Raw genomic sequence first — 105,567 nt, forward strand, 5'->3', positions numbered from 1 at the left:
ACACTATGTCACTCTGAAATAAAGGATGAGACAAAGGATTATGTCAAGAGCTTTCATATTATCTCAAGTAAATAGAAGCTATCACATTTGATGTTTTTAATGACAGACTAATTTTATTTCCTGTTTCACAGATCTGTCGGTTGTATTTTTTGACATAACTGTAATAAAAAACTTACCCACTAAAAAAACAAATCCTAATGTTTTTTATTGGCCTAAAATAAAATCATTTTATAAATTGTTTTTTTTTTGTCCCTTATATGCTTCATAAACTGCCAAAAGTTAAATATTTTTAGCATTTAAAATGAATATTACTTCCACTGGTTATTTTTAAGAAAAAAAACCCCTCCTGCCTTAAGGTTTTCTGAGGACAAATATCGATAAAACAAGAAACAGAATTGGTCGTTTCTACAGAATATAAATATGAAGAGTTGGCATACTACCTGCAATTATCAGCACTGATGACAAAATCTACCCATCATTTCCCAACAGCTTAGCACTAAAACAGAGGTGCAGTGCCTACAGAAGTGCGCACTGTATTGCACACTGCCTATTCAAGTCACATAGTTAAATAACATGTTCGTGGGGAAACAAAAGAAATCAGGAAAAGAATAGACTCCTTGAAGGTTCCGTACAGTTTAATGCACACACTCTGATGAATCATTTTAACAAATCTTCGCAGGGGCTGATCCAGAGAGGGTGCAGGGCGTGGATCGCCCTCTCTCCCCTGAAAATACTCCCTATGTATTTCCCCCTTCAGGATTTATGTTGCACACTCCTTCTACAAAATAATGGATCCCCAACCTTAACCCACAGACAAATTGACAATGTCCTTTTCGTTGAAATGCTACTTGCACACACACGAGCACCCACACCATCACATGCAATCCTGCTTCCAAGAACACACAAGTCTCCATGCTCTCTCTCCGACAACATGTGAATCTCCTTCAAACTGTTCTCACTTGGGACAATCAGATGCAATGTTGCAGATTTTACCGCTAGACACCGAAGGAGCACTCAACACTCTCTCCACTGTCACACACACATGCATGTACGCACACTCACGCACATAAGCTCCCACACATATGCATTCCCTCACCCACTACACACACATTCAGCAATACTTAAACTAAATAAGCTCACATTTTGATATGACCCACATTACTTGTCACTTTGGTTTGCAAAAGGCTTACAAAAACAGTGAAAAACTCCTGTAGAATATTGCTATGCAAAGTAAAGGGACTGAGGTTGCCAGCATGTCGACAGACAAAGGGTTACAACCACACACAAATCTGATTAGTATCAAAATATCAACTCCAAAGGCTTGAATCCTCAACTCCCATACCTCCACACAGCGCTCTACAGGCATCCAAAGCTCCAAAGCTGTATTCCACAGCCTATTCCACCAGAGCACTCCACAGGAAAGGTCCAAAGCTATATTCCACAGGTTTTACCACCAGAGTGCTCCACAGGCATCCAAAGCTCAATGGTAAGCAGACAAGTGTATTCTACAGTTCCAAAGAAAAGTCACTTCTAACAAGCCACAGATGATACCATGGGTGAGTGCTTCAGTTAGTGATGGAGAACTTGCAGCAGCATGAGTGATGAACAACATGTGGTGAATCTCCTTGAAACTGTCCTCACTTTCCACAATCAGATGAAATACTGCAGATATCTCTATTCAACACTGAGAGAAACACTTTCAGGTGGACCTCCTGCAAAGGGTCACTCAGTAAACATTCAAACGATAAGAATTCCAAGTCTGACATGTCCAATATATTAAATTCAATATTTATGACTGTATCAATTTTCCTCAGTCACTGGGTGCCAATAAAAAAATTTGAAAAAAAAAAGACGTCTCATGGAAAGCTATCCATTATGTTGGTCAGCATGATACTTACAGATGAAAAAATAACTCATGGTTTTGTTGAAGATTTGCGTCACATAACAGGAATTAAGTTGAACTGGATGCAAGGAATATTGGAGGATGTTCCACATCCATCTTGGTAAGAATGTGCTGCCATTTGATGACTACACCATGACCTCAGTAGGGGCCCTTTCTTTCTCCTTCAAGGCCCCAAGCATGGATTTATAGTGAAGTCTTTCCTTGGTTAAGCTGATTAACAAACTACTATGAATAACCCATCACTGCCTCTTTGATCACAAGCCCTGAACGTGGACTTTGTGCATCATTTACCTTACTGTAATGAGTCGTTGTGTCATCACGTATCCAAATATGGATTTTTAGCACAGCAAAGGCATAGAACAGAATCAGCATTAGATGAAAGGTTGAACTGTCAGATGTATGTCCATAGTGAGGGCATTTCTTGCTACATTTTTCCCTCACAGTGGATAATAAATTATCAAAATCTTCACACACATACAAAGTTGTCTTGAAAACACTCCAGTCCAAGTTTTGAGAAATTGATCACTGTCTGTACAGTTCTACTGGCCGCCAAACAAAGTGATGACCTGTGATCAGGTCATGCAGGTCATGTCAGGTCTAAAAGTTGAGTCCTACATGTCAGGTCCAACAAGTCAGATGGTATACGTCTGGTTCTGCACTTCAGGACCACAAATAAGATCCAGTAAGTCAGAACGCTCACTTACATCCTCACTTCAGGTCCATAAAGCCCAATTCTGCAAGGCAGGTCCTGGGCTTCAGTTGCAACAAGACTCGTCAAGACGATATGTTAGGTAACACATGTCATCTACAACACTTCAGGTCAAGCAGGTCCTGGACAAGTCTAGTCCTACACTTCCTACAAGTCAGAGTCCACTGGATATGTAAGGTCTAACACATCATGTCTAACCCTTTCTGTCTAACCAGTCAGGTAGTAGACTTCAGCCCTTCATGTCAGGTCCAACACTTGATGTTCCACAAACCTGGTTCAACATTTCAGGTCCAACAAGTCCGGAACTATGTTTCAGTTCCTTTAAGTCTTGTCCAACAAGAAAGGCCCAACATTTCAAGTCCAACAACTCTGGCCCTGTGTTTCAGGTCAGATAACAAAGGCCTAACTCTTCAGGTTTGACACACTTCTGGCCCATTAAGACACTTCTAACACATCAGGTCTAACTCATTGGGTCCAACACTTCCGTTCCAACACACTGAGTCCTACAGACAGCACCCAGTCTGACCAGGATGTAAGACAGAGTAGAGGCGTGGAGCTTCATAACTTGAGTGTGTGGAGATACTGCAGTTTGAGATGAACGTGGTCGTGTACAGCTCGAGAAGACTGCTGGTAGCTGTTCTCCACCTTCAGCCACACTTCCTTCTGTATCTCTATCTCTTCCTGTGGGAAGAAAAATGTCCCTTTATCACAGGATGCAGTAAAGGAATGAATGTATGAATTGCCTAAGACTGGCATTTTATTTTCAACAAGACAGCCCAGACAGCAATAAGTGGATGAGTTATCAATCTGGCTGTTCCAGATATAGATGGGTGTAGGTCATGGATAATAATATTACTGCTCATTGGTCTGACCTTGAGACCAAGGAGAGATTGAGGCAGAGGAAGATGTGGTTAAAAAAGGTGGACAGGTAGAGTGCTGAGATTGTGGGTCAGGGTGACTGGGACCTACCTGGTTGTCTGTGAGGAGCTTGGACAGGTAGAGTGCTGAGATTGTGGGTCAGGGTGACTGGGACCTACCAGGTTGTCTGTGAGGAGCTTGGACAGGTAGAGTGCTGAGATTGTGGGTCAGGGTGACTGGGACCTACCTGGTTGTCTGTGAGGAGCTTGGACAGGTAGAGGTGCTGTGACTGAGGGACAGGGTGATTGGGACCTACCTGGTTGTCTGTGAGGAGCTTGGACAGGTAGAGTGCTGAGATTGTGGGTCAGGGTGACTGGGACCTACCTGGTTGTCTGTGAGGAGCTTGGACAGGTAGAGGTGCTGTGAATGAGGGACAGGGTGATTGGGACCTACCTGGTTGTCTGTGAGGAGCTTGGACAGGTAGAGTGCTGAGATTGTGGGTCAGGGTGACTGGGACCTACCTGGTTGTCTGTGAGGAGCTTGGACAGGTAGAGTGCTGAGATTGTGGGTCAGGGTGATTGGGACCTACCTGGTTGTCTGTGAGGAGCTTGGACAGGTAGAGGTGCTGTGACTGAGGGACAGGGTGATTGGGACCTACCTGGTTGTCTGTGAGGAGCTTGGACAGGTAGAGGTGCTGTGACTGAGGGACAGGGTGACTGGGACCTACCTGGTTGTCTGTGAGGAGCTTGGACAGGTAGAGGTGCTGTGACTGTGGGTCAGGGTGACTGGGACCTACCTGGTTGTCTGTGAGGAGCTTGGACAGGTAGAGGTGCTGTGACTGAGGGACAGGGTGATTGGGACCTACCTGGTTGTCTGTGAGGAGCTTGGACAGGTAGAGGTGCTGTGACTGAGGGACAGGGTGATTGGGACCTACCTGGTTGTCTGTGAGGAGCTTGGACAGGTAGAGGTGCTGTGACTGAGGGACAGGGTGATTGGGACCTACCTGGTTGTCTGTGAGGGGCTCGGACAGATTGAGGGTGTTGAGATTGAGGGACAGGGTGACTGGGACCTACCTGGTTGTCTGTGAGGGGCTCGGACAGATTGAGGGTGTTGAGATTGAGGGACAGGAAGACAGGGTCCACTTCCTTCACAGCTTGATGAAGATCTGATGCCCCCTTCTCCAGGCCTTCCACCATTGCATTGAAGTTGCTGAATGTACAGGGCTGAAAGAAGAGACACATTTGATCTTGTATCTCAGCTAGACCCCTAACTGCATGGACTGAAACAGTTCTTAATTTGCACTTAATTTCCATTGCAAGGTAAAATACAGAAATGGCATGGAAGAAATATTTTCATTTCATCAAGCGGGATGACAAAACATATTATGATTCATTGATGAGATGATCTTAAACCTATTTTTGCAACCTATCAAATCATTCATCGGTTGTACTCTTTATCTCACAGTTTAACATGAGCTTGGCCATTCTGGATGCCCGTACACATCTTGTGACAGATAACATAGTTCCTAGGTTAGACTATGGGCCCAGGACAAAGCTGCACTATAACTAGTCATGATAATGTTCAAGAAATCCAGCTCTCAAGATAACAAGTTTACATGATGTTTACCGATATATTAAACTGAAATGATGTAATTGTGGTGAAGTTCATTTGGATAATTATGTGGTTTGGACATACTTTTTTGGTCAAAAGCACACCCAAATCATCTGCCTGGTGCACAAAAACACCCTTCGAAAACAACTGCATATCATATCATATGCATAACTGTCATCTGGATGCCCAACCACAGGGTATGAGGATGGAAGAAAATGTCAAACAATCAGAATACAGCTTATATCTTTGATTGCTCTGACAACAATGAGCATAAGCATAAGGAATGTGAGAAACTTCTTTCTTCAAATAAAGTTAAGTTCGGTTTTCATCATAAATCAAAATCTGTCTACATTTTTCTTGAGCAGGTTAACACATAACTCTGTGTTTCCACTGGTATCCTGGAAAATCAGGGAATACTTTGGACTCACTCACCTGTGTTGGTGCAGTGTCTTTCTTTTTTCGTAACTTCTTCGTCCACGATGATTTTAGAGGCTTTAGAATCCTATTGCACACACCCGCCAGGATTGTTGCATAAGATAATGTCTGTAAGTACACCATCAGTCAAGTTCAATGTCAGCAGAAGAAAATCAAAACAATAATCAATCAACACAGTGAAATCAATAAATCGGCACAATTAAATTCCAGAAAGGAGCTAGCACTGTGTTGATAAAGAGCAACTGTTTGTGATAAATGTATGAGTATTAAACTGTTTGGTTGCCGACACTGACCCTATGACAAGTCAACATTTTGTCACCTCCATACAAGTCAGTTATCCCAGAATGACCTTGACAAAAGTGATATCGTGACCTTGACCTCAATAAAATTCAACTGACCTCTGCACAGAGGACAAGATTTTCAAGCACTTCTGTGTTGAGGGCAGCCCCACCCTCCGGACTGCTAATTAAGGGACACTTGTGTCGGGACACTGCCTCTGAAGGAAACAAGGAAGCATGAATGAAATAATAACAACAGAGTTTGATCTTGTCTGAGTGATTGAGTGAGTTTTGTTTTATGCCACATTTAGCAATATTCTAGAACTATCACGGAGGGGGACAACAGAAATGGGCTTCATACATTGTGCTCATCTAGGGAACCAAACCTAAGTCTTCGATATGATGAATAAACACTTTAACCACTTGGCCAACCCACCTGCACTCTTTCCTATGAAGGAGCAGGAGTGGTGTAAGTGTCTAAACTGCCATTTACTGTGCAGAGTTATCACCCTTGGAACAACCTGGGACAATGATCAGTTTGATTGCAATTTTTGAAGTGGATGAGTAATAAGAACGGTATGGTACTTCATGGGTGACAGCTTTTGTATTACATATTGTGCGACCTTTTGGTATAGATTCTTATATCACTGTCGAGCGGGACACTGGAAATATGCAAGCTGTAAACGTCAAGAGACCATCTCTGCACAATATGGCTGAAATGTTACCCGAGGTCATGTTAAACTCACTCACTCACTCAAGAAAACACATGTAACATCAAAATGCTAACAAACCAATAACAATAATCAGGCATAGTATGATTCACAATATAGTCTTCAAACAATTGATGTTAGGAGCCTAGCACACATAAGGGAAACAACTGCTCTCATGAATTACACAGCCATGTTCTACATGTATTACTCAGTGGTACTGAATGGAACAAACGAAATGCACAAGAGTAAACAAGTAGAAAAGACAGACAAACCTTGAAGTAACTCAGGGACAACTGTTGTGAATCTTTTCTCTTCATTTTCTTCACTTTTACCTGAAACAGATAAACAAAGTAACATTTTGGAAAAAAAAATATGACATCTTGGGTATTTCAAACCTGGATGTACTTGTACAGAGCTGACAAAAACCATGTCACAATTAGGCAGAACTGGAGATTCAAAGTCAAGGCCAAAGACTGTGATTTTAACATGAATGAATGAGTATTGTTTTATGCCACTTTTAGCAATACTCCAGTATTATCACGGCAGGGGTACACCAGAAATGGGCCGTCACACACTGCACCCTTGTGAAGAATAGAACCTGTGTCTTTGGCATGATAAGCAAATGCTTTAACCACTAGGCTACCCCATTGCTGCAAATCTAATTTGATAGAATTCAACCAACACTTTCCACAAAGCAATCTTAATAGCAATATTTAGGCTTTGGATGGTTTGTTGTTTTTAACACTGCACACATTAATATTTTTGCAACATAGAAGTTGTCCATAAATAATCAAAATTGGGCCAGAAAATCAAGCCATCAATAGCATGAGCAATCACTCTAAAAAATTGGACGCGATAATGTGTCAACCAAGTCACAAGCCTGATCATCCAATGCTGTTAGTCCACTCCATCTGGACCATACAATCTACTGATTTTAACCACTGACGGTGATCACTTAAAAATAAACATAAACAAAATTTTTACCCGTACCAAACCCTTTAACCTGTAAACTATTGGAATATATAACACACTGGACCTTGAGATAATGGTGATTATCTTACCTACACCTTTATCCTGTAGACTATTGGAATATATAACACACTGGACCATCTCCTTGAACACTTTATGGTGACCACTGGAGAGGAAGGTTGAAAGTCTCGTCCGGTAAGGGCCGTCAACCTGAGACTGTAAGATGTACAAGGGTCAAGGACCAATGGTATTTACAGCCATGAACACCCTTTCATCAGATCTGATCTTTTCATATCTGTTCTAAATCTAACAATGGCACTAGAAATACAAATATCCACAATATATCAAAGCAACACCTTTCTAAACTCCATACAGAAGCTGTTATGAATGTAGTGGTCAATGGAGGAAATTTGTGAATAACACACAACTAATTCACATGATTACAATTATTTTGTGCCTTCATATATTAGAAAACCTTGAAAAAGGCAAATGTCAATTTTGTAAATTTCTCCAGCTAATTTCTATTGCTGGGTGTATTTTCAGAAATTAGTGGTAACATTTGTTGTGATAATCCTTGGTGTGAGTGAGTATGGTTTTACCTCACTTATACTGATATATACTGTATAGCATATATAGCATATATAGCAATATACTGAGCTTCATACATTAAACCCATATGGGAAATATCTTCAGCATGACAAGCAGATGCTTCAAATCATTACGCTACCCCACTTCCCCTCATAATAATATTTGGAAAATGTGCAACGAACCATACCTAACATTTAGTTTTTGAGTTCAGTAAGTTCCAATACTGAATAGTTTTAGTGAGAGAGAGAATGCATACAGACTTATGTCGCTTTCAGCAATATTCCAGCAATATCACCTAGTGGGAAACACCAGAATATGGGCTTCACACACTGGACCCATGTGGGAATTGACCCCATATCTTCTGCATAACGAGCGAATGCTTTAACAGCTAGGCAACCCCACCTCCCAAAAAGTTTCACAACGAGAAAAGAAAGAGTAAGAACTAACCAGCACGCTGTTGGTGTACTTGTCGCAGTCCTCCAGATGAGAGACGAGTTTCTCCAGAAGCTCTGGCATCACCTCCGACATGGGTTTACGGTCCTCAGACACGCCGTTGTTGGCATGGTGGTTGACATCGGGCTGCCGACCCAACATCACCGCCGCAGCCAGCAGTCGCAACATCAGATTCCGCAGACGAAGCCATGCTTTCTGGTGACAGCAGATCATGCCAAGTTTAAAATGTGAAGGAGAATATATAAATATTTTCTTACCTCCTCAATTGCATTAATGAGTGAGAGCAGTTTTTGATGAGTCAGCAAAGTTATGACGTTCCCATTCACCTTAAGAATCATTATCAGCAGGGAAAGTTCTATAGATATGTGAAATTTTTATTAATTTTGTAACATTTTGGTGTAGGTGCTAATTCTGTTATAAAGCAAATGCAGTATCTCTCTGAAACGTCACACACATTAATGATAAAGAAGATATATATCCATAGAACTCAGCATACCAGCTCACAAATGCCACAACTCAATGACAATATCTGTCAATAACTGACATACCTCCTCTTCAAATGATTGTCTTTGTAATGCCTCAAGGTCAAACCTAAAAGAAAAGCAAAATAATTCACATTAAACATCCATAGTGTTTAACCAGGAAAGTTGTAACTTAAATTAAATGGAAACATGGCAGGATGACAGGAGCAAAATCTTGTATTCCAACTCAGGGTGGTCCGACTGAAGGACAGTGGTTTCTAACATGTTTGGTCCTTAATGACAGGCTAATTCGAGACAATGGTTCTATTGTTCAAAATAGCATTTATTTTTTTAAAATTCTGGAGAAATGGTGCCGCGTTAGCTCCACAGACTGATGACATAAAACATTTCAAATCAGATTTCAAAAGTTTTCAAAAGTTTTTCAAAAGCCATTTCCTCAGAACTTCCAAACATAATAAAATCCAGTTTTGGACAATACACTCGTTGTGTTCTATTGGTCTGTCATTATGGACTTTGAAATCTTACACAAATCCAAAAAAACACTCCAAAATTCAAAAGTTGCCATTTGCTCAAAATTTCCAAAAATAACTAAACATATTACCAGGGAGTATGGACATTATTAAATGGAACAACGAGATGATGTAGGGTTGGTATAATCTAATGCTCATCACATATGGCACATGCACCTATGCCAATGTTCCAATTACTGCACCTACACCGTTGTAATGCAGATCAATAGTAATGATTGTAAACCAAAACTCACTGTGTTCTGTAATGAGATTGTTTGAAAAACATGATCGAACGGTATTTGATCCTCGGAAACTGCAAGACTATTCACTGCATATTGACACATAGAAACAAAACAAACAAAATTGTGTCATCAACAGTGGTGACGTCATTCAAATCATATGGTGATGTAAAGTCAGAATGATGCCACAAATTCTGAGAGTGAGATTTTCATTTGGCGAGGTTAAATTAATAATTTCACTTTATTTGGTTTCCCTTTTTGTTTAGAGTGAAATTTATAGGTACGTTTTCACTGCAAACAGACTATAGTGTTTGCCACAAACACAGAATAGTGAGTGAGTGAACAAGTCTAGTATTTACGCCTCTTCTACCAATATTTCAGCAATATCAAGGCGGGGAACACCAGAAATGGGCTTCTCACATTGTACCCATGGGGAAAATCAAACCTGTATTTTCAGCATGGCTACTCCACCGCCTCCAAACACACAATACATCAACAAGTACAAAATATTCACAACAGAAAGAACACGGCTTGAAAAACAGTGATATAACCAAAAACACTAAGTCTTCCTGTCTCTTTTCAAATTTTCAGGTTACAGATAAAGCAATTGTGAATAGAATTAGAACGGCAACTTACAGTTCGGGTGGTTCCCAACAGCTAATTACTTTAAAGTCTCGGTTATCACACAGCTGGTCCATGTCAGTTTTGTCTGGAAGAGGACAGGAACAATACTCGATTAGTAAAATAGGTGATTAGGTAAATCATTTAGTCTGACACTTCATAGTATGATGCATGAAAGATAGGGGAACAGTTTTACTGTCAGAATCATACATTGTATAAAAGGTCAAGATGGAAAGGTCAAGGCCATGGTTTCTTGTCAAACTCTCCAGCTGATTTAATGGTGACAGATTGGATGAATTAAGGTCAACAGGTCACGGTCAAGGTCACAGATTAATGGTGAAGGTCATGTCAGCATAAGAGACATCTCTTGTCGGATCTTGGACGGGTGAGTGAGTTAATTTTACACTGCTTTTAGCAATATTGCAGCAATATCAAGGCGGGCAACACAAGAAATGGTGGGCCTATCCTTGAAAAACAAGTAATCAGCAGTTAGTCGAATAAAAGGTAATCAGTGGAGAGAGTGAATTACATGTCACTAGAGAGCTACAGATAATTTCTATTGAGTCATTGAGTTATGTACTCTCTTGTCTTCATCTCAGTTGCATATCCTAATGCTCCTCTGAGTTCCAAACAAATTGTGCTCACCTCACTCAAACTCAGTTGGATATTTTGCCATCTTTGATTAATTTAAAGATATATTAAAGTTTAAAAGTCACTGTTTGTTATTTATATTTAATCTGTAATATAAATAACGATCAGGAAGACTGCAAATAGCCATGTTCATGCTTTGAAATAGAACCTCTCCATACACCTCAGTTATTTTATCTATCCACCATTTTTGTTTGTATGCATGTAAGATCACATTTATTTGATATTTTCAAAACTTCAAGCATACCTGTACACAGTAGACTCAATAGGAGTTTTCACATATATATTTGCGTAATTTATGCAAATACCCAGTTCACTGTACCTCTGTCGCTAGCAGGATTTTGTAAGCTAAACAGTCTTGTACACAAAGTCTGGGTCAAAAATCATGGCACGTGTTCAATGAATTAGCTGTGATTAACCTTAATCTGCAATCCAATCCATAAAGTGTTCATAACCCTATGATAATCTAGAGAGTTACGACAGGTCGTTACATTATGAGCTCTTTGTGGATTTGAGTCACTCAAAACAGCATTCCTGTCAACTTGATGTGGGATGAAAGCACAAGCATTACAGTGAGTTCAGTTTTACATCTCACTCAGCAATATTGCAGCTTAGTTTTATGGCAACAGTCTGTAAATAATCAAGTCTGGACCAGACAATCCAGTGATCAACTGCATGAGCATCAGTCTATGCAATTGGGAACCGATGACACGTGTCAAACAAGTCTGCAAGCCTGCCCACATAATCATGTCACCTCTTACGACAGGCATGGACCACTGAAGATCTATTGTAACCCAGAACATCACAGTTCCCAAAGTGTAACAGGTCTCAAGACAATTACCCATTTGATGAAATCAGCATGTTTGGGTATGAGGCTGTCAAATCTGAAACTAACATCCCATCCCACAAGACTTGATTGACATCACATGGAATGATTGACAATGACAATGTCTGTTAGCCTAGCTATGCCTGAAAACTACAGGTCCACAAAAATTCACTAGACTGAAACTGGAATGTAGAGACGGCTTTCATCATCAACCTGCTAATATGATGAGCATTTTCATCTGGCCATAATCTTGCATGATTCAAAAGTGTATTTTAAATTACCAAGTCAGAAAGACCCATGTATACATATACAAACCTGTAGAAGTTTTGAATTCTTTGAGGAATGTCCTCCTGGGGGTACATATATAGCATTACCTGCCCTTGGCTGTTGGGGGCCCAGGAAGGGGCCCTGTGGGACTTGGTCTCACAAGACAAAAACAAGTTTTTTTGTTTTGTAAAATATTTATTGAAATATTGTAACAACTGTCATATGCATTTTAAAATGGACATTTTAATGCTATATATGTACCCCAAGGAGGACTTCTTCTGAAAAGGAATCATTAGCCAGTCGGGCTTGTGACTTTGAAGATTTACTGGATCAAGTGGATTTTTACTAGCCAGGAGTAAATGGGCAATTTCACAAATTGTTGATCAACAGGATCATAGATTTCTTGTGTGACACACAAATATTGACAGATGACTTGTCCAGTGCTAGTTACTGTCAATAATTATTTATCTACTGTAAGCATCACTTCTTTAAGTAGCACCTAAGAATCAAAGAAGAGCTCACCTTTTTCAGGGTCAATCTCCATATATGTTATCATTTGTTCCGTACTATTGTGACTGAAACAGACAAAAATACAAAACATTATTTTCTTCAAAACGATCAAACAAAATAAAAAAAACCCAAGGTATCATACACCATGACTGGGTAAGTTCATTTGTCATTCCAGTTTGAGCTCTGTCTTTTTGCAAGTAAGGTCTTCTACTATTAGCCAGGAAACCAAAGACAGTTTCATAAAGTGTTTGAAAGGTAGAACTTTACATCACATTGCCAATGTTCCAGCCATACTCTGTCTGGACATATACTGAACTGCAAAAGAAACGCAATTTTCAAAAAAAATGAACTCTCAGTGTTCATATTTAAGCCTTGTATTTAAAGACTTGACATAGACTTGCATTCCTTTCGCTGTTCAGTATATAAAAAAGATTAGTTTGAAGCTGCAATCAGCAGTATTTCATGCATATGGGATCAGTGGCCTGTAATTAACTGAATCTGGACCAAACAATCCAGAGATCAACATCATAGGTGTCGATCTACGCAGTTGGGGTAAGATGACATGTATCAACAAGTAAGCAAGCCTGACCACCCAGTTCCCATTAGACATCACTCACGACAAGTATAGATTGCTGAAGACAATTCTAACACAGATCTTCATGAATGCTGTATATTATCAAATAATACATAAATAATCCCACTTGAGGAAATCAAAGATTTGTCTCTTATGCTGCTAATCCATAATTCAAACCCAGAATCTCTACCTGGGTGTAAATCACTATAAACAACACCGAGCTGAATTCTTTGTACTTGACTATGAGATGACTAAAACAAGAACACCACTCACCTTGCAGTTTCTAGTGTTAAATCAAGAAGCAGCCTTTCAGACGTGGCGCTTGCATACTGTAAAGAGTTCTGTAGTTTTTCTCGGAAGTTAACAAATTCCCTGATCTGGAAAACAAATATATTTTTCAGAGTAAAAACAATATTTTATTCTTTTCCTTAGTTATACTATTTGCTAGTGTCTCCTTGAATTCCACATATGAAGGAAACAAGCTGACATGTTTCCACAGAACGGTAAAAACATCTCACCCAAACACATCCCTCAAACACATGTATAATATCTTCCACATTATAAGTCAATTTCAATAGTGAAAATAGTTTTATGCTGCAGTGTAAATTTAAACGGTGTAAATTTTATATTGCCATGTAAAAATAAAGCAAATGTACAGAAAAAAAATGCAGCTTACACATTTGTAACTAAACAGACTAGAACAATATAACTGACAGACAGGTAGAGAAGACATTCGGTCTCTCACCTTCCCAAAGGACCCATATTTGTAGGATGATATGAGGTATTCTGTGGTCTGAAATGAAGAGAAGCAATAGGTCAACCATGAATGCTGCACACAAACATGTAGCAATGCTTGAGCAAGTATATTATGGGGGCTTGAGAAATCACAGAAATATGAACCAGAGGTTGATAATGCAAAATGTCAGCACATAGGGTCACACATTCAGCCTGGGCAGTTGGAAGCTATTGGGTGAAATGTGGTGATAAGTCACAGTTCCTGATCCACATCAGGAACTGAACACACCATACCCTTGACTGGAATCAAATCACTGTGCTAACCTACTGTCCCTTATAATAATCATGTTTCATCATGCTTCCCTCACCAAAACTAATTTTGAACCACCATGAACATTGTTCTATGCTACTGGGACATGATTACAAGTAGGCCACCTCAACAACTCAATCACCTTACAGTGCTTCATTTAAGACTTTGTTACTTGCACTGGTGCAACCCAATATTAGAAAGTACAACCTAGTTTATGAGTTGCACAAGGTCAACAGGTCACGGTCAAGGTCACAGATTAATGGTGAAGGTCATGTAAATAAAATAAAAACAATAAAACATCTAAGTAAGTCATTAGCACATAGTTCTTTCATTACATACTCAAAATTAGGATGAGACGATATTCTATGGTATTTGCTCTCAAAATTCTTTGACCCATAAAAATCTGTGTTAGTATCGACCTTCAGCAACACATGCTAAAAGGCGATTAATGGGATCAGGTGGTCACACTTGCTGACTTAGTTGACACGTCATATCCCAACTGGGTTGACATGCTCATGCTGTTAATCACCTGACTATCTGGTCCAGACTTGATTATTTACAGGCTGCTGCCATATAGCTGGAATATGGCTGAAGCTAAAGCACAAAGCAGCCAAACAAAACCACAGAAATTATTCCAAACCAGAGACAAAACTTTTGTATAACCACTAGTACCTCTTTATGGTTGACTGTGAAGAACCGTAGCATTGTCCCATACATAGCACAAGCTGCCACAAAATGTCCGAGTCTGCCCACGTGGCTCGAGACAATATGTCTGGAAGTAGACAGAAAAGTGAGTGAATGAGGGAGTTAAAACTTTACATTGCACTGGCAATATCGCAGCCATATACCAATGATAGACAGGAAACATTTACCAACTGAAAGATTTGTCTGAACAAGTTGAAATGTGTGTGATAATGTTTTTACACAACACATGAATTACACATGAATTACAGATGATTAAGTACTGAAGTAAATGATATACTCATAAATGACATGAAATTCATGACTTATAATTTACACATGAATCATACAACTGATTCATCAAATACGATCTACCCACGACATATAAACAATTTTCCATATATTCCAAATGATTTTCTCAAAAACAAGTGTAGTAGAAGTGAGCACAGCTCACATATACCTGCTTCCCACTTTGGGACAAGGAAATAACTGATATTGATATGTAACGCAACAAGGACCAGCAGCTCACAAAACTTTCTCCTTGACTCTGCTAAACTTCATTTATAGGTTAGATAATAGTTTGGCCATGTACACCTTTATTTGCATATATGAAATGAAGTACATTAACTATTAGAATCACTCAGAACTACATTTGTACTTGTGACAAGAACAAAATAACAATGTAGCTACAGAAAATAAATCTCATGTTGATAGCATCAAGGAAATAACTATTACTAGATACAGAGAATAAACCACATATTGGTACATATGACACGAAGAAAAACCATGAAAAGTGAAATATTAACATCACACTTTGAATAATGACATTTTGTAAATAGATGTCCTTTTGCAAATAAATAGCCCATGGCATGTCTGTGGGTCATGATTAACTTGTGTATTAAGTTTGGTGAACCTAGCATGGAACAGTTTCGGTGATATGTAGTGGCCAGGTAACCATCAAACACATTTTGCACCAAGTCATGTTTCCATGGAAACAACAACAAAACAAATTCAGAAAAAAAATTAAAACAGCAAAAGACATATCAATGAGTAATGATGAATGTGTGTGAAGTTTGGTGAACCTAGCAAGTAAACTTTACAACCTAGTTATGAGATATGCTTCAGCCCAAACCATCAAACACATTTTGAATGAAGTTGTGTTTCCATAGAAACAGCAAAAAACCCTAAAATTCTGAAATAATTCAAAATATCAAAGGCACATGTATGGGCTATGATTAACGTGTGTGAAGCTGGGTGAACATAGCATGTAAACTTTCAGAGATATGCTCCAGACAAAACCATCAAACACATTTGGCACTAAGTCGTGTTTCCACTAAACAAAATTCTGAAAAACTTCAAAATAGCAAAATACACATCTATGGGTAATGATTAACATGTGTGTGAAGTGTGGTGAACCTAGCAAGTAAACTTTAAGAGATATGCTCTGGACAAAGTTTCGGGACGGAAGGAATGAAAGCTATGTACCCCCATTACTTTGTAGCAGGGTTATAAATACATTATCATCATATTACTTACTCCTGAATCTCACATGATATTTTTATGATACTAAGTATTTTCAACACTTGGTGTGCAAGCACTGACAGGCTGTATCTATTAGGGCTACAACGAATACACTATGTGGTGAATATATGTATCACGAATAGTGGGTAACGAAAACGAATAATTATTCACAAACACAATATTCTAGCTAAGTGACTGATGCACATTACGGAACTCCCATGCTGTCTGTTAATTTGTCATAGTAGTAACTAGTGATTTGATATGACACTCAAATTTGGTATGTAGTACAGACCACAGTACCATGTGCAGCCACTGCAACCTAACATGACTTGCACTACTGCAAGACGAGCACATATTCCATTCTTGCATATCTCAATTTAATAAGGGCTCAAGTAAAACATGCTCAGTTAAAAAATTGTAAACATTTATTCACATTCAGTTCTGGTGACCATCTTGTTCATCTCACTTACCCAAGAGTGTCGTTCATTATGTGTTTGATCTCCATGCCATCATACAGAGCTGGACATGGTCCAAAGGCTCCTGTAAAAATAACAACTTGTTAGTGACCTCATAGTAGTGAGCCTGATCTTAAGGTATGGGTAGCAGATCCTGTGACAGCAAGGGGGAGACAACTGCATAGCATGATGCAGTATGTTGAACAACTGGACTACATCTGCTCCGCTACAAGTTCAAGAACAACAGCCAAATATTTTTGTGTTATTATTTTTGTGGACTTATAATCAGGATCTTCCTTGGAACATCAGTCTGAACAGTTACGCATAACCACTAACAAGGAATGCTTGGATTAGATGATGCAGGGATTGGCTCTTCCCTGGCTTCTCTGAGATGTCTATTCCAGTCTTACCCATAATGCAGTACAGTCTGACAAGCAGGAGTTTGATTTGGAAGTTGGAAGGAGACTTCCTCATGCCAAGCTCCAGTTGTGTCACCACCTGCCACATGTAGTGCTGTTTACCTGCACAGATCACAGGCCAACATTAAAATACATAACATAAAGTATGAAACAGGGTTTTAGTTCTAGCACTTTTAGAGTAATGCGCATGCAAATATATGGATGTTTGTACCAAATGCTAGCAAAAACGCCCTCTACTAGAGAGACAGACCTAAAACACACAATAAGAGCAAGTGAACCAACACTATGGAGCAGTGAGATATTTACAAAGCACTGCACACAAACAGCGCCTAGACAAAGCACCTGCACACAAACAGCACCTTGAAAAAGCACTTGCTCACAAACAGCACCTTGACAAAGCACTTGCACACAAACAACACCTTAAGGAAGCACCTGCACACACAAAGCACTTTGAGAAAGCACCTGCCTACACACAGCATCTGTCTACACACCTGACTGCCTCCATGCATCCAGGAGGAGGTGAGCTGCCAAAATGAGATAGTTGTCGCTGTATTGTAAATCTGTTGGGAGGAGCTCTGTACCTGTAACATTGGAAGATACCCATCAAAACGACAAGAAATAGAATCCTTCACCACACAAAATACCACTGGGTGAATAGAATTTCTTGTGCTCATCAAATCAGTTGCATTTCAGTTACATCAGCTCCCAAATATCTCACACATTCAGACTAGTGTTTGACAGTAAGAGCATCCAGACACAACGTCCAGGTAAAGTGGCACACAATCACTCATACAACCTGTACCTAAGTACAGTGAACTTACTGATGCAATACAAAATGACAAACTTACCAAATTCAAGTCCTTTTTTATGCCTATCTAAGAGATCTTTGGCTAGAGTGACTTTATCACAGTCAGTCATGGCCCTGTGTTGTCCTATGTATCGACTAAGTTGTAATACTGATATATGACGCTGCATGTGCTTGATCTGAAGGAAACAAAAAAGCATTAAAAAACATTGGTTACATCACATCAGCCCACTAGCCTCAGTGTTTGCCCATGACATGAAACTTTAGGAGTCATCATGACTCCTGGTGTCAAGAGAGTGAATCATGGACATGTTTTGGGGAGTCAACATGAGTATGGAACTTTCATCAAGAGATCAACTGTGATTGTTTAATAATACTTAAAAAAAACCAAGGTAATGCAGGGCAGGTAATTAATCAGCTCTGAGCAGTTAGCTGGCAAATAATAAACTAAGTAGTTTTAAACAACAGCAAATTACAAGTTTAGATTATCTGAACTTAAGGCCCAGAGGCAATGTGTCAACAATGACACAAGCTTTTAAATTCACAGCATATTATAGATAATTTTGCATAAATACACAGGTTTTCCGTGTCAGGGCAAACACCTGAGACGTATTCAGAACTGCGAGCGCTCGCATGAGTTCTGAACGGATGCGAGCGCTTGGTTACATTTAACCATTTGTGACAATCTTGTTTTATTCTGGGAAAAGCTGAACAGCTTTCGTCTTCTTGTTGGAGGTTACAGAAAGGGGCGAGTGGTGACGATTGACATTGAACATGTCTAAGACAAAATGTTATGGATGTCAACTTCGTCTTTATTCTTTACACAACGTTTCTTGGTTATTCCTTGCCCATTCGTCAGGTGGATGCTAACTAATGATAATGATTTGAATGTTGTTTTTTTTCCACTACACATGGTCGCCATCTTTGTTCGCTTGGTGAGGCAGCTGTGAGGATGGTTCGCGAGCGCTCGCCTGGGCACAAGTGTTCAGGATCGAGTGCTTGCAGGCATTCACGGGCCCTCGCGATTCTGAACACGCCTCAGATTGAATAAAAAGTCAGCCAAGGGAGGTATCAAATTCATCGGACTGAGACTAGATGCATCCAGGGCACAGTGGAAAATTATCAGAACGTATACCCTGGAGATACTGAGGATAAGTAAAAAGACTTTAGTAATCTACCTTCAACTGAAGCTGACTAGAAGTACGTCTTCACTCAAGATACTGACAAAGTTTAGGATTCAGTCAATTGATTTGTGAAAGGTGTGCATATTTGTGAATGTAAAGAGATTACCAGATGATAAAAGTATAAAACCATAGAGTCTGAAACAAATTTATTCACGTTTACATTTATTTAGAGAGAAAAAAAAACAGATAAAATTCTCAATATCCAAAAGTTAAAAACAAAGGGACTTTTAATAAAAATATCAAGAGGATCATAATTGTTAGTAATGCTGTCAAATCCAAAAGTCAGCAGATAATAGAGATTGTGAGGAAACTACTATGCATATAATCATCCCCACATGCTTGAGAATCAACTGAATGAAACCAAAGATTTTTAATGAAAATCTACACAGAAGTATATGCTAAATTTATCATTGTGTAGACCATGCTTGAAATTTATAATGGATCATAAAGCTGTGACGATATATCATAGTATCAACTTCATCGCACAATAAATATATCAATACTATTTTTCGTATTGTGATCACTGACCTTAAGATTGTTGATGGTTTAGGTTAAAATTTACACTGTTACCTGACATAAAAATACACATTTTTAAAGAAAATAATGAAAGATATTTTGATGTGTATCGAAATGTATCGTTCCAAGATATTGTAATACATATCCCATCACGTGTCAATTTTCTGTATCGTCACACCTCTAGAATCATTCATTAATTCTGCTGGATCCATGACTTACATCTTGAGCATAGATGGTGGGTTCTCCCAGCTTGTTAAGATTGAGTGACTCTGTCATGTACAGCAGCAGCTGCAAGATGGAGGTTCATACAATAAGTCAAGGACTTTTAGGTTACAGGCAACCAGTACAATAAGTCAAGGACTTTAGACATTGACATACACAAGGGTCATGATACAACATCTGTTAAAGGGCCATAAGAACATCTTCATTAACAGAAAATTGAAGACATTATGTTACATTTGAGATTACACTTTCTCATCCGAGATTCGAACCCGTACTCTCAGAGTTCGCCAGCGATCTAAGCCACTCAGCCACTGTATCTTGCAGTTCAAGGCCTTCCAGTTCCTTGTGACAAGCATATCCTCATCCTCGATAACCTCCAGGGCATATGTTTCCATAAATTTCCTCTAGTACCCTGAATGCATCTATGGCTTAGACGATAACTTTATTACCTCCCTTTGTTGGCTTAGCATTTGCAGAGTAGCCAATCAGACAAGCCGTCATTACAACCGAGCTTGCCAGTGTCAACAATGATAGCAGTTGTAGATGCGAAGGTTTGCTCACAGTGCAACTCAGATTTGGGGGGAAATCATTCAGACAAATTGACAGGTCTGCAAAAATATATGAAAGATCTACCTCTCTCAGAGTACCTCTGCATCAATTGTGTTGCCAAGTTTAATCAGATACATGGTTTAAGAAGCGAATTTGAGATGTGATTGGTAGGCTCTACTTCCCTGGGTAGACAGTGAAGACACCTGACTGGATAAAAAGCCAGAAAGGGAGGTAAAAAAATGATCGTAGATTATCAAGAGAAGAGTGGCGATTCATCATAACCTGGAGATTATCGAGGATTGGCATACCCTTTAACCATTACACTACTCCATCACCCAACTGAGGGTTAACGAAAGACCTACATCTTCCTTTTCTTTGTCATTAAGGATGCCGACAAACAGCTTCATGTCTCCGAAGTAGGTGCTTCTGTCACTGTACTTGTCGAAATACTGCTTGAGCAGAGTCAGGGGACAGCCTGGAAAACAGGAACACAAGCATGGATGAATAGTCATGAATGTTTTTCTTGGTATCATTGCTATCATGAATACATGACCCGTTTACTGGATAACAACTACTTTTTTATTCTATACATATCCAGTTGGTATCCATAAAACATGTAAGGTATTCATGTTCATCCAACTTCTACATGACTTTCAAAAACTTCATAACTATCATATTTATTTATAAAATCGTATGATGCCATTTTGCATTTTGAATATTCAGGCTATCAAGGCACTTCAGTGTGAGTGAGTGAGTTTTACGCCACCCTCAGCAATAATCCAGCTATATAGCGGTCGTCTGTGAATAATCGAGTCTGGACCAGACAATCCAACGATCCACAGCATGAGCATCGATCTGCACAGTTGGAAACTAACTAACTAACTAACTAACTAACTTTCATGGAATTTATCCAGAAGTGGCACTACACTGACCTACGATGGTGATGCTGTCCTCGCCTCTGTTCTGTAGGAGTCGTATCAGTTCAAGACGTGCAAGATAAGGGCCCCGATATAACCTTCCATTCTCACATCCCTTGATCTGCTCATTGATGAAGGCCAGGGCTTTCTCCACAGTGTAGTCTATTGGAGCACTGAAAGCAATACAATGATTACTGTCACCATAAGCTGCATCGTAGTTTTCATTATCTGAGTGATATTGGAGAATGCACCCCTGTTGTCAGTCTATGTGTGACTTGACAGTTATGACCCCAGAGTTGAAAGTTCATGACTTAAGGGTCACTCAACTAAACAAGTGTTCTAGTAAACATCCCTTGACACTCCTTAATTTTGAACACTGTTTGGATAAAGCCTGAGAATAATGGTGAGGTGAGGTGAGGTGAGGTGAGGTGAGGTGAGGTGAGGTGAGGTGAGGTGAGGGTTGCATCTGACATGCAAGAGAGTGCCTGTATGCCTCTGTGTGTGTGCATGTGAATATCTGTGTGCCTGTGTGAGTCAGCCATGTGTGTGCATGTATGTGCATTTGTGTATGTGCATGCGTGAGTCAGTCAGTGTCTATCATTTAATGTCTTGTTGATAAAAGATTGGCCTGACATCAGTCTTAAATTACTACATCCAGTCTTTGTTCCATCCCCTTAATGAATACAAGGCATGGCAACAACAAGTGCCCTCTTTAACATATTTTGTACATTATAGGCTGAGGTTCATGGTATCAGTAATGCCATGTATGTGTAATTACCACAACACTGGAACATCACCCCATTCCCCGTTCTGTTATTAACCCTTCAGTTACTATGGTAACACTGACCTCTGATCACCTTCATCGGGCACCCACTGACAGTCCACTAGGTGGAACACACTGTCGATGTACACTGACCAGAACTGCCACTGGTCAGGGCTGCAATGGAAAACACCCTTGTATGTAACAATGTATGTAATGGCTACAGCTAACAGACAAAGACATACTAAAATCCTTTCAAACATACATAAAGACATGAGACTCACGCTGAAATCTTCATAATTGTTGAAAAGTGGGTTGGGTCAGACTTTGAACAGTATCACAGTTGATCTAAAAACATTCCACACACTTAGTTAACACTACTTGTGTTTGTATGTGTTTGTTTAACGCCACACAGCAATATTTCAGTGGTCTATACCAGAATCCACTCTGGACCAGACAAGCCAGAGAGATGCCGACCCTATTTTAGGTCAAAGTGCAATACTGTAGGGCAAAACACATAAATTGAACCCTAAAAGTGTAATACTTCTCACAAAAGAATGATTCCGGACAGAAATGCACTTGATGCTCCATAGGTCGAAAATTATTGGCCAAGTGACACAAAATACTTTAATTCGTTACAAGTTAGAGAGTGAGTGAGTTTGGTTTTATGCCGCACTCAGCAATATTACAGCTATATGGCAGTGGTCTGTAAATAATCAAGGCTGGACCAGACAATCCAGTGATCAACAGCATGAGCATCGATCTGTGCAGCTGGGAACCGATGACATGTGTTAACCAATTCAGCAAGTCTGACCACCTGATCCTGTTAGTCGTCTCTTACGACAAGCATAGTCACCTTTTTATGGCAAGCATGGGTTCCTGAAGTCCTATTCTTCCCCTGGGCCTTCACAAGTTAATTGGTGCTGACAGTAAGTGATTCCTATAGTGTAGGGCCATTTCTGAACCCCTTCACCAGTATGTTAGGAAACATATCCCTGTGATATTGTATCCACTTTATTGATTTTCGTAAAACAAGATGAGAAGCATAATTTTCACAGATTAAGTGTTATGGCTTAACTTAACGGTCAAAATCGTAGTAATTATGCCCAAAGCATAAGGGTTGGCATCTCTGAATCCCCTGAACAACATAACAAGCATCAATCTATGCAACTGAGATACGATGTCATGTGTCAACCAAGTCAGCAAGCCCGACTAACCAATCCCTATATTGCTCTTACAACCAGGATTGGATGCTCAAGACCAAACGACGAAATCTAACCTGGACTGGATCTCCACAGGGTATCACTACTTGAGAAATTTTGAAACTTACAGTGACAATAACGGTATACATGGGGTCAAGTATAGGCTTCAGAGATGGGCAAGATAAATCCCCTGGCAGCTGTTTGAACTTACTTCTGCACCAGCAGCTGGCGGTATTCAGCATTGGCCTTGGGCCACTTCTCCAGCTTCCTGTACAGTTCTGCCAGTTTCGTGGCACGGAAATTCAGCTCACTCACAAACTTCTCTGAAATAACATTAAGACAATGCAAACTGATGTTTGATGATGTTGAACACAAAAGCCTGCAGGTACAATGTGCAGTATTGGTTTGGTCTTGTTCAAAGTAACAATCCCATATTCAAGTCCAAAAGCTTAGCTGGGCAGAAGCCATACAAACCACAAAAGGCCCTTCTAACACATTCCTTCAACCCAAACCATATACCCCAAACCACTTCACCCACCCAAGAGACCCCTGCAACACACACACCCTCACTGCTAAGTGGCCCCTCCAGTATACATTTCTTTATTTCAAGTGGGCCCTCTAACACCCATACCCTCTTCATTAAAGGGCCTCTCAAAAAACATATCTCTCCTTTCCATGCTTACCAAGAGGCCTATCCAATACATATATCCTTACCCCCAAGGGGTCCCTCCAAAACATATACCCCACCATTGCCATGTGGCCCCTCCAGCAGATATAACAACACACATACCTTCACCCTCAAGAGGTCCCTCCAACACACATACCCTCACCCACAAAAGGCCTCCTCATCACATGTACACACCTCCCCAACTGGTCCCTCCAAGACATATACCTTTACCCTCAAGAGGTCCATCCCACATATATCCCTTATATATACCTTCAACCCAACGTGGCCCCACATTTACACCATCACCCCTAAGAGGCCATGCAAATACATATACCCTCAGCCCCAATGGGCGCACCAATACATGTATTATCAGCAGTCAGTAGGCCCCTCAAACACATACACCCTCACCCCCAAGAGGTACCTCCAACATGTATCCTCATCCCCTCACCCCAAAATGCCCCTCAAACATATACACCCTCATCCCCAAGATTCTTCTCCAGCACATATACACTCATCCCCAAGTGGCCCCTCCAACACTTATACCCTCACCCCATACATCCTCATCCCAAAGTGGCCCCTCCAACATATACCCTCAACCCTAATCATGCTAATTGGCCACCCCTCCAACATATACCTTCATCCCAAAGTGGCCCCTCCTACACATATAATGATATACCATCACCCCAAAGTGGCCCTCCAACAGATATACCCTCATCCCCAAGTGGCCCCTCTAACATATACCCTCAACCCCAAGTGACCCTCCAAGAAATATACCTTCAACCCCAAGTGACCCCTCCAACACATATACCTTCACCCCGAGGAAGCAACCCCCCACAACAGGCCCCTACAACACATATACCTTAACCCCGAAGTGGCCCCTCCAACACATATACACTCATAATTCATATATTTTCATAACAAAGAGGCTCCTCCAGCTCAAATATGTTGACCCCCAAATGGCTCCACCAGTCTACATACACTCACCCTAAAGAGGCCCCTCCAGCACACCTACACTCATAATGCATATATTCTCATAACAAAGAGGCTCTTCCAGCTCAAATATGCCCCACTAGCCGACATACACTCACCCCCAAGAGGCCCCTCCAGTAGCTGTGCCGCATCCTCCCATCTCTCCATCTGTTCCAGAATCATCAGGTACAATAGTACTTCTGAAATGGGACAAAGTCATCATTATTGATCAGGGGCAGCAATTTATTTTTGCACATTAATTGCAACTATCACAAAGGCACTGATAAAATTGCACAATCGCACTTTCACATTCTACAAATAGGTCACAAAACTGGCCAGGTTTCTGTTAATAGTTTTGAGGAAAACCTGAACTGGCTGGATTGCGCTGTGAAGATATGATTGTACTAAATCTGTATCAAATTAAACTTCCATAAAACCAAACTCTCTGAGCTCTTCAAAGAGTTATTACCCCGGTAAAAGTAAATCCAATTAACACAAAGCCTATTCCTCACTCAGTCTAAGTACTTACATTACACTCCAACACTAACAAGCCCTAGTAGGAAGTCGCGTCAGGTAACCTTGGAGTGACCGATGACCGTCAAATCAATAGCGAGACAGTTAAACAGACTTAACCAATCAGACAACGGCTACTACTTAGGGAATGGAGGGACTTACAAACTATTCAGGTCACTGACACAGATCATTCCACAAACAAAAATCTGCATATAACACAGTTGTTTGACCTGGAGTATATATGCTTTGGGGTTTCTGTGGGTACAGAAATAGGTACCATTAGCTAATATTTCCACAAGATAACATCCTTCAATATTGCCCAAAACACTATTTTCAGCGACTGTTTACTCACCATTGTCATGGTTGTAATGTGCACCCTGTGCATCACCCAGAAGCGATCGTATGCTAAATAGCATTCAGAATCGGTCCAGTACAAACCTTTTCGAGATAAAAAGTTCAAAAGGTATGTGTATGTGCAAATGTCCACTTTCGTGTTTTGATAAGCTGTGTTCTGACTGGTCAATCTGAAAGGTTACCTTATGTGACCTCCCATAATGTTTTGTTAAGACTAAGTAGTGGAGTGTAACGAAAAGTACTGAGGTTAAGTTTACTTAGACTGATTCCTGACTCCACTGGTTTGCAGATACTACCATAGAAACAAGCATTCCTGACTTCACTGGTATGCAGATACTACCATAGAAACAAGCATTCCTGATTCCACTGGTATGCAGATACTACCATAGAAACAAGCATTCCTGACTCCACTGGTTTGCAGATACTACCATAGAACAAGCATTCCTGACTCCACTGGTATGCAGATACTACCACAGAAACAAGCATTCCTGACTCCACTGGTATGCAGATACTACCATAGAAACAAGCATTCCTGACTCCACTGGTATGCAGATACTACCATAGAAACAAGCATACACAAAATGCAACAACAAAGTTGCTCAATGACAATTACAATATACACTGAGAGGGGAATAATATACACTGAGAGGGGAATAAATATCCCAGATGTATTTTAGTATTGTGAGATTTTGTTTGCTAGGAGAACACAAGCTGACCTGCTTCAGCTTCCACCTTGCCCTCAGTGACATACTTCTTGGTCATCCTTTCAGCCAGTGGCAGGTACATGCTGGTGGCTAGCTTCTTGTCTGTGGCACTGTGAGCCTGTAATAGACGTGTACATGTCTGACTGACTGACCATGCCGACAGAAACAGACACCATTCTACATATTCATTCTTGTCACCAATACAGGGGTTCCAAAAATACTGAAAGGCCACTTGCCACAGGGCAAGTGACTTCAAGAAAGCAACTTGTCTGGACTAATTTTCTGTTTGCCCTGATTTTATGACACAATGCATGATATCAATTTTTACTAGACTATTTATTGAAGAGTGATAATTTCACTCTGTACTAGCTCTACTTGATTATCATTGCGAACTTCAATAGCTTCATTATGAGCAGATATGAAATGAAATCCATGATTATTTGCAGTTTGAAACCATAAGCATAAATTATCTAGTAGTCCAAGGGTGATACCATTATTTGATTGCCCGAAATGAAAACTGACTGCAATGGGATTTTTTTAGCACTGCCAATACACCCATTCAGACTTAACAGAATTGTAATAAACACACATAAATAATGTGCCCCTACAACATACCATTCACATATCAGATTCCTGCACTATACCAAGTACATATCACACACTCACATTTCACACACCTGCAATGTACTCTTGTACATATCACACCTGCAACATACACATGTACATATCATACACCTGCAATATACACATGTACATTATCACACACCTGCAATATAAACATGTACATATCACATACCTGCAATATAAACATGTAAATATCACACATCTGCAATATACACATCAGATTCCTGCACTATACCAAGTATATATCACACACACATTTCACACACCTGCAATGTACTCTTGTACATATCACACACCTGCAACATACACATGTACTCTTGTACATATCACACACCTGCAATATAAACATGTACTCATCAGATTCCTGCACTATACCAAGTACATATCACACATACATTTCACACACCTGCAATGTACTCTTGTACATATCACACACCTGCAACATACATACGTACATATCACACACCAGCAATATACACACGTACATATCACATCCCTGCAATATACACATGAATTTATCACACCTCTGCAATATACACATATTACACATTACACCTGATCAAGTGATGACCTTCATCTGTAACATCTCACCTGCATTATGATGCTCATCACTGCCCAGAAGTAGTAGGGGTTTTTCTGTGGCCTCAGCTTGTGCAGCAACATCGCTGTCTGCTGCTGTTTCTTGTAGTCACCGAGTCGCACATGAGCCATGAACAGCGCTGAAAGGATTTCTTCATTGTCAGGCCGGGACTTGTGGGCGTTCTCGTATAGGTCAGCAATCAGCTCCACTGTTCCACACAAAAGGGGAAAACCATTTTTGTTTTGATGCTTGTCATTGTCATCAATATTTCAACATGTATTTAAAGAAGTTTGGCTAAAGCCAACCAATGATTGATATCATGACCAACAATGCACATAAACAACGAAATTACCAAGTTTGACCCATAAAGTCCACTCTCATTAACAGATCTCTCAATAACATTTTCTTCCCAGGAATCTACAGTGTTTTCATTATCTAAAGCAGGAAAATACACACAACACTGTTTCCAGTGTATAGGGAAAATTGTAGACAGGTCTGTTTTCAATGATCAACACTGAGGATGAATCAGACAACATTATTGTTTGTTGTTTAATGACGCAAGCAGAAATATTCCAGCCATATCATGAAAACAGGTAAATAATCGAGGCTGGACCTGGACAGTCTGGTGATTGATACTATGAGCATTAATCTATGGAACTGGGACACAAACATCTGTAGCAACTGGTACAGTGAGTTTGACAACCAGATCCTATTAGTCATATGTGATTGTACTATGTTCTATTTTAAAGAAAACGGATACAGGATACACTTACTCTTATGAACTTCCCTGTAGCAAATGGACATCGCCTGTAGCGTAGCCTCATTGTGAGGATGCTGAGCATGGACTTCCTGTAGGATTGCTGAGCTGTCGTCATGACGGCCCAGTCGCAACATCGCCAGTGCTTTGAGAACCTGGAAACATTTGGCATTAAATACACCAATATCTTATTTCCTTACAGAATCACAAAACGGTTGAAAAACAATATTCTACGATTTCTCTAAAATTACCGCCAGTGAAGGAACAGGTCCAAATTTTCCATCAAGGTACCCCACCCCTTCTTAACCTTCCCCAAACATCAAATTCATAAGAAATCGCAACATATATTCTTCAGCTCGGAGACTAAAATTGTGAGTTTTACAGTATCTTAACCATGTATTATATTCAGTGAGTGAATGAGTGAGTGAGTGATTGAGTTTGCTTGTATGCTGCACTCAGCAATATTTCTGCTATATGGCAGTGGTCTGTAAATAATCGCGTCTTGACCAGACAATCCAGTGATCAACAGCATGAGCATCAATTAGCACACCTGTGAACCGATGACATGTGTCAACCATGTCAGCAAGCCTGACCACCTGACCCTGTTAGTCTGTCAAAACAGGTGACCATAAATTATGTCTAAATCTTCAAAGACAATACAACCTTCTAATCGTGAAAAATTAACATGTAAAATTGTTTAGTCACATGACAGTATAACAGATCCCGTGATATTGAGATGAGTGGCCAGGTCCAACTCACTGACCAACCACCCCAGCCACAATTACCACGACAACTGTGACTTCTAATTGCCATTACTGTAACACAAGACTGGAAATGACAGGAGTTCATGTCTGATACAGTCATGACTGCTGACAGTTGAGTAAATATAAAGACTGTATCGGACATCTTTGTAACTTAAGTTCATACAATGAGTAAACAAGGTACAGATTTCCAGCATCCCTCAAAAGTAAACTTAGCCTCAGTACTTTTCATTACACTCCACCACTGAGTCTAACAACACATTATGGGAGGTTGCATCAGGTAACCTTTCAGATTGACCAATCAGAACACAGCTTACCAAATCACGAAAGTGGACATTCGCACATACCTTTTGAACTTATTATCTCAAAAAGGTTCATACGCGAACGATTCCAAATGCTATTTAGCGTATGATCGCTCGTTGCAATGATGACAATGGTGAGTAAACGGTTGCAATATTCAAAGATGTCAGCTTGTGGAAAGATTAGTTAATGGTAACCATGTCAACAGAAACCCCAAAGCGTATATACTGCAGATCACATAACTGTGTAATATGCGAATTTTTGTTTGTAGAAAGATCGATGTCAGTGACTTGAATATTTTGTTAGTCTAAGTAGTAGCCGTTGTCTCATTGGTTAAATCTATTTAACCGTCTCACGTTTGATTGGACGGTCACACATCGCTCAAAGGTTACCTGGGCCAGGCCAGGCCAGTAAATCCCAACAGTCGTTGGGATGGCTGGCTAGTGAATTTCATGGGGCCATTTTGCATCAGTGCATCACTCTCTCCAACTTGTTTAGTAAAAATACACTTTAGCAGCGCAATGATGAAAACTTTGTCATGCAGACACAATACCATTCTCATATATCTATAAAATCTTCTGCTTGATTTCTACATTCAATTTTCGGGCTAGTGAATTATTTTGTCGGCTAGCAACTTTCAGGAATAGCTAGCATGACTGGCCAGCAAAATATGAAAACTATTTCATACAAACTATTTCGTACCAACTATTTTGTACCTCACCTTTGCGCACTGGAAATCCTTCTGCTTCTTGAGGACTTTGTCTGCCTCCTGGATCGCCTTCTTGTTGTTGCCGTTATCCAGGCAGTCTGTAAAAATGGCGACACAAAATGACAGACGGTAATCTGACATAGCTGACATTCAAAACTAATATCTGTGGCCATGCCAGCAGCCAAAGTGCTATTGATAAGATGTCAGATAATTTTAACATAAGATATTAATACGGTCTTCAATAAATATATTTATATAACCATACAGGTTCTATTATGCTACCAAGGTCACTTTTCACTTTTCTGAAAAACATTTATGCAAAAACTTAGTCACTATTTATAGGATATGAAACGAGCTTACCCTTTCATATCAAGTTTATGTCCCAAGTGAAATCATTTTGGTTTGTCACGAGCTTTAGCGAAATTATTTCATGGGTAATGTCAAAGTTCATGTATTAGCCATTCAAATCACTCAAAGGTGTTATGACACGTGTCATAACAGTTTGTCATGAAACCCCATTACAAGGTACCACGTGGGTAATAAGTTCAAATATGTACATAGTCAAGTATGTGCTCATGTATGACAATTAGCAATTTAATCAATAAATGAGGCAATAATATGTTGGCATCTTTGACTTGGAATGCCATAAAATGATCCAATGAACAATGTCTGAGAGAGGCAGTGAATTGTTTTCATGGGCAACAGCATCAGTATTCCAGCCAGTCAGGTCAGACTTTAGATAATGAAGTCTAGACATTGCAAACCAATGGTTGATAGCATGAGCACCAATGTAGGGTTAGAATTGATCTTCAGTAACCCATTCCTGTCATAAGAGACAACTAATGAGATCAGGTGGTCAGACTCGCTCACCTGGTTGACACATTCCATCATATTCCAGTTGCATAAATCGATGTTCATGCTGTTAATCTCTAGATTGTCAGGACCAGATTCAATTTCTTACAGCTGGAAAACTGCTGAGTATGTCATTAAACAACAACGAACCAACCAACTTTGTGCATGTTCACTGCATTTTGCAATATAGGTTAGGTCAATGGTGTATTTGTTATCATTTTTTTTTTAAATCAATATTTACACTGCATGACACGGCAAAATTCATTGTGCAACCATGCAGTATACTGATACATTGTGATACTTGACAGCTGATACATTTAACTGTTCCAGTGAATGCCTTTGCTTCATATGAGCAATTTATCATGTCATGACAGATACACAGTGCCAACTTGGCAGTTCAAGAATGCCTAAACAATAAATGTCAATTAAATTCACAAATGACCTTGTTTCGGAAGTCATACTGATCATGATCTGTTGAGGAGAAGTGAATGTAGATTTAGACTTGTATTCACTATCAACTGTCAGTAAGAGTAAAGGTATACAAAGTCACTAGGTCTACTTTAGGACTGAAAGACTAAGACTGCAGAATACCAGATAAATTCCACCATCTTTGAAAGCAAGCATTAGGTTAGGGTAAGGGTAAGGGTTAGGCTTAGAGTAAGGTTTAGGGTCAGCATTAGGGTTAGGTAATATGACACTAAACAAAATGGCTGGAAGATATCCTCCCTGGTATGCAGGGGAAATTGTCAACCTCTGTAAAATATCACTTGAATTATATTCTAAAAACTAGAACATCTAGAACTCCTGAACCATTTTACAGCTTCTTGTTTCAGAATAGCTGGTGCACTGTATTAAACATTTATGTTTCTTTGTTGTTTAATGTTGCACTCAAATCTTTCAAGCTGTAAAACAATGGTACGTAAATAATCAAGTTTTGGTTTGACAGTCCTGTGATTGACATTATGTGAATTTGCAACTGGGATACGAAGATATGCATCAAACACGTTGCCATAAGTGACCATCCAATTCTGTTAATCGCCTCTTTCAACAAACATCAGTTGTCAAATTCTAGTCCTGATCATCATGAGCATGAATATTTGTGAAAAGTGTGAAAGACATCAACAAAAAAGGGTTACACAAGAAGTACCTACTAAAGCAAAGTCCCAACATACCATAAGCAAAACAAAATAACAAGATCTGCACACTATTCTGGTATGCCTTGTCAGGAACACGACGTTTAGCTTGCTGAACTAGTATCAACACAATACCCAACGCGAGTGTCAATATTTCGTAGCTTTTGTGGCATCAGCATTCAAAGAAAGACAAGAGCTTCTGTCCTAAAAGCAGTCCGTCATTGAATCCAATGATCATATCATAGTAAATTACATGGTGAAACATAGTACCCATTCTTCCACTTAAAATACACACGAAACATGGGATAAAGGATCATTTCGTGTTGAATGAGTTGTGTGACTTCGCAGTATACTCATTTTGGACACAGTAACCTCTACAGAAATCCCGACAGGCTTTGAAATCGCTTACGGCAAATCACACAGAAACATCCCCTGTGCTTTCAACTAGTGTGTTCTCATACAACCGCATACATAAGCGATAATCTTCACGTGTCTTACCATATATAAGCCTTAGTCTCCTTTCGTTCACTTCCACATGGCTACGAGACGCCATTTTGGATAATCGTCTCGCCGGATCTCGCGTTCGTGCCGAGACTTTAAATGCAATTCTTATTTTTTATACCTAGGTAAACATTGCCAACTGACACCATGGCAGTGTTTGAAACGATATGTGAAAACAGGAACCTTTACATGAATAGAACTGCAAGGCCATTCCAAAGAGAAACTAGTCTATTTATAGTCTCGCAGATTGTTTTTAAAATGTGAGTTTCAGTTTCAGTTTCTGACTAGCCTTGTTCCAAGGCTTAATTGGAGGTTAAAAATCCATGGATGCATTGTAGGAATTCTATCCTTTACAGGGACAAGTCTGGATAAGCGGAATGCCAGTCTGTTAGTGGGTTATTTATATTTTTAGAAATTATTAATTATTACCAGAGAGACTTGTGCCAATTCACCAGGGACCCTTGCAACCAGTAAATTTGGCCCCAAGTGTAAGTGACTAGTTGTGACTCTAAGGAAAAAAGGACCCAAAACTCACGTTTTATTTCATTGATGCCAGATAGCCACAACAGACAACAACAAAAATCATATCTTGGGTGAGAAGAATCGGTTTTGCAATGTACAATGAACGTGCAGCACAGTGCTTTGCAGGGCATTGTGACATCATCAGAAACTATGACGTCATAATCCAATGACATTAATAATCCCTCTGCCTCCGAGGCTAGATAGATAAAGCTTTACACCGTTAAAGTCCCGTTACTGTCAAACGCTTTGTTAAGACACAGGATGGGCTGTTTACTGCAGGCTATCGAAGAGGTTTTGCAAAAATTCAGGTCATTCAGAAAGGTAACCTCCCAAAACTTAGAAAGCCATATCTTAGACAGCTTAAAAGCTCTAAGATTTTCGGAGATAAGGTTTTAAAACTACTTACACATACCGTGCTGGAAAATCAGAGGTATATAACTTGAATATATAGTTCTGAATGGCCTTAAGAAACCAATCACAAACCAGTATTTACTGAAGTCATGGAAGAATGTATTGTGTAGCATTTCGAGTTGGGGTAGTTTAATATTTAAATATTTATAATCGTTAATCTTCGCAAAGACACAAGATCGGTTTCTCTTCGATTAATATCCGCCCAAAGCAGAAAAACTGGGACTCTGTAACGCTCTTTCAGCCTGAAATCAGACATATCCATAGTCGTCAATAACAGTCCCGGCGTTTGAAGTTTTCATGTTTTGTTTGTTTAATGGAAATCTTGAAAGAACCCACTGGCACTTATGCCTTATACTTATCGATATTATGAGCATCCATCGACTCAGCGTAATCGAATACTATAACACCCATATGAGCGAGTCTGACCATCCTCTAACGACATTTGTGCGTACACACACACACACACACACACACACACACACACACACACACACCGCAGTGCTAAAGTCCTATATTAAGCAAGTCTAGATTTCCTCACGTTCTGAATCTCTGGTCTCCATGGGGCTCCAGATCATTTTATATGTGCTAGTTTGTTACTATCAAAATTATATATATTCGGAGACTAAGCATTGGTCTATATGTACAGCCTGTTCCAGTCGAGTGTTACGTGTTTGTTTTTTTTAAAATTACTAGCTCTCTCCCTTCCATCAAGTAGACTTTTCTATCAACACTTATATTGTTCCACTAACACTTCCACAAACAGTTATAGGTGTGCCAGCATGACCAAAGATCGAGTGAGTGAATTTGGTTTTATGCCGCTTTGGATTTCACACACTGCACGTAATCGGCATGACGAAAGGCATGTTAACCTCTTGGCTTCCCTACTTCTCTCTATCACAGGACCCGTGAAGGTCCCGGTGTAGAATTAGGAGATAAACATCATGCGTTGGCCAATTTTCGGGTGTTATTGAGTATTTGAAGCACGGGAATGCATTTTGAACGAATGAATACATCTTATTTTGTATATATAGTAGTGTTGTTGGATTAAATAAGAAATGACAGATCATTATTACACCACATTGTAAGATTGGACATGTACAAAGATTGATAAATGTATTGCATGTATAGTTATGTGTAGCATGTCATAGCATGCCATTCGCAACTAATTATATTATGTTGTCATAGCATTGTGACGTCATAAGCATTGTGAGGTCATGGGCAGAGTTAACAGTTAGCCTTACTGTTCAGTTCAGCTGAAATGATGAGGGGGCTAGGATAAGCCCCGAAACGTCGTGAAAATAAACTCAAGAAGTTGCTATCCATAAGAATTGTCCTGTATTGAATTGTTTACGTGTCAATACGCAGTGAATAGTCTTGCAGTTTCCGGGAATTGATCATGTTTTTCAACCAATCTGATTACAGAACACACTAACTTTTGGTTTACAATAGGCCTTCAGCAACCCATGCTTGTCATAAAAGGCGACTACGCTGACTTGGTTGACAAGTGTTATCGGTTCCCAATTGCGCAGATCGATGTTCATGTTGTTGATCACTGAATCGTCTGGTCCAGACTCGATTATTTACAGACCACCGCCATATAACTGGAATATTGCTCAGTGCGGCGTACAACTAAACTCACTCACTCATAGACGTTTCGAGATTTAAACTAAAAGTGCTTTATGGTTCAACTTCTTTATTATACAAGGTCACAACGTTTCGAGACAGATTCTAGTCTCTTCTTCAGGTGAAGTGAGGGTAAAACTAAAGGGTTGTAGTATATATACACATAACAGTAGACCGATAACAATGGTTAACAAGATATACAGGTTTGTATTAATTGTTGTACAGGCTTCGATTGATTGCTGTACAGACTTCAACTTATGTACAGGCTTCAACTGATTGGTGTGCAGGCTTGTGTTGATTTGGTTAACGAGTTACAGGTAAAGATGTTTGGATAAAGTTAGTCACTGAGGATAAGGTGGTTCCATGCATTGGGTAAGTAAATACCTCCGCCTCTGTTGATTGAGGGCTTGTTCCCCTTGATTGCAATGGCTTCTAGGAGCTTCCGTTTTTTGAAGTCATTGGCGTTCCTGGTGTTGTCCCAAACAATCTTGTGATTGGGGTTGTGCATGATGTGTTCACATACAGCAGACTTCTGATCCAAATTTTGAACTGATGTTTTGTGTTCTTTTAACCTGATAGCCAGTGGTCGACCAGTTTCACCAATATATGTCTCTTTACAACTTTATTGGATTTGGTAGATGCATCCTGCTGGATTGTTGCATTTAGGTGTTGTTGGCCCGCGTCCATTAGCTGATAGTAGCGTTTTCAGGTTGGTGTCGCTACGGAAGGTGACGTCTATTCCTGTTGTTTTCTTGATAAGACGGCCGATGCGAGAAAAGTGTACACGCATACTACGGGTTTGGCTATTACTTAAACCTGAATAATTCATAATAATTTTGGTTATATTTATAATCCATATGGATGATACATGTCTATATGACATATGTATATGTTTACATATTTAAAGAATCTCTGACATTTTTATAATTATTTGTTCTTGTGATTTATGTTTTATTCATAATTGCAAAACAGGGCTCCGACTCATTGCTAATTCTACCATTTTTATGTACTCTATGGGAAGTTGTCATTCATAAACTGGTCAGTATTGCACTTCAAATACCGCTCAAAGAAGCTGCCAATTTAAGGTTCTGAATCCCTTTTCATTTCTTTAAATCTAATGTTGGATTGTAGGGTAGCCTAGTGGTTAAAAGCTTTCACCGTCACACTGAAGACCAGGGTTCGATTACCCACATGGGTATAATGTATGGAGTCAATTCACCCATGTCAACTCGCCGTGATATTGACGGAATAGTACTCAAAGCGGCGTAAAACTAAATTCACTCACTCACTCATTGTCTCATGTCACTTCATAGTTGGAATAGTGCTGATGTAATTATGTACTTTTGTGTACGGCAGATATCTACATATCTACATCTACACAAATAATTTCAACTTTTGGACCACATTATGTTTGCTTTGTGGGCAGACATTAGGATGAATTACACTCACTCACTCCATCACTCAAGATTTCCGATACGGAAGCTCTATTTATAGTAACAAAACAGGAAGTTGCATGTGCGCCGGCAAGCACTTCTACTCCACACAGTGCAGTACGAAACCTATACTCAATGCAGCGAGCGTGGCAGGGCGCTGTCAGTATGTCAGTGATTCTTGATCAGAGGTATTGCACCAATGTTTGACATTCGGAATCCGTACATATATGAGCATGTAGTCAGTGTAATATTTGTGCACTTCACCAAGGACTACCTATAGAATGGCGTGTGCTACCCCTTCTTGTGAGACCAAACTGGTAACTGAGCCTTACGCCGAACAGATGAAACGCTGGCCTAAAAGCGGCCGTCACATTCTGGCTCAGTACGATGAGAATACCGTTGTTGTGTATCAAGCCTTTAAGCCGTCCATCGCCAGCTATGCTGTGGAACACCAGGAGTGAGTGTCGATCCTTATCTACACGTAATCCGCGAGTTCTCTTTTTCTTCCAGTTAGCATTATGTCACGGCGTGTCCAGTTAACTTTGGTGAAAAGCCCGAAGTAACCCGCTTTGCCGACTCCTAGGATGGTTAGGATCATCATAAAATGTTTTTCTTCTTTACAGATCTCTATTAGAATTTTCATGTATTATATTTTTGGTGAAAGCTTGAAATATATAAAAGGAAACGGCATAACACCGGTCAGTCCGACATGGTTAAGAATGATGGAAAGTTTCATAAATACAAAATATGAAAATGTTTCTAATAAATCACAGTGCTTAGTGAGAACGATTCATTTGGATGTTGTTTTTATCGCATAGTAATATATTCAGCCATGGTCTGTCAATGCATACAATCCCTGATAGCATGTTTCTGCACATTGTGACGTCTGTTTCAGGTTTGGTGGTGACAGCTTCAGTTACACACGCATGTCATGGATCAAGACTAACTTCCTGTGGATGATGTACCGATGTGGCTGGGCCGTGAAGAAAGACCAGGAGAGGGTGCTTGCTGTCACTCTAACACGTGATGGCTTTGAGGAGATTCTTGCAAATGCTTACACTGTCACTGTAAGAACACTACAGTTTGAAGGATGGAAGTTGGGGAATTTGTGAAAATGCTTTCTGGAGATGACATCTTTATATGTGTGACAGTTAACTATGGACTTAACAAACTCCAAGGGATCAGTAATTAGTTCATTACAACCATAGTCTGTTTATTTGACCTCAAATATGATATGGTCTCCAGAAACCCATGCTTGTTGTAACAGGCGAGACTGACAGTCAGGCTTGCTGACTTGGTTGACATGTCATCGTAACCCAGATATGTTGATCCATGGTCATAGTGTTGACTCTGGATTGTGTGATTGATACTTGATTATTTACAGACCATCACCATATAGCTGCAAAATTGCTGAGTGTGGCATTATACCACAAACAAATAAACAAACCTTAGAGTTCAGAAGTGACATCCTCATCACCATCTGTCAGTACCAACAAGGGGATTTCTCACATTGAAGCCATTTGATTGGACAGCTATTAGAAATAATATTACTGTGAGAAACAAAGCCATTTTTTGTCATTTTGTATTACTGCAAAGTTCTGAGGAAAGTGATGCTATTAGTTTCAGAAGTCTTGCAAAGTGAGGACAGAGGACATTGAAGTGCGTCTACAGTGGGACCCTGATCACAGCCCATCTGGAGGGAAGGTTGAGAGAAGGGCCATTCAGCTTGGCCTCAAAGGAAATGTAATTCTTTTCATTTTGTCTCTTTGGATTTGAATTTATTCATTTCTATTATAGTAGAAGAGTATTCACCACTTACATATCATACTGGGTTGTATCCACCATATAACTGGTAAGTTACATCCTTGTATGTTTTTCATTGTGTTATTTTTAAGGGGAGGTGGGGGTAGGCTTATGGTTAAAGTGTCTGCTCATCACACTGAAGATACGGGTTCAATTCTCCTCATAGGTACAATGTGTGAAGCCCATTTCCCGGCTGTAATATTGCTGGAATGTTGCTGAAATTAGCATGAAACCTTATTCACTCACTCAATCACACTTATTTTGATTCATGCATGGTTTGGTTGTATCCATTTTTATATTAGGTTATATCCACTTATATGATACTGGGTTTATCTGTTCATATGATAAATTAGATTATATCCATTTTTGCATCTGGTTGTGTCCATTTATAGGTTATATTGGGCCCATTTATTTCTTGTTACGTTATGATGTTTTATGTACTAGTGAAATCCAGGACACAAAGGCTCCCATTATCCAGTGTTTGCTGAAAATTGCTTAACATGGCTTTTTTAGGAGACTTATCCTTATGCTCCTCATAACATCGACCATTTGTTTGCCAGACAAAATCTTGAGTCTTTATCTGCCGTAACAGAACTAGAATGAGGTAACTGCCCTGTAGACACCCTTTCACCCTCTCACTTTTACGGGAGGAGGGAAAGTGTTTTGGGTTTTTTTTTTTCACATTTTTCAAGTTACTGGCAGTGAATATCACAGCCAGGGCAATTGGTCTCCAGCAGCTTGTAATAAGAGGCAATGAATAGGACGGGGTTGTCTAGGCAAGCTGTTTTGGCTGAAGGATGTCATCACATCCCAGTTTCATAGATTATGCCCAGACAGTTCATGCAACTGTAATGTTAGTAATACGTACCATGAGATGAGATGTTTGATTGTTGAGATTCAGAAATTAAACCATGATTTGCTTTTTCAGATACTGAAGAAATATGGAAAGCAGTTCATTGTGAAGATTGAAGACATTACACCATTTGTGAAGGAGCAACGTCAGATATTGATGGAGAAGGGTCAGTGGGAGATTCATACTCCCAGTGAAAAGGTCTACAATGTCTCGAATGAGGCCGTGGTACAGAGGATTGCCCTGGACTTCCACGAAACCGGGCCAACCTTGGTCTCCTGAAAGGCAAGAAACTGAGCCAACAAATATATCTTGAAGTTGGTCCTGCAACAATCTCCTAAGCTGATGAAACTGTGTCAGTAATTGTCTCCTGCAGGTGATGACACTGGACCAACAAGGGTGGTCTGGAAGTGATGAAGGTGGTCTAAGCATTGTCTGCTGAAGGTGATGAAAATGGTCCAGATATTATCTTCTGGAGGTGATGAAACTGGTCCAGTAACTTTCTGGGATATTGATCTTGTGATGGAGCATTAATAAAATGACCATTCTTCTAAAATACTGAATATACCTATCTCTCATCAGGCTCTAATATTTCTCAGGGTTTATGCTGAAATATTTGAATATCAGATCTGACTGCTCTTATATTTGCTGTTTTTGTTGACATATTAAACTCTTAAATACATAAATGTCAGTTTGAGAGTTACATGGGAATTTATGACCATGCATGTGTTAATACTCATGAATTTGTTTAAAAATAGTTTTAGAAAGAGAAATGACTACATATTGGTCGATTTGTTGGAAATGTGAAGAGTTCATAAGGACCGATGCATTTAAGTGTTAATGTTCCATGTCGCTAGGCTGATGTGTGCATGTGCTTGTGAGGACAATTGAATGGTTTGTGTTCTCTGAAAAAGAATGTGTAATGAGTGAAATGTGTTGAGATTCTCTCGAGGCCTATCTGAAATTTGAAAGTTATTTTGATCCACTGGTACATTATTATTCATAGAATCTAAAGAAGAAATAATATCCTTTGTAGAACATATATTAGATCCACTGTATTAATATTTGATAAAATCATGTACCATCTCAGCACTATGACTATCATAAGCCTATGTTAAGGTAACGGAGTTCCAATGATCTTAGCACTATGACTGTCATAAGCCTATGTTAAGGTAAGGGAGATCCAATGATCTTAGCACTATGACTATCATAAGCCTATGTTACGATGTGGAAGTTACGATCATCTTAGCACTATGACTATCATAAGCCTATGTTAAGGTAAGGGAGTTCCAATGATCTTAGCACTATGACTGTCATAAGCCTATGTTAAGGTAAGGGAGTTTCGATGATCTTAGCACTATGACTATCATAAGCCTATGTTAAGGTAAGGGAGTTTAATTGATCTTAGCACTATGACTATCATAAGCCTATGTTACGATGTGGGAGTTACGATCATCTTAGCACTATGACTATCATAAGCCTATGATAAGGTAAGGGAGATCCAATGATCTTAGCACTATGACTATCATAAGCCTATGATAAGGTAAGGGAGTTCCGATGATCTTAGCACTATGACTATCATAAGCCTATGTTTAGGTGTGGGAGTTACCATCATCTTAGCACTACCACTGTCATAAGCCTATATTAAATTTAGAAGATACTATCATCGTAGCACCAAGACTGTCCGAATCCTAAGCTAAGGAATGGGATTTCCAATCATGTACTAAGACCATTGTAACCCTTTGTTAAAACTAGATCACTTTGTGATCTCGCCAGCAGCAAAAAGGGGCTAAAAACAAAGACCCAGTGAGTTGGAGACAGTGTACTTCATTTGTTAAACTGCAGTAATGGTTCTCAGTGGACTAGAACTAGAGTGACCAGAAGCATCAACTGGAAATGCATACAAAGCAGATCGACACAGATATATCTGACACCACTTACAATTTCAATCTTTTTTTTTTATTAATATGCAGTTATACAAACAGCACTACATCAGGAATTTGAAGACACTGTATACACTGGCCAAAATATATCGTAGTCTGACCATGTTACATTTCTACATACCAACTGGGAAATCACACTTTCTGGTATTATACCATTAAAAACAAGACAGGTATTCTGGAATTACAAGATTAATGAAATGCAAATGATAAATCCAAGGAGTTAACAGATGATGAAGAAAAATTAAAGGAAAATGTGACAATTTATTCCGTTCCTATGGAAATGTTTCATCTCTATGGCTATATATTACTTTGTGTCACTGGCACTGGCTAGTGGTATGCTCAAAAAATGGAATATCCCCTACCTGTTTTGAATGGTATATACTACTTGCACATCTAAAATCATCAGCATATTCCAAATCTGACAAAGTTTGCTGTCTCTATATTTACATAGAATCTGCATAAACTCAACATGCTTTATACATTGCCGTGAACATTAGACATTCTTTCGCTTCCATTCACAACATACTGGGTGCAAATGAATTGATCATGTATTCCAGATGTTAATCGGAAGATATTTCACTGACCATGAATCTTTGAAAACAGTGAGTGAGTGAGTATGGTTTTACGCCATTTTTTAAGCAATATTCCAGCAGTGCTATTTTGAGGGACAACATAAATGGGCTTCACACAAACCACAGTGTGATGAACCATTAGGCTACCCACTGTTACATCCTTGAAACCTCCTGGGTATACGTTCTGATAAATCTCCACTATACCCTGGATGTATCCATTGATCATATTAGCTCCCTTCACTGGTTCCGCATTCTCACAGTAGCCAATCACCTAGTCCACCATTGCCAAGTTTAGCCAGCTAAGGGAGATAATAAAATCATCGGGCCAAGCCATGGGCGCATCTAGGGTACAGTGGAGACATATCGGCACATATACCCTGGACATATCAAGGATGTTGAAAATAGGTCAGGGGTGGCAACTGACTCTAACACACGGGAGGTGAGTGAGTGTGTTGAGTTTCATGCCGCTTTCAGCAATATTCCAGCAATATCATGGCGGGGACACCAGAAGGGGGATGTGGGAAATTGAACCTGGGTCCTCATGTGACAACTGAACGCTTTAACTACTTGGCTACCCCACTTCCCTCCACATGGGGCAGACCCGTGAATGTCTGGGGTAGAATAGGCCTTTCAGCAACCCATGCTTGCCATAAAGGGCGACTGTGCTTGTCGTAAGAGGCGACCAACGGGATCGGGTTGGTTGACACAGGTCATCAGTTCCCAATTGCACAGATCGATGCTCATGTTGTTGGTCACTGGACTGTCTGGTCCAGACTCGATTATTTACAGATTGCCACCATATAGCTAGAATATTGCTGAGTAAAACTGGCGTAAAACTAAACTCACTCACTCACTCCACATGAGGAGTGAATACCTGAAGTTAGATACCACATGTTAGTTATAATAACACTGCATTGGTCAGCAAATCATAGATGGTGTCATACAGATGCTAGGTTGTAAGGTAGATCCAGAGCACCTTTTTCTAAGTCAACATCATTGTGACTATTAACAGTGAACGGTAGATACCTAATGTTGCCCAATGCCGCTAAAATTATGGAAAAACACAAGCTTATTACAGCACTGATTGTGTTTGGATAACGCACAGAGAGGAAATAATATTCTCTTTGGCACTAGTAGTTAATATATGTTCCACCCCAAAAGACCCATGAAGACCAGGAGAGCATTGTTCATTAGAAGGTGTAAGAGATGTAAGGGTCACCTGAGATCTTGTGATCAGACTTGATGCCTTTATGATGCATAACATTATATCCCTACTGGACAACTGATGAATTGTCTGGTCCACACTTGAATATTTACGGAACGCTGTTTAATAGCTGAAGATTTGTGGAGTGTGGAATTAAGCAACAAAGGAAAATCATTTTTAAAAATTCTGACCACCTAGGCCGAAATTTAGTAAAAAGGATGTAAACTAAAAAATGCAGGACCCAATATGACCTTTATGACATTGCTGATGCTAAAGATCTGTTGGAAATGAAAAAAAACAAAAACTGATTTTTGGCTGCTTCTCTGTATCCCTAATATAAACATAATTGCAAATAGCATATGTCGAAATAACCCACATCAGCCTAAGTGGGCATTCAGTGGGATTTATAAGAGGATATCCAGATAAATCACGCTGCAGAAAACAATACACCACACTATAGTTGGCAATTAGGTCGCTCAGCGTATCACAACGGACCATTGACTCAACTGGCATGAGATGCATGTGCAGCCTACGAGCACAAGTATCATATTTTATGCCTTTCCATGTGTATTGAAAATATCTCATTTGTGGATAACATCTTAATGTCTTTTTCATAAAGTTTATGTTGAGATACGTAAAAGTGTATGATACCCATAGAAAAGCTTAATTCAGCCATCTTATCAAATGTCTCAGAATATATATGTAGCATGACCACCTATGCTCGACAGGACTGGATATTATTTGTAAATTGTTATGGCATATTTTTTATAATTCCTTAAAGGATTATCTTATCTCAGCTGATATCTCTAGCCCCTTGCCGGACCCCAACAACATTCTGTGACCCCTGTCCTGACACATTGTTTGAGACGACCCCTCCTACCTGTTTCCTTTCATAGTGATAGTAAGACTCCTCGGTAGCTGCATACTTACTAGTTTCAGTTTTAAAGTTACTATTTTTTTTGTGCCAGCAACCGTTTATAATGAAGCTTAGTTTAATATTAAAATGGGCACTTAAAAAGTGTCATTTGTAATACAGTATCTTCACACACTAATTTGCTTAAAGTCATGGTCTGTTTTAAATAAATCGCTTTGGACTTGGAGAGAGAAAAAAAGCCTTTGTTCATTTTACACTTATCTCTCCTCAGTTAAGTCCTTTTTCTACATTCATTATCTCCCTACCACTCAGACTGTAGTCAGGCAAAACTTTGTTGAGCAGATATTTGACGCTTTCACATATTAACTACATAACTTGTAGATATTAATGCAAAACAAACCAGTTTTTCTTCTATTTCTGATAGTACTTTTAGTATATAAAATGTGTTCAAAATGCTGAGTAGATTTGATATTTATTTCCAAAATCTATAACCTAAACATTATGCAATGATATGATTTCTTCTGAATACATATTTTAAGTCAGTAACCAATGATTAGCACCATTCAATAAGCACACATTGTGTGCCCCAACAAAGACATGGCACTGCAATATTACTTCATGACTTCACATGCAGCGATTAAGATCTGAACCTCTGGAATCGACATAACAGAACAAGACATAACTAAATGACGGCCACACATCTCTCTAAGCTACCCTTCACATGAAATATATTCTTTCCAAACTACCTTCAATCATCACTGCTGATGCACAACCCTAACAACATTTTAACATGCAAATCATTTTTAGATGTGATTTTATGAACGTCATCCCCATGTGTTGTCATTCTCAGTTCCCAATGTCAAACACACATCTCACACACTTTTCTTGTGTACAGAATGCATTTGAGTACATTGCTCATCTCAAATGATGGGTACAATTTTCAAGATGACAGTCATGATTTTGTAATATGAGCAATATACACACAGCTGTAATGTTTTGGGGAAACAAGAAATCTTGTATGAAGCATGGCATTTGATAGATGGCAATACAATCTCTTCATCTTGTTAACAACTATATCTGGAGAAGTCACCTGACTACATACACCTCCACATGTACATGCATCACATAAATCACATATATACACCATGGACAATGTCTATTTCATGTCTATTTCGTTGCTAGGATTGATTTTGCACTTGTGATTGAAGTTTCTTCATCGTTGCCTCATCTTGCTGTGACAAGGATGTTAATTTCTTGCCGATTCGGTCGTGGATTTCCAAGTACTTTGCAACACATCTGTCGATACACACAGCTTCCCCTTTTGTCAAATCGGGATCTCTGTATTTGGCTGGAATACATTTTTTCTGACAGGCATTTGTCATCCTGAAACATACAATATGCAATGTAGTTTGGGACTTTAGAAATTGCACGCTTGACAACAATCTTAGTTCCTTAAAGCTTGCACGCAATAAAAAGCACAGCTTTGCAGATACTGATACCTTTTGGTATGGACTTAAAGAAACAAATCATCAAATATGCAAATTCAACTTACAAAGTTGAAAAATAATGCGATGAAAAAAATGATTCACTACAAAAAAAACCCAAACAGCTGGGGTGAAAAGTGGTTTCAACAGCTGTGCACATACCACATGTGCAGTGAACACGTCTACATCTCTATACATGCACAAAAAGCCCGAGAGTATCAGCAAATAAACCAGCCAATGGAAGTTCAGAATCCAAGGTGCTTCATTTCGAGGGTAGCAAACCAATACAAATTATTGTACTTTTGATATGCGATTGTATGCTTATAATTTTTTTATTTGTATTTTCATAAACAGCAATGTATATTATGTCATGAATAAATGATAATTGTGGGGTTTTTTATGTTTATTTAGTTGGTTGCTTCTAAGCTTCAAGTTTTGAGACATCCCACCCCAAAGCCTAAAGATCAGTAAAATGACTGATCACACCACACGGATTTGATATTTGATTTTGATTCTCTTGCAATTCATATGGGCCAAATTAATGGATGTAGCCATTGGTCAGTGGCGTTAATGAACACTTGCGTTGGGCTTTGAGTGTAACTCTGTCCAGATGAATACAGATTATGCTGAAGAGTCTATCTAGATGTTAATATTACATCATTCGTACCATCATGATGATAAATTCGTTTCTAAAGTCTAATCATACTAATGCACGTAAAGCAATCGTAAAATGATACCTGAGGTTGGTATTGATGTACCATCTTTATAACATACACGTTCTGGATCTGAACTTAACTGACGTTTCTGTCCTAGCCTACCGTTGACAACGTCAGATTAATAGAGAAAATCGTCTTTTCACCCATGCGGATTCTGGTACCTCCCTAAACTGACGGAGACTATGACATTTTGACCGGAAGATACACAGATTACCTGTTATACATGTCCGCCATCATTTCAATTTCAAGATCAGCAACAAGTTTCATCTGTGCATCGTTGAGATTTGCCATTTTTGTTGATGTCTGCGTACAAATTTACTGTGAGACTTGCCAACACACGTGCAGCAAGGTTACAAAATGTTCTAAATGAGAGTGACCTCCCTTCTTCGGAGATGATGATGGCCAATGGCAAGAGAGTTTTCATGTTAGGTACAACCAATCATACTCTCTGTGCTATATCGCTACTCGGCAAGGAATGCCAACAAATGTTTGGTGTCAAGTTTGTTTTGTTGTTGGTCAAAATAACTTTGTCATCATGTAAGTATTGACGTATTTTGAACAAATCAATTCTGTTAGCCCATAATCACCTTGTTCTCCTAATCTTCCACATCACAATTTCACAAGAATGGCAATGTGTTTGGAGGAAAAGTATAGGCCGAGGAAATGAAAATGAAAGTTAAGAATTTCCATCTTGAGGGGATTTTTTAATTGTTTGACTTCATATGAGGTGGGACTGGAACCGTTGATTTTAGAAGTTATGATTATGTGAACCATAGCTGTTTGAATCACACCATTCAGGTTAACGTTTTAGCTGTCATTTCATTCAGCGTCCACTGTTCAACCCTCTTGAAGTGTTTATTCACTCGATCATGTATTTAAAGTACGATGCGGCTGTGGCTATATATACGACGTCGTGTATATAATGTTCTTATATACACGACAAGACAATGTCGTGTATATAATGCTCTTATATACACGACAAGACAATGTCGTGTATATAAGTCTGTTATATGCACGACGGTCCTTTAATCGTTTATATAATGCTGTCATTCACACGAAAACAAATTTAATTTTATGTTAACCTTAGGATATATTCGTGACATATTATGACTGGTAAAATAATTCCGTAATGGCATATTAATTTACAGTAGAGAACTTTCATTGGGCAACACCCAGTGTGGATTCAAAATTTGTATCTTTAGAAATGAAGTTATGCTTCAAATGTTATTTGTAGATATATTTGTAATATATTTTCTTTCAAATGCAGTTGTTACAATTTATACATAATACGAGGGAAGAGGTCAAACTGGTCACTCGATACATATCGGATATCACTTGCCAGGATCATAAAGAAATTTATTTTACAGACCTATTTCCTGCTGCAAATTTATGAATTTACAAATAAAATAGAACACAAATTAAAATCATACAACGTTCATACCAGTTTTATTTTTAATATACTTGTACATGTGCATACATTTATGGAAATATGTCTTTGTAGCAAACAATATTTTTTTCTCGTAAATATTTAATGTTGTATTTGACGTAGCTCAGCAGGGCAACAGGTAACCAGGAATGTGTTTGGAGATATCAGTGGCTGCCTCGATATATATGTGTTAGAAAATCAAACTTTACAAAACAGTGTGTCAGTGTGTGTATTCAGAGATGAAACTCAGCAGCGGGTACCTCTATCATGTGTTAAGAAATGTAACTCCACAAGGTAATGGTTGGTGTGAACAGGGAGACTATGTATGTTGTAGACTATCCCTGGTGTGAGGAATGTGTACAATTGTAGTGTGTGTATATATACTGGGTGGCCGTCAAATCGCCCCAGTTACAAAATGCTCCAGCAAATTTGGTCAAAATGCCCCTAATTTTTGGACAAATTTCTCAAAGGGTTTGTCAAAATGCTCTACTTTATTTTAAATGATTAAATATATGCCACAAATTCATATTTTTTGTCAACTTTGATAATATGTTATTCATATAATATTATACAGTAATGTTTCTGATTATTGCTCCATCAGTAAACTGATAAGAGGAAAAGTAATATTCCTGTGTAAACAACACTGTAATTCCAATACAGAAGAAGTGAATGACCTACCCGACGACGATTTTGGATGTTTAAAGTCGGCTTCTGACTGTGCCAATTTTGCAGACGGGGTACGTGGAACCTATAAGTTATTTATTAATGATAATGTGATGGGAATAATCCACCGTGATGATGTTCTTATGGGAGTAAACCGATAGTGGAAACTTATGATTGTGTATGTGAGTGCGTGATTACCTATTGGTAATGTGTGTAAATGCTTGATTGCATGGATGAGAGAGTGTGTGGGTGAGAGAGCGTATAGGCTGGAGAGTGCATGGATGAGAGAGCATATAGGTGAGAGTGTGTAGGCAGGAGAGTGTATGCGTGAGAGAGTGCATTGGTAAAAGCGCCTGTAGGTGTGAGAGAGAGAGTATGGGTGAGAGAGAGCATATGGGTGGTGAGAGAGTGCATGGATGAGAGAATGTGTAGGTGAGAGTGTGTAGTTGAGCGAGTGTACGCATGGGAGAGTCAATGGGTGAGGGAGCGCATGATTGTGTGCATGCATGCGTCAATGTGGTTATAACTTCTGTGTGATTGTTTTCTCTTATTTTATTGTACTGCTGTGGTATTCTGTGAATTTAGTGTCTCATATGCCATACGTTCGAATGAGTTTTATATTTAATGTGTGTATTTATTGTCAAAGCATGTGACCCTTTAATAAACAGTTGCTATATATGTGTTAGGAGATATAACTCTGAAAAGGGAATGGGCACCCATCTGTGTTAGAATTGTACAGGACAGTAGTTTCCTTTGAATGTGTTTGGAGATAAACTCTACCAAACAGCGGGTAAATGTGTTAGGAGATAAAACCGTGCTACGCAGGGGATACCTCCATATGTATCAGGCGATAAAGCTCTACAAGGCAGTGGGTACCCATGAGTGTATTAGGAGATAAACTGTTCAAAACAGTGGGTGCATATGTGTGTATTCGGGGAGAAGCTCTTCAACGTAATGGGTACCTCTGTGGGTATTAGCAGATATAAACTCTTCAACGCAGAGGGTACATGTGTTAGGAGCAGGGACACTATATACAGATTGTTGTAGATTATCCTTGGTAGGATTTACAATTATGCTGCTCGGTACGTCGTGTAGTTGATCTTTAAGTGAAAGGTGAATGACAGCAAATGATGAAATACAAAGATATTTCATAATAAACACAGTTCCTTGTTGTTATTCGTTATTCACGTTATAGTGTCTCTAAACACGTTGACACTCACATAAGTTGGAATCGCATAATTCGCCTTATGAATGTTCTAATTAACCCTGAAAAGAATTCAAATGAAGTGATTACAACTTTGAATGACAATATTTCTGACATGGTTTATTCCAAATAAGGTCTCATATGTTACACAATACACTGATGCAATATGACATAATTCTAATTTAATAGACTACACTAATGAAGTGCAGGTGTGACAACACCCAAACAGGTGGAATGACAAGTCATACGGGTGGGACAACACATATACAGGTGGAACGACACTCGTACATGTGGAATGACAAGTCATTCAGGTATGACAACACCTATACAGGAGAAATGACAGGTCATACAAGTGGGACAACACACATACAGGTGGAGTGATACTTATACAGGTGGAATGACACTCATACAGGCAGAATGACACTCATACAGGCGGAATGACACTCATACAGGTGGAATGACACTCATACAGGTGGAATGACACTCATACAGGTGTGACAACACCGATACAGGTGCAATCACGCTCATACAGGTGGAACATCATCCAGGTGATGTGACTCTCATACATATGGCATATCCTACAGGTGACATGCTTATGGTATCAACAGAGATACAGTAAATTAAGTACATTAAATATCAATATCAGTAATATGTCAGGATGAGATGAAACCAATAGTAACCATACACTTTACAAGACACCCTGATTTCTAATTATGCCGTGGAGACCCAATACTATGGTGGATACCCTTAATACCTATACACAACATGTAGTGTAGCGGACATCATTTCAGTGCCAGATGCTTACTATAGTTGACATCCTTGTACTGTACAAAATGCCTCTGCATGGCATACGTTGGTATTGTACCTAAGCGTACCTTTGTACTGTACCAGATACCTTGCAAAGAGAAAACCCTTGCATTGTCTTAGATACCCTTATATTGTATCATATACATACTGTAGTGGACACCCTTATACTGCACCGGATACCATCTATCCGGTACTGTATAAGGTATGATACCATGTACCATGGCACTGTAATGTACTCGTAAACCTAGTAAATCATAGTGAATAACCTTATACTGTAACGGATATCTACTCCGTTGGATGCATGTCATATACTGTACCAGATGTCAACCGTAATGGATGCACTTGTTCTTGTTTTGTATAGTAACATATTCCTTCTGTAGCAGTTAGCATTGTACTGTATCAGTTTTGTACTGTAGATGATACTATAAAAGGAATTGTACCGTATCCGAAAACTGTCGATTTGGATACAATTGTACTTTAGGGAACACCCACATACTGTGCCAGATACCCACTATATCAGACACCTTTAAACCGTACCAGATACCTGAATTGATCTTCAGTAGCCCATGCTTTTCTTAAGAGGCGACAAACGGGATCGAATGTTCCGATTCACTGACTTGGTTGACTCGTGTCATCGTATCCCAATTGCGTGGATTAGTGGTCATGATGTTGATCACTTGACTGTCTTGTCTAGACAAAGTCTTTGCAGACAGCCGCCATATAGCCTACCTATAGGTTGTCAAGGTACTGCCAACCCATTGGCGATACTGTTACAAAATATATATTTTTATTTCTTTCGAGGACAAACATATGGGGGTTCATATTTTTCATATGATGCCCTAGGGAAAAATATCACTTTGTCATGGTAACGTGACGTAATGAACAATGCCATGACGTCACGGTTCTGCTAATGTTCTACATGCGATGACAGCAGGTAGCCAACCCGTGTTTGAAAGCAGATTTGGTTATATTTTCCTCAGTTGTACGACTTTGGTAATAAACAGAATATTATATTCATGTCCATGACATACTACGGAACTCCTGCCAAAATGTCGGTATATCCCTCGCTCTCGCTCGGGAAATATCAATATTTAGGCACTCGTGTCGTAAACATAGTATGACATGGGAACTCATATATAATATCCTCTATATCATCAAAAACTGTGTTCCAGGGGAGATATCTTGTGTGAGATATCTTTGGGAGTAGATTTTGTACAATGCCCAGACACTGATGTGACGTCATGAACATGATGTCACTTTTCTACGATATCGCTGGACTGCAAGTCTAATGGTAGTTCAATGTTGTGGGATGAACATTTTTCAGCGAAAACTAATGAAGAATTATTTTTTATGATAAATAGAATCTCACCGTCGTGTCTAGTGATATCAGTTTTATCAACACTGTTTGATAAAAGAAAAAGTATCCCCTTCAAGCATCAGATATTTGTAACTTTATCAACTCGTGTTGATATAATTGGTATGAGTAGACCCTTGGGTGGGATTCTCTATTCATCAAGAATTTTATATTGGTCTACTGTAAACTGATTCATACAAAAGAAAATTATTCCAATTTTCAAAGTAACACACAGCACTATGTAAAGAAAACACAACACAAGAGTAGGTATATTTATGTCATTTTAGTAACGCAACAAAAAATCATTGTCAAGAATGATTGTGATCATTATGCACTTAAGAAAATAGAAGTAACGATGCCATAAATTAATGGTAACAGGCCTTTGTAAATTATGTGAATAGACATGTCCCCCATTTATCAGTGTTATACCAAACACCTACAGAACGAGAATATTGAAAAACAAAAAAATAAACATTGAAGGTAAGTGAAGTTGGTATTTGCGGAACTGATTTTGCAAACTTTTCTAACAGAACATTAGCACAATATGAGCATTCTGCTAACAACTGGAAGTGACAGCGATTCATAACTTGTGGGAAAATACGGGGAAGACTATGCCTTAAAATAACCGGATGACACCTACTGTAACGCTAGTCCTCTGGCGGTACAAGGGCCAGTAACCAGTTTAAAGGAATCTACCAATCACAGCGCGTCTTGCAAAGCGGGGATGGAAATTATCCAGTCGTGTATATTGTACCAAAATATAAAGATTCAATTCTGAATCAGACAATCCAGTGACTGACACCATGAGTATTGACCTGTCTATGGAACATGATGAGATACATCAACTAAGTCAGTTATACTGACCACTTGATTGCCTCTTTTGACAAGGGGTTACTGAAAACCAGTTCTGATCTGAAATCTTCATAAAATTGGTAATTGGTAATAGTTGTCCCAAAGTCACCCTATGTGACATTGTATTGCAACTTTTATGCTTGTTTTTCTCTCAGTGTCATTGAATGAGATCTTTAACAGAGACATAATGAAACTGTGTATTTAGACCTTCAATTTTATTAACCATGCTTGTCGTAAGAAGTGGTCAACCACGTTGTCTTTGCTGAGACATGTCATGGTATTCTAACTATGTTTATCAATGCTCATGCTGTTGATCACTGGTTGTCTGGTCTAGACCACTGCCATATAGCGTGAATATTGCTGAGTGCGGCATTAAACAACAAACAGACAAACTTCAGTTGAACCCTAAATGACCTTTAGCCAAGTAATCTAAATCAATATTAGATCAATATTTAATCAATCATCACAACATTCAGGGAAAATCCCCTAGTTTTACCAGCTGATCACCAGCATATGTCGAGCACCATCAATTTGACTTTTCTGAGAAATGAATGATTTCATAATCTGATATTTACATTTTCTGTCAACCATTCAGACATGGTAAATGTTGCATGTGTTTCTATGGCAGGTTACCGTAGACAGAATATTTAACTGAAACCCACACAAGGTTGCCAAGTGACGAAAGTATACAAACAAAGCAGTTAAGATATAGAGACCAAGATGGCTGATGTTGCCATGGAAACCAAGTATTGCTCCAACTGGTAAGTATTTGATTTCTATAAAAAGTAAACCAGTGGAATGCAAATTCCATATGGAATGTATTACTTAAGTCGTGTAATTTCATCAAGGAATGTATTCAGGGTTTTAAAGTGAGAGGCAGGATACTCATGAACAAATCTAAAATGTTTTTATCCAGACTCCTATTATTCACTTTTCTCTCCCTGAATCTGAATCCTAATAAGGTGGCTTGGATGAAAAACAAACAATTTATCCCAACCCCAAATTTAAGATGATAGGATGTACTTACTACTTACTGACAGATTCAAGCAATTAGTATGAGTCAGAATATGCTAAAATATGTATATTATATAGAGTAAAAGTATTATTTTATACTTGTCCTGGCTCATACAGTATAATGCCCCCTCAATGTACATACTCACCACTGAGGCCCTCAACATACATACTCACCACTGAGTCTATTTTTTAACATTAAGGACTTGAAAATAGAGAGAGCGACAGTCCCACTGGAGGCCGGTGCACATGTTAAGTGGAGGGTTACATGCTGTAATATGAACTGGAAATTTGCAGTTCCCATTCAGGAATACCAGCTTACTTTTGCTGTGAACTTGGGGCAGTTTACTAGCCTGATTCCTGTTGTCAATAATTCTCGAGTATGCCTGTCCAATATTCTTCCTCTTGAATCACCTGCTGAATGGTATACAGGGCAGCTTATAATGTGTTGAAGTCATGAGTCTGCCTGTTTCCAGTGACCATTCAGTCCTATGACACTAAGATCAATCTACATCATCAGCCCAGTAAAGTTCTTAGTCAGTGGAGGAACAATATATATAAAAAACTAAATTATTCACCATATTTGTTTATGGGTGACTTGTTATTAGTTCAGATGAAGGTTTAATTTAATTTTAATCTATTTCAATAATGGAAGATCTTAGCTGTTCAGCAATCTACCAAATATGCTTTGTCATGATTGCCAAATTCACAAGAAAATATAGTACATATCCAAAGGCAGCATGCTAAACAATGTTTTCCAGTCAAGAACAGCCATTATTAGTCTTGTTGAATATTCTAACTGTGAAATGTGAATTACAGGTTAAAAACAAAAAGCGCCAAAGATGAAAAGTCGTTTGAGTCTGTAATCAACTATGGCAGAGACAATGATAATATGACTCACTGATAACTTCATAGTTGCTGTCTGTGATTGTTTAACAGCAAGAAGGACATATCGGCAGCCAACTTCACCATGCATGAGGTCCACTGTCGGCGCCACATCGTCCTCTGCGAACATTGCGATGAACCAGTGCCACGGTCGGAGATGGAGGAGCATTTCAGTGAGCACCATGCCAAAGTTGCCTGTACTCAGTGTGGTGAGCAGCAGGAGAAGACCCAGTTGCAGGAGCACATGGTGAGGGGGCGTGTCAGGGATGTAGAGTGAGTGAGTGAGTTGTCTGTACTCAGTGTGGTGAGCAGCAGGAGAAGACCCAGTTGCAGGAGCACATGGTGAGGGGGTGTGTCAGGGATGTAGAGTGAGTGAGTGAGTCGTCTGTACTCAGTGTGGTGAGCAGCAGGAGAAGACCCAGTTGCAGGAGCACATGGTGAGGGGGCATGTCAGGGATGTAGAGTGAGTGAGTGAGTCGTCTGTACTCAGTGTGGTGAGCAGCAGGAGAAGACCCAGTTGCAGGAGCACATGGTGAGGGGCACGTCAGTGACAAAGGGTGAGGGATTGAGTACATGGATAGACTGAGTGAGTGAGTATGGTTTTACACTTCATCATGGCAGGGGATACCACACATTGGGCACCACACATTGTGCACACGTTGTCCCCAAAGTTTGGCATGTTGAGAGAGTGCCTTATAAAGTAGTATTCTCCAATTGTTTGCAGAGATGAGTGGATTGGATGAGCACAAAAGAAGCCACTGAAGATTTCAACCTCTGTTATATTTGTGATTGTTTTAGTAAATTTCAAAGTCTAGTACTTTCAGATTTAGTCCTATGCAGGGTTCAAACCCACCCTTACAACATGAGGCAACGTACAGACGCAGTGATATAACAGTGTCAAAGCTATTGTTACCAATGTTTCATTCTCAGGGACTTGTCAAAGCCATAGTTTCCAATGTTTCATTCTCAAGAACTTGTCAAAGCCATAGTTACCAATGTTTCATTCTCAAGGACTTGTCAAAGCCATAGTTACCAATGTTTCATTCTCAAGAACTTGTCAAAGCTATAATTACCAATGTTTCATTTTCAAGGACTTGTCAAAGCCCAAGTTACCAATGTTTTATTATGTTAGGAGGGCACCTGTAGCAAGAGACCTGTGCGGTGTGTTTACTGTGAACTGGAGCTGCCTTGGTGTGACCTTAACTCCCATCAAGACTACTGTGGAACAAGAACAGAGTCCTGCCCAAAGTGTGCTCAGTTCATCATGAAGAAGGACCTGCTTCAACACGAAGCCAGCAATTGTGACTATCCAACCCCCAAACCCGCCACAAATGGCCATGAGGGGTATAGAAATAGGGATAGGTTTGTGGACTTTCCAGAATATGATTATGAATTTCCAGATGCAGGGTTTGAAAATGCTTTTGCGATGGATGAACTATCCAGGATGATGGAGAACACAAGCATGCAGGGAAGTCTCAACTCACAGCTGGACATTGCTGGGTTTGGACGGCCAAGGAATGTTCCAGGGCCACAGACCAGGTCGTACACAAATAATAACACCACACGCACAAGGAAGAGCACAACCAACAGAAAGTCTGAACTGAACAGGCAGAGGCAAAGAGGTACTGTCAGTGTTGCATAGGTTTTATTCGTTTAGGGCAGTCAGTAATACTTCATCTAGTAACAGGAATCATTTTGCTTATGGAACCATTGAAAGGTAATGGAATCTTAGTTTGTTCTTCATAAATAGAATTGTTTTGGAAAATAGAAATAGTAATGGAAAAATCTTAGACACATATGTTTTTAATGCCAGTATGTTTAGTTAATGTATATGTCACATGGAAGTATATTCTGATATAATCATAAGGAAAGTGTCTGGCTCGCTGATGTATAGACCGCCACTGTATAGCTGGAATAGTGCTGAGTGTGGCATAAAACCAAACTCACTCACTCACTCATAAAAATTGTTTGAACGAAATCCCTGACGTTTCCCATTCTAAAAATGGATGAAACCTTGTTAATGATGAGTAGAATATGCTGACAACTATCTAACACTTCCAGATAGTGCCAAAAGTAGTTTTGTAAAGATATGTCTGCTATAAAGATATGTGGTGATGGTCTGCTTTGCCTTAAAGTGATGACATATGGCAAAGTTTGTCTTGCCATTAGGGGTCACTAGTCATGCTGCAATTGATCTTGTTCATCACAGTTAGCTATATGGTGTTATGTCACTTGGATAAGCAAGATACTTATCATGGTAGGTTCAGGTCCCTTTGTTTCAAAGTTGGTCATCAAAGTGGTGATACAGAAGTTTTAGACCTGAATCACTGCATGAATTCCTACCACAGCACGCTGATATTCTGGAATACCTCTGAAAGTGGTGCCACCCAACACACTCACTCACTCTGGAACCATGCTGGACAGTAACTATAAGTAGATAATTTAACCTCTCCACCTTCATCAGCCCGATGGCTATGAGGAAGAGTGTCTGCCTATGGTTCTGAAGTCTGAGGTTCCAATCCCGCTTGGGAAAACATTTGTATTGTGAGTTTAACCGTGAGCGATATTTTTCAATTGATTTCAAACACTCATGTATCATTTGAATGTTGATTTTCATGCAAAGTTAGGAAAAGAAAAACCTGGAAAATGGTCTTACTAAAAGTAAAAAATGGGAAGAGGTCTTTCTAGCCAAAGGTAAAACCTGTTCCTCCAACTGTGGTTATTCTGGGTAAACAAGAGATGACGTAATATATAGTGAGAAGCACACTTCAGGTATATATAGTCAGGTTACACATGTCATGCTACAGTGGCAGAGCCGGATCCCGTGGTGAATGAGGACATTGATGAGGACATTGATGAGGACCTGATGCTGGCCATGCGGCTCCAACACGAGGAGGATGAGGACATCGGACAACTCATACGTCAGATTGAGAAGAACTCCCCTCCTGTCCAAACACCACTCTCTCCAGCCTTATCTCCTGCTAATGTCAACACTTTCCCTGATGGTAGGTCATCTGGTCATGTCAACACTTTCCTTGATGTAGGTCACCCACTATTGTCAACACTTTCCCTGATGTAGGTCATTCACTATTGTTAACACTTTCCCTGATGTAGGTTACCCACTATTGTCAACACTTTCCCTGATGTAGGTCATTCACTATGTCAACACTTTCCCCAGATATAGGTCACTCAGTATTGTCAGCATTTTTCATGATGGTGGGTCACTCACTCTTGTCAACACTTTCCCTGATGGTAGGTCACTGGCTATTGTCAACACTTTCCCTGATGGTAGGTCACTGGCTATTATCAACACTTTTCCTGATGTAGGTCACCCACTCTTGTCAACACTTTTCCTGAAGGTAGGTCACCCACTATTGTCAACATTTTCCCCAGAGGATAGGTCACCCACTATTGCTAACGCTTTTCCTGATGTAGGTCACTGACTATTGTCAACACTTTTCTAGATATTAAATCACCCATAATTCCTCTCACAAAATGTACATACACTAAATTTTAATTATTTTACGTAGAGAGTTATCAAAAGTTTTCATCTTCACTGCAGATGAAGACTTAATTCCTTGTGAATTTTGTGGTGAACCATTTCCTGTTGACATACTGGTTCAACATCAGGTAAGAGAAGGGGAACAGGTGCTATGTAATTTGATTCTGCCATTGTTTCTAGTAGACAGAAAAAAACCCAATTTGTTAAACATCATGACTAAAAGATGAGAAAGAAGCTTTTAACATTTCCTGGTCTTCACTGGGCTTCCAGCTTTGAGCAAAGTCCTGAAATTTGATCATCCCAGTTTCAATTTGTTGTTCAATGACAATGTTTGTTCACAGAGTGGGTGTGACCCGATGTCTACTGGCAACTGGAATGAGGACGCCAGATGGAGGGGGGAACGGAACAATGAGGTGGAGGGGGGTTCACGGGGAAGGGGCATAGCAATACCTGTGATCAACAACTTAGACAGTCAATGGAGGGCACCAGTCCGGGAGATCCCTATCCAGAGGGAATGGTAAGGACATTGTCTGTTGTTGACTGTATTTGTGGTGGGAAAAGGGAGGCTTCTGGTGGGTGAGTCTATTTTATGTCCGCTTCCTTTAGAATGGAACTTCAAAGGATTTCAAGTGTTCCACTACCTTCGCAGAGAAGAAGAGATAAGCAAGTAAGCATGAGTCAGGAAAAGTATGAAATATCGATTTTATTCAGAAAATTACATTTTGTATTATTTAATCTGAAATCTGCACAGAAATTCACCGATTACATTTCCCTCTGAAATTGATGACTAAATAACAGAAACAAGGAAGTGGATTTTTAAGGAATTATTACGTCTTAATCACCCTGGTCAGCTCATTTGCTCATTGCGTTTTGTGTTGTTTCAGGGAGAGTCCGCCTCACTCCCCTATCAATGACTTTTTGGATGAGGGAGGGGAGGTAATTCTGCCATGCGAGTTCTGTGCAGAGACTTTTCCTTATGAATTACTTATTCAACACCAGGTAATAATTTACTGGTTCATTTTCTTTCGTTCCCGTTTTTGTTTTCTAGGTTTCCATGGAAACAATTCAGACTAAGAAATAATATTGGACATTAAGTAACTGTCTGATGATTTGTTGTTCACATATGTAGGGGTTGGGTGTTTTTGTCATCTTTTGAAGACTCTTGTTAACGACAGTCGCTAGAACTCTTGGGAACCGAAGCTGTCAAAAACTCTGACATTGGCAGGATGGCTCTTGCTCTTGGGTATTGTTCATAACAAATGTTTAATTTTCAGTCTGTCTGTGACCTCAACCCAAACATGACACCCCGGGTTCAAACCCCAGCAACCCCATCACAAAGAAAACCTCATTTGCGCAACAAAAACCTGCTGTCAATGACTGCGCAAGAAATGCTGATGGGTGAGTCAAGGTCACGTCGACACCAGGGTCTTCCAACATTCGGTGATGACTCTGACGATGATATCATCAACCATTTAGAAGGAGCAAGAAATGGCGGACGATCTCACATCAGTGCTTCCCGGAACAATACCCCAAGTTCCAGATCTGTTGCTAGCAAATATGGTGCACCAGTCAGTCGTTTTGATGAACATTTGACGAAAGGGTCAAGGCCATCCCAAAGGTCACGTGATGATGTTAGTGCTCGGACAGCTAATTCAGACAGGGCTGCTGGGAGAATGGGAAATTCAAGACGAGGAAGCGAGACACGGACTCGGAGTACACTGGATGAGTTGCTCAAGGAACCAGAAACTGGTCATGGTCTTCAAGTCCCTTTAGGAAGCTCAAGGAAGAAGGCAGCCAAAAATGAGGACAACTTGGTGAAGCGCGGATCTACATCAACAGGTAATGGGGCATATTTGTTTATAAGAAATGTGTCAAGATGAAATTGTGTATTGTACCATATGTTTTATTTGGGATTACACTTTCTCAGTTAAGTTCAGATTCTAGTACTTTTAGGGGGTTGAATCCCATTTGGGATTTGAACCCACACCCTCAAACAGAAAGGCACCTAATCTCCAGCACACAAGGTCGGACGCCTAACCCATTCAGCCACTCAAACATTTGGTCGTCTCGACCACAGACTCTGTGTATTCCACTGATAAGTATAAATTGGCGTGTCTCCCACGGCCAAAAGCTAAATAGCATTGTGTAATCATGACATTGCGTATTATGAACATTGTAACATTGTGTGTGTTAATCATGAATGAGTGGTAGCTTAGTGGTTACATCACGCTGAAGACCTGGGTTCAATTCACTACATGGGTACAATGCTTAAAGCCCATTTCTGGTGTCCTTTGTCATGCTTTTGCTGGAATATGGCTAAAAGTGACATCCTCACCCTCAATCCTCAATTGAAGGTGATGTTGGGTGTTTATCACATAAGCTAAATGAATACAGGCTCTGTGATGAAGAAAACAGACTCTCTGATATAGGCACAATGAGTACAAGCTCGATGATAAGTAGTACAGCCTCTGAGATGTAACCTGAGAGTGCAAAGGCTCCATTAGGACAGGTTGTATAATACTCAGTACAGAATCAATGATAAGCAATACAGGATCTATGATACAGGTTGATGATGATAGTATAGGGCCCTGATTTTCAAGGATCTCTTAACACGAAGATAGTCGTTAGTGTGTCTTTGCCATACATTAACATAAATTTTGGACTTGGCGCTAAACGATCTTCGAAAGTCTAGGTCCAGGTCCATGTTGTTCCCCTTTGCAACTGGGATACATTGACATGTGTGAGCCAAATCATTGTGTAAAGGCAAGCAGTTCACTTACTTGCTCATGCTGTTCTGTAGGAGCCAAGAAGAAAGCAACACAGAGCACCAGTGCCTCCACCCGTGACGTGATGCGTGAACTCAACCGTCCAACCAATACTCCCGGTCACAAGCCCAGCACTAGCAGGAGGAGGTACGATGGACCAGTTTCTTATGTCTGTACAACTTGGGGATACATTTCTTCATACGTTCAGTATGAGGATCGTTCCCTTCGTGCACACTACTGTGGTAATATGGGGTTTCCAGATTTAGTTTACATCAATGTGTAAGACAGTTTGTAGTTTTTCCAGTCGTATTTGCATATATACCGTTCAGATGTTTCCACATTTCATAGACTGATATATGTGGTGAAACACATCCAGTAGTCTTTAAATGTTTTTGATTCATGTTATTTTCATCATATTCTTTTCGATTATAAGTCATTACTAGTGGTGTTGGGTTACAATTTTTCCTGTTCAGAGTTGCCTCCCTTGTGTATACCAGGAATCAGTGATCACAGGTTTGTCAACACTTACTCCCTACCAGCTGCTGGTCTACTTTGTACAGACTTTGTGAGTCAAAGTCTGGCAAAGATGTAATGGTACAGTGGTATGAATCAATATTCACCTGCTCTCAACTACCTCCACCCATAAAGATTCAGTTTAGAACTGGTCTTCAGTAACCAATGCTTGTCATAAGTGGCGATTAATGGGATTTGGTGGTAAGGCTCACTTACGTGCTCACACGTCATCCGTTCTCCATTGCATAGATTAAGCAATAAACAAACCAAACCACAAGCTCTTCTGTACTGCTGTGATTCCAGGTTAAAATGGGTCCACAACAATGTGCTGGTTGTAGGAGGTGACTTAATGCTTGACCTTCATCTACATATAATTTCAAATGTTTCCAAGTTAAAGCAACACTATCATGAATTATGAGACTATTGCCAAGAGACCGTAATTGTAAGATTTCATGAAATAAATCATCTGTGACAATCTTTTCTAAGTATAATTTGGGATGATGAAGTAGCCTACTGGCTAAAGCGTTTGCTCTTCATGCCGTAGACCCGGGTTTGATTCCCCACATGGGTACAATGTGTGAAGCCCATTTCTGATGTCTCCCAATTGTGACATCGCGTAAAACTAAAGTCACTCACTCACTCACTAATGTTGATTCCCAATCAACAAACATCAGAGAAATGTGCTGGAATTAAATACTGGAATCTGTTCTTTACTGAGAAGGTGTAATCCCGTTCCAAATATCCATCAGGGCCCCGTTTCACAAAACACTCGTAAGCCTAAGGTCTCGTAACTTTTCTCGTAGCATTTGTACCTGGCATACTGTAACATAGGAGGTGCAAAGGCTACGAGAAAAGATACGAGACCTAAGGCTTAGAGAGTTTTGTGAAACGGGGCCCAGGTAAGGTTTATGATTTCATGCAACTGAAAGCTTTTAAATGAAATATCAATTATCCTCGGCTTATTGGGTTTTTCAGAACAAATGGGAGTCTGTATGAAGATGATGCCCCACCATTTCAAATCCAGGCTGTAAGTCAAGCTCGTCCGAGGCATCGCACTAATCAGGTGTTCAATGCTGAAGTCAGGGGTCATAATAGTGAAAGCAGAAGAAAGGTAAGTGTGAGTCTATTGTTGCTGGTTATAAGTTTTATAGTGTTGTGGAAAGTAACCCAGTAAGTGCTATCATGAACCCATGAACATCTGGGTTTGAATTGGTCTTCAGTAACCCATGCCTGTTTTAGGAGGTGATTAATGGGATCATGTGGTCAGACTCGCTAGCTTGGTTGAAACATATCTCCATTACCCAGTTGTGTAGATTGATGTTCATGTCAGTCACTGATTGTCTGGTCCTGATTTGATTATTCACAGACCAGTATCATATCACTGGATAATTGTCAACAGACAAAATGAATAGTGTAGATCAAGAGTGCGAAATTATTGTGTCATAAATCTTCAGCCATTTTTTTATCATTTTGATTTTCTTGCTGTTTTCTTCATATTTCTCAGTGCAAGATTTTCTCTATGGCAACTCTTCAATTTACAGTAAAACATTAAAATTTATATTTATTTAAGAATGTCTTTCTTTCAGCCTTCCAGTCGGAGAACTTTTGAAGAGGATGACGATGATATATGAAGCCAATCAAGATGTCAGTCCTGCAATGACCAGTCACAGGCCCCCCTAAGTAATTGAAGGAATTACAGCAAATTTGAAGGAATTGCATCTCAAATGGATACAAACGCAGCCCACTCGCGAAACAATTGCAGCGATATCGGTAGTTTAGCGGTAATAATGGAAACACATCGGCCCTATCGGAAGCAATGTCGGTAATACTGGAAACACGCTCGGCCATCTTCGGAGATTTTTCGGTCGCGAGTGGAAACTCACGCAGCAAAACATGGCGTCGTTGGAAGAAACACCTGTCTCGGTGAGTTGTGTTTTTAGTTCCCACTATTACATTTTTATACCTATCCATCTTTGACAACCCGTGTTGAATGCGTTTAGGTATGAGGTGTTGTCGGGACAATAGCTTATGTTTTTAGGAAAAGATTGCCACTGCAGAACAGTGTCACAAGTCATGCCCCTGGAGGTTGTTTACATCTGAACATCGAAGTCGTGCTGATGATTACGAACGTGCGCTAGATATAACATCATTTTTTTTTGTAAAATGTGTTTAAATTTGTCAATTGCACTTCATAGAAAGAAAAATTATGGCTCATAAACTTCTTCATGGCGCACGTTCATGATGTTCGTAATCATCGGCACAACTTCGATGTTCAGGTGTAAACAATCTCCAGGGGCATGACTTGTGACACTGTTCTGCAGTGGCAATCTTTTCCTAAAAACATACCTAAACGCATTCAACACGGGTTGTCAAAGATGGATAGGTATAAAAATGTAATAGTGGGAACTAAAAACACAACTCACCGAGACGGGTGTTTCTTCCAACGACGCCATGTTTTGCTGCGTGAGTTTCCGCTCGCGACCGAAAAATCTCCGAAGATGGCCGAGCGTGTTTCCAGTATTACCGACATTGCTTCCGATAGGGCCGATGTGTTTCCATTATTACCGCTAAACTACCGATATCGCTGCAATTGTTTCGCGAGTGGGCTGCGTTTGTATCCATTTGAGATGCAATTCCTTCAAATTTGCTGTAATTCCTTCAATTACTTAGGGGGGCCTGAGTCAGCTGCTTAGTAGCAAATATTTTGCATTTGTTGAGTGTAGCTTTGCAGTCATGTACAGGTGAAGTTGAAGGTAGTAGACACATGTTGAATGTCATCTTCATGGCTTCACATTTGTATACACCAAGTTCTTCATCAGGCTCTTTTGACTTAATTGGGAGGCATTTAGAAGTTGGGTCACTAAGGAAGGATAACAATATATGGAAGAACAACTAATGGTTTATTGGTTGCTGGCACAGAATACTGAGAAAACGTAGAAGAAGTAGTGAAAGCTACAAAACAATGTATTGTCTCAGACACACGGACATTAGTTTGCTGGGCTCTTTTTGGAAATTATGTGGATATGTGCTGCATTGGCAGGTGATTGTAGGGTTTCACAGACCTGGACAAGACTCACTTGAGTTCAGTTAGTAAAATTTTGGCTTCAAATCGTGGGCTGAAAGAGAAGTATGTCTTCACAACAACATCAGTTCAACATTGTCGCCACAAGGTATACACACTGGCCAGATGTATTCATTGAAGTGACGTGAAATGATGTTTATGCTGTGTTCAGTATAATTACCCTGATGAACGACATGCATACATGTGTGTGTGTGTGTGTGTGCATGTGCGTGTGCTTGTGTGTGTATGTAAGTGTGAGTGTGGCTGCTTGCTCTAGTCCTGACTTTTACCATTACTGTGGTGCTAACCCACTGAGATACACTGCTGCCATAATATAACACTGATACACAACTCACGCACAGACTGTGTACTTGTTGAAACTTGAATCATGTATGCTTAAAGCCCTTTAAAGCTGATTTCCAGACATTCAGAGTCTTTTCCAGATAGGGATTAAATCAAACTGATCTTTAGTAACCCATGCTTGTAAGAGGTGTCTAACGGAATCAGGCAGTATCGAATAAAAATAATGATGGTTTGTTAAACAACTTTTATAGCAAAATTCTGCAGATTTGGTGTGTTTTTCCCATTTACTTAAGCGTTAGTTTGAGTCATTTACGATCATATATGTTTTTGAGTTACAGTGCCATTCATTGGGAACAGTTTGACTCAAATGGACTGTAAAGTGATAATAAGACTCCATAGTAACTACAAGATAAATACTTTCAGCATAAAAGTTATTGTTTTTTTTACATCTGCTATTGTTTACAATGAAGCTAAGTTTAATTTAAACATGGGTATTTAAAAAGTGCTTTTTGTAATACAATATCATCGCACACAAATTTGCTGTTCAAGTATGTCACTTTGGACTTCGAAAAAATCATTTGCTCACTTCATTTCTATACTAATCTCTCCTCAGTAAAGTCCTTTTTTCACGTTGCCTATCTCTCAACCACTGAAACTGTAGTTAGGCCAAACTTATTTTAACAGATATTTCACTTTTTTCACACATTATCTGTGCATAAATTGTAGAGATAATTGTGAAAAAAAAAAAAAGAAAAAAATGTACATTTCCAACAGTTATGTAGTCTACTGATGGAGATGTTGATACTCAGTGTATACAAACTTGTGAAGGATGTAAGATTACTGCTGGTCAGATAATACCTGCTTTATCACTGCTTAATTAAAACTGTGAGCTATATCAGCTATTAGAGTACCAGATTACAACCTTCCATGGTAGGGAATCAGGGATGGATTAAATCCAAAGTGTCGCATGCTTGTATGATAAGTATTTAGATCAACAAAATGTTTGAAGCACTACATCATTCATAAGCCTAAGATAAATAGATATATCTAGAGCTATATCAGCATACAAGGGAAATCCGGGGGGATTAAATCCCAACTGTCGCATGCTTGTACGAGAACTATGATCCACAAGTGTTTGGAGCACTACTACAACATGCGTAAGCCTAAGTTAAGCCATATCTGGAGATATAATAGCATGAAATCTTCTTCTTTTGTGGACATTCTGGGGAGGAATAAGTCCCAGCTATCATATTCTTGTTTGAGAACTAATAAGGAGCAATGTCCCCATTTACAAAGTGTTCACAGATCTTCAGATGGTAAACTACACAAATTGTGGTATAATTAGTAGAAGGTCACAAGATTTATTTTTTGTTCTGTTCATTGATTTGCCAAACATCAAGAGTCAACCTTGTATTCTGTTGAAAAGCCACTTATGGCTTAAAAAACTAGTCTGCAAAGCTGTTTTTGTCTACACGGTATACTGGTCTGTGTTCACATGTTCAAATCTTACCCTTATGATGAACAAAACTCGCATACTTAAACAGTGACTTTAAAGTAGTCATAGCACAGAGCTTGGATGATGAAGAATTTGCAAAAAACTTTGACTGTCAGTTGTAAGGGATGAAAGTATGTCTATCAAAGCTATGATCATGTTGGTTTCATGTTATTAATAAGAGTATGGAAGTTGAATTTATACAATATTAGTTGATTTTAGTGTAACCTCATCCTGCAAATAGGTTTTGGGTCAGAATCCATGGCTTCTCTGGCAATGATAAAACTTAATTTGCCGGTGGGATTTTGGTCAGAATCAGTGATACCTCTGGAAATGCTAAGGTGACATATTCCAGCTATAGCACTTTGATTCGCTTACGATACTTGGTGCTTCCTTGTGATGTGTACTGTAAATATTCAATAAGTTGAGTAAGTTCACTGTATAAGCAGTGTATGAAACTCCTAAAAAATGCCAGGAAGCCAACAGGGCTGATAACTAAAAATGTTGCCTGCCCTGTTAACATGTAACCAGCCCTGTATCGAAAATCGGAATTGAGATATGGTGCTAAAATAAAGTAATATATGACATTCTTTTAGTGAGGTAAACATACACATGTGCAAAAGCAAATTTAAAAAAAAATTTAAAATTAAAATTTTAACTTGGTGGTCACTGTTGATTTGTTTAGTGTCACCGCCATCTGAATCAGAAAAGCAGAAAAGAACGACATTGTTTATTGGCTGAAAGCATTCTCCAGACCAGTCACATTTATTGTTAGATAAATGGGTAGGGTGATCTGTGGAAGTTACAGTTTAATTGATCATGAACTGTATAGACATAATCTAGCTACCACAATTGTAAACTATTTTCGAAATATGTCCCGTAGTCAATGACATGGTCAAATATATACCCTTGGAAAATGTATTGGCCGACAGGGCCAGCTATAAAATAAAGTTGTAAACCTGCCATGAAAGTAGTAAGCAGCGGGCTGCCGGGCAGATGCTATTTCATACACATTTTTTCAAAAGTGATGAGGGTGGTAGGACTTTTTAGAAAATTGTTGATAGAAAAATGGTGACAAGGGAGGAGCACATTTATATTTTTTCTTATAGATATACAGCATGGGAGGTTTAGCACTCGTTCTTACAGTGGACACTCATTCATATAGTGGACAAATGGATGATCGGGACACAGCCAAGTCAAAATTATTTTTTTGAAACTGGCAATAAAAAATTGTTACACGCACAAACAAAGTGACGCGCCGATGCCCGTGAAACATTTCACTTTTTGAATTTTGGCCTAATATACCACTCAGAGGAGATTTAGGAACACCTAATTTTGTCGTATGATTATAGTTCATTGGTCAAGGATAGTCAGTACTGCAGTACACTGCTTTCTTTAACTTGTTTTGAGTAGCATACATGAAAGGGTCATGCTTGTTGTAAGTTCCTGCTGAAGTAAATAGATATTACTACATAACATGCACTGTGGGGTAGCCTAGTGGTTTAAGCATTTACACGTCACACCAAAGACATGGCTTCAATTCCAAACATGGGTACAATGTGTGAAGCCCATTTCTGGTGTCCCGCACTTAGATATTGCTGGAATATTGGGGAAAGGGCATATAACTACTCACTCACAACATAATGTAGAGCTCATTTCTCAAATGAAAAATCAGTCACTTGAAAGAGTGCTGTTCTATATTTAATATGATAGCAGATGCTTTTTGTTCTGTGGTGCAAACAAATGATTTAGTTTATTTTGTAAATGTTTTCTTAACAAGCTGACTGCCTCTCGCAAGTATACTCGTAGTATCAATCATCGGATATGCTACTATGAGCTATCCCGTAGCTGTATCAGTGGTATTTTAAAACAAGCTTCGTGTGTTGGCAAACAGGAACAAGAAGCAATCATCTCCTGGCAGTAACAAAGTACACCAGGAACTGTTTCTGTCTTGTGCCTATTTTGCCAGCATGTGGAACATGTTTTGAAATATCCTAATACAGCTAGAAGACAAGGACCTCGTTTCACAAAGCTCCCGCAACTATTCTTATAGCATTTGTTCCCCCTACACTGTAACTCTGAGGTACGAAACTGCAAGGAAAGTTACAAGATCTTAGGCTTACGTGTTCTATGTGAAACAGAGCCCTGAATTGATACTATGATTATACTCATAGTGGCAGTCGTGTGTAAGGTTAATCACATAATATCATATAATAAGACAACATTTCCTTCTGATAGTGTTAAGGTGAAATCCAGTTACTGGCAGGAGTTTTATCTAAACAAGGGGCTGTGTACATTTTTTATCGAGAATATTACCCACATGCCAAATATATCATGAGCATTGAACTGATTTCTGTGTCAGTTGGAACTGATCATGTATTCTGATTATTTAATTTTGCACATCTGCTGGTATCAGGTGTCAGGTCACCATTCCACACCATGAGTTTCATGCGAAGACAATTGTGACTCCCGTATTTGGACAAGACAATCATAGTGTTAAGATCTTACGTGGAATAGGTTCCAACTTTCAGAATATTTGCTGCTTCAGCCTTTGTAACCTTAAGCATTTTCCTCAATGATTTTAAGCCAATTTTGCTATGTAGGCTTTGTGTAAGAGTCTGTGTCCACAGGGTGATGTTAGCATTAAGACAATCCTATACCTTAAACTAGTTGGAGGTAGGGTAGCCTGGTGACGAACAGGGCTGCAATGATTCACTCAGACCTCGATTCGGTATGATTTTCAACATTGGTCCTTCGATTTGATTCGATCATTTTGCAGTTGGTGTCGGAACTAAGTTCTGGTTGTGGGGAAATAATTTAAATAGGTATTCAAAAATCATATTGAAATGGTTATAAAAATTGAAACTATGGTGTCAGTTTCAATTTTCGGTGGACGAAACTGAATCATGCAGCCGCAGTGATGAACATGTTCACTTGACAGGGTTTCAGTTCCCCACATGGGTATAATGTATGAATCCCATTTCTGGTATTTCCTACCACAGTATTGATTGAATGTTGCTAAAGGAGACACAAACACCATGAAAGCCATGATTGCTTTGGCTCAGGACTCTTTGTATACCCAGGCTGTATCAGAAGAGACTGTCTTAAGACTGTCAGAATCTCTTCAGGGGTATCATGGTTTTGTCATGCACTGAGGTAAGATGTAGGTGAGTGAGTGAATATATACTCACTTCCAAAAGAAATGCCAATGACATAAAATATTGATGCCTTGATAAAGAAAGAAATTGATGTTTGCATATGTAAACAAGCGAAGAAGAAAACAAGGTGAGTCCTTAAAGGGAATGCACAGATGATCTTTACTCAAAAGTAGATGTGCTTTGTGTTGATGTCAGTGAGAAAATCTCTAGATTACGCTATTTCTTAGCTTAAGAGTCCTGGGTAATCACATTTCATTATCTTCAGAACACACAATGGATGCGAATGACTACCAGGGATCCACATAAGGGCCATATCGGTGTATGTACGGATAAAAAATATGCATGATATGGTAGAAAAAAATTTAGAAAGCGTAGCAGATACGCGCCCACCACGGTCTTAGCATCATTTACAGACGTATTTATCTGAAAAAGTTGTTTTATTGTTTCTTGACCTGTTTACGGGAGAGTAGCCATGTGGTGTTGCATATATGAAACGAAACACAAGATTACTTACATGCCATTAAATTACATTCAGCACTCCAAATGTACTCTTTAACATTTTCCAGTACTCTTATATTGAAAAAATAAGGTGGACATACTCCACATGTTGAAAAATTATCTGGAGCACTGACTACCTGAGCATAGAACACACACCGCCTTGCCTTCGAATATGATTTATATCTCACAATTACAAACATTTGTAATATTCACATTTCTCTGGAATTCAGTAGTTTCATGCTGCTTTTAGAAATTTCTGCTAGATAGCCGTAGGGGACAACAGAAATGGGCTACACACATTGTACCCATGTGGGGAATAAAACCTGGATCTTCAGCATCACAAATCCTTAAACCAGTAGGCCAACCAATTGGTATCATGTGAAATTAAGAGATGTGATATTATTTGAATTGAATTGAAATCATCATAGATATTTCAGATACCATTTTTAATAAAAAGATACAGAATTTACATGAAGCTGAAGAGTTTATCATGTCATCACTAATTTATGATTCACTCGAACATGAGTGAAATGTACAGCACTTGATGACAAACATGCTGCATTGTCTGTCATTGGTCTCTGAAATTGACAAGGTTTGTGATATATTTCAGGTTTCATGTATCTATGCAACATTTATACTTGTTTTGTAATATTGGAAACGTTTCTTACCACATCCCCTGCTTCATGATTCAAACCAAATAAGACAGGAAAAAGCACAATTTTAGGCTTCATTTAACAGGACTCTATGTACAGGACAGTCTAAGCAAACTTAGCCTCAGTACTTTTCATTACACTCCACTACTGAGTCTAACAAAACCTTATGGGAAGTTGTGTCCCTTTGAGATTGACCAAGCAGAACACAGCTTATCAAATCGTGAATGTGGACATCCGCACATACCTTTTGAACTTTTATCTTGGAAAGGTTTGTACCCGAACAATTCCAAATGCTATTTAGCGTACTATCGCTTATGGGTGATCCACATGGAGCATGTTACAACCATGACAACGGTGAGTAAACAGACACTAAAAATAGTGTTTTTGGCAATATTCAAGGATGCCATGTTGCAGAAATATTAGCTAATGGTAACCATGTCAACAGAAACCCCAAAGCATATATACTGCAGGTCAAACAACTGTTATATTCGGATTTTTGTTTGTGGAGAGATCTGTATCAGTGACCTGAACATTTTGTAAGTCCCTCCAATCCCTAAGTAGAAGCTGTTGTCTGATTGGCTAAATCTATTTAACCATCTCGCTTTTGATTGGATGGTCATAGGTCTCTCAAAGGTTACCTGACAGGACCTCTTCTAGGGTTTGTTAGACTCAGTGGTGGAGAGTAATGAAGAACACTGAGACTAAGTTTACTTAGACTGTATACAGGAAATTGCAGTATGAACCATCAACATTACTTCAGCAGGGTTCTGAAACTTAATCACAAATTCATGTTTCTGTGTTGGTAAATATATGTAAGTTTTCGGTTATGTTGAACCTTGGATAATTCAGAGTATTCATATAGGCCTTTCCTGTTTCAACACAATGGGGTTTAGTCTGATCTGAGTTAATGAATAATAAGAAAGGTATGTTGCTTTGTGGATAGCAACTTCTGTATTTTATTATGATGCAACTTTTCTGTATAGATTCTTTGTTGTTATCCTTAAATCATCATACCTTGCCACTTACTGGGAAAGCAGGGACCATGGGCCATTTTGCACAGTAGAATAAAATGTCTCCCATTTAAATCTTGAAGTTTACTCTTTATACAAGGGCTGTGGCCCCTTCTAAATTCAGAAAATGGCTAATAATCCTGAAAATGGCCCATTGTCTAAGCTCCCTGCTTTCTCAGTGGTGTTTGACTGTAGTTCTTGTCTGGTCGTATGTTTTATATCTGTTCAAGGCAGGTTTATGGTGAGAAAGTTTTACCATTTTACAAAACTCATCCCCTATGATCAGGGACTTTGATCAGGTGTTATTGTTGATGTTTCCGTGTTTTCTGGTTGTACCAGTAGCACTCAGTGTCTGAACAAACAATGTCAGTAGGCCTGTCATCAGATATAAAATTTTGTGTGAATGTTTTTTCACTGAACTGTTACCCTTTTTCACTGAATCATGCAGTTAACTTTGTGTTCTTTTCAAGCTAATTTTTATCAAAGCACTGTTGTGTTGGGGAAACATATTTTGAAATTGATTTAATTTTGGCAATCACTTATTTTGAATCTTATGTTGTTTTATCAACAACAAGCACAGGAGTGAATGAGTCTTGTGACTGTCATGTTTTTATCAGGACAAACTGTGTCATGTGTTATGGATCAGTAGATCTAGGTTAGAATTGATCTTTAGTAACCCTTGCTTGTTGTAAGAGACAACTAACATGATAAGGTGTTCAGGCTCGCTGACTTGGTTGACAAATACCCAATTGTGTAGATCTTTACGCATTCTCTTAATCACTGGATTGTCTGGATCAGGCTTGGTTATTTACAGATGACTTCCATATGGCCAGAATATTGCTGAGTGCAGCGTTAAGCAACAAACAACCAAATCTCTCTGTGTAACCATTGTGACAGTGTGCGACAGAATTACTGTGATTATTATCAATGTACAATTGCCATTTTATTTTCTTGTGGCCAGGGAGTTTTGTTTTTGACTGAGAAAAAAACAGGAAATATTTTTCAAACTGTCATATCTTTAACTAATCAGTATCACTATTATTTCATCGTTTGCACACAAACATCTCAAATTGAACTTGTTTCGCATTACCATGTAGTATTGTCTCACCTTGACTATTTTTTTTTCCTAGAAAGATCATTATCACACATTCTTTAACTCATGTCAACACAGCTCCCCATTTAAGCTTCAGAGGAAAGAACAGAATGTGTCTTTTGACAGCTGTAACTTTTGTTGTCAACAATGTGGAAGAGATAGAAATAAACGTAAAGGGTAACTTCAAGCTATAAGGTTCTTTAAATAGCAATAATATGGAAACTTTCACAATTTTTGCTGTATATCTGTATGGATACAGCTATTTAACTTAAAAAGAGAGGCTTTTTGCAATCTAGGTACACTTTCAGGGGTGGCGTTAGAAGTATTATATCTTGTATTTACTGGCCCAGTCATCTGAAGGCAGAGTAAACAGAGTTGCTTCCCTTGGGATGTCAGGATTTTGTAATATTGAGTTTTGAGTCATGTTTTACCCTGAGTTCACCTGTATGTTAGTCAACATTTTACTGATGCTTGTTGGTTTCACTGAAGTGGTAATTGTTGAAAACTCGCATCCATTTGTGATATCTTTTCACATAAATCAGCTACCTTTCAATTGGATTGAAATATTGTTTAAGGTGCCATTAAAATAAACTCACTCATGATCAGTATATGTTGGTGATTGAGCGCTCAGTCTGATAAATCAACTGAACCCACAAAACTTTTCAACTTTGACTATTTTGAGTTCTTTTCTTTTTTTTTCAGTTATGTGTTTGCCCTCAGATAGATTTAGTGGGTTCTGAATCAGACACTACTCAACACTGAGGGTTCAACTTTCACAAAGTTGAGATCTGGTTCTCCAGTAATAGGTTTGCCCTCTGATAGATCAACTGGCTCTGAATCAGAGACCCCTCAGAACTCAGGGTGCAATCGGTTGACAGCAGGTTGTTGATTTACATGTTCGACCTCTGACAGATCAATGTGTTCCTGAATCAGAGAGCCTCAAAACTGAGGGTTCAACCTACCCCTACCTTGTCATAGTTCAAAGTGAGTTGTATGCCCTGTGATTGATCAACTGAGACCTCTCACATGTGAAGGTAAACTCTGTATCTACCATGTCAGCGGACTGCTGGTTATACTTTTGTAAGTTCAAACCCTGAGGGGAAGAATAAGCCTTCAGCAACCCATGCTTGCCATAAAAATGCAACTATGTTTGTTGTAAGAGGCGACTAACAGGATTGGGTGGTCAGGCTCGCTGACTTGGTTGACGCGTCATCGGTTCCCAATTGAGCAGATAGATGTTCATGTTGTTCATCAGTGGATTGTCTGGTCCAGACTCGATTATTTACAGACCGCCGCCATATAGCTGGAATATTGCTGAGTGCAGTGTAAAACTTAACTCACTCACTCACTCAAACCCTGCTAGGTCAACTGTCATTTTGTCTATTAATTAATGGTCCCCTGAGTCAAGAGTGTTTTAGTGAATGTTTCAGATAAAAATTATTTATTACATTGACCATGATAAGCATCCCTATATGAATTGAAAAAAGATATGTCACAGTAATATTGCATTGTTTTTAAGCATCTTTGTGCTTAAGAGAACCAAAAATGTTTCTCACCAAATACATGCTATTGTTTATAGCTCCCTTCAACATCTGTTGTACATTTTGTTTTGAAGGCTTGTTTTGTTGTATTTTGTCGAAATAACTTCTAAACGGAATGCAAAGATTATGCAAATTGTGAGTTTATGTCAGTAAGACTTTGTGTGCTGATTCATGTAATTATTTTCTAAGTGATTATGACAGGTGTATAGTTTATATTTATACTGTCATTCTTTAATTAAAGCATCATTTGTAAAAAAAAAAATGGAAGTTGTAGATTAAAGGACAACTGAATTTGTAAATATTTGTTGTTTGTTATGCAATACTTTTTTAACAAAGGTGCAGTTGAATTGGTTTGTTGAAATGCTTTTATAATATATTTGTTTACATCATACATTTATAATCTTGTACATCATATGAGTGTCTTATCGCGTTGACTTTCAACGACTTGACCTGAGATTCTAACGATTTGATTGAATAACGATGACCTCCGAGACACGTCAAGTTGTGATGAAACTACTTTTCCATTCATACCTAACATGTGAATTCATTCATTCTGCAACTTACATGCATTGTTTGAATGTAAACATGGCGAACCTTGCCATGTCACTGTTTAATTGTGAGTCAAATTTAGACATTAAATCTATAAAAAAACATCAACATAATGTTTCCACAAGTGATGTTACCTGAGCAACTGCAAACCGTGAAACAGGGTGCTATGAATTAGTTTACTGTAGGAGGCTGTTCGCGGCGATGACAACTGACATGCATTGTGACACTGGTTACCAAGGGGGGCAAACATAATGACGTCATTAGAATTTGACGTCATGCAAAACGTGTACAACAGTACAACATTCTTCCGCAATGTCTTTCTGAAACTGCTTTCAGTTTGAAACCATACAAATAACTAAAATACACTAATTTGTCAGTTTAATGCATGTAAAACATAGGTAATAAATAAAATACCATGCTCGGTCTCATTACATGGGAATTGTACGAAACCTATGAACTTTCACTTGGTCTGATACCATGGAGTTTCGTATAATTCGTATGTAATGAGACTGAGTGTAATATTCTCTACATCAACTTTTTTTATGCTATTAATTATTCCAGTGAAAATCTTGAGAGAATTGATCTCCAGCAACTGATTTTTGTTGCAAGAGGTGACAAACGGGATCGGGTAGTCAGACTTGCTGGATGCATCCTCCGATGTTTACTGAACTATAGTATTTGGGTAATAGATAAGATTAGTATGACACTTGTATCAAAATGAAATCTTGCAATCCACAGTAAATGTGTATCATGTTGCTTCTTACACAGTACAAGCAACTATATGAAAACCTCAAGTTTTTCATGTTTATCTTAATGTTAATTTACTTACTCACTCTCTCTTCAAATATATATGGGAGTATATACTCATGGAAACAAATAAGGGAACATATGCAAGTTCAAGTGTTCCTTTATTCTTTCCTGGGTTCCTTCACAAGGTTTGTATTGCTTTCTGGGTGAAACTTTGGAAATAGATATGTAAAGGAACACTTGTACTTTCACATGTTCCCTTATTTGTTTCCATGAGTATATATTTGTTTCCATGAGTATATATAGCGACACAGGGTAGCTTTTGTACATACATTCTTTCAGTTGCCACAGTAACGAACAATGAACAAACAACCAAGTAGATAACAATGTATGTTTATTTTGCATGTTATAAATTATGATACATTAACAACAACCTGATATACGATATAGCTGTGCATACCGCCAAAATCTATATGCCATATGAATCACTTAACAGGGTCTATACTGAACATTTCTAATAATCTCATACATATCTGAGCATATTCTACCACGAGTACCACATGTATTGGTTATGTGAAGATGTCCTTAGACACTGGGCTAATCTATGGAGATCTATCTCGGGACTTCTGCAGTTGGATAAATTAGGTCAAGTGGACCAGGGTGGACTGAGGGTCAGTGGGATGGGGTGAAAGTGGGTGTGTGACTAGGGTGGGCTTAGGATCACAAGGGTTGATGAGTCACCAGGATGGGCTTAGGATCACCTGAGTGGGTTGAGGGTGAATTTCACTGAATGTGAGTGAACTGAAGGTTGACTTGTTGATTGGATGTATAGTGCAGCACTTAGCAATATTCCAGCTATTATGGTCTCATAAATACTCGAGTCAATTATAATTAAGTGATCAACAGCATGAGCATCGACCTAAGTCAGCGATTATCACCATCTGATCCTGTTTGTCACCTTTTACGGCAAGCATGGGCTGCTCATAAGCAATTCTAACCGTTGCCGACACTGAACTTGAAACAAGTGGTGCAATGTATCTATCCAGATGGTGTGTCCTGTGTCATGTGATTAGCAATGTGAGGTCTTGCAGACTGAAAAATGTCAATTGTGAGACCTAATGTTGAGGAGTCAGATGGCACGAGGTAGCACTACAACAAGGATAGGGCAACTTGACTTGAGGTAAACAGGTTGTGTTTTGGGTCTCAAAAAAGAGTATTCGTAGCACTGGTTTTATATATGGGGCAAGGATTTGTGCTCCCTAAGATTCCTTAGGGGAACAATTGTTGGTTAGGCCAGATATGCTTTACATCCAAGTTTGATGATACATTTGAAAGTGCAGGTAAATAATAGGTATTTCATTTTCATATATAATTTCTATTCAAATTTTGGTGGATTGAGTGAGTGAGTTTAGTTTAATGCCACACTCAGCAATATTCCAGCTACATGGTGGCAGACAGTGAATAATCGAGTCTATACCAGCCAACCCAGTGATCCCCAGCATGAGTCTTGATATACACAATTGGGATACCATGATGTGTCAACCACTTCAGAAAGTCTGATCATCTCATCCCATTTGTCACTTCTTATGACAAGCATGGGTTACTGAAGATCAGCTCTGACTAACACTGGATCTTCTGGGTCAATTTTGTTGGAAGTGATGGGGATAGGAAACTATATATGTGATGAAGTAATGTGGTGGTGTTGGTGACGTGATGTACACATGGAGTTAGGGTATGAGAGATGGGGATGTGTCGGATAATATTTATATGAGGATGGTGTTATGAGATCAAATGCAGATTTCTAAATTTAGAAATGTGAGGTAAGGGATGGATGGGGGTGGGGTACTAGGATATAAGACAAGGCTGTTGAGATGCTGATGCAAGCTCCCTAGGATGGATCTTCCTGTATCACTCTCACATCACACAAGGCCAAGGGATGGAGCTTCCTGTATCACTCATCGCCAAGGGATGGATTTTCCTGTATCACTCTCACACTGCACATGGCCAAGGGATGAATCTTCCTGTATCACTCTCACATCACACATCGCCAAGGGATGTAGCTTCCTGTATCACTCTCACGTCACACATCGCCAGGGGATGTAGCTTCCTGTATCATTCTCACATCACACATCGCCAAGGGATGTAGCTTCCTGTATCATTCTCACATCACACATGGTCAAGGGATGGATTTTCCTCTATCACTCTCACATTGCACAGCGCCAAGGGATGGATCTTCCTCTATCACTCTCACATCACACATGGTCAAGGGATGGATTTTCCTGTATCACTCTCACATCACACAAAGCCAAGGGATGGATCTTCCTGTATCACTCTCACATCACACATGGCCAAGGGATGGATCTTCCTCTATCACTCTCACATCACACATGGCCAAGGGATGGATTTTCCTGTATCACTCTCACATTGCACAGGGCCAAGGGATGTAGCTTCCTGTATCATTCTCACATCACACATCACCAAGGGATGTAGCTTCCTGTATCATTCTCACATCACACATGGTCAAGGGATGGATTTTCCTGTATCACTCTCACATTGCACAGGGCCAAGGGATGGATCTTCCTCTATCACTCTCACATCACACATGGCCAAGGGATGGAGCTTCCTGCAGCACTTTCACATCACACAAAGCCAAGGGATGGATCTTCCTCTATCACTCTCACATCACACATGGTCAAGGGATGGATTTTCCTGTATCACTCTCACATCACACAAAGCCAAGGGATGGATCTTCCTCTATCACTCTCACATCACACATGGCCAAGGGATGGAGCTTCCTGTAGCACTCTCACATCACACAGGGCCATTGTGCTCAAAGCTGAACTGCATTACTCAAAAGAAGCATAGGTCATCCTATGTCCTGACAAACTGACTATAGTAATATTAGAAAGTTGGTGGGCCCAAGACAGACTGACTAGGGAAAAATGACTGAATCTGGTGGTCCGTGACAGTTTGACCATTGTAAACTCAATGAGTGAGTTTAGTTTAACACTTCACTCGGAAAAAACTATTCCAGTCATATGGCAGCCGTCTGTAAATAATTCAGTCTGATCCAGACAACCCAGTGATCAACAGCATGAGCTTCAGGATATGATGACATGTCAGTCTAGTCAGGGAACTTGACCACGTAATCCCTTCAGTCGCCTCTTATGACAAGCATGGGTTACTGAAGATCACTTCTAATCCGCATATTCATGAGCCTAACATTAAAGAATCAGACAGTCCATTACAGATTGACGATAGTAATATTAAAAAATTGAGTTGTCCCTGACAGATAGATTATAGTGATATTAAAGACATGGGTCGCCCAAGACTGATGGACTATACATGTCGTTATTTTTAAGAATTTGGTGGTCTCTGCTGTGCCCAGTTAGCTACAGTGATGTTTAAGAATCAGGGGTCCATGTCTTGACCTATATTAATGACCTGGGTGGTCCTTAACTTCTGTTGAGTAGTATAGCTGATATGCAAGCCATTCTTGGTGAGCTACTTTGCACCGATGAGAAGAGTTGGGATGGGAATGGAAGGGAACAATGTCCTTGTTCACATCAAAATATAGTTCCTCTAAATATGGATGCCATGTAAACAGACATTTCACAACTTTACAGTCATGCATAACAACACATCATTTAAATATAAACAAATACCATATTTGTGTTAGCAAAAGCACTGGGCACTTAGTTCTGGTAAGTTCGCATGTTCAGGAGCTGGCAGCAGGGGTGGTCCTTTTTCTACACTTTTAAGTTTAATTACCAAAAATATGGCATTTGGACAATTTTCTGAGTTGGTTGGAGACACTTTAATTAGATAAATACGGTATGAAGCTGGCATGAGATACAGCACAGATGATAAGACTGACATCTCTTATCCAACCACAAGATTACCCCACTGCCACCCTAATCTGACACATTGACTGTGTGAGTGAGTGGATTTAATGCTGCTCTGAAAAGTGGACCAGCTATGTTCACAGTTTTCCAGCAACATGGGAAGAATGCCTGAAGGGATGCTTCATGTGCTAAGGTACAGTACTGACAAACCTAAAGCTTATATGTGGTGGATCATAGGTTCCTTGTACACACAAGGGACACAACTCTGCACAGTCAATGTTGGCACCTAACACTACTACGCAGCTATTGGTCCCTTCCTGTGTTCAGGGTGCTAATAATATTTGTATTTCCTACGATAAACGTAAAACAAAATAGCTTTATATAATACTCTAAGGGTTGCAGACTTATGTACAAGTTCACCAATGTGGCTAAACACTTACTTAGCTTAATTTTTCCATTTCACCACAACTTTCTCATGTTATTAAATATCAAGCATGAGTCAAAAACCAAGCATTACACACTAACATTTACAGGAGGATATATGGTATGGAGGACCCTATACAACAAAGAGACTTGCTACATGCATAGTGTGAGGTTCTAAGTTGTATACTATTGCATAGGCTGTCCAGCGATTGGTCAACACACAACGACAGGCTAGTGGTCATCACACAGCACTGACCACTTCGTGGACTCTACAGCTGGATGCTGTACAAAACAACCATAGCACTAAGGCTGCCTTAGTCTAGGTGAAGGTATGTGAATTACGGTCACCTTAGCGACAAGATCGCTTTGTACAACTGCTTCCTGGACAGATGGCTAATGGGTGGGATATACATGAACAACAATTTCATGGAACACTAAGACTACAGAATACCGCATACCTTCTGCCATCTTTGAAAGCAAGCAAGTCTACTTTTGGTTAGGGTAAGGTTTAGGGTAAGGGTTAAGGTTAGGGTTAGGGTTAGGGTTAGGGTAAGTTCGAGGGGTAGGGCAAGTTTTCGTGGTTAGGGTAAGGTATAGGTTTGGGGGTTAGCGTGACATGACACTAAACAATATGACTGGTTGGTATCTGGTATTCTGTTGGTGTACCCACTTACATGAGTCCATCAAGTGACATATACTTATAGATATGCCATGCTAATAGGTTCTGTAGCTCACCTGTTTCAAAGTGACCAACCTAAATGAATTTCTGAACAATCTGTCTTAAAGTACATAAACTATTTTCATGGATTGACAATTTCTTAACTGCAATGCAACATTTCAGTGTAGATGGTAACAGTTATCAAGCAAGATAACTGTGCTAGCATCTACCCTGAAACATCACATCCACAGCATTAAAGAAGCTATCTATACAAAAACATGTGTCTGTACATAATACCAACTTTGAAATGCCACTCAAACCAAGCAAGATAACGGTGTTAGCATCTACACCGAAACATCACATACATTACAATAAAGAAGCTGTCTATCCATAAAAAATGGGCCTAGGTTTTTTTTAGCTCTCTTAGCGCTAAGATAGTTGTAAATGCCAAACATTTACATATACTTATGACTATCTTGGTGCTAAGAGAGCTTAAAAAATCTAGGCCCTGTTTCCAACTTCCAAATGAGACTCAAATAAATCAGTCATAAAAACTGAACAAACTGCCAGTCCTTTCCTGTTTAGTCACATCATGGAAAGGAAAATCTCAGAGCTAATTTAATGTTGCACTGGAAAATAGTAAAGTTTAAGACAAAAATATTCCCCGATATATCCTGGAAAACCTGATCCCTGTTTCAGATAAAATATACTGAACATTTTCAATTTAAGCAACCATACGTCATCCATATTTTCTTGTGTGTTATCCCTCTGCAACATCAACCAACGTTAAAGTAACCAGTGTGAAAACATTTAATATATGTGAGTGAGTGAGTTTAGTTTTAGACTATTTTTAGCAATATTCCAGTAATATCACGATAGGGCACACCAGATATGGGCTCCACACATAATATCCCAGTGGGGAATCAAACCTGGTTCTTTGGTGGAAGGGAAGACCATGGTTTATTCTTAATGATGACATACTGGGGTCTTGCTACATGTTTATTGTTGGGTAGAATTGTAGATCAACAGAAACTTGAATGACTTCAGAATCACAACTTAAGCCAATGATGACCAGAAGCATAGGGTGAAGCATGAAAGGTGTAGATCTTAATGAGCATAAGTGAAGATCATAGTGAGCACGGGACAGGATCTTCGTGAAATGTAAATCATAGGGAAGTGTAAAGATAGACCTTGGTGAATGGTAAGCATAGATTTTAGTGAAGTGTAAGCATAGGTCTAAGTGGAGATTAAGTGTAGTTCTTTATGATGTGTAAATCACAGAGAACTGTAAGCATAGGTCTAAATGGAGATTAAGTGTTGTTAGCTATATAAGTGTAGACCTAAGAATGTCTTTAACAGCAACAGAGCAGGACTTAAGAAACATTTCTGGAGCCCGCCTTTAAACAGATAAAACATTGCTCTCTTCATCTACAGAATAAACATATTTGCAGAGAGAAACCTGATATAACAGGTACAAACAGTAACCATGGAGGGAGTGAGTTCAGTCTCACAGCGCTTTCAGCAATATTCCAGAAATATCACAGCAGGGGAACACCAGAAATGGGCTTCACTCACTGTGCCCATGTGGGGAATCAAACCCAGGTTTTCAGCATCATGAGCAGAGGCTTTAACCCACAGGCTACAATATTGATCCATGGAAACAGCACTGGGACTAGGGACTTCTATCAACAGCATTCTGTGCTTATACTTGATTATCCAGGGTAACATTCCTCAATGCTGTTTTGAAAACTACCCAGGATCATTTTCCTACCATGGCTATCAGAGCAGTTTGAAAGATGAAAGACTGAAGATAGATGTCCAATCATCTCGACTGATCTTGTGTATCTTACTTACACAAAACCTCCTCACTAGTCAGTCTCACAGTCCCTGAACCACATTATTTTCCCAAATATATAGACAATTTACTATGAGACAGCCATTTTTTAATATGCCACACTCGTATTTTGATTGGGTATTGATTTCCAAAACATATGGACAATTCACCAAGAGGCAGCCATTTTGAATCTGCAATACTCATATTTTCAGTAGGTGTTGATTTCCAAAATATATGGACAATACCCCAAGAGACAGCCATTTTGAATATGCCACACTTGTATTTTGATTGGGTGTTGATTTCCAAAACATATGGACAATTGGCCAAGTGGTAGCTATTTTGATTCTGCCATACTCGTATTTTGATTTCCAAAATATACGGACAGTTTGAAGGTTTTCATTTGTTTTGCTCAAAATATATTAACAGGGTTGGAAGTTGAGCATGTCAAAGGACCCCTTCAAGCAAGCTGATGACATTCAAAAATTTTAAATGACCTGGAAGTGATAGTTCGCTGGGGTTCGCAATGTTAGATACATTTTGTGAGAGAGGTATCAAGTCAGTGAGTGATTTTTAGCAACAATAACATGGAATTTGACACCAGGAACAGGCTTCACACACTGTTCAAATTATATGGATCAAACCCAGGTCTTCAGCGTAATGAGTGAACGCTTTAACCACCAGGCTACCCTACTGCTCCTACAGCAACATAAACCAAGAGCAATTGAAGTTTTATGACTGTGCAAAATAAATGAAATGGCAATTTTGGGTTGTGTCTCGTGAGTTGCTACATATACATCAACAAAATAAGACACGGAATGATTGCAAAACAGAAATCAACACAAAGTTTCAAAAGCCAAGCTGGCCAGTCGTCTGAAACATTTTCTAATCCAGGTAAACCTACCATTCATGTATATTTTGATTTTGTTTAAAAATGATTTTTTGATCTATAAATTGTATACCACTTTTGCCCAATAGAAACATTACTAGACACAGTCTACAGGACTAGCGGTTTGATTAGGTAATGTTGCAATATAAATCAAGCAGGATACATAAAGGTTAAATACATAATCTCACGTTTTTTGTGAGTGGTTTGTGCAATATTCATAACAGAGAAGAATAACTATAATCATAATAACAATCAGTGAAAAGAATGATGGATAAAACAGAATGCATCCATAACCAAGCAACATGTCAAGCAGGTCAAGCAGCACATGAAGTGACCAAAAGCACTCACACAAAGTGGCTGCAGTGTTCCACTTCTTCCTTGGCTTTAGAGGTCACTGTTGTGATTGTTACATTTTGAATTGGTGATTTTGAGGCACTAGTGGAGGTAATATCTGTGAAAATTACTTTTTATGAAGGTGTGCTTTTGTCGTTTGTAGGAACAGTCAAAATGTGATAAAAGACGTTCACAAAGTTATCTCCCTTACTCCTGTGGTGTCTGTTGTCCACAAGAGATGGATCTTGACTCATAATCAACATAGTGGTCTAAACATGCTACAAATATTTCAAAGATCACCTAAATGGAAAAAGAGGTGACATCTTTGTAAGATCAAGTGCGCCCATACAAATCTTCGGCATCACAATTAATAGAAGCCACTCAGCAAAAGCGATTATCCATCCCTCTGTTGAGCTGAATCCTTACACTGCAGCCATCTTGTGAAATCCTGATGGCCCTAAACTATATAAACAAAGTAAGATCAATATTCTTCACCTCATATGGCTATTTGTCAAATTCAACAAAATGAAAAATAAACATAAAAATCAGAGCATGTGTCATTCCTTCAGCTCTCACAATTTTTTCATGTCAGTAAGATACAAGTACAAGTTTACAACTGTAGAGTATATCTGAAACACAATATACAAGAGCGGTTAGTATCAATTTAAACATCTTACAATGTAATATTAAGAAAGAAATGTTCCACTTTTTGTTCTATTTAGAACACATTTCTAATCTCAGATTCAAATGATAAACGAAACAATCACATGAAAATAATATATTAGTGAATGCTACAAACAATAAGTTGTGATAATAATGAACTAGTCAAATAAAAAATAGGTCATTCAAAAGTCTTAGGTCATCATTGCAACAATGGTGTGTTTATGATCAGCAGTGATGCAACTAAACTGAAATAGAAATGTACTGAAACAACACCTCCGGAAATAATTCAACATTATTCATTGTTTTTAAGTGGACACAAAATATCAAAAGAACTACACTCGACAAAATAAGTTCCGCATTTTGGTACAGTGGAAGCTGTCTAAACCGGCAGTCATTGGGACTGAAGAAGAGTATGGTTTAGACAATGTGCTGGATTTAGAGCTGATGATAAATGTACAAGCCAATGGTGTCACTGAGACTTTATGCCGGTGTTGACAACTTGCCAGACTGGACAGCTGCCAGTTTTGACAGCTTCCATTATATTTTTATGACTGATACTTTATCAGTATGGCAATCAATAAATAAGTCATTATTCATAATTTACATATATCCCTAAATATTCACGGCCAGTATATTTTCTTTCTTTTCTTTTTATGCCAGCTATGTCCCGAGATTGCAGTGGTAACAAGATTGGTTTAGTGAATAGTGCACACAGAGCAATGTTATTAACATGCTATTACAGATGATATTGAGTTGTTATTATGGTTTTCAACCTTTAGCCTGCTGATTTAATTTCAGCATAAGGCGTTGTTAAGAGTGTGGGTGATTTCAAACAGTCGGGGTTCACTAAATAAGGGACAACAGAAAACATATTCGGCTTATTACGACTAGATAGAAAAGTAAACATTATTATAAAAAAAAAATATCTAGATAATTTCAAATGTACAGAGGTTAATTACAATGCAAATATAAATAATGATAATTTTCCTGAATTTACCCCAATCACTTGATTGACAGTTGAATTATTATAAGGAACCAAATAAAACGATAAATTTGCACAATCTGACTTCAATACATAGCTTAAATAATATGTAACTCCACCTTGCTGAATAATTATTGTAAGCATTAGAAGAGGATGTCATTATACTTCCCTACTGTCAAATGGGTTCCACAGTAGCACTGAGAGGATTAAACAAATATATGTAACAAAAGCAACAAAAAAGTTTCAATTCTTGAATCTCACAGTGGCTAGGGTCAATACTGAGCAGACACAATATTAGACCTGACAGAAAGTATTGCTGCAGATTGTAAAAAAACACAAGTGACATTTCAGCTCCCTGGTGAGCATACAACCCATGGAAAATAACTCAAACATCAGATTTTGTGAGTGAGTGAATAAGTATGGCTCTACATGGCTTTTAGCAATATTCCTGCAACATCATGGTAGGGGACACAAGAAATGGGCTTCACATATTGTTTCTGTGTGGGGAATAGAACAGGGCCTTTGGTGTGATGAGCCAACGCTTTAACCACTAGACTAACTCGCCTCCTCTCAGACTTTTAAAATACTGATGCCCAAAGTTTCACACACTTTTGGACAATGTCATGCATGCATTGGTCTTTTAAAAAACAAATGCATTTGAGACATCTAAAAGATTACATCTGTCTATCCATCGGATTTCAAATAATGTCCAAAGTTGACATAATCTTTGGGACCAGAAACTCACTCTTGACACAACAAATTCTTAAACTGATGTAGCTATGTGTTAAACATAATTACACAGCTTCTGTCACCAATAAAACAAACAACAACAAAAGTCAATGCCCCAAGTAAAATAAACAAGAATAAACAAAATGGAAGGAATGGAATGACAAACCTTCCACTGACAGCAGAAGTTGGTTGTTTTTTGGTTAACGCCACGATCATGATGCATGATCATCCAGTCCTGTTAGTCGCCTCTTATGACAAGCATCGGTTACTGAAGGCCTATTCTAACCAGATTCCTCTCAGGACTGACTGACAGTAAAATCAGCAGGGGAAGGAATAGAAAAACTTTGTTGGGTTAGATGTTAGTCAATCTCATTGACAAGTTCATGTTCACCATACTAAAAAGCTAGAAATGCACAAAGACCTTGCTGGGTTAAACCCCTGGTCATATAAATGGAATGATCAACTTGTTTTAAGCCCATGGCCTTAAATTTAACAAAACACTAGTTCAGGAAGGTGTCTTCAGTGACAAATAGCACTAACATACATGGCACAATTTGACCTCGTTTCACACTACGAGTGGTGTAAAAATACAGTCTGTGGTTTTCAATGTTTACAAGACACTCTGGAAAGTCTGTGATATGATGTAGATATGCTGTGATAATTTCAGCTTTATTATAGAGCAGCCTCATCAGAGCAAGGGGTGGAAGTATATATTTTCTGCCTTGAGTAAGTGAGCATGGTATAAAACCACTTTCAGCAATATCACAGTGCTGGACACCAGAAATGTGCCCCTTCTTTCTGGAGTTTTTTTTTTCATAATTCATTAAGTTTTCAATGTGAAATTCAGGGTCATGTTAAGACTCATGCATTTTTGTGCTTCTTAAATTGAACTCAATAAAAATATGTGAAACTATAAGCAATCTCAGGTCATGGAAACATATGTTCCCAGTAACTGTCATCCACATATATACAAATATATACAGAGATCTATGGTTATCACTGGTGCATGCTGGGAATGATAGCCTTGACCTTCACCTATCAGAACTTGCTAAATACTGAGTGAATGAAAATTAATTGAATAAATGAAGATCTAGTTAAAGACATTATGAATCTTAGCCAAAGATGCCTCAGATTTTGCTAATATATTACTAATTGACAATTTTGTGCATAATTTTGTCTTGGACAAGCAAACTCACATTAAATTATTCAAATTGGCAGTTTTAAACACATTTTTATCATTTGAAATTGGGTCGTGTCATTTGAAAACAAAATCTAGGGACAATCTCATCTGCAAAATAAATACAACATCAGAATTTGACAAGTTAACACTGGCATATCTGCCATGGTATTCGAAAGGCTGAAATCACCAATCAGCTACCCCATGTGGGGCTTGTGGACTGAACTTCATCCTCTGTGAGTCTTTGTAATCCATGCTGTCTACTTCAGGACTGGCAGGTTGTAAAAACTAAAGCCTGGACGGCCTTGGACAGCAAAGTATATGTACACCACATGGTACACTGAAACAGAACCAAGTGATATACTAAAACAGGACCATGTGATACACTGAAACAGGACCATGTGATACACTGAAACAGAACCACATGGTATAATGAAACATGACCATGTAGCACACTGAAACAGAACCATGTAATACACTGAAACAGAACAATGTTATACACTGAAACAGAACCAAGTGATATACTAAAACAGGACCGTGTGATACACTGAAACAGGACCGTGTGATACACTGAAACAGGACCATATGATACACTGAAACAGTACTAAGTGATACACTGAAACAGGACCATGCGGTGCACTGAAACAGAACCAAGTGATACACTGAAACAGAACCACATGGTATAATGAAACAGGACCATGTAGCACACTGAAACAGGACCATGTAATACACTGAAACAGAACAATATTATACACTGACACAGAACCACATGGTACACTGAAACAGGATCATGTGATACACTGAAACAGGACCATGTGATACACTGAAACAGAACCACATGGTACACTGAAACAGGATCATGTGATACACTGAAACAGGACCATGTGATACACTGAAACAGAACCACATGGTACACTGAAACAGAACCATGTGATACACTGAAACAGAACCATGTGATACACTGAAACAGAACTATGTGATACACTAAATCAGGACCATGTGATGTGATACACTGAAACAGGACCATGTGATACACTGAAACAGGACCATGTGATACACTGAACCAGGATACAGAATGATGCAATGGCGGGCTCTGTGGGAGATTGATACTTTTGGTGGTGATGGGATCAGATGAAGATGGTGGTGGTGCTGCTGATGTGGTGGAGGTGTGATAAAGTTGACAAGCAAATGTCACAATGATTACAAAGCCACAGGGGCTTCTTGTAATGGCAAAACTGATGATGATGATGATGATGATGATGACAATATTTTAAGTTTTATGGTCACACTAATAATAATTATAATATTATTTCACAAAATTCCATACTCACCACCAGGTATAAAACATAGCAGGCCAATGATGAAAAATACCAAACAGTGAAGACCTGGAAAAGAAAACATAACATGACCCGGAGCAACTGGGCTTGGATTTTATAGTTTTAGGGTCCTAAATATTCATTTAGGGATACAATGGTCTGGGTAGGGCAACACCATGTACTAAGTGCATGCTTCTTTCACCTGTAACTAAACCTAGTCAGACCAGACAAACGAATAACATGAAACGAGGCACGAGTAAGGCCATTGTTATGTGAGTTATTTAATCTACAAAAACAATAACCATGACTGAATTGAGTTTAAAGCCATTTGAACAGTTTCCAATTTCATCATGGCACGTCAGCTTAATATGGGAAGATAATCCGAAGTGATGCAGGCATTAGGTGTCACTTTCCTGAAACCCACATGCTAGTGTTGAGAAAACCAAAAACACCATAAGGGTAAAGGAATCTTTCCAACTGTGCAGAAAAACACAGAGAGGCCCACATTAGTTGTGGAAATAGCAATATAAACATGATACATCGCTACTGAAACAGTAAAAACGGCTACTTTACATTGCTAAAACTGGAGTAAAAACGAAACATCTGTTACATAGATTTGGACATGGACGAGAAAGTTTCAACCACATGTTGTAATTTTCAAGTATGAACAAGAGTTACATTCCTGTTTTAAAGTATTTCCGTTGTGTTACGTTTCTTATCATCATGCTTGTTTGCACACTTGTTCAGTTTACTTTCTCCTTGTATGAAATTATTGACAGCAATTAGTTCAACATATCCAATACATTGTCCATGCAAGGTGACACATAGCTGCTCAGAAATCTGACAGAAGCACAGATTGTAATGAGCAAGCGCAGTAGAGGTCAAAGTTTGCTGATGTAAAAATGTTGCAGTTTCATTGTCTTTCATTGCCATTTCTACTGGTTCATTAGTGAGGCAATATGTTTATCTTGCTATTTCCATGACTAGTGTGGGTTTTTCTGCTTTTTTCTGCACAGTGGGAAAGTTTCCTTTGGTAGGCCTGACCACAGGCAAACTGTAGCGCAAATAGGTTGCGTGCATAGAGAAAATTACCAGTCTTCATACATGCGTACTTTCCTCGCTTCGGTTGGGAAAATATTTTTCAGGTTGATATAAAATTTCGAATCCATCAAAGGTATAGACCCATTTCTTCACTGGATTGTGCTCTCACATTTCCAACTCCATTCTGAACAATTACTCTCGTGAAATATTTTTTATTTAACATTTTGCGCGCAACTCCTGGTATATCAGATCGTTATTTGCCTCCATTCCCCTTTCCAGCTTCCGGCTCAACGGTGTGAAGGAACAGGAGGGTATTATTCCATATGGAATACTTACAGTTACCTCCCCTCCTTTATTCGCCCATTACTCCAGAAAATTCTAACAATAGCGACAACAGATAAGACAAATAAACACCAGCAGGTTCATGATAAAATTAGGCAATATGGTAATTCTTTTTAATTTCTGCTTATTCTTGTACGTCACTCCGTTCAACCGGAAGGTGGCAGGGATAATGGAGGTGAAGAACGTTTTAAATACGAGTGGCGCTTGAAATGTTGAATAAAACATATGTCAAAGAGTAATTGCTAAGCATCAGGCAGGAAATCTGAGAGCACAACCAAGTGAGGAAATGGGAGTGTACCTTTGATGGTGGCGATATTTTACTTTGGTATGAAGCGAGAGAAGTATGTTGCCAACCTTTCCTCGCTTCATTCGCATGATAGAAGACTTGTCACAATCTAAATGCTGCGCAACCCAATGTGCGCTACAGTGTGCCTGTATCCTGACAAAGCAGGAATGGACGCCACAAGCATGGCTGCCAAGGGAGGCAACTCTGGAACACAAATTATAGCACCTAGGGGAGGACCCTGAAGTCCAGTGACAGATAAAACACATTATTACTCACCTCTTTGCGGTGATGCTAAAATTCCAATGCCAACAAAGAACAATACTGAAAAAGAGAGGTTTAATGCGATACAATGCATTCATTGTCAGACTGTCATGCATCTTAATTTCAAACAACATAAATGGCTTAATTAGTGTATAAGTTAAAGTTAAATATGACTTTTCCAGGCAGCAATGTGCAGAGACATTTGGTTAATCCTATTCCAACAAGCCACTTTAAGATATGACGGAGTGGCTGATGATTTGTCTATGGAGGAGTGTGTACAATGTGAATGACACTCCCCTTAAAATGTATGTACAAAAAACACACTTTATATGTACAAATCTGATGACTCTTCTACCTCCCCAGAATAAATTGGGGAACCTCTACTCCACACTCCCCTCTCTTAAAATAATCATTCACTCATTCTCACTCTCTCACACACATCCCATCCCAGCCACACACACACATACACGCACACACACACACAAAAAAAAAAAATAAATAAAAAAAATAAAAAAATAAAAATTCTGAGTGGTCCCAGACCTGAGCATACATCTTTAAACATATTTAATTTTAAACAGTTATTTTCAGAATTGTCACAGCCAGTGACACCTAGAATTGCATGGATTTGACAATAGCAGTAGTGGCGGTGGTCCAAAATTTGTTGAGTCTAGACCAGACAATCCAGTGATCAACAGCATGAGCATCAATTACTGATTACTGAAGGACAGTTTTCTAGCCCAGACCTTCACAGGTTGAGTGAAGTTGATGAATCTTAGGACATGGAAATTGTCTATTGTGAAAAAGGATTCTTTATCCATTGTTTAAGCAAGACTGTAAACATCAGTATCGGTCAAATCCTCACCTAAACCAATTGTAGTAAGAACGAATGAACCCAATACCACTCTCCAGTTCTCTCGGACTTTTGGGTGTCTCAGCCAACTGAAAGAGAGCAGTACACCTTCAAGCACAAAAATGTTATCAATGCAGGTTAGAACGGTTACATTGTCTGCTTAAAGTTTATCAAACATGGGAGACATTATGACCACGTAATCTCCATGTTGAACAGGTCTCTAAAATGTCATAGAATCAACCATTCCCTTAGTTGGAGTTGACAAATTCAGACATACCAAAGGGAAGTAACTCTATACCATTTCTTACAGGTTATTACAGCAGGTTTGTTTGTTGTTTAATGACTCACTCAGCAATGATTGAGCTATATGGTAGCAGTTTGTAAGTAATTGAGTCTGATATAACACTCCAATAATTGACATCAACCAAGACAGCTAGCCTAACCATCTCAATCCTGTTATCCATCTCTTAAAACAAGCATGGTTTGCTATGACAATTCTAACCCATTTCTGGACAATGATTGTCACCTTAACATGTGAGGATGTCATATAAACGGAAAACTGCTGAGCGCAGCATTAAACATCAAACAAGCCTTGTCGCTAAGGTGACTTAATCCTCCGACATAATCAAATCAAACTGAAAGTGAAGGTCTTAGTTTAAGATGAAGTAAAATGTCAACAAAAACATTACACTCTCTTGATATCTTGCACTGTAGTTGTTCAAATACAAAAATATTTTGAAGAGTCACTTAGACCTTGACAAATGTATGAAACTACTAAAAACACAGTCTCAGTGACCTTGAAAATTAACCAAAATCAACTGGGCCCTGCACCTTCCCTAGATAAAGCTTGGGGTAGAATATGAAGTAAATTCAATGAACGGTTCTTGAGACATCTCACTGACAAGTTTAACATTCAGCTAACATTCTGAAACCTTCAAAGTATCATCATGACCTTGAAAATTAACTGAAGGTCTCTGAAATCAACTGGGCCCTGTACCTTCCCTAGATAAAGCTTGGTGTTGAATATGTAGAAAATCCAGTGAATGGTTCTTGAGATATCTCAAATTCTAAAATGATTACCACGTTGAAATCCACATCAACAGATCCCTATGTAAGGGACACAACTCTACATAACAAACAACATCAATTCAACAAATAGATTACTACTGCCTCTATGATTATTGCTTGTTGTTTAATGCCACGCTCAGCAGGATTCCAGCTATATGGCAGCAGTCTGTTAGTACTCAAGTCTGGACAAGACAATCCAGTGATCAACATCATGAGCAATACTCTACACTGGGATATGATGACAAGTGTCAACCAAGTCCTCCACTGCTTCAAAAATAAGTTCTTCACTGGAAACAATATAGGGTGTATGTTATTCCAAATAACCATGGTAACATAACAGTACCTGTCACTGTCTGAGAATGACCGAGTGGACACAATGGTTTCACTTGACCATGTGGACAGAGAATGGGTGGACACACCCCCAGGCAAGAGTTCTCCAGGTCTGAAATGTACAGCATGTTATTGATTACTCATGACCATGATGATCAAATAGAACACACAAAACTATCACTAATCATATAAATTCAAAGTAGGTTTCCAAGAGTGTTGAATATTTTTCTTCCTTTCTTAGATATATCACCACTATGTTTTGCAATTTTCTGTATACTTGTATATTCAATTAAAAATATTTTACAATTTTTACAATATTTTACAATTTTTGTCAGGATGATGTCAAATCTACCCAGAATTTCATTCCAAAATGATGTTTCGCTTCAACAGGATATGGAAGACAGGGCCTAGGGGATGGTTAGATTGAAAATTTGTTATTCCTGTAAGAGTTCCTCAAACTAACAACCATGAGACCATTCAAAAAGAAATGAAACGTTGTTTGTCACTGATAGTTTAAAGCCTGTGAAGTGCCATGACCTACTTACACAGCCTATATTTACTTCAGTATTTAGATAATTAGATCTACAGGCACTGTCAGCATCATTCACTATCAAACACTTTGCACTGATGACATTGGAAAACATATCTGCCTGTATCACTATCAGGCTGCAGTGCAACATATTGCAATTCAATTGGGGCAGGCTGAAAACACTGTTAATGAAAAAGTGTTGGTGATGGAAATTTTAATGGTTTTCGGTATGGAAATTGTGGCATTTATAATATTGTACACTAAGGTTTTCATTTACTCAAATGACATACAAAGGTACCGTGGTTGGTCTTTATTCATGTCTGCTTCAAAACTATGTTCCGAACAAAGTTTGTTGTTCATTCATGCATAAATATGTCACCACTCACGTGAAATATGTTAATTTCTTTCAGACTTTTTTGACTGGCGGTTTTGCTTAAAGTTGCATCCTGATATTTGTTGAGATAATTAGAGATTATCCCCCTTCCTTTTCCATAACGTGCCTCATATTATCTTGAGATGCCCATATCTGACTGAGGCCATCAGGGGATGATAAGGTGCAAGAGATGGAAAAGGGGGGGTCATAATATTTTTTATCACTTAATTCTAACCAAGCATGAATCTATCTTTAACTCAAAAAACATTATTCAATCAGTCTCTTATGAAGCAACACTAGCATACAATCATCTGCCATTTTCCTCAAAAATTTATCTGACATTATGTTTGTGTTACATAAAACCATATCGCACACGTAATTGAGGGGTCAAATATCAGTTATCGTCCCCACTCAGAGCAGGGAAGATATGGGTTATCTTGCCAGGTCCAGATATCAGGCAACGTATTACCCTACTAAATGATAAATATTGATATTTAGTAAACAATTATTGCTCTCTATGATCTATATTGACAGCTAGACTTAAATTCATGCATTTATTTGCAAACACACAGCCCTCTGAAGAACAAAAGAAAGTGAGAAGAAACTGTACATGTGATTAGATGTACATAATGTACATTATAAGTTGTTCACTAGTCCCTTGGGGCCCATGGGTTGATGTATCCTGAATGTTTGTTTATTAGTGAGTGAGTGAGTTTAGTTATGCGACACATAGCAATATTCCAGCTATACGGCGGCGGTCTGTAAATAATCAAGTCTGGACCAGAAAATACAGTGATCAACAATATGAGCATCGATCTGGGCAATTGAGAACTGATGACATGTGTCAACCAAGTCAGTGAGCCTATGCACCCGATCCCGTTAGTCGCCTCTTACGACATAGTTGCCTTTTATAACAAGCATGGGTTGCTGAAGGTTTACTCTACCCCAGATCTTCAGGGGTCTGTTTGTTTATGCTCAGGGAACAAATGCAAATGGTACATCAAGCAATAAACCCCGAGGGACCAGTGACCAGCGTAGTTATTTATAACAGCGATGTAATTTATGGTAAAATTGTTATGGCTGGCACCAACAAGATAATGTGCTTAATGGTACAGGTGTATGTGATGAATGTAAATGAGAAATATCACCAGTAATGAACCCAAGTTCAAACAAGCCGTAGGTGATTGAACATGATGAGCTGAGCTACTGATGTCACCTAACAACGGACTAGATAATGGCCTGTCATCAAGCATTTTGTGGTCATTATCAAGTTACAGTGGCCCAGTCATTTCTGATAATGTGCGGGCATTTTAATCATAATTCCGTCCATTTTAGCTATGAAAATACTTAATTCTGGATCAGACAATACAGTGCTCAACAGTATGAACATTGATCTATGCAAATAACATGTGTCAACCATGTCAGAGAGTCTGATCACCTGATTCCGTTAGAAAGTAACAAGTAATTTCTAATTATGGTCAGGCTGATCTGAAAATGATTTACCTGAAAGACTTTTTCTCTGTACTTCTTATAAGTGGATTTTGTTGTGAACGAAACTGAAAAGAAAAGTTTTACACTAGCATAAAAACATTGATTAGTTAGGCCTGTCTACATGGTATTGTGAGTGAGTGAGTGAGTTTAGTTTTACGCCGCACTCAGCAATATTTCAGTTATATGGCGGTGGGCTGTAAATAATCGAGTCTGGACCAGACAATACAGTGATCAACAGCATGAGCATCAATCTGCGCAATTGGGAGCCGATGACGTGTCAACCAACTCAGCGAGCCTGACCACCCGATCCCATTAGTCACCTCTTATGACAAGCTGAGTTGCCTTTTATGGCAAGAATGGGTTGCTGAAGGCCTATTCTACCCAAGACCTTCATGGGTCAAGTGAGTGAGTGAGTGAGTGAGTGAGTGAGTGAGTGGGTGGGTGGGTGGGTGGGTGGGTGAGTGGAGTTTAATGACACCTTCAACAATATTTCAGTTGATTACATGCAGGCTGAAGATATCTACAACATATGAAAGAGTAAAGATATGGTGTAGAGTGAGTGCGTGGGATGGGTTTTATGTCGCTTTTCGCAATATTCCAATTTCCAGCAATATCATGGCTGAGGACAACATACATGGGCTGCACACACTGTACCTATGTGGGGAACTGAACTCAGATCTTTGGCATAAAGAGCGAATGCTTTAATCACTAATCTACCCCTCCATCTCCTATGGTGGTTATGGTGGTGTAGAGGCAAAACCAGAACTTGAAAAGACACCTCTCAAACATGAGGTGCAGATAAATCATGAGGGGATAAACATCGTTTCCATGATCATTTCACTTTCAAAGCAACCTGCATGCATGGGAGTGTGTCGGTGTGTGTGGGTGGGACAAATGACAGGCATAGGCTTTATTCTGAAAGCTCACCAACCATTTCTGATCGTAAAAGACAGTCAAGTGAAGCATTAATTTAGCTTACGGGATACCCATAACAGTACATCAAGTGACCAATAGGGCAAAAAGTATGGTTGCAACCATTCACACAAACTTCATGGTATGAATTCGTATTTTGATATAAACATAAATTTACATAAGACCTTAAAAACGACATTGGTTCCATTTCCGTAATTATCAGTACGGTAATTTTACCAGAAGATAAGCCCGGTTTGACCAGCTGTTGAGTTTGGAACACCACCACAGCTCCGATGAGATGTTAACTTGTTATCAGACTATATTCTGATAATTACGGTACAAAATAGTACAACACTAAATATCAAAACGGTGTTTTGTGGAAACTCATTCTAAAAATCATATTTCTGTTTTCTACGAATTCTCGTTTTGTGTAGGAATACCAGGTCCGTTTGAGGTGTGAGGTACCTGAAAATGTTGTAATGGAATTTCTGTGCCTTCTTCCTCTTTATTTTCTTCGTCTAAGTCTCGAATTTTGGCTCCTTGCAAAGGAGTTGAAACTCTCGTTGCGCCGTATAGCCTGACCTTATCCTCATCGTCCGAGTCGGCGGCCTCGCCCACATTCAACTTATCGTAGGGACTGCTAGCTGTCATTTTCTGCCATCATTCTTCCATCTTGTCAAAACTATCTAAGGGACATAACTCCCACTCACGATTCCTTTAAGATAAATCGCTAGAAAAAATAACACGTGCCAATGAACTGCCAAGAAACGACAAATTACTTTACCCTTTATTATTAAATGGAACATGTTGTAGATGTGTTTGAAAATATAGTTTGAAATCACGTGTCAGGTTGATAAATCAATCATCAAAAAGTGCGCGGACTCGAGTCAGAATATCGACAGTGGCAAGACATTTACTAATGTATTACGTTAAACTTATTAAAACAGCGTCATGGAGCAGCCATAACGGAGTAACAGTGTGGGTTTTTTTTTGTTTGTTGTGTTTCTTAAGGCCCCTCTTCCCTGTTTGGTTGGCTGGTATTTTTTCTAATGTTTCTTTTTATTTATTTTTTTAGGAGTTTTGCTGTTGTTAGTTCAGTTTTGGTTTGTCAATTAGTTTTTTTTCTCGTCATTTATTTATTTATTTATTTATTTATTTATTTATTTATTTGTTTGTTTATTTGTTGGTTGGTTCGTTCCTTACTTTCTTTCATTATTTATTTATTTCTTTCATTATTTATTTATTTATTTATTTATTTATTTATTTATTTATTTATTTATTTATTTATTTATTTATTTATTTATTTATTTATTTGGGCGTGGGGTGTTGGAAGTGTTAATTTGCGTTTCTGTATTCATTCAGAACGTCTCCGTTATTTCAGCTGCTACACATCACCAGTTAATAAATTTAATCAATGATCATCGTATTTAGTAATGCGGTATAAGAAAACAGTTTAGGTAGGAGTACGTGTTCTCAAGGGTCGTCTCACCCACGAAAACAGGAAACGAGGATTGCTGTTCCAGCTAAAACGGAACAGGACTGGGATCAATATGATCTCCGTAGAAGGCGCAGTACATGAAGTTGCGACAAGACCGCTCTCACCAACCACTGACACCAAAGTCACAGGAAATGGGGATTGTTATGCAGTCCATAACAAGTTATATATGTAATGTTTAATGCACCTAAAGTGCCGTTACTTGCATTGTATTGATGCAATATCCTGCGCTGAACGTAAAGAAACCGCCCCAAATCACTTAGTAACTGTGGAGAATCACAGTGAGTTGATTTGTTTTACGTAACTGAAAACCGTTGATTATGTCCATATAACCATCGCTCAATCCTGTTGTCCAAAACAGTTTGCGAACATAAATCTGTGGCTGAGTAATTCAAGCATCTATTCAATTAATGTTCAATTAAGAAATTGATATGAAACCACGAGACTCCTGCCATGTGTTTTTTCGCGTAGAAAAATAGTATTTCGATTTAATAAAACGAACAAAAGGTTTCTAAAATACCCACTGGCAGTTGTATGATATGGTCATTTACTTCCATTTGTAGAAGTTTTAATCCATGTGATTTTTCAAACAACAAAACAAAAACAAAACAAAACAAAACAAAAAAACCCAACCAACCAACCAAACAACAACAACAAAAACAGGTGGATTTTGTATTCTTTGAGTGGTGAAATTAAGCGCTAGCACAGTTCATTATTTGGGTGACGTACTGCTAATGGGTGACGTACTGCTACTGTTCATGTGAAGAAGTCGATGTCACAGCAGTGGACTCAGTTATCGCGAGGTTGTGAGGTTCCCTCGTAGTTAAAGCGTTCTCATGTCAGGCCGAAGACCCGGGTTCGATTCCCTTCATGCACAAAATGTGCGAAGTCTATGATAATAACACCAGAAATGGACTCAAGCGTTGGGTATCGAACCCGGGCGTTTAACGCGTCGAGCGAATGCTTGTACCTGTATGCCACCCTAATTGTGATCATGGTGACAATCTTATTTCAGCAACATTCAGCAACATTCCAGCAATATCACGACGGGGAGACCAGAAATGGGCTTCATACATTATATCCAACTAGGGAATCGAACACGGGTCTTCGACGAGCGGCCGCTTTGCCATCTAGACTACCCACTGCCTCTTACTGGATAGAGAACAAACAGAGATATTCAAAGCCGAAGCAGACAACAATGAGCAGGATATGTTATTAGGGAAGTGTAAAGAGTATAGCAGGAAGGACGTCAACGGATACCACCGCCAGCTCCACCTCCATCGCTACCGCCGTCGGAAACGTAGATAACGAGATTAATGTATTCTGTCTCCGCACAAAATGCTTTCACAAAGCAACCTTTGTAAAGGTTTACCTTTATTTAACATTGCACTAAGGTTATCTTAGTGACTTACGATCACAGTGCTTTGTGAAAGGAGGTCATGGTCACATGTCAGTTGAAGCTAATCAAATTTGGTCACGGAGTGTCCTTGGTAGGTGACCATGTTTGGCGGCATGACTCATGACTGTTTCTGAGATCTCAGTCTCACCTTAGGCAAATTAATATCTTTCAAAATGCTCCTGTTCACCCAGCGGTGAATGGGTACCCGGTGGGACAGGTCAAATGACAATCTTATAACGCCTATCAGCTCGTGTTATCCCTGCGGTTAGAGCATGTCCCTGCTTCCATTATAATATGGCCGCATTATTTTGTTTTCTTGACTCAAGATCAACAACAGACATCAGGCATCATTCTGTTTTAAATATTTTAGTTACTGTATAAGTGAGTCTAGGTTTACGCCGCTTTTAGCACATATTCCAGCTAGACGACGGCCGTAGACACCCGAAACAGGCTTCCCACATTGTACCCAGGTAGGCTGTTAGCTGAAAGAGCGAGGGCTGTAACCACTAGCCTAACCCACCGCTCCTAAATATTTGAGTCTGGACGAGGCATTATAGTGGTTGGGGCGGTTTCGATTCCCCACACGCGAAGCTCATTTCTAGTGTTCTCCGCCCTGATATTGCTGGACTATTGTTGAAAAAAAGTGCGTGAAACCATACTCACTCACTCATGTCAGTGGTTGGTATTTCAGCAATGAACTACAATGTCGAAGTACGAAACAACCACGGAAACACTCACGCATACACATACACACACACACACACACACACACACACACACACACACACACACACATCAGCAATATCTATCTTCATATCAATTCGTTATAAACGTCGTAGCTTACTGTATCTGTTGAAGCCCAGTTTAGCTGTTTGTTTCCTCCTTCAGCATTGTCAGCTAGGTTTTTGTCGGGGAATCCCCTTTCGTGAGAAAGAGGTGGAGCGCGGAAAGCGACAGGGTCAACTCTGGACCAGTGATAGATCCAGCGTCTCGGGCTCGTCGACTACACATAAAATACATTTTCTTCATTGTAGGAAACCGGAACTGCGTGCACTCAGGCGTTGAGAATGTTCGGGTGGGTCAGTTGTGACATCAAAAAAGTTTTATCAGAAAATGTTATAGTTGATATTTTCCTGCTTGTCTTCGGTCTTCATCATCGTCGTCATCATCACCATCAACAACAGCAGTAGCAGTAGCTGCGCCATTACGATCCTTTCACACATCAACACTACTACAGAAGCCCATGTGGCCGTGTAATCGTTGTGACATTCGCTCGTCACACATAGCCACAGGGTCTTTTTGTAACGCCAAAACTGTCGCCAAGGTGGCATAGCGTTAAAATCCCGTTTGAGGCAGTACATACATTGATATCAGTTTTTGCGTTACAAGCCCCTGTCTACATGGAACTAATGTGTGAAGTCTATTTCTGAGGACCCTAGCATTGAATAGGGACGTTGCTATAGCGGCATAACATATTCTTTCACAACACAAAAACACACCATCACCCATTATTCAGTCTGTTACTCAACATTATTATGTCATTATTTCATGCCACTGCAATGCTAGAGTAAATACGCCATTGTTTAATATTAACACCTGGGCCTACATTTTCGAAGCGATAAGACAGTCTTATAGGGCAATGTTAATGTATGGCACATACGACTGTCTTAGCGCTAAGAGATTCGGAAATCTAGGTCCTAACGCGCCCAGAAGGCATCGTCATCATCATCTGCTCAACTGACACATCTCCGCTACTCTCCGCTCCTCTCCTCTCCACTTCGCTCCTCTCCGCCCCAGTCCTCTCCACTCCATTTCACACCATTCAGTCCCTCTTCTCTCTAGTCCTCTCCACTCCACTTCACACCACTCAGCTCCTCTCCTCCCTAGTCCTCTCCACTCCACTTCACACCACTCAGTCCCTCTTCTCCCTAGTCCTCTCCACTCAACTTCACACCACTCAGCTCCTCTCCTCCCCAGTGCTCTCCGCTCCAGTTCGCACTCCACTCAGCTCCTCTCCTCCCCAGTCCTCTCCACTCCACTTCGCTCCACTCAGCTCCTCTCCTCCCCAGGCCTCTCCACTCCATTTCACACCATTCAGTCCCTCTTCTCCCTAGTCCTCTCCGCTCCACTTCGCTCCACTCAGCTCCTCTCCTCCCCAGGCCTCTCTACTCCATTTCACACCATTCAGTCCCTCTTCTCCCTAGTCCTCTCCGCTCCACTTCGGTCCACTCAGCTCCACTCCTCCCCAGTCCTCTCCACTCCACTTCGCTCCACTCAGCTCCACTCCTCCCCAGTCCTCTCCACTCCACTTCGGTCCACTCAGCTCCACTCCTCGATAGTCCTCTCCGCTCCACTTTGCACTCCACTTAGCTCCTCTCCTCCCCAGTCCTCTCCACTCCACTTCGCTCCGCTCAGCTCCTCTCCTCGATAGTCCTCTCAGCTCCACTTCGCACTCCACTCAGCTCCTCTCCTCCCTAGTCCTCTCCGGTCCACTCAGCTTGTCTCCTCCCTAGTCCTCTCCACTCAGCTTAGCTCCTCTCAGCTCCTCTCCTCCCTAGTTCTCTCCGCTCTACTCCTCCCCAGTCCTCTCCACTCCACTTCGCTCCACTCAGCTCCTCTCCTCCCCAGTCCTCTCCGCTCCACTCAGCAGTCTCCTCCCCAGTCCTCTCCGCTCCACTTCGCACTCCACTTAGCTCCTCTCCTCCCCAGTCCTCTCCACTCCACTTCGCTCCGCTCAGCTCCTCTCCTCGATTGTCCTCTCAGCTCCACTTCGCACTCCACTCAGCTCCTCTCCTCCCTAGTCCTCTCCGGTCCACTCAGCTTGTCTCCTCCCTAGTCCTCTCCACTCAACTTAGCTCCTCTCAGCTCCTCTCCTCCCTAGTTCTCTCCGCTCTACTCCTCCCCAGTCCTCTCCGCTCCACTCAGCTCCTCTCCTCCCCAGTCCTCTCCGCTCCACTCAGCTCCTCTCCTCCCCAGTCCTCTCCGCTCCACTTCGCACTCCACTCAGCAGTCTCCTCCCCAGTCCTCTCCGCTCCACTCAGCTCCTCTCCTCCCTAGGCCTCTCCACTCCACTTCGCTCCACTCAGCTCCTCTCATCCCTAGTTCTCTCCGCTCTACTCCTCCCCAGTCCTCTTCACTCCACCTCACACCATTCAACTCCTCTTCTCCCCAGTCCTCTCCGCTCCACTTCACACCACTCAGCTCCTCTCCTCCCTAGTTCTCTCCGCTACACTCCTCCCTAGTCCTCTCCGCTACACTTCACACCATTCAGCTCCTCTTTTCCCCAGTCCTCTCCACTCCACTTCACACCACTCAGTTCCTCTCCTCCCTAGTTCTCTCCACTCCGCTCCTCCCTAGTCTTCTCCGCTCCACTTCACACCACTCAGCTCCTCTCCTCCCCAGTCCTCTCCGCTCCACTTCGCACCTCTCAGCTCCACTCCTCCCCAGTCCTCTCCACTCCACTTCGCTCCACTCCGCTCCTCCCTAGTCTTCTCCGCTCCACTTCACACCACTCAGCTCCTCTCCTCCCTAGTCCTCTCCACTCCACTTCGCACCTCTCAGCTCCTCTCCTCCCGTCCTCTCCTCTCCACTTCGCTCCACTCAGCTCCTCTCCTCCCCAGTCCGCTCCGCTCCATTTCACTCCGCTCCTCCCCGCTCCCCTCCAGCATGTAAGCCTGTGTTTACGAATAGTGAGTTTTATTTCAACAGGATACGGCGTGTCCCATTTCTGCGTGTTTTCTAATATATCCTTTTGATAACTTTGAAAATTCAACTATCGTTTAATATGTACTTCCGGCGAAGTCTCGCCCTCGAGATTTCGTTGTCGCGACTCAAATTCAGGAAGTCAAGAATGGACCAATCAAAGAATGCAGCAAAGTCATAGGCACTGAATACAAAAGTGTGCACAATGTCAGAAAATAACTCAACTTTTAAGAAGAGGTGACGAAATATAAATGCTATTTTGTTCCAACTTGGCCCATATTTAGTCTACAAACACCGAAGACATGCTGAGCTTATACAACGTTCTTATAACCCTCTCAGCTGATAGAATCCTGGATATGTATAACGTAAGCTTGTACTTGTAAACAGCGCAAAATATGGAAAGCTTTGAGTACAATTCTACAAGGTACTCTAGATCTTTTTCACCATACAGAACAAAATATTTTACAAAATATGGATCGTGGTGGGCGACCTGTCTAAAGCACCAGGCTAGTGATCTTGTGAGCTTGACTTGTCGAGATCGAGCCGTAAAGGGGCCGGATGTTAAAAACAGGGCCCGTTCCACAAAGCTCATAAGCCTACGATGTCGTAAGTTTTCTCGTAGCATTCGTACTTCCTATGTTACAGTATAGGAGATACGAATGCTACGAGGCATTTCAACATTTAGACTTACGAGAGCTTTGTGAATGGAGTCGACTTTGTGTGAACTCTCTTTCAGCGTTGTCACAACCCCTTGTAAACAGTAGATAGAACAGTCTCTCATCAGCACAATGGTAATGCGTCAGTACCACATCCGCGATGCCCTGATATCACTGTTGTAATGAGGCAAATACACAGTGTCATTCTCTCAATACCACATCTCAGTGCCACCGATGGATATATATAATTATCTATATGACACATGGCGTGTCTGGACACCAATAGTTCAGTCTCAACTCAGCCTTGCTCCAGGTTTGTACAGAGTGCTAAGGTCATGGGTCATGAGCAATTGTAACCTTTATGGCGGCAAGTCTAGAAAAGTGACAGTACAGTTTGTTAGGACAATGTGTTCTTTTTTCACTATATCTTTAATAGAAAATACCATTTAAACAAATAACTATTAACAAAGAGACCTATGCAAGTCTAGCATCTAGGCTCCATTTTCTTGTATTTTATCACTGTAATGAAACGTCTGTTATTTTTCTGTAAAATATTTTATATCAGAGACGAGATGTCAGTCTTATCGAGGCCGTGTGGAGTTCCTTATAAACTATGCATGCCGGTGTCTTGCTGATTGCATGATATCAGCCATGCCGGGTGTATTGCCGTTGCCCTGGGCTGTGTCTGAAAGCGAGAGTGGGGGATGCTCTCAATGGCCCATCTGATCTTGGTTGTGTGGAAAGTTTCACGTTAAAACTACATCACCGTATCTTATCTTGACATGTTGCTCCTTTGACGAGGGGTAATTAAAAATATGTCTTTGATGTGAATTCTTCAGATTCGTCATTATGTTCAGGCCAATCTCGTTTGCTAACATTTAAACTTAGGGGTACACTGTATATAATTTCCATGAAGTGTGTTCATGATTACGTTTGAGTGAGAGAGTGAGTTAGTATGTTTTACGCCGCACCCAGCAATATTCAAGTTATATGGAAGCGGTCTGTAAATAATCGAGTCTGGACTAGACAATCCAGTGATCAACAACATGAACATCGATCTGCTCAACTGGGAACCGATGACATGTGTCAACCAGGTCAGCGAGCCTGACCACCCGATCCCGTTAGTCGCCTCTTACGACAAGCGGAGTCGCCTTTTATGGCAAGCATGGGTTGCATCGATCTGCCCAATTGGTGAAATTTAGAATGAACATTTAAATCTCATTTTTTTCAACTTATGATAAAAGTTGTGCAGCAAACGAACATAGCTTTAAATTACTTTATTGTTTGTATCACAAGAGAAAGACCGAGAACAAGTAGGGTTCACTGCTCCAACCACCGCACTTACCCCTTTGTTATCAGCTTTATATACAAACCAATAATAAAGATTTGAATCTATAATCGTTTGTTAAACATACTTTTATCATAAGTTGAATAAAATTCAGAGATTTAAATGTTCATTTGGCAAGGCAAGATTATGAGGATTCGCAACCTAAATTTCAACCAATTGCGCAGATCGATGATCATGCTGTTGATCACTTGATTGTCTGGTCCAGACTCGATTATTTACAGACCGCCGCCAAGTAGCTGGAATATTGCTGAGTGCGGCGTAAAACTAAACTTACTAACTCCACTCACTCAAACGTAATCACGTAATCTATGAAAATTAGCAATTTAAATTTCACTTTATTCGATTTACTTTTTTGTTTAAAGTGAAATTCATCTCTACTTTTCACAGCAAACAGACTACATTCATCATAACCGACTCTGTTATTAACCGTCTATTCTTTATACGTATTGTTTCCTTATAATAACCCTACTACTCTGTATAGCCGTGTTATCTGTATTATCCGACTAAGTAATATCAATGAATGTACAGTGGAAGCTGTCTAAACCGGCACTCATCGGGACGGAAGAAATAATCCAGTTTAGACAACGTGCCGGATTGTAGAGCTGATGATAAATGTTCAAGCTACAGACAGGACTGAGATTTTAAAATGGTGTTAACATCCTGCCGGATTGGACAGATTCCGGTTTTGACAGCTTCCACTGTATTATTATAACACTAGATACTCCAGACGCTAGTAGTAAGTGTCTGTTCAAGCGCTTATACAGCGCATCATAACCAAGGATAACCCAGACTGCCAGCGAGGTGCTTGAAGATTACAGTCATATGACTCCCACCGGGTACCCATTTTCTGCTGGACGAACAGAGGCATATTTAAACAAAAACACTTGCATAAGGTGAGATAACATGTAACACATGCGTTTCGTTGTGGGTCAGGGCTGAAGTCCGAGAAACCCTCAAGCTGCCAAACAGGGTCACCCACTCAATGAACTCTCGCGCCCTGCGTTCCTTCACGTCAACTGATTTTTGTCCTGAACACTGCCCACAGGTCCACGTGTCACCATAGTTATAACAACTACCAGTTATACCCGACTCCACTGTTGTAAAATATTCATTATAACCGACTTCATTATTACCGACTCCATTGTAACAAGCTATTCGTTATAACCGACTACACGTGATAACCTACTCATCAAACCACATTTGTAATGGTCCCACTGAAAGTGACT

At 39.5% G+C, this 105,567-nt stretch overlaps 6 protein-coding genes across 7 annotated transcripts; 3 read left to right on the forward strand and 3 right to left on the reverse strand.

The window, feature by feature from the left end:
• Window positions 1-238: 238 nt before the first annotated feature.
• LOC137298788 (N-alpha-acetyltransferase 25, NatB auxiliary subunit-like) lies at window positions 239-32,962 on the reverse strand. Of its 2 annotated transcripts, none has more exons than XM_067831072.1 (28): window positions 32,888-32,962; window positions 30,417-30,502; window positions 28,651-28,789; window positions 27,889-28,085; window positions 26,686-26,791; window positions 25,222-25,302; window positions 23,678-23,789; window positions 22,352-22,441; window positions 21,520-21,677; window positions 20,950-21,062; window positions 20,036-20,104; window positions 18,160-18,295; window positions 17,803-17,892; window positions 17,303-17,413; window positions 16,908-16,977; window positions 14,908-15,007; window positions 13,936-13,983; window positions 13,464-13,567; window positions 12,629-12,681; window positions 10,381-10,453; window positions 9,063-9,105; window positions 8,509-8,709; window positions 7,566-7,689; window positions 6,777-6,836; window positions 5,915-6,012; window positions 5,514-5,624; window positions 4,544-4,693; window positions 239-3,293 (listed from the first exon to the last, which is right to left on the reverse strand). In XM_067831072.1, exons 1-28 carry the CDS (start codon window positions 32,940-32,942, stop codon window positions 3,171-3,173), a joined length of 2,901 nt encoding a protein of 966 aa, XP_067687173.1. In that variant the 5' UTR covers window positions 32,943-32,962; the 3' UTR covers window positions 239-3,170. The 2 variants fall into 2 exon arrangements, with proteins under 2 accessions (XP_067687173.1, XP_067687167.1); XM_067831066.1 differs by having other exon boundaries at window positions 2,994-3,293; window positions 4,474-4,693.
• Window positions 32,963-37,007: 4,045 nt separating this feature from the next.
• Window positions 37,008-40,299, forward strand: LOC137283828 (uncharacterized). The gene is made up of 4 exons (XM_067815515.1): window positions 37,008-37,336; window positions 37,775-37,946; window positions 38,500-38,622; window positions 39,611-40,299. The coding sequence occupies exons 1-4, from the start codon at window positions 37,161-37,163 to the stop codon at window positions 39,812-39,814; spliced, it is 675 nt and encodes a 224-aa protein (XP_067671616.1). The 5' UTR covers window positions 37,008-37,160; the 3' UTR covers window positions 39,815-40,299.
• Window positions 40,300-44,210: 3,911 nt separating this feature from the next.
• On the reverse strand, window positions 44,211-46,616 carry LOC137283834 (mitochondrial import inner membrane translocase subunit Tim10-like). The gene is made up of 2 exons (XM_067815519.1): window positions 46,540-46,616; window positions 44,211-45,508 (listed from the first exon to the last, which is right to left on the reverse strand). The coding sequence occupies exons 1-2, from the start codon at window positions 46,614-46,616 to the stop codon at window positions 45,304-45,306; spliced, it is 282 nt and encodes a 93-aa protein (XP_067671620.1). The 3' UTR covers window positions 44,211-45,303.
• A 1,804-nt stretch (window positions 46,617-48,420) lies between these two features.
• LOC137298804 (TRAF-type zinc finger domain-containing protein 1-like) lies at window positions 48,421-66,873 on the forward strand. The gene is made up of 12 exons (XM_067831081.1): window positions 48,421-48,488; window positions 53,260-53,392; window positions 54,582-54,774; window positions 55,660-56,149; window positions 57,335-57,532; window positions 58,090-58,157; window positions 58,371-58,546; window positions 58,914-59,028; window positions 59,304-59,868; window positions 60,830-60,941; window positions 62,283-62,418; window positions 62,894-66,873. The coding sequence occupies exons 2-12, from the start codon at window positions 53,352-53,354 to the stop codon at window positions 62,936-62,938; spliced, it is 2,139 nt and encodes a 712-aa protein (XP_067687182.1). The 5' UTR covers window positions 48,421-48,488; window positions 53,260-53,351; the 3' UTR covers window positions 62,939-66,873.
• A 17,815-nt stretch (window positions 66,874-84,688) lies between these two features.
• On the reverse strand, window positions 84,689-96,429 carry LOC137283841 (transmembrane protein 134-like). Its single transcript, XM_067815525.1, has 7 exons — window positions 96,207-96,429; window positions 94,842-94,894; window positions 92,450-92,548; window positions 91,051-91,127; window positions 90,204-90,248; window positions 88,274-88,327; window positions 84,689-87,282 (listed from the first exon to the last, which is right to left on the reverse strand). The coding sequence occupies exons 1-7, from the start codon at window positions 96,390-96,392 to the stop codon at window positions 87,203-87,205; spliced, it is 594 nt and encodes a 197-aa protein (XP_067671626.1). The 5' UTR covers window positions 96,393-96,429; the 3' UTR covers window positions 84,689-87,202.
• A 2,909-nt stretch (window positions 96,430-99,338) lies between these two features.
• On the forward strand, window positions 99,339-102,307 carry LOC137276792 (uncharacterized). The gene is made up of 4 exons (XM_067808438.1): window positions 99,339-99,346; window positions 100,613-100,948; window positions 101,194-101,644; window positions 101,993-102,307. The coding sequence occupies exons 1-4, from the start codon at window positions 99,339-99,341 to the stop codon at window positions 102,305-102,307; spliced, it is 1,110 nt and encodes a 369-aa protein (XP_067664539.1).
• The last annotated feature ends 3,260 nt before the right edge of the window (window positions 102,308-105,567 follow it).

This window comes from Haliotis asinina, chromosome 1 (assembly GCF_037392515.1).
Source record: "Haliotis asinina isolate JCU_RB_2024 chromosome 1, JCU_Hal_asi_v2, whole genome shotgun sequence".
In the NCBI taxonomy this organism is placed as follows: domain Eukaryota; kingdom Metazoa; phylum Mollusca; class Gastropoda; order Lepetellida; family Haliotidae; genus Haliotis; species Haliotis asinina.

Coding starts and splice junctions, on each gene's coding strand:
- LOC137298788 (XM_067831066.1), bottom strand. CDS start 32,942: ATGGCGTCTCGTAGCCATGTGGAAGTGAACGAAAGGAGACTAAGGCTT. Junction 22,442..23,677: donor CGCCAGCTGCTGGTGCAGAA/GTAAGTTCAAAC, acceptor TTTCCATTGCAG/CCCTGACCAGTGGCAGTTCT. Junction 4,694..5,513: donor AAGACACTGCACCAACACAG/GTGAGTGAGTCC, acceptor CTCTTCTTTCAG/CCCTGTACATTCAGCAACTT.
- LOC137283828 (XM_067815515.1), top strand. CDS start 37,161: ATGGCGTGTGCTACCCCTTCTTGTGAGACCAAACTGGTAACTGAGCCT. Junction 37,947..38,499: donor CAAATGCTTACACTGTCACT/GTAAGAACACTA, acceptor TGATGCTATTAG/TTTCAGAAGTCTTGCAAAGT. Junction 38,623..39,610: donor AGCTTGGCCTCAAAGGAAAT/GTAATTCTTTTC, acceptor TTGCTTTTTCAG/ATACTGAAGAAATATGGAAA.
- LOC137283834 (XM_067815519.1), bottom strand. CDS start 46,616: ATGGCAAATCTCAACGATGCACAGATGAAACTTGTTGCTGATCTTGAA. Junction 45,509..46,539: donor ATGGCGGACATGTATAACAG/GTAATCTGTGTA, acceptor TGTATGTTTCAG/GATGACAAATGCCTGTCAGA.
- LOC137298804 (XM_067831081.1), top strand. CDS start 53,352: ATGGCTGATGTTGCCATGGAAACCAAGTATTGCTCCAACTG. Junction 59,029..59,303: donor AATTACTTATTCAACACCAG/GTAATAATTTAC, acceptor TTTAATTTTCAG/TCTGTCTGTGACCTCAACCC. Junction 62,419..62,893: donor ATAGTGAAAGCAGAAGAAAG/GTAAGTGTGAGT, acceptor TCTTTCTTTCAG/CCTTCCAGTCGGAGAACTTT.
- LOC137283841 (XM_067815525.1), bottom strand. CDS start 96,392: ATGACAGCTAGCAGTCCCTACGATAAGTTGAATGTGGGCGAGGCCGCC. Junction 94,895..96,206: donor TTCCATTACAACATTTTCAG/GTACCTCACACC, acceptor TTTTCTTTTCAG/TTTCGTTCACAACAAAATCC. Junction 90,249..91,050: donor TCTTACTACAATTGGTTTAG/GTGAGGATTTGA, acceptor TCTCTTTTTCAG/TATTGTTCTTTGTTGGCATT.
- LOC137276792 (XM_067808438.1), top strand. Junction 100,949..101,193: donor GTCCTCTCCACTCCACTTCG/GTCCACTCAGCT, acceptor TCTCCTCCCTAG/TTCTCTCCGCTCTACTCCTC. Junction 101,645..101,992: donor ACTTCGCACTCCACTCAGCA/GTCTCCTCCCCA, acceptor GCTCCTCCCTAG/TCTTCTCCGCTCCACTTCAC.